This window comes from Eretmochelys imbricata, chromosome 4 (genome assembly GCF_965152235.1).
Source record: "Eretmochelys imbricata isolate rEreImb1 chromosome 4, rEreImb1.hap1, whole genome shotgun sequence".
Taxonomy (NCBI): domain Eukaryota; kingdom Metazoa; phylum Chordata; order Testudines; family Cheloniidae; genus Eretmochelys; species Eretmochelys imbricata.
The window spans coordinates 77,472,362-77,611,881 of NC_135575.1; the positions used below are offsets into that span (position 1 = coordinate 77,472,362).

The window sequence follows — 139,520 nt, forward strand, 5'->3', positions numbered from 1 at the left end:
TTTCCACACTGATTTAAGGTGTGGGTCTATGTAGAGTGCAGTGCAGCAATCTAATCTCAGATTGAGAACGGCATAGTTGATGGTATTAAAGTGTCCAAACAAAAGAAATGGTTGCAACTTCCAGGCTAGATGTATATTGGAGAAGTTGTCCTCTCCACTGTTTCTATATAATTATGTAATAAATAAATTCAACAGTGAAATTCAGATTGTGTGAACTTTACTAACAAATGATGGGCATATATTTTAATTCTAAACAGCAGATATAATTCTTACCATGGTTTCCAATTGCTTTCCCCAGTCTACCAACTTCACCTCAGTTTTATTTTGAGTTTCAATCTACTCTCTCTTATTCATGCACTAGTCATTCTCAGACTTGGGGGCCAGGTACTCAACTGCTCCATCTGGGTCAGAGAAGCGTGAGAGATAGGCACAGACCCTACCTTGGGTTCGGGTTGACTGAGAATTGGTGTACCTTTCCCACTTTCAGGCATTATAGGGATCAAATTATTATAGATTTAATGGCTCCAGTGGTTCCACAATAATAGCTGTGAGGCAAGCTTGGTCAGACTTGGCTGGAAAGTTCTGCTTTCGTCCATTCTTTCATGTAGAGGAGTTCCTATGGAGGAATCCTAGCTTTAAAATTGGTGGCAGACGTTGATGTGTAGGGATTTGATGGAGAGAGGAATTAACTGTGTTGCTACTGATTGAGAATGATAAATTTAAACCATTTGTAGATCTTCCTCAACAATTTGACTTGCCCTTCTTTGGAGCAGGGAAATATCTCCAATTAAACATTTACTTACAAATGCATTTGGACCTCCAGAACTTCCAGGACTTTTATTATGGAAGTAACTTTCTGGATTTACGTGGCCAGCCATATCCTTTGACAATTTCTGATCCAAAAAACACTACCAAAGATTGAAAATTTGAGTGTTGCTAGGAATAGAGATTTGGATAGACCACTATCTCCAACCCAGTGGAATACAATTGTGTCTAATATTACAAAAGCAACTGTAGACCCGAGACTACAGCTTATTCACCAAATGACGTTTTTTCAAATATACTTGTCCCCATATAAGTTAATGGTAATGGGCCTCCTAAATGCTGACCTCTGTTGAAATGTAACTCCCTTGATGCTACACTACCTCATATGTTTTGGGAGTGCCCCTGTATCAAGAATTTCTTGTATGAGATGGGTCAAATGACCAGGGCCATCCCTAGCGGGATGCAGTGCCCTGGGCAGAAGTGACTGATTTGTCTCTTCCGGGACTGACTGTGCTGGTCAATCGCACCAGCCCGTAGGGCCCGGGGGGCCTGGGGCGGAAGTGACGGATTTGTCTCTTCCTGGGACCAACCACGCCGGCCAATTGCACTGGCCCACAAAGCGTGGGGCCTAGAGAGGTCACCCCGATTCGCCGTACCCAAGGGATGGCTCTGCAAATGACCAGTTTGATATTGGACACAAAATTGGAGCTCTCCCTCCTTACTTTCATTCTTGGACATATTCCTGATATCTGGAGGTTCCCTAGTAACAAGGTGATGTGGTTCTAACCTGTAACTTGGTTTGCTAAAAAATTAATTCCATAAAAATGCAAAAGTCATTCCCCATCAAATATTGATACTTGATTCAGTGATACCTGGTATCCCTGAACCCCATCAAACATTGATACCTGGCTGAACTTGCAGCTAAATAGAATGAGTGACATTCTGCAGAAGGAATGCCCAAAAAATTCAAAGCAATTTGGGCTGACTTGTTAGAGGTCTGTGATTAATGCAGTCCCTGAAGATAGATATGTCACTTCCCCTCTCTTCTCTTTATCCTAACCCTCTTTACTTAATTTGTATATTATGATGAATTTTCTGTTTTGATATATTTGTTAAAGTTGAAAAAATTAATAAAACAATTATATATAAAAAGGGACATAATCAAATTATTATTAAATTTGTAAAATGAAATTCACCTTGATCCAATCAATAACACCACATCTAGGTTCTTTAAAAATCTAGGATTGAACTAAGTATAGGGCTCATTATGACACAGTGTCATCCTCTGTTTCACTAACTATGGGTGTGATCCCACAAATTGACATAAAATGGGACTACTCACTGTATTAGCACAACTTTGTACAAGCACTGTGCCCCTAACAGATGTTTGTGTGATTGGGCCTGTAGACAGAACCACATTCCCCTAGAATCCAATGGAGGTGGATCTCTGGATGTGGGAAGGACAGTGCTGTGAAGGTGATGCTCCCCTTCAGTGTCAGTGTCCTCCTCGAGACTTCAAGCCATAAGAGTCCCATCTCTTGTGAACACAGAGTGGTTATTCAGGGCCTATGTTAATGCAAAGTTTACAGCTGTACAAAAGACAAGAAAATCAAACTTATTTTTCCAAACCAGCCATAATTCAACACCCTTCCATATGTGTGGTAATTTGTATTCCTGAATAAGGTGGCAACTTTGCTTTAAATGATATCTGATATGCTAGGCACAAATGCTCTGTGACGTAATTGTGGTGGTTGTGGAGCTATAACTTTGGATTTCTTAAACTTTGTACATATAAATCCCCACCAAAATGATGGGTTTAACCATAGTTCTTTGCATTTTATTTCTTCTGTCCACAAATAATACTTTGAATTTACATAGCTCTTTCATCAAAAATGGAAAAAAAAAACCAAAAACAATGAACATTTGTATAAATACACTACTAGGTTAGTATGTAATTTGTATACAGTAATTTGTTCACATTGCATTGTTCCAAATGTTTTGTATAGGATACCCATCCACTCAGCTTACCTCAAGAAGTCTCCAAGATGAGAGAGTTTATTTCTTGAATGACATAGAGCCTAAACCTAATCCCACTGAAGACAATGGAGTTTTGAAATTGATTTCAGTGAAGCAAGTTCAAAGCTAGATCATCCCTTTATATATACTTTAATTGAGTTATTTTACATAGCTCAGTCACGTAAAAAGGGAAAAGTCAAAGTAGCTGGCCCATAAGTAAGCATAGAATATGCCCCTGAGTTTAACTTTCTAAAATGGTCTTTAAAATGTCTTTTTTTCCTATGTTACACAGGCAGTTTTATAAACTCATATTGCAGTGTCTGTGACCTCAGAGTAATAATTCTCCATTCCTGACATGTGGTTTTGAGGATTAATAATAAACATACCCTTTCTAATTGATTGAAAAGAGGCAATCAGAATATCAGTAATGTAAGGTATATACTATATAAATAGGTTTCAGAGTAACAGCCGTGTTAGTCTGTATTCGCAAAAAGAAAAGGAGTACTTGTGGCACCTTAGAGACTAACCAATTTATTTGAGCATGAGCTTTCGTGAGCTATAGCTCACTTCATCGGATGCATACCGTGGAAACTGCAGCAGACTCTATATATACACAGAGTCTCTGTGTATATATAAAGTCTGCTGCAGTTTCCACGGTATGCATCCGATGAAGTGAGCTATAGCTCACGAAAGCTCATGCTCAAATAAATTGGTTAGTCTCTAAGGTGCCACAAGTACTCCTTTTCTTTTTACTATATAAATAGTAAGAGTAATGTGAAGTGTTTGTTTAGCTTCTAAACTGTAATTGGTTCATCAGAATTGTTTCCTGTATGAATTAAGGTCACGATCCTGTAAGGTGCAGTGTGTCTTACCCCACTGATTTCAAAGAGAATTTAGGGTGCTTAGAATCTAATAGGATCTGAGACATAAACATAGGCATGTGGAATGTCTGTTTGATCACAGGGTTTATCACTATGGTGACACTAATTCCAGAATTAAGCAATTACTTCAGTATTTAAGTGAACATGATTTGTATGTTTTGTATTCCTTTTAGAATGTCAGGAGTACATTCAAAAGATTGTGTATTTTAAGACTGAATATGAGTTTTTAATTTGCTCAGAGGTGTGTATAATGATAGTTTATTAACATTATGTTAACCAACTAAAATGGAAATGAATTAAGTTTTTCCAGTTTGGTATATTACAAGAACTATTATACCAACAGTTCTAAAGCCTGTTCTTAGAGAGAGGGGGAAAAATGATGATTAAAAGAAATGTAAGAATAGTATCAAATTCTTTTTTGAATTAAGTATATTATAAACTATGTATCTAAAATACTAAAACAAGTTAACCTTCTTTAGGCTAATTTAAAGAGTTTTTTGTTTTGTTTTTGGACTTACATTAACCCATCTTCATATTTTTATTTATTAACTAGGTTATATTCACCTTAAATGAGAACATTGCATGCCATTTGATTACAAAAAGTTTTTGTAAAAATTAGTTTTGACAGCAGGTCAATGAGTGAATGAATATGTTTATCAGTATTTCTAATATACCCTTGATGTATTGTCTGAGAAGGGGAGCAGTTCAGGCTATTTTTCCCTTTATTATTTTTTATATTTATTTAATTTAGTCTGAAGCCTTCTACTGTATTTAGCTGCATATGGGTACAAGAAGTCATCAGCAGTTAGAACTTCCACACAATATCCTGCCCCCTATTTTAACTTGAGCTGAAGATATCACCACTAGTTGTGTTGAAATGATAATTCAATTTCTGTGTTCATTCAGTCCTTGTCTCCCTGCTGAGACTCTAATGAAAAGTGGGCTTTTGTAATGGTGCCTTTTGTGAGGAGATGCATTTGCCAAACAAGGACTGGATTGAGATCAGAAAACTCATTTTGCATAGGTCACCAGGGCATTGTGTAGTAACAGGCATAAGTGGTAACAACTTGTGGTCACTACTGAACTAATTCAGAACTGAACCAATGATTTACATGAGACAGGTTCTGGTTCCAGCTTAAAAACCCCAGAATCATCGGGAACCCAAAATCCATTTGAAAGGGCAAAGCTGACAGTCTGCAAAAACAATCTTTTCTAAACATACCAGTATTACTTCAAAGTATGAATAACTAGAAGAGGAGGGGAGTAGCAAGCATTAGCAATATGTAAATATGGATATGTTGTGTTTCGTTCACATTCTAAATCTTTGTTCTAAGGAATATATTACAGCTCTCATTTAAAAGACCTAATGCTCATTTCCATGTTAGGAACTGTGGTTTGCTCTACACCTAAAACTAGTTTGACCTAGCTACATTGCTCAGGGCTGTGAAAAATGTCATGCCCTGTATGACGTAGTAAGGTTGACTTAGTCCCCTGTTGCTTATTTGAATTTAAGAATGATTCAAGATTGTCAGTAACAAGCTCAGATGGAATTACTTACTAAAAGATTATTATTATTAATCCTAAAGAGCTGGTCTCTGTCTCTCTCTCCTCTGTAACTGGTGGGATGTTGGCAGTCTGCACTCTCCAAACTAACTTCCAAACCTGTGTCCTTTTATAGGGCGAGACAATGAAATTTATTTTTGGAGGAAAATATACTTTTCCACAATTAATTTTACCCTGTGTTCTGTTTTCCTAATTACTAATGACATTTCTTTGATGCACCTCAGTTTACCTGGTTGATAAGCAAAAAGGAATCTCTAATCTGGTCATTATTACAAGCATCTGTGAGAGCCAATGTGCTTAATGAATTAAAAACATCTTTCAGTGAGTCATTATTTCATCCATCTGCATTATTTCATCCATCTGAAATAACAACTATTCCTTATCAGTCACCCAGTTTTGTATATAATGTACTTGTGTAGACACTTTTCATTAGTTTGAGGGTTCTCTTCCTTGGACACCTGGACTATATTAGTGAAGTTAACATAAAAAGTAGGGTTAAAAGTTTATACACAGTCCATTATTAAGTTCATTTTCCTTCCATCCATTAGGTTCAATTGAAGGACAAAGAACTTTTTAGTTTCAATATATATAGGTAGGGGCCTACCAAATTCACGGTCCATTATGGTCAATTTCACGGCCATAGGATTTGAAAATTGATAAAGTTCACATTTTCAGATGTTTAAATCTGAAATTTCAGTGTTGTAACCTTGGGGCTCGCGACCCAAAAGGGGATTGGGGGAGCGGGGGTGTCACAAACCTGTTGTAGGGAGGTCATGTGATTGCCACCCTCATATCTGTGCTGCCTTCAGAGCTGGACAGAGTGGGGAGGAAGGCGTGCAGAGCTGTCTGCAGCCAGGAAGATACCCAAGAGCAGCCCTGCAGGAAAAGAGCAAGTCCTGCCCTGCCCCAGCCCTGCCTGGACTAGCAGCTAGGAGCCCCCTTTGCTGGGGTGCTCCCAGCAGCAGAGGGAAGATCAGATTCAACTCCATGAGCCTCCTCCAGCTTCAGGAACCTCTGGGTCTGCTGCACAGTCCCAGAGCGTTCTGCAGCAGGGGGAGGCACCTTGAGTTGGGTCTGGTCTCGTCCATCCCCCCTCCCCACCTGCAGTAGCTGTGCAGGGAATGGACAAGTCCTGTCCCTCCCCAACCTAACCAGAGCTAGGAGCCCCTTTTGCTAGGGTGCTTCTAGGAACAAGGGGACATCAGATTTCACTCATGGTCCGTGTTGCGTTTTTCATGGCTGTGAAATTGGTAGGGCCCTATATATAGGGTACTAAATATATCAATAAACAACATAAAAGGATTTTGGTTGGCACATAAAAGAATTATGAGAATTTAACTTAAAAATAGTAAAGTTAATATTTACTAACACCACTGTAGACGCAGCTAGATTGAAGGAAGAATTGTAGGTTGATGTTAATTCTGTGGCTTCTTGAGGGGGTAGATTTACTAGAGCAATGGAAAAACCTTGACTGTCACTGTCGTAAGTGTGTATGCTACAGCTGCAGTGCTTGTAGCATAGATATACCCTGTTTCTAGATACCTACCTCTCCCTCAGTCCAAGATGTTTGGGTTGTGCTGCTTTTCCAGCATATTCTTTTCCAGACATATCCATAAAGGCTCCAGTGAACCCCTCTCAAGATTTCATCCCTCCCGGCTGAATAGAATGGAGGTATAGCTCTGCTTCCTTTTTCTCTTCTTAGCTCAGGATGACGGCGGTAGGGAATAGCTCCCCCACTGTCTTTAGAAATAAATCTGAAAAGGTTGCATTCCTGCTGTGAGAGAGCTCTTGCCTTGTTGCTAACAAAGTTCACACATTGTGACTATGCCTCAAATTTTCTCACTTTCTTGGAAGCACCTTTATACCTCAAGAGTACCTGGAGTGACTTAAATAAAATACATAAATCTTAGATTAATCTTTCTGCTGAGCTGGTTCTAAGGTTTTTCCCCCAATGTAGGACCTGTCTGCCCCCTCCCAGTTCTTTCTGCCTCAAGAAGACACAGAACTTGTTTATGCTACAGGTTTGAATCTAAGGGTATGTCTACACTGCAGTTAAAACCCCACAGCTGGCCTGTGTCAGCCCAAGCCCTGAAAGACTAAGGGCTTGGCTACACTTGCGAGTGAGAGTGCATTAAAGGAGCCCCAGGCGCCCTAGCTCACTACCCGTCCACACTGGCAAGGCACGTAGAGCACTCTGACTCGGCGCTACAGCGCTCCTAGTACTCCACCTCGGCGAGTGGAATAACGTTTGGTGCGCCCACGCTGGAGTGCCGTGGCGCCAGTGTGGACGCCCTGTCTGTTATTGCTCTGTGATCAGCTTCCAGAAGTATCCCACAATGCCTGTTCTGGCCACTCTGGTCATCACTTTGAAGTCTAATGTCCTGTCCTCAGGTGACCAACTGTCAGACCCGCCCTTTAAATTCTCTGGGAGTTTTGAAAATCCCCTTCCTGTTTGCTCAGCCAGGTGTGGAGTGCTCTCAGCAAATCTTTCCAGGTGACCATGCCTCCATGCGCCAGGCGAGCCCTAGTATGGAGCAATGGCGAGGTGCTGGACCTCATCAGTGTTCGGGGGGAGGAAGCTGTCCAGTCGCAGCTGCGCTCCAGCCGTAGGAATTAAGATACCTTCGGGCAGATATCAAGGGACATGATGGAAAGGGGCCATGACCAGGATGCACTGCAGTGCAGGATTAAAGTGAAGGAGCTGCAGAATGCTTACTGCAAAGCCCACAAGGCAAACAGCTACTCTGGTGCTGTCCCTGCGACCTGCCATTTCTACAAAGAGCTGGACACGATACTTGGGGGTGACCCCACCTCCATTCCGAGGACCACCATGGACACTTCAGAGCCGAGTGCAACAAGGTAGGAGGAGGAGGAGCAAAGTGGGAGCAAGGGTGCTGAGGCAGAGGAAGACACCCTGGAATTCCTAGATGCATGTAGCGAGGAGCTGTTCTCAAGCCAGGAGGAAGGTAGCCAGTCACGGCAGCTGGTGCTTGGGGAAGGACAAACACCAGAGGAGGTTTCCGGTAAGCCGCTTTTATTTTGGGAAGGAAGTTATTCAGTGCGGGCTCTTGTGGGCAAGGAGGGTTAGGGCTGCATGCATGCCTAGATGCGGAATAGGGCGTTAATGTGCTCTCTCAGATCGCGGTAATCGGCCTCAGTGATCTCTTCAAAGGTCTCATCCAGAACTTGGGCAATGCGCTTGCGCAGGTTTCTCGGGAGAGCCACTGTGGTCCTTGTCCCAGTAAGGCTAACTTGTTGGCGCCACTGTGCCATGGGGGCGGGGACTATTGCTGCACACAGGCAAGCTGCATATGGGCCAGGGCGGAAGCCGCATTGTAGTAGAAGACCCTCCCTTGCTTCCCAGGTCACCCTCAGCAGCGAGATATCTTCCAGGACCAACTCCTGTGGAAAATGTGGGGACAGTGTTCAGTATAGGGGCCCCCTGCCACTGTTGGCTCTCCCCAAGGCACAGAAACCCAGAAGACAGTACAGCCATGAAACAATCAGTCACGCTTGACCCTGTGCTTATTCACCATTTTGGGGCTCCAGTGGGTTATGTGCACTCGCTTTTGGATGGGCAAATTATGCTATTGTTTAGACTGTGCTTGCCCTTAAGTACTGGGGAATCATTGCTCTGCCTGGTGTGAACAATGCTGCCTCTGTTAAGTATTGGTTGCATTTTGCCTTTATAGATGCAACCTTGAGATCTCAGCTGTCTGTATTATCACCAGCCGAAAGACTCCAAAGAATCAGAAAGAGGCCACGCAGGAGCAAGGAAGACATGTTGCATGAAGTAATGCAGCATTCAAGTACCGAAAATCAAAAAGTGCAGGAGTGGCGGGACAGTGAAAGGAGGATCTGCCTGCAGAATGAGGAGCGCTGGCACAAAAGTGCGACGCTCCAGCAGCAAAGCACGGATCGGCTGATAAGCATAATGGAGAGCCAAGCAGACTCTATCCAGGCGCTCGTAGCCATGCAGGTGGAGCACTACCGTGCCCCCCGACCCCGGCAGCCCTTGTCCCAAAACTCTTTCCCTTGTGCCCCCATGTTATGCTATACAAAGCACTCAGGATCTTTTATAAGAGAGAAGGCAAATACGCCATATTTCTTGAAAGTACAACAGCATATGCTTTTCAGTCACACACGCATATACACATCATGCACACAGTCCTGCCAGCTGATGTTTTTATAGTTACCAGTCTGGAGTGTGGCCAGCCAGATTGGGCGCAGAGGGGAGCCGGGCTTTGTTGAGCGCGATCCGATGCTTTTGGAGTAGTGGCAAGACGAACCCAAAATCCCATGGCAAAGCACCCTGTTCTTATAGTTCTTTTTCTGTGCTGAAGTCTATGGATTTTGCTGTGTCAGTTTGTGACAGGTTACTCCTTAATTAGTGTATTTTTTGATGTAAACATTCCAAAACACCTCCGAGAGGGTTATCCTGTCCTGGTTCCGATTTAATCAATTGTCCTGTCTTTAGGGGTGCCAGCCTTCACTTCAGGGTCGTCAGTTTGCCTTTCCTTCATTATGGATGCGCGTTGATGATTTTCTGGTGTCATTAGGTCTCTTTACTCCTTTTTCCTTGACCATCTGGTTATAACAATTGCTTTCACACCTTATCTTTTCCTGATGCATGCATTCCTCATTCACACAATCTTTTTATAGAGACCTTTGAGAATACAAACAGTGTCCGTTTATTTTGAATCTCCTTAACATAGACACAATACAAGATCCTATCTTTTACTTACTAAACCTTAAAACAAAGTAATGTATATTTAACTAGAGTGCCTAATTTGTAATACATATAGGAAACCATAGTAGACATAGCTTATCCTAAAACAAAAGGGTGACCATAATCAGTCATAAGGACTGTTCTGGTCTGTCCCTGCCTTAACATCAGTAAAGACACTAGCAGTCCGTCAGATGCATTCCTACCAATGTCCCAGAGGGTCATTCCTTTCTGCTATTCAAAAAGGGTGGCTGATAAAATGAAATCAAGACATACATTAGTACCTCTATTCTTATAATACAATTATAAAATCCTCCTCCTACACCCATGTCACCTCCAACCCACTTTCCCCAACATCCGGGTTCTTATCGCCACCAGCTGCCTCCAACACCTGTAGCTTCGCTACCCAGCCCTGAAAACTATGACCCTTACCCACTGCACTCAACCCCCATCACCAAGCAGTATAGCCACCCTGAAGTGCAGCACTCATTACACAGCACTCCAGACAGGAAGGCTGAGTATGATAACAGGACATACGCAAATCTGTGATTTTACCGTTCCCCACCCCATCTCCTTGCCCTTTCTGTTTCCCAAGCAGTTGTGTTTCTTTTCAATAAATGAATTTTCTTTTCAATAAATGGATTTTTTGGCTTTGAAAACATTATTTATTATTGCATAAAGTAAAAGATACCTTAGCCCAAGAAAGAAACAGGTACTGCCAGTCAGCATAGCAAACACAGATTCCTACTAACATTGGAACCACTGCACTTCACTCCCTTTCAGGGCACCAGACGTTACTGGTGGCTTTCAGCCTCAAATTGCTCCCTCAAGGCATCCCTAATCCTTGCAGCCCCACACTGGGCCCCTCTAATAGTCCTGCTCTCTGGATGTTCAGATTCAGCCTCCAGGTGTTGAACCTCCAAGTTCCATGCCTGAGTGAATTGTTCACCCTTCCCTTCACAAATGTTATGGAGCGTACAGCATGCAGATATAACTGGGGGGATGCTGTCATCGGCCAGGTCCAGCTTCCCATACAGAGAGCGCCTGCGGCCCTTCAAATGGCCAGAAGCACACTCCACAGTCATCCTGCACCGGCTCAGCCTGTTGTTCATAGAATCGTAGAATATCATGATTGGAAGGGAGGTCATCTAGTCCAACCCCCTGCTCAAAGCAGGACCCATCCCCAACTAAATCATCCCAGCCAGGGCTTTGTCAAGCCTGACCTTGAAAACCTCTAAGGAAGGAGATTCTACCACCTCCCTAAGTAAAAGGACTGCTCCTTGCTGCTGTCAAGGCCCCCTGTATAGGATTTCATGAGCCATGGCATTAAAGGGTAAGCTTGGTCTCCAAGGATCACAATGGGCATTTTGACTTCCCCTACGGTGATCTTCTGGTCTGGGAAAAAAGTCCCAGCTTGCAGCTTCCTGAACAGCCCCGTGTTCCAAAAGATGCCTGCGTCATGCACCTTTCCGGGCCAGCCTGCGTTAATGTCAGTGAAACGACCATGGTGATCCACAAGCACCTGGAGAACTATAGAGAAATGCCCCTTCTGACTAACGTACTCGGAGGCTAGGTGGGCTGGTGCCAGAATTGGAATATGCGTGCCATCTGTCGCCCCTCTGCAGTTAGGGAAACCCATTTGTGCAAAGCCATCCACAATATCATGCACGTTACCCAGAGTCATGGTTCTTGTGAGCAGGATGCAATTAATGGCCCTGCAAACTTGCATCAACATGATTCCAATGGTCGACTTTCCCACTCCAAACTGGTTAGTGACCGATCGGTAGCTATCTGGAGTTTCCAGATTGCAATAGCCACCTGCTTCTCCGCCATCTCTGCTCTCAATCTTGTGTCCTTGCACCGCAGGGTGGGGGCGAGCTCATCACGCAGTCCCATGAAAGTGGCTTTTCTCACCCGAAAGTTCTGCAGCCACTGCTCATTATCCCAGACTTGCATGATGATGTGATCCCACCACTCAGTGCTTGTTTCCCTAGCCTGAAAGCGGCGTTCTGTGGTGGAGAGCATGTCTGTGAATGCCACAAGCAAACTCATGTCATATGCGTTACTCGAGTCGATATCATCGTCGGAGCCTGCACTGTCACTTTGGATCATAAGGAATAACTGGACTGCCACATGTGACATGCTGGCGAGACTCATCAGCATACTCCTCAGCTGTTCGGGCTCTATTCCCGCAGACCGAAAGGGAAGATAGAGCACGCAGTACAAAAAACGTTGAAAGACGGCACCAAATGTGGACGGAAACACAGGGATTGCTGGGATGTGAACCGATGCATCACAGGGTGTTGGGACAGGACCCAGAATGCCCGGCACCCCCTACCCTCTTCCCACAAGCCACAGCACCAGAATGGGAAGAGGTGCTCTGTGGGATAGCTGCCCATAATGCACCGCTCCCAATGCCGCTGCAAGTGCCGTAAATGTGGCCACGCCAGTGCGCTTGCAGCTGTCAGTGTGGACAGACTGCAGCGCTTTTCCTACTGCGCTCTCCCAATGCAGGTTTAACTCAAAGCGCTCTACATCTGCAAGTGTAGCCATGCCCTAAGTCAGATAAGGGCCTGTTTAATTGGAGTGTAGATGTTCAGGCTCAGGCTGGAGCCTAAGCTCAGGAACCCTCCCCACTTCTGGGGTCCCAGAGCCTGGGCTCCAGCCCAAACCTGAATGTCTGCACAGCAATTAAACTGTGCCTTAGCCCGAGCCCCTTGAGCCCAAGTCAGCTGGTATGGGCCAGCCCTGGGTGTTTAATTGTAGTGTAGACATATCCAAAAAGAACCAGCCTGCTCTGTGTGACTAAATGAGTCTAGGAAATAGTTACGTAGCATCCTGGAATCTGATATTAGTTACATACCCCCTCAAGAATTTTTGGAATCAGTACAAATATGTCTTAATCACATCTGGCTCCAAGTAGATTTGTATTCAACCCAATTGGTTTTGGTTTGCAAAAGTTAGTGTGAATGAGCATCTTTGCGTTCATACATCTAGAGTTTTGTTTGGAGTGTCTGGTTTGTATTGCTCCTAAAACATGAAGCAGAATTCACTCCTGATTATTGAGTTTTGTCTTGGTTCACATAGAAACCAAATTAATCTAGGAGTTTCAACAGATTTTGGTTTCTGTGTTTCTTAGTAAGGGAACTTTTTGTGCAATCTGCATTGTTTCAAGCTTGTGACTAACCTGGAAACCAGTTCTGTTTTGGGGAAAGGGGGTGAGGGGTTGTCAGGTTTTGTTTTCAAATATTTTTTTGAGACCAGAGAGGAGATCCAGTATTATTTTTCAACTAGAAGTCAGTCCTTACTCCTCTATCTAACAGATAAAAGGAAAGAAAATGATAAAAAGGTAACAGAATGATATAATAATCAGTTGTGGACTCCACACTTAGTGGTTGACTTATGAATCTTGTATATTCTTAGAAGCTAAAAAAGGGAATCTAAAAACTGTCTCTCATTTATGAGAGGAAAATGGCAGCTCTCCTTGTCAAATAAATGTTGCTAAACTTAAATGGTTGAAAAACTTTAATACAACTACATCAGATACATCTCTAGAACTGTCACTTCAGAACAGTCTCCAACTTTGCAGTCCCTTCAGCACACACGTCCACTAGATAGTCTAAATTGATCATCTTGAAAAATATACGGCATAGTTCAAATTGCATATAGAAAGGCTATATTAAAAGAATGTTAAGGTTGCAAAATCCAGCATTCAAAAGTTAAGAAATTGTAGAATTAAGGTTGCCCATACAATTCTAATTCAGCCCTCATGTGTGCATTCAATATGACAGGCATTGTTCAATAATAAGGATCATGAAAGGCACAAAATTATTAACATCAGTTGGTATAAGACATGACACTTGGATTAATTCTGATTTGCAGCTCAGTGCACCTTTCTCCTAAACCATAAGGTGTTTTAAATAGTAGTAAAAGGATGGGGATTCATTATCTCTGCGTCCTGTCCAAAGGTTCAGTTCTGGACCCAGGATCCCGAAATGGCATGTTGGGAAGCATGCTCAGTGACAATAGAACATTCAGGGATGTTAGAGGCAACCCTTCAGCAGGGTTAACTGAGCAAAAACAAACTGAAATGTTTAACAATTATAATTTAGCCAAATCTGAGTGGATTTCTATGGGAACAAGAAAAGGCATCTCCCTGATGATCCCCTGACAAATGTATCTGTTAATTACCCATCTAATGGCTTTATACTGTTGCCCATCACTGTAGTATATGAGTGCCTTCCACATAAAATCAATAGCAGTAGTGAAGTGGACTTCCTGGAGTCTTTCTCACTTCTACCTTTTTGGGTAATAATCTGCTTGGGGTAGGGTTTTTGTTTTGTTTTTGTTTTACATTGCAAGAGGATTATTGAATAAGATGGGTCTCACTGTTGTGACCTTGGCACTTTATTTATGTGGCTTGTTCTTCTGGAGTGAGTTCAAAACCTAGAGGATTCAGGAATCTTTGGGAGTGGACTAGCATTGGTTATTCGCTACCCTGCTGGGAAAGAGGGAGGACTCTGATCTTCATCTGCACAAGGGAGTGGTCAGACCAAGAGAGTGATGTATTGGTGACATCTCTAGTATCCACTCCTAAGCTGAAGATAGGGTCCAACGCATATCCAACTGCATATGTACGTGCACAGATGGCCAGAGAATCCCATGGTTTCTGTGTAGGCCATGAGATCAAGTACCATTGCCTCATTTACATGATGAATGTGGAGGCTGAAGCCACCCACGACAAGGAATCTGGTCAAATCCAGTACTACGCTGGGCAGTAGCTCTGTCAATTCCTTCCAACAACTTGACAGGGTTTCGACTTGGAGGTCTGTACACCACTAGAAGGCCTATGTTTTTCTTGTCCTTTTCATCATGTATCTTATGGATACTGTGACTCAGGGACCTCCTCTTGCCAACTAGCAGAGGGCACAGAGGGTGCACAGGGTTTTACAGGGATCCCATGGGTCAGATATATGCATAATAATTCACTAAAATATGGTATGTGAAGCCTCTACCGAGAGCCAGTAACCCACTGGTCATCATAATCATTGTGAAATATGTACAGATAATATTTAAGGAGCTGTGTCTATACTAAAAATTATGCTCTTAAGGCAGGTAACCAGGAGATGACATGTCTTGGACAGGTTCCTTTCAGGTAGGGGCTAGCAGACACTTATCTCCATGTATGGTCATTGTGTAGTGTGTGCCTCACAATCTATGCCTGTTCACATACTGAGCCAGCTGCCAATTGCAAAATCTATAAGAAAGGAGTATACAGAAAAAAACAACCAGTATGTGGGGGAGTGCCCTGGTTATGAATGAGCACAATGGAGATGCAAACAGACAACCTGGATCTTTCATCAAGGAGGCAAGCTGAGAGTGTCTCATGAAAAGAAGATCACAGCCAAGTCTGGCTGAAAATGCTGAAAGGACTTTGGGTGAGCATTGCTTTTTAAGATGTGCAAGTGTCTAGTTAAATAAGTCTAGGTTCTAGAATGCATCTTATGGTTTCATTTTATGTGTAACCATTTGTTTCCAATACTTTTACTTCCTGTCACTTGAATCTCTGTACTTTAAGAAACTTTTACTTGTTTGTACTGTAAACATAACTAAATCAAGTGTGTCATGGGGAATTGTGAACTGAGGTGAAACTGGTAAGCCAGGGTGTGTGACTTCTTTAAAAGTTCCCCAGGTACGTTCTCGGGTCTGTCTTGGCTTGATATATATATAGAGAGAGTATCCTGTGGGGACCGTCTGTACTAGGGTAAGGTTGGAGATTGGCATTAAACTATGTACCAGTGATGCAAGCAAGCGCTGGTGTTTCATCCAAGAGATTATGAATGAAGCTGGTTTTGTTGATGGCCAACTGTGCATTCAGCAGCAGGATTTTCAGATTGTTGTTTTTGTTTTCCTCCTCTCTTTAATGATTTTACTGATTGAACAGTTGGCTTCAGGTGTCCAGCTTTTGGATTTATCCCAATGTGGTGGTTTGGAGGAAAGTTTCCTTAACCCAGTGTTATTTGGGAGTGTGCAGGATAATTGGGTCCCACATCTTTGAAGATGCCGATATTCCAGATTTTTAGGGTCTGACAGTATTGTTCTGTGCTTTGCTGTAGTCCCTAGAAAAATTTTCATGATAGTCCCTAAATAAGTGCAGCTGACAGAGGGTGGTGTTGTTGTGTAGATGGAAGGGGGCATTTCTTCCTTCCTCCTTCTCCCTCTTTGTTAACAGCACTTCATACTCCTGTGACGTGCTGGGGAGAATATGGAACTGAGTGTTGCACCTCATGGCCCAGTAGATAAATCAAAGGAGTGGGTAGCACATAGGTAGAACTATCTCTTTAAATCTGCTTGATACCAAGGGGGAGGAGAGCGAGAGGGAGAAAACAAACACTGCACTTACATGTAAAGTTATGGTGATGACTGTACTTTGAGCTCCTCATCAGCACGGATGGCTGTGGCAGAGCCCTAGAGATCTCTGTGGCAAACAATGGATATTTTAGAGCTCTTCAAAAACAGATTTCTTTTTCTGCTAGAAGTTGCTAGGCAACCTATATGTCGGAGTTGCGACCATTTCTATGTAGTATTATTTGTACCACTGTAAACCACTCTCAACACAACCAAAGCACAGATATTGAAATTGATATTGCCTAATTTATCTAGCCCCATAAAGCTAAAGTTACTTCACATTTTAACACTTCGGTTTTGTGTTCTGGAAACTACCTCTTACAGACCAATTTTATAGTCTAAAACTGAAAACAGAAAATATGTTTTGGAAAATAAATAAGAACCACTTAACAGTCTAGCTCGGTTGTTTTTCACAGCTCAGCAGTGTTTTATAACCCAGCTTGAAACATTAATCAGCTTTTATCTTAAAATACTGAAATATATGATATAGTAATGATTTTGTTTATTTGTTGTTTTCAGTTTTCACATTTAGAATTTCTTAAATGGATCGTATTTGTATTCTCATTAAAAGTCTTTCACATGTTCATGAATTTACAGCTTATTATTGTAAGGGAATCATTTCACTAAGCTCAGAACTGATCTCTGTGTAGCTTGGTTTAGTTTCGGTAAATTTTAGCACAGAACCCACGTTGTCCTTACATGTGTTCAGACGCTGAGATATAGTCTTATGATTGTTTTAAATTTCAAACATATTTTGTATCATGGCTTGGATGACGTATATTTCTCACTGGTTTGATGAAGATGATTGGTATGAAGGACACCAAAGAGTAAGGATTCTTCGTTAAAATTACCATTTTCTATTTTACTGTCTTACATTTTTCTTCATTGCACTGCTGTTTCTCTGTGTTACATATACCATTAGCATTATTTGTACTGCAGTACTGAGAATGGATCATTAATATTTATTTATATGGTCTTAACCCTGGCATAAGTATATAATGTCATATTTTGAAGATTTCAGTATAATGTAATATGAATAAAATTTTTCAGTCTTGGAACTTTAGTTGGCAGATAGCTGCATTTTTATTTTTTGGTTGCATACTTTAATATGCAGTAACTGTTGAAAGATTAAATTAAATGTTCCATTTTAGTCTATTAGAAGGAATGAATGTAATACTTAGGGTTCTAATTAACTAACTACAGCAGAGAACAGAAGAGTGAGGGAAAATCTGAATAAGACAATATTTAAGAAATAGAGCATAGAACTTTACCTAGGGTCATCTCCATGTTGTACTCTGGACATTTGTGTAGGATTTTATGGAGCGAGTGACATTATTTCAAAATAAGAAGAGTGGTTGCTATGGCAACCTTTGCAAGATGTCCTGGAAAAAATGTTTAAATGTGTTTTGATAACCATATGCTTCGGGCAAGCTTGGTCTATTTCTGTTTTTCATAGGTTTAAGATAGGAAAATAATGAAAGGCACATACCTTTCTGTATGTTATGGCCTCTTTTAATGTAATTGCTTGGTGTCTTTTTCATATTCTTCTTTTAATGGTATATTTCTCAGTCATTACATCATGTTGCAGCAGGAGTTGCTGGCTTCTCTGTTTTTCAGTAGATCCTTATTAGTCAACTATATGTGTGATTTGTTAAGTGCGAATTATGTGCTCGCTGCTGCAATATAGAGCTAGAAGATTTTAATGTTTTCTCATTCTGATCTATTGTATCGTTTTCGTCACATAGTTGCTTTTGATACAGCCTCATTCTCAAGCAGCCACTCATGAGGTAAGCAGTTGTGAGATTAGTGGTAGCCATATCTCAGACCAGTAATGCTCTAACGGCAAGCAGACAGCAGGAAGGAGGCTATGCTACGGTGTGGCTGGTAACCGTCTCCTGGGAGACTAAAACAGATTCCCTACATCAGGGTTCTCAAATATTTTCATAGTATGGGACACATCTTGATAATCTTGTGGACTACCTACCTCTCTTTTTTATCATCTACTGTGACTGTACTGGCCATAGCAATTGTTAGCATGGGAATAGAAAGTATTTAATATATTTAGCTATCTCTTTAATTGCATTTAACATCTGAAAACTATTAATCCTAGTATCATGTGACCAGCCAGCTCTAAAAAGGTGTTAGTTTGAAACCTGTGCTATGTGTTGACTCAAGTTGACATAACTACTTGTATGATTCAACACGTCTGGCTGTGTGCTGTTAGGAATATTAGCGTATATAATGACTGCTCAGAAGCACTGGTATTAACATTTGGCTTTTCATTTTATTGTAGTTCTAGAAGAAAGAATTTGAAGAAAGAAAAGAATAAAATTTTGTGCTCTAGGGCTGAGAAGATATAATAATTATAGATAGCACTGTTAGAGTTGCCTACAGGGCCGGCCCACAACATTTTGGCACCTGAGGCGGGGAGCTCAAATGACGCTCCTATGCCCCCTCGCTTGGGCCAAAACTTTGAAAGGTCTCAATTCTGCCTTCTTCCTGTTCTACTCCTCTCATGGTACTGCTCTGCTACCTACCCCAATAAAGGAGAACTAACAACTTAAAATGCCTTGTTCAACATTTTTAAGTAACACTTACATTTGCTGTTCAGGCGTTTGAAAGTTAACTTTCCTTGTCTGCATAGTAAACACTGGCATTTTTATCTGTTTGAATAATCAAAGTGGTTCTTTCCGTGCCTTGTTGATTGCAAAGATTTGAACTGCTTCCTGAAGGTCCACAGTCTGGGCCAGCTCATGCTCTATTGAGATGGTTGCAAGGTCGACCGGCCTTTCCTGTGTCATTGTGGAGCACAGATTTATTAACTTCAGCTTGGAGAAGCTGCATTCTCCACTGGCAACTGTTACAGGAAGTGTTGGAAGTATGCGCAAAGCAACAAAAGCATTTGGAATGAGGGTGGTCATCTTATTTATGCACATATATTCCAGAACAGTCTTTGGAGTTGATCCTGTGGAAATGTATCTTGAAAGGGCTTTCAGTTCATCGCCTAAATCACTCGCGTCAATATCGCGCATCTCATCATGTGTCAACACTGTCTCTAGTGCCCTGCGTTGCTGGTGTAGGTCTTCTTCAGGTATGGTGAGGAGTTTTGGAATATCATACAACATCCCAAATATACTGCTGTGTTCCCTGAGCTGCATGAAACTTTCTTCAAGTGACTGCATTGCACAATCTAGCACCTGATTAAAGAATTCAACTTTGAATTGTTGTTTGTGGTCTCTTATGGGATTATCCCATGCCTCATGATCAAAATGTCTTCTTTGGTGACTCTTGTATTCTTGAATGGGTGGGAAAATAGCTTCAGTGTAAGGTTCCTCTGCAAACTTCTGTGCACTCTTCAGAACATTTTGAACTCCCTCATCTGATCAGTAAGACTGTAGGTATGACTTTGCTTTGTCCAGTTGTTCCATTGCTCCAGATATATCAAGGTCAACACCTTGGAGTCTCTTCTTTACAACATTTATTTCAAACAGTATGTCATGCCACAACACTAAGCCACACAGAAATTTAAAGTTATGTATGTTTCTGGTAATTCCATTTCCCTCTGCCACTGTTCTCTCATGAACAATTCCTGTCATAGCATTATCCTCCATAATGGCAACTATGGCATCATCTATCTTCCCAATTTGGTGTTTGATAGGCTTTATCGCCTCCACTCAACTTTCCCATCGTGTGGCAGTCAGTGGTTTCAGTGTCAGAGAGAATGTTCTCAGATGTTGCTTCAAAATTTGCAATCGGAGAGTTGATGCAGAGAAAAATACATAGATGCTTTGAATTACGTTTTAAAAATACAGCAGCCTCACTAGAAGCTGATGCTGCATCACTGACTACCAAGTTCAATGAATGAGAAGTGCATGGGACAAAAAAAGCTTGAGGATTTAACTCTCTGATCTGGTCTGCACTCCTCTGTTCTTTCCTCTCATGTTGGCACCATTATCGTAGCCCTGACCTCTCATGTCAGCTATCGCAATTCCTGTATCTTCCAGCATTTTAAGAAGCACATTTGTCATACCAGCTCCTGTAGTATCATCAATGTCAATAAATTCTAGAAAGTGCTCTCTAACAGTCACCATTGCAGGGACATTTTCACTAGGTTCTGTTGTTGTTTCAAAACACGCCATTAAAGTCATTTGTTCCATATGGCTGATGTCAGGTGTGCAGTCCAGAATACCAGAGTAATATCTTGCTGACTTCAGATCTGCCACAATCTTGTGTTTGACTTTTGTTGCCAGTAACTGTATGATCTCATTTTCAGTTGTTTTTCCAAGGTAGTGGTGTTTGTACATTTCTTGGGTGGTGACTCTTCTGAGATGCTCCTGGAGTACATCATCAAACTCAGCCATCAGCTCCACAGTTTCAAGGAGGTTTCCATTGTTTGGCACATACAGCTGATCTGAAGTGCCACACAGTGCTAGGTTTTGGGTAGCAAGCATTCTCACAATGGCAATGAGCCTTTTCTGAACATTTTGCCAGTAAAGAGACTCTGATGCAATCTTCTCTTGCTGATCATCTGTGGTGGCCTTTAACCTTAGTCTCATCTCAAGCTCTTTCCACCTATGGAATGCTCTCTAGTGATTTGCTGCCTTCTCACGGCATGCCAGATTTCTAGCCAGATTTTTCCAGTCCTTTGTTCCTGTAGAACCCAATGTGGCTGGAATATTAGACTGGAAGAATTTGCAACAAAAACAGTATGCAGCATTCTGGGTTTTTGAGTACATAAGTCATGGCCTCTCCACTTTGTCACCATTGGGGATTTCATGCCAGTAATGTATTGGATGGAAACTTCTATTTGCATTGTCTTTGGGGAACATGAAGTTTTTCACTTGATGTGGCCCATGCAGTACAAGGAAGTCCCTCAGGCTACTGCTCAAGTGGGTCCACAGTCCTGGATCATCTAGACTTAAGGAAGTAAACTCAGCAGCAGCTGTTTCTTGCACCTCCACCACACTCTTCTCTGATCTACACTTTTCTTCAGGAATGTGCATGGTTACATCCATTTGAGATGGAGATATGGATGCTGCAGTAGCTGCCAGGTCACCTGCACTCTGACTAACTGGAAGATCAGGCATCTCCTCACCACTCAGATCTTCACTGGGGCCGGAAGGCTCACCGTGAACATTTGTGTCTATGTATCTCAGGAGAGCTCCTTCCTGCTTAGATAGAAAAGCTTCCTTTGCATTTTCTTCTTTCACTCATGACTGCTGTTCTGTGCCAGCTATAGTGGCTCTCAACACTCAGTTGAAGGGGACAAATAAGCAGGCTGGTAGCAGGGCCTGAGTGAGGGAAGATATCAGCATCTTAAGGGCCTAAGTGGCTCCTACTACTTCAGTTGACTGCCTGTTCTCCTCAACTGGGTTCAGGGAAGCAGCAGGAAACAAGAAGCTCCCTGAGAAGCTGGTGTTAATCAATCCAGGCTCCTGGGGGTGCTAGAGAGGCACCTAAGAGGCTCCTCCTCCTCTCTCTCCCTGCAGCTCCTGCTGCTTTCTGTTATTCTCTCTCACTTTTTCTCCTGCCTGCCTATTATGTCTCTTGTGCCCTCCTTCCTCCAGCACAGCACTTCACCATCTCTGTGCATCTAGAGCAGAGAGAATATATATGCACCAGCAGCAGACACAATTTTCTACACTCTGGGTGCTAGTGGCGTGTCCCCCCACCCCCAGTCTGGCACCTGAGGCGACTGCCTCAGTTCACCTCATGGTAAGGCCAGCCCTGTTTGCCTATAGTTAAGGTCATTCAGTACTTTTGCTGTAAGTCCCTTTCTTCAGTAGCTCATAACTTTGCCAAACTTTAACTGTTTGGGCTGAAATTTTCCATGCAGGTATCTTTTTTTAATGTTTCAGACATTTCTGAGGAGGAGGATAGGAAAAAAATACATGGTCTGTCCATGTTATAAAGTTCTTATAACCATTTCATTGAGACGCTCTAACTCTTCTCTGCTTCGCAGCGGGGACTCAAAATTTTGGCAGGTAAGTCTGGTGGAAAAAAATAGTAAGTGATCATCTACTCAAAGACCATACTGTAAACATATGTGCTAAGATGCCAAATTAAAGTTGCATGGGCAACCGTCTGGCATTCCTGTCTCTTGAGGAGGTAATTTTGACTAACATTAAAAATATCTAAGTGATTTTGTAAAAGAGTTCATGTTAGGGACAGGGGAGTGGAAGAAGTTCGAAGCTGGAGTGTCTGATTTATAAGGTGGCCTAGTGTTCTTGTGGTTTATTTTTACCTCTCTCTTTCATTTGTCCTGTGTTGATGATTCCCAGGAAGTCACAAGGGGCTTTGCACTTTTTTCCAAAGTGGAACTTCTCAGCTACGTGGCTCTCCCTCTGAAATCGATAGTACCACAGAAGCCAGTGTTATTGGACAATCAGGCTCTCATCCCCATTGGTGAAGGACTGCCAAATCAAGTGTAGCCAGGGGTGCACAACCTTTCTAGTAATGCAGTGTCAGCTTGCCAGGAGCTTGAGGATCAGACATAGGTTTTCATATTTTAATCTGTTGTAAATGCACACAATTTCATATTTATGTCTAGCACACTATAATTGTATGCAGCAGTTGACAAATATATGTAGAAGTCTGCAAAATATCAGTGGGAAAATGATACTGGCACACCTATCTCTTCAAGTCTGTTTTTATCTTTGAGGCAGTCACATGCATTCTGAAAGGCAAGTCTTATTCTGCAGGGTAAATGTGATACTTTTTATTGTTCAGTTTCATAAGAAAAATGCTTTCAACAAAGATTATACAAATATTATCCATCCCTTTTACTTAGATGGTTACTTATCATCCAATAGACATTTATAGAAATTTAGTAAATTCCCATTATTAAAGTTGCATTGAAACACCGTAACTCAATCAATTCTAGCTGAATTTAGCCTCTGTGTGTGTGTGTGTGTGTGTATTATTTTATTATTTGGTTGTGCTTAAAATGGGTCTGTAAACATATTTGAACACCTTTTGTTCCTTTGAAAAAGCTTTGAATTTTGAAGCTTCTTGCTCCAATTGGCGTAGGGATGGCAAACACTCACACTTTGATTTTTGAGCTTTTGTTGGCAAGTTGGAAATTAGGAAATGTCATTCCACTGAAGCTGTCTTGTAAAAGCTTGTAGGTGCAAGCAAAGGCTTCTGATCCTTCAGAAGACTGTTGATTAGCAGAATTAGGCTGAAATTCCTATCTAACACAAACAAGAACTCTCTACTCTTTCCTTTTCTCATTCTCAATGGTTCCCTGCTTCTTCAAGGTATGAGAAAGTTATGGGCAGTTTGGGGACCATGGATTGTACACAGTAGACCTAAGAAGTTTTTCCTGTCTGTGTTCAGTGATACTGATCCACACTGGATAAGTACATTAGCTGGCTAGTTCTACTAAAATGGTCAGCAATAAAGTAGTTTAACTATATTTAACATTTTAACTGTCATCATTAGGTTACAGAACTGAAATCCTATTGAGAACTATGGGTCATTTAACACTTATTTTAGAGCAGCACAAGTACCAAATGTATGTAATTACCCTTTATTGTGACTGTCATAATAAATGAAAAGCATATTAGTGGTCCAGAAAAGCTTTGCAAGGCTTTGAGCTGTTGTTCAAGGCAGTGGGTTTTCAGTTTCAGTCAGACTGCATTGGATCAATTCATATTCAGAAGGCCATTTTCACTACCACAAGGGCTAGAAATTTGATGGTCCATATCCAGAACTGGAAATTCATGAGATTTGTTTTCCGCCATATGCAAAGCAGAACTTTTGCCCCTTTTGATTGGTGTGTGCCTAATGAGATAGTTATCATTAATGTCTACTTTAAAGGGGGAGCCTACCACCTACTCGGAAACACAAAATAATCTTAAGAAGCCATCATTTGCTATAGCTGATTTTTGCCATCTATTGCTATGTTTCTAACCTTCCCTTCTGAGCTGAGGTTACCAAGGAGTTGTTAACTAATAAGCATCATATAACTGTTCTCTGCTAATATTCTGACCTTTCATGGTTGGCTTCCACAATAATTTATGATATAGAGAGTATTAAAGTAAGGTAGAGCAGCTGGGGAGCATAGCTCGTTCTACTTTGCTAAAAACACCACCCTTCTCTTCTGTCTGATTTTTTTAAGTAGGCTTCCCCACAACTCCCCATTCTCCTTGGTTGGTTAAGTGAGAACACCTCCTCTTTCCAGCTCCTTTAACAGCTGGCAGAGATGGTGGTGGCCAAAGGACATTAATTCATATTAATGTTAGATCTATGAGCAGTCTCAGAACCCCATCTAATATAGGTTCTGTCAATTTGCGTACAGGATTTGGTGGGAATGCTGGTGAAGTCACATTAAGTTGCCTTCCTTTGATCCTATTGGCCAGATCCCAGAGGGATCAGCTAGAGAATACATCCAGAGGCATGCATGCTGGAGCAACATCTCTTTCACCCTGTGATAATGTTCATTGTGTACTCCCTCTCTCATCAGTTCATTTCAGTTTGTGGTGTGCTGTACCCAGTACTGTGGGGTTGGCAAGTGTGGAGTGGTACTTATACACAGAGCACAAGGACTGCATATGTACTTAACCCCTGCATGTGTGAACAAGAGGAAAGTGTGTGTGTGTGTGTGTGAGAGAGAGAGAGAGATTGAGAGAGCTCCTTGTGCTGTCTTCCTCCTTCTCAGTAGAGCCAGGCATAATCACTTGAAAGTGAGTGCTATGGAAGTTTTGTGTTTTATTTTCTGTGAGGTTTACATTATGAAGCAACTGTTTTATTTTCTGTTGAACACACTAGATAGGTCCTCTTTACCCTACTTTAAAAAATGGTTCCTTAATGCTTTGCCTCTATTTCAAACTGAATGTTATGGAAATTTTTGAAACACCATAGCTTCAAAACTCTCTTTTCAGGGAAGTTTGGGGTCAAAAATTAAAACAAACTCTAATATTCTATGAAATGTGCCATGTTGAATGTCAGGAGGAAGTATTTACAATCAGTCTGATAACTAAAAGCTCGACTCAACTGCATCTCTGTAAGTATTTTAAATAATCTCCATGCTTTGCAATTACATTTAGAATCTCACAAGTTCCCTTTAGTATTCAGAAACCCACAGCAAATTAATGAATTTTGTGACTGTAGTGAGTGAACAAGTACAGTTGGTGGGGGATGAAGGCAAGGGTGACATAATAAAGTGTACATTGTTCATTTTTTTGACAAATGTATTTTAGTTTTAATTTATAATACTTCATAGTATACATTATTTTACAAAATGTACTACTGTAAATGTGAAGACTTAATGAGATCTCACTACAGCACTTTACTCTTAAGCTCTGTGCTGAGAATTTAGTAGACTGGATATATTTTAATATGAAAAAAAAAAAAAACGAGGAGTCCTTGTGGCACCTTAGAGACTAACAAATTAATTTGGGCATAAGCTTTCGTGGGCTAGAACCCATTTCATCAGATGTATGAAATAAAAGATACAGGAGCAGGTATAAATACATGAAAGGATGTGGGTTGCTTTACCAAGTGTCAGGTCAGTCTAATGAGATAAATCAATTAACAGCAGGATACCAAGGGAGGAGAAATAACTTTTGAAGTGGTACAAGAGTGGCCCATTATAGACAGTTGACAAGAAGGTGTGAGTAACAGTGGGGAGAAATTAGTACTGGGGAAATTAAGTTTAGGTTTTGTAATGACCCAACCACTCCCAGTCTTTATTCAGGCCTAATCTGATGGTATCTAGTTTGCAAATTAATTCCAGTTCTGCAGCTTCACGTTGGAGTCTGGTTTTGAATTTTGTTGTTGAGGAATTGCCACTTTGAGGTCTGTTATTGAGTGACCAGAGAAATTGAAGTGTTCTCCTACTGGTTTTTGAATGTTATGATTCCTGATGTCAGATTTGTGTCCATTTATTCTTTTGCGTAGAGACTGTCTGGTTTGGCCAATGTATATGGCAGGGAGGCATTGCTGGCGTATGATGGCATATATCACATTGGTAGATGTGCAGGTGAATGAGCCCTGAATGGTGTGATTGATGTGGTTAGGTCCTGTGATGATGTCCCTTGAATAGACGTGTCGACAGTGTTGGCACCAGGGTTTGTAGCAGGGTTTGGTCTCTGGGTTGGTGTTTTTGTTGTGTGGTATGTAGTTGCTGGTGAGTATTTGCTTCAAGTTGGGGGGCTGTCTGTAAGCGAGGACTGGCCTGTCTCCCAAGGTCTGTGAGAATTATGAAGTATATGGAATAGTGAAATGCAGCTCACAAAGATTCTGCTATATCAGTCAATATTTTACGTGTGCAGTTTTTAGTTTGCTAATGCAAACTTTAGTATAGAATTTAGAAAAGTATGCAAACTTCAACCTAAATGGACCATCCCTTTAGAATTAAAAATATTGACTTCCTTAGACAATTAATTGTTCTGTTCAACTCTAGAAGAAATTCAGAATGATCTGGACAAATAGGAGAAATGGTCTGAAGTAAATAGGATGAAATTCAATAAGGACAAATGCAAAGTACTCCACTTAGGAAGGAACAATCAGTTGCACACATACAAAATGGGAAATGACTGCTTAGGAAGGAGTACTGCGGAAAGAGATCTGGGGGTCATAGTGGATCACAAGCTAAATATGAGTGAACAGTGTAACACTGGTGCAAAAAAAGTAAACATCATTCTGGGATGTATTAGAAGGAGTGTTGTAAGGAAGACACGAGAAGTAATTCTTCCGCTCTGCTCCGTGCTGATTAGTCCTCAACTGGTGTATTGTGTCCAGTTCTGGGCACCACATTTCAGGAAGAATGTGGACAAATTGGAGCAAGCCCAGAGAAGAGCAACAAAAATGATTAAAGGTCTAGAAAACAGGACCCAAGAGGGAAGATTGAAAAGATTGGGTTTGTTTAGTCTGGAGAAGAGAAAACTGAGGGGTGACATAACAGTTGTCAAGTACATACAAGGTTGTTACAAGGAGGAGGGAGATATGTTGTTCTCCTTAACCTGTGAGGACAAGAAGCAATGAGCTTAAATTGCAGCAAGGCCGGTTTAGGTTGGACATTAGGAAAAATGTTCTAGCTGTCAGGGTGATTAAACACTGGAATAAATTGTGTAAGAAGGTTATGGAATCTCCATCACTGGAGGTTTTTAACCGCAGTTTAGACAAACACCTGTCAGGAATGGTCTAGGTAATACTTAGTCCTGCCTTGAGTGCAGGGGTCTAGACTAGATGACGCCTTGAGGTCACTTCCAGTCCTATGATGCTATGATTTAAGACAGTGTTTCCCAAACTTGGCATGCTGCTTGTTCAGGGAAAGCCCCTGGCGGGTCAGGCCAATTTGTTTACCTGCCACGTCTGCAGTATGTCCCTCAGCCCGCACCGCTTCCCGCAGCCCCCATTGGCCGGGCACAGCAAACCGCAGCCACTGGGAGCCACGATTGGCCAAACCTGCTGACGTGGCAGGTAAACAAACCTTTCCCTCAACAAGTGGCATCCCAAGTTTGGGAAAGACTGATTTAAGAGATTAAATTAATTTATTGGCTTTCAGATTATACCTGTCCTGAATATTTCAGTGTTGAGCCCCTGGTACCCTGCATTATCCCTTCTAGAACCGGTACATTTAACATCTGAAAATCAGTTGGGTCTTAATTTTTCTTTGCATCCTCCAGTTCCTTTGGAAGAGGGGTAGTGTACCAACTGCACCGTTATTCCTATGTGAGGCTTACTCCCACTGAGGATGGGGGAGAGTGGAAGTGTGTGGAAAGGCTGACTGGACGGTTACCCAGACACCAGGATGGATAAAACCTTTTGTTTGGTGTTTGTACAGATGTACTAGCACAGTGGGGCTCCTAGGCACTGTGCTAATACAAATAATAATAAAATGATTTTTAAAAATCACTTATTAAATTTAGATTCATTTTAATAATAAACCTATCTTAAAATTTAATTTGAAATTATGACAACTTACGTTAAGGCTTAAACTAGCTATAATCTATTAAAATAATTTAAATTAGATAAAAATAATATTAAGCAATACATGTTTGCTGCCAAGTTTCATTGTAAGTCAAACACTGAAGTGGTGGAGGTCACAAGCTAAGCATCTGCAACTGGAGTTGGAGTGCTCAACCAGCTTTTGATGTCAGGAGTCCCTTCTGCAGGTGAAGAAAGAATATTTTCTTCATTTCAGTTTATTCAGCTAGTTCAGTGACTAGTTCATTCAAAGTTAAGAAACTGATTAGGAATTGAAAATTCAGGAAACATTGTTTTCCTCTCCCAATCTGTGAGTAAAAACTAGGTGTGTGAGGATGACATCTACTAGTTTTAAAATCCTGAAGGATAGTGTGACCTTAGAATATCAGGGTTGGAAGGGAGCTCAGGAGGTCATCTAGTCCAACCCCCTGCTCAAAGCAGGGCCAATCCCCAATTTTTGCCCCAGATCCCTAAATGGCCCCCTCAAGGATTGAACTCACAACCCTGGGTTTAGCAGGCCAATGCTCAAACCACTGAGCTATCCCTCCCCCGTAAACAGTCAGTTCAATTTTCTAACAACAGACAATACTTCCTCCGTAGAGATGGGTGAATTTTTTTAGCAAATAGTAAATTTGCTAGAAAATGCATTTTTCAGGGCACCAAATTTCACAAATTTTGGTCAAATTCCACTCATAGTTTCAGCTGAGGGGGTAAAATGTCTTTTTTTTCGGGGGTGGGGGGAGGTCAGAACAGTTACTCTCAGCCATTTTGAAACAAATTATTTTGACTTTTTTGTTTTGAATGTTTTGATTCAGCCCATTAACCCAAAAGTCACTTATTGACTTAGCTCTATTTCTTTGTTTAATAAATCATATAGGTTTAAATGCAAATCATGTTTTGATAAACTTTCTGATAATCATTTTTCCTACGTATCCAGCATGTTTAATGTAGTTTTATTTAACTAATAAAAAAAAACTTTAAATTGTTTTTGAGCATTTTTAACTGAACACAAACTTCCATCAGAAAAGAGACTGACAGAATCAAAAATAACAAATTATCATCTGGTAAATAAGAAATGCATGAGTCATCATTTTCTAACATAAGAAAAGTGTAAAATTTCAGAATCTGAATAAATGTAAGTTAATCTCTAGCGTTGCTTAAATAAACTTGTATAGTTATAATGTATCCCCCTGATTAGACAGAAAGAAAAAGAAAGGCATAAAATTTAATGTAAAGTTTATATGGTAGTTACAAATCAACATGTTTTAATGGTTACCAACCAATGAGAATCAACCTTTCTTTAAGAAAATAACTGAAAAAATGCAAAACAAGATTAAAATCGATTATTTTAATTAACATTTCCTGCTTGTTGATTTTAATTATGATTTAAATCAGTCATCCTGTCGGAGACCCCTGGATTTCCCAGTAATTTTAGGACATCCATGTTGCTAAAGAGGCAGACCCCTGTACCTCTTCTGTGTGTCAACAGACTCCTCCCTTGCAAGAGATGATGCACCTGAAACTGTGTGGTTCACAATGCATGTTTTACTCTCCCATTACTTTGTTCACAGAGGTGGGTATCAAGGCCCTCTGTCTTTAAGCAGATATCATCCTATATCTCTATCAGAAGTATGAACTAGATCTTTTAACTGTTATGTTGTCATTGACATGCTGCCAAAAATTAATATTTGTAGCACCAAGAGCCAACTGTTTGGATTCAGAAGTTTATTTTTGAGTATCTATATGTATGCCAAATGTAAATTATTAAAAGCAAACATTTCCTATATGGTCAACACAATAATTCTCGTTTAGTATTTTTAAGTTTCCCAACAGCTGGGAATAATTTGTTTGTGTAATTGGGAGTCAGTGACAAGGGAGTCAATAGAAGGGGAGATGCATTCTACATGGAGATTCAGAAAATGGGGCTTTGGATAATCGGTATCCCTTTGTATAAGTGTATCATAAAGATATAGTATATTCACATTCATGCACTCACACAATAATGTATATATCAGTATGAACAAGATATAGATTCCTCATGGGTCAAAATCACCGGTAGACTGAGGAAGTGCAACTGTATTAATTGTGCACTCTCTTGCTCTCTCTCTCGTGATATCTATCTATCTTTGCAAAAAAGTAGCCTTTTCAAGTCCAGTAAAGAGGCATGACTGGCACAGTACAGCATGCTTTATGTATTTGTGCGTGTGTGTGTGTGTGTGTCTGTCTCTCTCTCTAGATAGACACATACACACACATATACACCCTGATAAATAAAGGATGTTGTACTGTGCCATTCATGCCTCTTCACTGGACTTAAAAGGCTACTGTTTTGCAAATAACGGTGTAGTACAATCTTGAAAAACAGCAAATAAATGAAATACACAGAGTACATGAAATAGAGGAAAAAGAGTTAGATTAAAATTAAAATGGTACCTCTTAAAGAGCTTCAGTTGCCAGGCTACTGACACTGCCGTTTTGTGTGTGTGGTGCGACACAATGCTCAGGCTTTTCTTCTGCATCCTTTAGTAAGTCTGCATTATTCTTTGAACATCAGGGTTTAGTTCCTTTATCTGTTGAGTAAAGTGATTTCTTTCTACATCCATATCAAGATATGGTGTATTTCGAGAGCCACAAGGTTTTGGAATGGACATGGAAATTCTTAAGTGGTTCACAAAAAATTATACCTATTCTAAGCTACAGATAACATAGGCATGTATCTATAAATAACTGTATAGCTGTAGCCATTCATCCAATCCATTTTGTCATATGGGTTTATGTTATTTAATAATAGTATCTCTAAGTAAACAGACTTTCAGTTTAATGCTAGTTTCTATATTTAGTAACTAGGAAGGACTTATTATGTTTCCGCTCATGTCAATTAAAAAGAGAAAAGGCTTCGGCTTTTCTCTATCTCCTAGGAAACTGTAGACATTCTTTAATAATAGCTTCCTTAGTACTGTGTACATTTTACAGAATTTTTGAGAAAGCAAATTTTTTCTGCATAATTTACATGCTATATATAAATATAAAATAATCCATTTATATTTTGAATAGAAATGATGAGTTTAACAGAGGATGACTGAAAAATCAACATTGCTAAAGATGTAACATAACAGTTTGGATATATATTTATATTTTTCTAATTTGCTGCCATTTTGTTCACACTGATGTTCTGATGAATGCTGCTTTCTGTCTCATTCTATGAGCATGTTTGACTGAAACCTGCAATATCTGAGGAAATCTGCAGGATACTGGCTTGATGTGTGGTGTTGATAAGAGACATAATAATCCTTGTAAAATATGATTTAATTTCTTATTAGCTGTAATGGATTTCAGACCAAATACTTCCTTTATAATGAAATAAAACTGAAATATTTTGCAAACAGACAGTGTCATCGAAACTCTTTATAAATAACAAAAAACAACCAAAAAAAAAAAAGTCAGCAAGTTTACAAGAGATCCTAGAGAGTAAAGTTTTGAAGTTCTTTATACATTATAGCTCAGAGTAAATACTAAAATATTCTGAAAACATAGATTTCAATGTAAATGCAAAACAAAAATAGTAAAAACAACTGTGTAATGATTTAATACAGGAATGATGCTGTTTAAGCGTGTGCGATTGTCTTAACAAAATTGTAATAAATCTTAAAATCAAATGTTTTCCTTTTAAATATGCTGTTAAGAGCATAATTTCATTTTGAGAACATATTTTAAGAAAATCACTGACTTAGCAAAGTCAAAAAATATAATATTTTCAGATGACCTGGCTCATCTTGTTGCTGAGTCACCTGTTGCTAAGTCTCTCTAAAATGTATATTTCTATCTTTTCGTAAAGTTACTGTTTGCCTTTTTATAAACATATTCAGAAAGAAGGAGAAAGTACAGCCAGATTCATGTTGCAAATAGAAGCACAGTAGTTAATGTGATATATATTTTGTGATATGGACACACATAAATTGTGAACTAGACTGAAAATACAAACTCATTTCACAGCCATCAGATGGCAATGACTCTTGGTCACCATTAATCTGGCCTTCATGCACGCCAGCAACCTAAAGGCTTTGCATCTGTTAATGATACATTCAGCTACCCAGACTTCTTCTTTGTATCATTTAAAAATACAAAGTACTATGTACAATACACCATGCAAGCACACTGAAGGAAAGAGTGGGGCTGTCTCTAATGCATAATTGCTATTTTCTTGTGGTTGATGAGGTTAATCTTCAGCCCAGTGTGAGAACCCCTTCCTTTCCCTGCATGAGCTCTGGAATGGAGCTTTAAGCCTTGGAAGTCTCCCTGTCTTTAGGCCTTTAAATTTATATTTTCCTGCTGACTGAATTTCAGTGAGCCAGGGTATAATCCAGCTAAAGGGAAAGGGAACAAGAAATGTTGTTAAAATGAAACCTTTACTTAATACTTTACATTTCAAATGCTTTAACTGTTTTTCCATCTTTTCTGGATCTTAAATAAAAGGTTACAAGGATTTTTAATGGTGTGTTTGCCATAGTACTAAGCAGGCTGAGATATCTTTATATCAAACCCTGGACCTTGTTTAACACTGTTTAATGTTCGACAGTGACTAGGTTATTTAACTCCTTTGGCTCATTTATTCCATTTAACTTTATCTAACAGGCTGCTAGCCCAAAGGGTTGCACCACCCCAGAGCACTCTACTCCTAGCAGCGGCAGCCAGTCCTCTTTGCTCCCAACCCCATGCAGCTGTAGCTACCAGGCCTCCCCTTTCCGTAATAATGATGTTGGCTCTGCAGACTTAAGCAGTTGACCTTGCATCAGCTGACGCTTAGTTTGTATTTGAGAGGTTATCTTTGTGTAAGAGCTAGAGACTTTAACTTGTTTTTTTTAATGAAAGCTTAGGTACTGCAGAAGCTGATGGCCCACACTTCAGGAAAGAGTCCTCCTTGCCCTACGTGAGTGGATTTTGCAAGCCACAGGGTGAACCACTTCTTTAGGAATCTTTTCTCCGAGCTCTCCAGTCTGATTTCACACTTTTCCTATTGTACTTGGTTGCATGTTAAAGTAATATTAGGACAGTCTTAATGTGGAAAATAATAAACTCACTGTAATGTGTTACACCCTTATTTTGTATCAGTGCTATTTATTTCCTTTGCTTTGACTTTACCCTGTCAATGCTTAACTAATAGTAATTAGTACTCAATCTCCCCTTAAATACCTGAAGTCCCCACTACTGTAATCTCTCTAAAGGCTTGTCTACACTTGCAAGTTTTGTTGCCAAAAACTGGATTTTGGTGACAAAACAGCAATAGCGTACAATACTGCAAGGTCACTTTTTTAAAAAAAAAAAAAAAACCCTAGTTTTGGCGACAAAAAACTTCCACCCCTGCGAGATACTTTTGTCTTTTCCCCTCCCTTTATTGTCGACAAACAGCCAGTATAGACACCGCAGGGTTTTTTTTCAATTTTATTGGCCTCCAGAAAGTATCCCCTAATTCCCATGCTGTCACTCTGGTCAGTGGTTTGAACTCCACTGCCCTGCAGCCAACCCACCCCTCCCCCTTGCAAGCCCGGGACTTTTAAATCTCATTTCCTGTTTGCTGGCTTCCCAGAGGAGCTTCCCAGGTGTCTTCCCAGGTCAGCATGGCTGACTATCGCACCAAACGCATTCCTGCTTGGACCACCGCTGAGTTGGATCTGATCAGTGTATGGGGAGAGGAGTCTGTTCAGTCGCAGCTGCGAGTGACCCATACGAATCAGGACACATATGGGCAAATTTCTCAAGGCTTGTGCTAAAAGGGCTATGATCGGGACACGCAGCAGTGCAGAGCGAAGATAAAGGAACTGAGGCAGGCATAAGGCACGGGAGGCGAACCATCGCTCCAGTGGTGCATCTAAGACCTGCCGCTTCTATAAGGAGCTGAATGCTATCTTCAATGGTGACCCCACTGCTGATTGCCGTGTGGATACTTCGCATGCAGCTGAAAGAGGGGGTAACCTGGAGGCTGAAATCGTGGATGAAGAAGTCAAGCTAGAAGAGGATGCGGTGCTCCCAGTGGGGTCGCCCAGTGGGGCAGGCAGTTAGGAACTTTTCTCCACTCCGGAAGAGCTCAGCGGGGAACAGGAAGCAGATGAGTCTCCGGGTAAGTTGCTGTGGCTTGTGTTGGGAATCGAAAAGTGTGAGGCAGGTAGTGTTTTCTGTGAGCTGGACATTGCCTTGTGTAGCTAATCTGCATGGCCAACCAGGGTGTCAATGGACATCGAGACCTGCAGGGAATCCTCCAGAGAGAAGCTCTGGAAAGTTTCCAAGAGGTACTTGTTAATCCTCTGCCACAGATTCCAATGGATTGCAGCCTTGTTAGCTCCCCCATTGTAGGAAACTACTATGCCATTTAGCAATCACTGGAGCTGACTCACCATGATTGGAGTGCTCGCAGAGCTGTGTGTTTGCCTAGAGTCTCAGAGAGAAAGAAAGTGATTTCTACTAGCAAAATGCCCTTTTTACTAAAAACAAAAGGAGTACTTGTGGCACCTTAGAGACTAACAAATTTATATGCTCAAACACGGCTGCTACTCTGAAACCTGTCACTTTTTACTAAAACGTTTCATTCGTTTGCTGGAATGTAACAATCCCTCTTCTGTTCAGCACAGACCTTGAAGAACACATCACGCACCCCTGCGGACTGGCTGCGGCAGATAAGAAAAAAACCTAGGCACAGCAAAGAAGACGTGTTCTGCGAGGTTCTACAGCGTGATGAGAGTCAGACATGGGAACAGAGAGAGTGCTTGGAAACCGAAAGGCAGGACAGAAAAGAGAGTGCTGCTTTTGCTAGGCAAGAGACAGCGCGGACGATAAAAGTTATGGAGGATCGGACAGAGATGCTCAAGTCATTGATACAGCTGCAGACTGAGCAGATCCGAGTTAGAGCGCCACTGCAGGAGATTCACAATTCTTTGCCAACCCTACCCTCCTCTATGCCCACACATTCCTTTTCACTTCACAACACTCCTGAGTTTCCCCATCACTCCACCCCCTCTCACAGCTTGCACAACGATCGCTGGAGCAACACACAGTTGTGAGGTTTTACCCTTTTTAACAATAAATAAAGGCTAAGGTATTTAATGGTACAGAATTTTTATTCTGTGTGCAGCATGCGGCTATGACCATGGGAATATTATCCTCAGTAAGGTCTAGTCTGCCATTTAAACACCTCCAGCGAGCTTTCAAACGGCCAAAGGCACATTTGACTACCATGTGGCACCTGCTCAGCCTGTTGTTAAAACGCTCCTTGCTGCTCTCCAGATGCCCTGTGTAAGGTTTCATGAGCCAGAGCTGTAAGGTGATCCACAAGCACCTGCAACACCATGGAGAAGTATCCCTTCCTATTGATGTATTCAGAGACAAGGTGGTCTGGTGCTAAACTTGGAATGTGTGTGCCATCTATCGCCCTGCCAGTTAGGGAAACCCATCTCTGCAAAGCCATCCACTATTTCATGCACGTTTCCCAGAGTCACGGTCGTTTGCAGCAGGATGCGATTTGTTGCCCTGCACACTTGGAGTAATATAGCCCCAAAAGTGGACTTTCCTACTCAAATTGATTTGCAACTGAGTGGTAGCAGTCTGGATTCGCCAGCTTCTACACACCGATTGCAACACGCTTCTCTACCGGAAGGGCAGATATCAATCTGGTGTCCTTGCACCGCAGGTCGGGGGACAGCTCAGCACATAGCTCCATGAAGGTTGCTTTATGCATCCTAAAGTTCTGTACCCACTGGTCGTCATCCCACACCTGCGTGACAATGCGATCCCACCAAACCAGTATTTCCCTATCCCAAAAGTGACAGTCTACTGTATACAGCTGCTCTGTGAATACACAAAGCACTGATAAGTTGCTGCCATCCATATCACGCTCGGGTGCCTGTGATTCATCCTTTGCTAACTTTGTAACTCTGCTGCCATGTGCAATGTCCTCACGACAGCTAACAGTGCATAGGAGAGAAGTGCAGGATCCATCCTCTCTCACTGCAGATTTTGGCGTGCACTACAAAAGAATGACCGTTGGAAAAATGGTGCGAAAGGAAGACAGAGACCTTTGGAGGGATGGAACACAAAGCGGTGCAGGACGGTACATTTTGCACATCCCAGGATGCACCGCGCTCCGTTTCCGCATTCCCAGATGGTGACGGATGGTGTCGCCAGGCACTGTGGGATACATATCTACAGTCCATTCCTCTTGCTGTCGACAAAGGTGCCCAAAATGTGGACATGATCTGTTGACAGAGGGAGCAAATGAAGACACACTTTGGCAACTTCGCTTTTGTCGATTTTTCCTTGGTGACATTAGTTTCATTGAAAAAACTTGCAAGTGTAGATAAGCCCTAAGTCACTTTGGAGTTTGGATCTGTCATCATGTGTGTTTACTATCCCTCCAGTTTTGGTATCCTCTGCAAATTTAATCCTGGTTGAAATTATGCCAGAGAAACACACAAAAAGAAAGGCATGAAGCAATGAAGTTGTGTGTTTTGGAATCCCTAAAGTGTCCTAGTCTGGATTAGTCCTACACTAGTAGGAATTTTCACTGCTTGGAAACTAGAGAGACAAGATGGGTGAAGTACTATCTTTTATTGGACCAACTTCTGATGGTGAAAGAGACAAGTTTTTGAGCTACAAAGAGCTCTTCTTCAGGCAAGCTTGGAAAATGACAGATGCTTCATACTAAGATCGAAATGGAAGCACTTGGAAGTGCTCTGTGGACTAATGGTGGCTGTGAACGCCACTGATCTAGAGTGCAAAGGATTTCTCTCTCTGTCTCGCCTCCCTCCCCTCCCCCATCACTTGGACCATTGATTAATTCATATTTTTACAAAACCTACTATTTCTCATTTAAAAAATTAAATGGGGGCACATGGTCAACTCATGAAAAGTGCCTGTGGATGGGAATTGCACAGCTAATGCACCATGTGTTGAGTTGAGAATATACTTCACTGTTCTTAAAGAACTGTCAAAATATTTTAATCTTCATATTAAATATAAGTTCTATGTATTAATAGAAATGAAAATTGTTTGGGAATTTTTAAGGCACCACTACACTTCATTAGTAAACTGTATCTTCCAATGAGAGTGTGATTGAGATATCATACCCTCGTTTGTTTTATGCTGCAGTAATTAATTTGTGCGGAGGAATAGAGGTTAAGTGGTTTGTTTTTTGCAATTGCTCTCAGTATAGCAAAGCTGATTTATGTGCAGATGTGTGCTGTCTTGGTCCTGGGGCACTATATGAAGGGTATGAATGGGCTGAGTCACTATCTCATCCCTGACAAAACTAGTAACTCAGACACAATAACAAAGCATAAATCTCATCTCAAACTTCTTTCCTGAACTTGGTTTTCCCTGTGCGACCTATTCTCTCCACAGAGCCATTCCCATAATGGTTCAGCAGTACTTCTGCAGCTTTATTCATGTGTCTAATACCTACTAACAAGGTGGGTCAACAGGAGAGTCTTGTTACAAAACGTAAGACTGTGTCCACAAAGATGTTTAATGATACGTTAACATATGTCAGTTGTCTTCCTATTTATTTTTCCTGATGCATTTTAAAATCTTTTATTGTAGATGTAGAATACTGAGAAGATATGAAAAATTACCTTTTCATGGCTCCAGAGGGAAAGAGTAGGAATTAAATAATTAGCCCGTAGTGGTTTAAAAATTCAAGAAGAAATATATGTTGCTTAATTTATTTTACATTGAGATGTTTGGCACACGATGTATTTTACCTGCACATTTTTGTGGGGAATTAGATTTAAGAATAGAAAATGTTGAATTTTACTACAGAAGATAAAAAGAAATACTGGGACAGATCCTCAGCTGTTCTAAATCAGCATAGCTCTATTGTCTTCAGTTGTCTCTTCCTGCATGTATGTTTGCCAATGACCTTAAACCCTTTTCCTTGCATAGTATGACTATCTGTGTGGTTTTATTCCTGGTATATTCATTGTATCTTAGAAAACATATGACCTTGATTTATAAAATTAAAGGATATATTTTTAAACATACTGTTGAACGAAAGTGCATTGTTAGCTCATTAAAAAAGTGTCCTGTCTCTATTTCTCAGTTCCATAAATTTATTTTTTATAGGCAAAGATGTCACAGGTTAAGCAAGTGGGCCTTTTAGCTGCTGGATGTCAGCCTTGGAATAAAGATGTATGTGCTGCTAGTGGGGACAGATTTGCTTATTGTGCCACACTTGCTATTTATATTTACCAGGTAAGATTACTTTTTTCTCAAAAGACTACTTACTTTAGAACATTGTTCTTTGCTTTCTACTTCACGTTCATCCCTTTCAAAAAATGTTCTTGTAGTAGTTTTGAAGTGTGATTATAGTCAGAAAAGTGACTGTGTAGAACTGGCATCTTTTTACTCAACAGATCTACTTCAAAACACTTAAAAACAATATTGTTACAATTTGTTACTCAGGTCAGCATTGCAGAGCCAGTGTAGGTATGAGAGACGGAGCAAGATTCCATGCTGGCTTGTGCATCACCATCAGAATTGTGTAGCACTGATAATAGGGTGACCAGACATCCCAGTATTATCAGGACAGTCCCGATTTTAACCCATTTGTCCCACTTCCTGACTGCACATCAGTCAGAACACCCTTTGTCCCGCTATCAGGGAGGACCGCTCACCATCACCGCCAAAGTCCCAGGGCTGGCATGGCGGCGCTTCCTGGGGAAGCTCCCGGCGACTCGCACGCCCTCCTGCCCACCAACAGGAGTCTGCAGAGCGGGCGGCTCCTGGGCACAGAGGCGGAGGGGGTCTCCGTGTGCTGCACCAGCTCCCTCCTGCCCAATCAGAGCTGCGGGGGCTGGGCTTGCAGGCGCAGGTGTAGTGTAGTAAAGTGCTCTCTGTAGTAATGTGCTACTTACGGTGTACTGAGCATGCTCAGTTCATCTGAGCATGTTCAGTACATCTGAGCATGTTCAGTACATCTGCTGAAGCCACTGCCCTTCACCGTGCCCTTATTAGCCGTAGGATTCTGCGGACTGCTTTTGACAGGGGTTAAAAAGTGGCAAAGAGGGCGAATCGGAGCAGGGGGGTGGCCAGGGTCTGAGCGGGGGGTGGAAATTTACTGGTCGGGGGGTCAAGCAGCTGGAGGCAGCATTAGGAGAGGGGCTAAAGGGCAAAATCAGGAATGAGGGGGGAGGAGGAAGAGTTAAGCCCAGGAGTGAGGCTCTGGCAGAGGGTGTCAGAGGGCAAAACCCAGCACAGGCAGGGGCACAGGGGGTAGCAGTTACCCCAGTGGGACTGAGACACCAGTGCTTTGCAAAATAGTTTGTTCGGGGATGGGGGGCGAGAGGCTTTTTTATTTGAGCAAAGTGACTTTTTTGTATGGTAACATGAACTGAACATGCTCAGTAACATCTGCTGAAGCCACTGCCCTTCGCCCTGCCCTTATTAGCCGTAAAATTCTGCTGATTGCTATTTACAGGGGTTATAAAGGGGCAAAGGGGGAGAATCGGAGCAGGGGGATGGCCAGGGTCTGAGCAAGGGGAGGAAATTGACTGGTCAGAGGGGTTAAGCAGCTGGAGGCAGGATTAGGAGAGGGACTAAAGGGCAAAATCAGGGCTGGGGATGGAGGAGCAGGAGATAAGCTCGGAGTGAGGTGCTGACAGAGGGCAAAACCTGGCACAGGCAGGGGCACAGTAGGTAGCAGTTACCCCAGTGGGACTGAGACACCAGTGCTTTGCAAAAATGATGGGGGGCAAAGGGGCTTTTTTTATTTCCCCTCTCAACATTGGCTTCCCAGGGCTGGGTTCTTAAAGGCACAGACATCCCAATGCCTAGTCAATGCAACTCCTCTTTGTCTTATCTAACCTACTGAGGCTATGTCTACACAACAAAGTTCAAAGCGTTGCCGCGGGTGCCAGTGCTCCTGGTAATCCACCTCAATGAGGGGATTAGCTCTGAGCACTGGGAGCTGAGCCTATCCACACTAGCGCTTTAAAGCGCTCAAACTTGCTGGGCTTGGGGGGGGTGATTTTTCACACCCCTGAGGCAGCAAATTAGAGTGCTTTACCTTGCCAGTGTAGCTAATCCCTGAGATTTAATTCAGTGAAACATTTTACATATATCCCCTCAGAAACAAAGAATCCCTTATCACTGTATGATTGCAGAGTCTCCTAGCAGTTTCCCAAGTTTTTATCTGCTGCTGGGATTTCCTGAATTCCCTGAATTTTTAAATTTAATTTTTTCTTCTCATTTTAGAGCTGACTGAATTTCTGGCCTAGTGTCAAAACTTTGTTCTAAGTCAATCCACCAATGGGGATTGCAGTTTTGCAACTGTTATTTTGCCTCTCAGTTTAGCCCTTAGTGTTTTTCCGCATGCCATTGTGTACAACTTGATTCTCAAATATTCAATAAAGGCAGTATACTATCTCCTATAATGTCTTTCTTCCTGGAAAAAAAAACTATTTTTGTAATTTTTGCAGAAAATTAGAACTGCCATCGTGGGTCAGACCAATAGTCCGCCTAATCTAGTATCCTGTCTTGTGACTGTGGCCAATGCCAGGTGCTTCTAAGGGAATGATCGGACCAGGCAACGACTCACTGAACCATCCAATTGTCCAATCCCAGCATCTGGCAGTCAAAGGATGGTTTAGGGACATGTAGAGCTTGGGCCTGCATCCCTGATTATCTTGGCTAATAGCCAATGTACTTATCCCGAGGGACTGATCTAATTCTTTGTTCAACCCATTCATAGTTTTGCCTTTCAGAATATAATGAACACACATCTACAACCCTAAGATGCCTTTACAACAACAAGAATTCTAAAATCATGAGTTATACACCCTCGAGTCAAGAAATTTTAATAAATACATGATATCTTTTTTTTTTATGTGCCTCTTTGTTCCTGAGCCTGTAGGGTGCAGTAAGGCCAGTCCCAATGCCTTGAGCCTAAACACCTGTATGAATCTTAGTCTACCCTCATACTGTTCCTGTTACCTCTCCCAAACATTTAATATACCTAAGGCCATACCTACACTTTAAGTGTGTGTTAACTCAAGTTATGTCAGCATAGAGTCACTACGGTTACTATGTCTACCCCCAACCCTCTAAACCCACCTTGCCTCAGTGGCTACTGCCAATCATCATCTAGCCCCTGCTCACTGGGGCAGACTGCAGTCTGTAACGGCCACTCGTCATTAGCAAGGGGTTAGGACCTGCTGCCTTTGCCTATCCCCAGGCTGCCCCTCTGCAGCCGCAGTACTTTTTCATAGGCCTTCATCAAGACCTGCAGCCTGGGGGTTTACCAGGCTGGAGCTCCCCTTGCCCTTCCCCAGCACTGCTCCACTTCAGGTACCTTCCTCCCCTTCCCACTCCAGGGCTAGAGTGAGACTTCTCCAGCTTCTGGCCCACAGCCCTCTTATCAGGGCCAGCTGCGCCCTAATTGAGCTGGCCACAGCTGTGGCTGCTTCCCCCAATCAGCCTAGCTTGGCTGCTTTTAACCCGTGCTTATTGGAGTGGGGAAGCCACCCCACTACAGGCACAGACACAACTTATAGTGATGTGCCCCGTGAGGGTTAATGTGTATAAATTAGGTATGTTAGCAACAAGGAGAAAGCCAAGGAAAGTGTGGGCCCCTTACTGAACGAGGGAGGCAACTTAGTGATAGAGGATGTGGAAAAAGCTAATGTACTCAATGCTTTTTTTGCCTCTGTCTTCACGAACAAGGTCAGCTCCCAGACTACTGCACTGGGCAGCACAGCATGGGGAGGAGGTGACGAGCCCTCTGTGGAGAAAGAAGTGGTTCAGGACTATTTAGAAAAGCTGGACGAGCACAAGTCCACCGGGCCGGATGCGTTGCTTCCGAGGGCGCTAAAGGAGTTGGCGGATGTGATTGCAGAGCCATTGGCCATTATCTTTGAAAACTCATGGTGACTGGGGGAGGTCCTGGATGACTAGAAAAAGGCTAATGTAGTGCCAACCTTTAAAAAAGGGAAGGAGGAGGATCCGGGGAACTACTGGTCAGTCAGCCTCACCTCAATCCCTAGAAAAATCATGGAGCAGGTCCTCAAGGAATCAATTCTGAAGCACTTAGAGGAGAGGAAAGTGATCAGGAACAGTCAGCATGGATTTACCAAGGGAAAGTCATGCCTGACTAACCTAATTGCCTTCTATGACGAGATCACTGGCTCTGTGGATGAGGGGAAAGAAGTGCACGTGTTATTCCTTGACTTTAGCAAAGCTTTTGACACGGTCTACCACAGTATTCTTGCCAGCAAGTTACAGAAGTATGGGCTGGATGAATGGACTATAAGGTAGATAGAAAGCTGGCTAGATCGTCGGGCTCAATGGATAGTGATCAATGGCTCCATGTCTATTTGGCAGCTGGTATCAAGCGGAGTGCCCCAAGGGTCGGTCCTGGGGCTGGTTTTGTTCAATATCTTCATTAATGATCTGGAGGATGGTGTGGACTGCACCCTCAGCAAGTTTGCAGATGACACTAAACTGGAAGGAGTGGTAGATACGCTGGAGAGTAGGGATGGGATATAGAGGCCCTAGACAAATTAGAGGATTGGGCCAAAAGAAATCTGATGAGGTTCAACAAGGACAAGTGCAGAGTCCTGCACTTAGGATGGAAGAATCCCTTGCACTGCTACAGACTAGGGACCGAATGGCTCAGCAGCAGTTCTGCAGAAAAGGACCTAGGGGTTACAGTGAACGAGAAGCTGGATATGAGTCAACAGTGTGCCCTTGTTGCCAAGAAGGCTAACAGCATTTTGGGCTGTATAAGTAGGGGCATTGCCAGCAGACCAAGGGACGTGATCATTCCCCTCTATTCAACATTGGTGAGACTTCATCTGGAGTACTGTGTCCAGTTTTGGGCCCCACACTACAAGAAGGATGTGGAAAAATTGGAAAGCGTCCAGCGGAGGGCAACAAAAATGATTAGGGAACTGGAACACATGACTTATGAGGAGAGGCTGAGGGAAGTGGGATTGTTTAGTCTGCAGTAGAGAAGAATGAGGGGGGATTTGATAGCTGCTTTCAACTACCTGAAAGGGGATTCCAAAGAGGATGGCTCTAGACTGTTCTCAGTGGTAGCAGATGACAGAACAAGGACTAATGGTCTCAAGTTGCAGTGGGGGAGGTTTAGGTTGGATATTAGGAAAAACTTTTTCACTAGGAGGGTGGTGAAGCACTGGAATGGGTTACCTAGGGAGGTGGTGGAACCTCCTTCCTTAGAGGTTTTTAAGGTCAGGCTTGAGAGAGCCCTGGCTGGGATGATTTAGTTGGGGATTGGTCCTGCTTTGAGCAGGGGGTTGGACTAGATGACCTCCTGAGGTCCCTTCCAACCTTGATATTTTATGATTCTACAATTAGATTCCAGGGCCTTGTACCATCCAGAAACATATGCAACAGCGACAGGTCCTACTTTGCTAAAAAAGGGACATCTGATGTAGCTAATTGCTACAGATAGCAGCCTCAGGTACGTGTGGTGTGAGAAACTGCTATCTGTAGGAATTAGCTTTGTCGGATTGCAGTGTTACAGGTAGCACATCCCTGCAGATGGCAGTTTCTTATGAGTGTGTGTGTCTGTAAATGCTATCTGTAGGACCAGGCTACCTGCAGCAGTGTTAGGTACTACTTTGCTAAAAAAGGACATCTGCTGTAGCTAATTCAAGCAGTCTCACATGTAAAACCAAACTGATAGCTTTCTTCAACAGTGTAACAAGCCTTGTGGATGGGGGGGGAAGTGGTTGACATGGTCTATCTTGCCTTTAGTAAGGCTTTTCATACGGTCTCCCATGACCTTCTCATAAACAAACTATGGAAATGCAACCTAGATGGAGCTAAAATAAGATGGGTGCAAAACTAGTCGGAAAACAGTTCCAATAGTAGTTATCAGTGATTCACAGGCGGAAAGGGCGTAACGAGTGGTGTTCTCCAGGGATCAGTTCTGGATAAGTTTCTATTCAAAATCTTAATCAATGATTGAGATAATGGCATAGAGAGTACAATTATAAAATTTGTGAATGATAACAAGCTGGATGCATACAAAATGGAAAATGACTTCCTAGGAAGGAGTACTATGGAAAGGGATCTGGGGGTCATAGTGGATCACAAGCTGAATACGAGTACTGTGGAAAGGGATCTAGGGGTCCTAGTGGACCACAAGCGGAATATGAGTGAACAGTGTAAAGCTGCTGCAAAAAAACAGATCACTCTGGGATGTCCGCTCTACTCTGCGCTGATTAGGCCTCAGCTGGTGTATTGTGTCCAGTTCTGGGCACCACATTTCAGGAAAGATGTGGACAAATTGGAGAGAGTCCAGAGAAGAGAGAGAGGAAAAAAGTAAGGTCTAGAAAACATGACCTATGAGGGAAGTAGCATCTTTTTACAAAAGCTGTTTCTTACAATCTGTACGTATAAATAACTACTACAGATAGCAGCACATTTCTACACACACCAATTTCACATACACTATAGTGCAAGAAACTACTACTGTAGGCATTTGCCACATCAGGTAGCCGTTTACTACAATAGCAGTTTCTTACAATCTATAACATATCAGTAACTGTAGGAGATTACTACATGGAGCAGTTTAATACACTACACCGGCAGTGGGCAGAGAGCCCTCCCCCACACCCAACCCGACCCAATCCTAGGAGCCAGAGGGACCTGCTGGGTGCTTCCTGGAAGCTGCCCCAGGTAAGCACTGCTGGGACTCCCCACCTCGCCCCCGGGCAGGTCCCTCTGGCTCTTAGAGTCGGGGCGAGGGGGCAGGGGGTCTCTGCGCGCTGCTGGCGCCTTCAAGCCCCACTCTACAGCTCCGTCAGCTCCCATTGGTATTTTTCCTGGCCAGTGGGAGCCACAGAGCTCGCACTTGTGGTGGGTGCAGCACGTGGAGAGTCTGGAGACCCCCCATGCCACTCTGACCCTAGGAGTCAGAGACCTCCCAGCAGGGCTGGTGACTGCAGGCAGGGAAGGGGGCAGGATGTGATAGAGTGAGTGTCTGGGAGATGTGTGTGGGGTGCTGGGCTTTGAGGGTGTGGAGGGCGCTGGGCAGTGGGGGAGGTTTGTGTGTTTTGGGGTACTAGGCAGTGGGGGCCTGTTGGGGGGTGCTGGGCAGTGGGGGAGATCTTTGTGTGTTAGGGCACTGGGCAGTGGGGGTCTGTGTGGGGCATTGTTTAGTTGTGGTGGTGGGGCTGTGGGGAAGGGCACTGGGAGGGAGGGAGGAAACCTGTGCCCTTGGCCCCGTGGCTTCTGCTGGGGGCTGGAGCTGGGGCCTTGAGTCCTTGCCCCGTGACTTGTGGTGCGGGCTGCAGCAGGGGCCATACACCCCTCTTGCAGCTTCCTAGGGCTGTGCGCCCCCTCTCATGGCTCCAGTTGGGGCTGTGCACCCGTGGCTCTCTTCCCCCCCCCCCACAGACACACCACCCCCTTCGCCCAGTGTGTCCTGATATTTCACTCTTGTGATCTGGTCACCCTAACTGATAAGGAAATGTCAGTATTAGATTTACTTGCATGCTCTCCCTTAAATGAGACATAGTGGGGAAACAGGAAGTGGGCCCCGGAGGGTTCCTGGTGTATTCTGATGAGACTGAGCTGGTGTGGAGTGAGTGCAAGCTGCATTTGTTTGTTTTTTATATTAACTTTAATAAAACCCCAGTTTTAAATCCATCTCTGGCTTGGGAGTGTAACAATTGTTCATAATAGGATAAAACATCTCTGCAGCAAATAGAGTACGTGAGGTGCATATTATGGAGCGCAAGTGAGGGGATAAACTGAAGCTTTGCCCACTGCCTCTGGGCTGTGGAGTACTAACCATTGCTTCTACTGCCAAAAAAATGAGTATTAAAAATGACATACAATATATAGTTAAAATTATAGAATCCATGAATACAATATGTAGTCCAACGAAGCCTTGTATACCAGAGCTTCTCCCTGGGTCATTTCCCCTTCTTTGCTATACTAAACCAAAAAAGCCAGCTAAGGAAACTGAACCACAAAATATACATGAAAGTAATATTAATAGTTTGACTTAAGGTGAAAAAATCAGAGTTAAATCTTTACGAAGTCTTTAATCAATCATGTTCTGTTAATATGAGACAAACATAGGTTGATCTTACACACTATAAATGCTGGAGCTTCTGGATTTGAAGGGTTGGATACACATTAGTGGCACTAGATAAAGGTTCCTGGAGATTATGTTGATTGCTCAATATTGCAAACACCCACTGAGTTCATTCAAAGCAAGATCAGACCCACTGTATTTTATAAATCACTATATCATGAGTAAATGTTTTAGATTGCTTCAATAGCTTTCCATTAATTCCAGTGTCAAATTGTTATTTGTCTATGATTAGAGAAAGGTTCCAGGCATCATAAATTCTGTTCCAGCTCTGCCACTGATTGGCCGTGTTACATAGGGCAAATATCTTTGCGCTCCAGTTTAGCCATCTGTAAAACAGGTATAATACCTGTAAAGTACTTTAAAATTCTGATATGAACAGTGCTATAGAAATGAAATAAAAGAAGTTACTATATGAAACACATTGAAATATTTTAGGGGGGAGGGGAGGGGCTTAACTGAATATTGACATCTTTTCCCTGCAATTAAAATTTATATGGATCTAGCTTATTAAAGTTGCAAATACTCAGACTTGTTAAATGCAGTGGAAATCAAGTTGTAGTCTTTTAAGTATGGTAAGCTTCATATTCTTGTCCATTAGTGACTTGAGCTGCTATACTATCCAACTTAGCAATATATGCCATAGATATTAAGTGAGTTTACTGAAATTTGAGTATCTAAAATAAATTTGTGTATTTTTTTTCAGTTGGATCACCGATACAATGAATTCAAACTCCGGGCAATTATGTCTGAGCATAAGAAGACAATCACAGCAATATCTTGGTGTCCCCACAACCCTGACATGTTTGCAAGTGCCAGTGCAGATAACTTAGTGATCATTTGGAATGTGGCTGAACAAAAAGCTGTTGCAAAACTGGACAGTACAAAAGGTATCTGAGACTCAGAGGTTTATTTCTTGTACCTCTTCATCTTTGAAATAGCAGAAATACTCGCAGTGTACTAAATGTTGAATGGTTGGTAGAGAAGGTTTTAGAAGTTGAACAGTTATACATGGAGCACAAAATTCTTTAGCCTCCCTTCTACTGTAGTTCATTGTAGAATATGATAAAACACAGTGTTTTTGTACATTGTTCTGAACTATATAGTAATTGCTGAAAAACTGAACTTTTCCACTCTTCTTACAGCAAAAGCAGCCTTTCAAAATGCCTTATACTCAGGGCACATTTACTTGTTTGTTTTTTATTGGCAAGTAAAATAGTATCAATTATCACCAGTCATCATAGTGAAATGTAGGCAGTTACGATTTATGACTTGGATGTGAATTTTCATGGCAGTTTTGCAAGGCTGAACACAAGTAAAATCTGGTCTACAACAAAGGCTGCTGTTCAGATGAGGCCATTTACTAATAATGATCACACTTCAATTCTAAATGGTAGGTTTTGGTTCAGTTTAGATAAACATCCTAACGTGCAGCTAGCTCTTCTCAAAAGTATGAAACTGTTCATCCTATTCTCTTCCAAATGTGTTTTCCAACAGGCTGAGTGTAATAACTTCCCCTGCAACAAACCTGAGTTCCTTTCCTGCAACCAGCTAGTGCACCCCAGGTGCTTTTCTGCAAGCAGTTTCTCCAACATGTACTTTCTACGACCCTATACCTTTTCAAGTTCTGTTAGGTCCAGAAGGTCTGGCAGCCTCTCTTGGGTTTCTCAAACTTTCTGGTGCTCTGAGGCTTCCCATTTTGTTATTTTCTAGAATATATGGCATGCCTTTGAAAACCTTACTCACTGTGAGATCTAAAGGTCACATGAAAGCACAAGTAGCGGGCAGGGAAATCTGAATTGATTCAACCCTGATAAAAATTTTACTTTTGCTCAGGATATGGGTTAAAATCACTACTGGTACTTATTTTTTAAGGACCAGTTTATCAATCCTAAATAATTACTGGATTCCATGACTGACTTTGAAAGAGATGGTTTTCATATCCCATTTATGTACCTCCTGTGTTGCTCAACACTTCTATTTTCAGACGTAAAGGGTTTTAACACAAACAGTTTATTAACTTTACACTCATATCAGATATCTCTGATGCTACTGTTACTAAAATGTACCTAAATAAAATGTGCATGAGAGGCTTGGGGAAATGTAGATTATCGAGGTTGTTCTTTGATCACACCTTTCAATCTAATTTTTATGATTATGTGGAGTATTGCAGTGTGTGAAATGCTGAGGTCAAACCTACAACTTGGGATACTTGAAGTTAGGTGCCTATGTCCATATTTAAGCATCTAAATAAAAGTAATCTGATTTTCAGAAGTGCTGACCACCTACAGCTCCCACTGATTACAAAACTTTAAAGTTTAGGTGCAATTATCTGCTCCTGTAGTCTTAGACCAGGTGTACACTACAACTTGTTTCGGTGTGAATAAGCCACTCCCTGAGCGACATAAGTTACTCTGACCTAAGTGCTGATGTGAACAGCGCTATGTCATCAGGAGAGCTTCTCCTGCTGACATAGCTACTGCTTTTTGCGGAGGTAGGTTTATTATGCCAACGGGAGAGCTCTCCTCCCGTAAGCATAGAGTGTCTTCACCAGATTCGCTACAGGGGTGCAGCTGCATCGGTGTAGCTGTGCCGATATATTGCTTCTAGTGTAGACTAGCCCACTGTGATTAGAATTCCTGGGTTTTTTTCAAAACGTAAATACATTTTGTAAAAGTTTGCATGTAGTTTTGTTTTTTAACTGATTAATAACAGTTCATTACTCTTACTGTAAGGTAAGTAATTATGTAAGGATGAACATATAGCATATAGGAGCAGGCTAATCTTCAGTCATATACATAATGCCCTTTGGCACTAGTGGAAGATAAGCATGTTTATCACACTATAGTCTGCTGCCATGTAGTATATAAAATTTTCACTCTTTGAAAATGCGTAAGTAGAGTTTACTTTTATGCCATACCAAGTACACACAATTGCCTATGCTTAGACTGAAGTCTGTTAAATATTTTTAACATATTACTTTACTAGTAATTCAAGATCTGTAGCTTTTCAAGACCAGTGTCAGTAATGGGCTAAGACTATTTGATAGATAGCATTCTAAATTTCAAATGCTAGTTCTTACACTTTTTCTTTAAATGTTTCAGGGGTTCCTGCCTCACTTAGTTGGTGCTGGAATGCAGGTGATGCAGTTGCATTTGTTTCCCATAGAGGCCCATTGTATATTTGGACTATCTCAGGACCAGACAGTGGGGTAGCTGTACATAAAGAAGCACATAGTTTCTTGTCAGACATTTGTCTATTTAGATGGCATCCAAAGAAGAAAGGAAAAATAGTATTTGGACACACTGATGGAAGTCTTTCTATTTTTCAACCAGGTAAAAATGTACTTGATAAAATAATTATTGACCACTGAACGATTTTTGTTGCTATATTCTCTAGTTTAGATTTTATAAAAACTTTTATATAAAATTTGTTTAGAGTATAGTAGTGTTCCTGCTCACTGCATATGACGGAAATACATCTGATTAGCTCAAGAAAATTGAGAATCTTTTGTCTTTATATTTAATCCTATTTGGTTATCAAATCAAAACTGCATCTTTGAAATGTGTATAATAAGCTGATTCTGAGGGTATGATAACAACCCTCTACTCTAAACTTTTGATCTGCCACTATACTGATGTTCGCCAGGAAGTTCTGATCTCCTAATTTTATTTATTTGGATTGTTATTTGTTGAATGTTCTAACTGTTTGAATGTTCAATGCTCTTACCTTTTTTTTGCTAAACAAATCAGCAATTGTGAACCCAGATCTAAGATTCTGTATCCCATTAGAGCATAGTAGGGCAAAGAACTGTCCTTTTAATTTATCTGTAATGCACCTAGCACATTTTTGGATGCTTTATAAATAGCACAGTGTTGTATTAAATGCACATTCCTTGAAGGAATATGTGGAGATATTCTTGGGAGTTAAGTAGTTAATTCTCTTTTTCATATGTGCCTCACTGCTTGGTGAGGAAAAATGACCCTCTGTGATGACCAGTTTTGTGTCCCAGGGTATGTATTTTTCTCTTGCTCTGACAACTGACTTTGAATATTAGGGGAGGAAGAATCTCCTCTAAACCAGATGTTAGTTTTTGGACAATGCTAAGAACCATGCTAGAATTCTTGTATTTCTCCTGCTGCTGCTCTTTGTACCAAATTAGCACTTCCAAAGGCTATACTTTCTCTGATACTATGTGTTACTTCCAGGAGTGCTGTCTCAGCCTAATGGAAAGCATCAATAAAATGAAAATATATGATTTACTGTTGGGCCATGTACACACATGTGGGTTTGGCCAAAATGATTTGAAGGTGAAAATAGGAGTAATAGATTTGGGAATTAGATATTTCAAGAATGTAAGAAACTTGCAAAGGTAAGTAGAACTCTGGCTAACATGGCAAACAATAATGTGAGTTTTTACCACTTGATGTTGTCAAAGTCAGATTCAAGACTCACTGAATTTGTCAGACCACTCTGTTTATTAGCAAAGCGCTTTGCCAATGCACCCAGATATATGTGAGCATCTCTCTTAGGCTCAAGCTAACTTATTTATACAAATAAGCCAAAGCCAATTTAACATAAGAGACAAAAGGAAGCAGAAACTGACAAATATATGTACATATCTTATATGCATACTAACGTTTACCAATCTCCTAGCTCAGTAGGAGCTCTAAGTTAATTAGTTTGAGGACCCATTGTCTCACACTCCTTAATGTTTCTCTTCCTGACAACTATATTTCAACAAACCCTTCAAGTAGCATTTCTTTAATGAATTATAATTCATTCTACTTTTACAATGTCAGCATTATTCATTACTCTTAGGGAAATCTCAGTTCCCAGCAGCATAGAATTGACTTCAGATTAAACCAAGGGGAACAGTGGGGGGCAAAAATCCTAACTTGTTTCAAGACTGATCTTGATAAGTATTTGGAGGGAATAGTATCAGGAGATTGCCTACAATGACAAGTGACCCATCTGTGACTGCTAGTAGCAAAAATCCCCAAAGACTGGAAATTGGGCACTAGATGGAGAGGGCTCTGAGTTACTACAGATAATTCTTTCCCAGGCATCTGGCTGGAGGGTCTTACCGGGATGCTCAGGGTTCAACAGGTTGCCATATCTGAGGGTAGGAAGGAATTTTCAGCCAGGTCAGATTGGCAGAGACCCTGGGGGTTTTTCGCCTTCCTTTGCAGCATGGGTCATTTACTGATTTAAACTAGAGTAAATGATGGATTCTCTCTAACCTGATGTCTTTAAATCATTATTTGAGGACTACAGTATCTCAGCCACAGGTGATGGGGCTATTACAGGAGGGGATAGCTGAAGTTCTGTGTCCTGCAATGTGCAGGTCAGACTAGATGATCATGATGGTCCCTTCTGGCCTTAAAGTTTGTGAGTGTAAACACAGAGGTACAGCCTACAGTTTTCTGATTAGGATTGTTTTGGTTTGAGTGAGATCATTATTACAACTTGGACTCATTCACTGGAACCTTTTTCTATAGAGTAAAATCTAGCAATTGTACATCACTCTGCTATATCTAAAATATAAATTCCACACTTTTGCATTCAAGCAGAGAATATAATTAGTTAAGTCTCGGACCCTGCAAACAGTTTAGCATGTGAGTAACTTTACTTACCGGAATAGTCCCATTATAACAAATAGGACTACTCACAAGAGGAAAGTTAGGCTGTGCATAAGTGGATCAAACCCTAAATAAGAAGGTAAATACCAAATAGTTGCTAGGAAACCCTAATTAAGACAGTCTGAGCCAGAAGATAGTTTAGCTCTCACTGAGGATTGCTCTGATTTGAAAAATTTGCTTACAATAATAAATCTGAATATTTGAATTCACAGGATTTCTTGGATTTGCAACTGTGATGGCTACCATTGTATTACTATTATGACTTTGAAAAGAGAGAAATGGATTGGTTTGTTTTGTTGTCTAAAAATGTAGCATAGAGCCAATAGCTGATTTTTACCCTTCTATTGATGCCACAAACACAGCCTCCCCAGGTCAACACCACACTGACCTACAGATCCAGGCTTTTCCTGTACATGGTGGAATAGCTATAAATAGTTTCCAAAATGGACAAATTTTATGATCCATCCATCTCATAAAGAAATAGGCTTGACCAAGCTCACCATCTACTGCAGAAGATAATACAAAACATAATAAGGTTATATACAAGAATGATTCATTGATACCCTGAGATCTTGGAACTCTGAAACCAGTGCAACTGAAATTAATTTTCCTAAAATAAATATTGGAGGTGTGCTGAGTTGTTTTAATGAAAAGTGGTGCATAACCCGGCCATGATTGCAGAGGCAATACATAACTGTTGATAATGGGGGGAGGCATAATTTATAGGTTCTGTGGGGTATGTGACCACCCCACAGAGGTTTTCAAACTGTGAGGTGTGTCCCCTCGGGGGGGGGGGGGAGCAGAGGAACATTTGGGGAAGGGGGCAAGTGGTGACGCTAGGTGTCTCAGGCCCCAAGCCCTATGCAGTGGGCTTGGGGAGGGAGCTCCACCTTCACCCCCTGACTCATCACAGTGAGCCACCCAGTCTGGGTTTGGGGGCAAAACCAAAAAATCAGGGAGGGGGCATGTTCCCCACCGTGCTTCCCCCACACGTCACCTCTGCATGGTTGGACTATTCTGTTAAAACTGATAAGTCCATTTTATTTTCCTTGGTGGGTGTATGCACACCCTGGCAATGCTGGTGGAATGGGAACTGATATGGTTTTTATCAAATCTGGATTCTGCAATTAGAAAAATACACTCTATCAAGGCAAAGGTTTAATCAAACATGAAAAATGCTTAGTCCACTTGAATACAATGGCAGATTGGACTGCAACAAGGAAAAGAGAAGCTACAGGTAATTTTTTGCTATTTTTACATTTCACATTTATATTTTCATGTCCTTTTGCTGAGATTCACCTTCTAGTGTCAAATCAGGGGTCTAGACCCGAGTCCTGCACAAAATCATGTGTATAACTCCAAATCCTTAACCTATCTTAAAGCCTTCTGTTTAGCACCTATAAACTTTAAATCCCTTATCTTGAGGAAAACTCCAAAACTTGATGTGGTAGATCCAGCATACAATTTTTTTTACTGTTTTTATGATTTCAGTTTATTAATTTGCTCAATATCATTAATGAATTATGAATTTGATTATATTTATTTCATCATAACTTCCTTTTTCAGATGCCACAATTGCTGCTTTGGTGTCATCCTCACAAATCAAAAGAAAAATATACTAATGAAAACCTTCAAAAAAATGAATCAGTTTGCTGTGATAAATGAGTTGCTTCTGAGAGGAGATCAAGATATAATAAACTTCAAGGACGTAGATCTTACTCTGAACAACTCATTAGGAATTTTCATCAACCTACTTAAGTTTACTGTAGGACAAGATCCAAAATTCAAGGATGCTCTGAAAACCATTCAGAAAACTGTGAAGTACACTTCTGCTGAAATTCAGCATGAAATAACTGATATAATGAAGAAGGTTTTGAAAGATATTGTTGAAGCTATTCAGAAAAAATAGCGATGTTAAGTTCTTCTGCCTGAAATGTGACACTACAAAGGCTGCTGTTAATATAGAAAATGTGTCCACTGTTTTACACTACTCTGTTGAGTTCAAAGCCAAAAAGAGATTTATTGGAGTGGCCCGATAACATGGCCTCACTGCTGAAGATATTACACAATACATTTTGAAAGACCTTCATGAACTGTCTTGACCCTCAAAATACTTTGTTCTTGCTTTGATGATGTCAAAGTTATATCGGTGTGCAAAGGAGGTGTTACAAATCCTTTTACAAGAAAGATTAAACAAGCAAATACACGCACTGGTTGAATCACCAGCTACATCTGGTGGTCTCTCATGTGTCTGACAGGAACTCAGCAGTGGCTGGCTTGTTCTCAAACTGTAATTTTCTATATAGTTTATTTTTCACAGGCATGAAATGAGTATTCTGTATAAAGGCTAGCACCTGCAAAGACTCATAGAAGCAAGATGGACTGGTCATCTGAAAACCATAGAAATAATTCACAATAATTTGGAAGAGATTCAGAGTATTCGTCGGACTTTGTGAATGAATGTGGTGCAAGAGGGATGTTGGAAGTTACACAATCACTCAAATTCTTGTTCTTAGCTGAGGTTATGAGAATGATTTTGAAGGTTTTTGCTCATGTGAACAATTAGTTTCAGAAGGAAGTAATGCACCCTGCTAAAGGAGTTTAATTGATTACTATTGCCCTTGAAGAACTTCTTCAAACGTCTCTGTCTTGTTGACTTTTTCCCAGACATTTGATCAAAGTACCATGTTGTGAAAGATGTGTGTGATGAAGCATCAACATTAAGATGTGCCCCAGAAGAGCCATGGTATTGCCCACAAAATTTCAAGAGTCCATGGTCACGGAGCACTTACCAGAATTCCAAAGTGTAAATGAGCATCAGAGGTCCCAAATTTGACAAAAATTGATTGATGAAACCAGTGAATTGCAAAGGAGATTTTCTGAGAAGAATTCTAAGTTATACAAAAGGTTGCCAGCAGTCTATTTCACCAGGTCTCCAGACATCTTGAAATTGGAATCACCGTGTGCTTTGATTTACTTGCTTGGATTAGATACTGAGAAGGTGACAGTTGAAATGGCTGTATTTAAAGCACTGGTAGAAGACAGAAATTGCAAGGGATTTTAAAAAAGAAAAGGAGTACTTGTGGCACCTTCGAGACTAACAAATTTATTTGAGCATAAGCTTTCGTGAGACTCACACAGCTGCTACTCTGAAACAAGGGATGTTAAGTTTCAGAGTAGCAGCCGTGTTAATCTGTATTCGCAAAAAGAAAAGGAGTACAAGTGGCAGCTTAGAGACTAAACAATTTATTTGAGCATAAGCTTTCGTGAGCTACAGCTCACTTCATCGGATGCATTCAGTGGAAAATAGAGTGAGGAGATTAATATACACCCAGAACATGAAAAAATGGGTGTTATCATGCACACTGTAAGGAGAGTGATCACTTAAGATGAGCTATTACCAGCAGGAGAGCTGGGGGGGAGGAGATAGTGATAATCAAGGTGGGCTATTTCCAGCAGTTAACAGGAATGTCCGAGGAGCAGTGGGGGGTGGCGGGGGGGAATGCTCAAATGAATTGGTTAGTCTCTAATGTGCCACTAGTACTCCTTTTCTTTTTGCGAATACAGACTAACACGGCTGCTACTCTGAAACCTGTCATTATGCAAGGCACTGCATTTAGCCGTATGGAGTGGAAATCTATCAACTTCATGAAAAAACTTGTACAGATACAGACAGACATCATCTTCCTTTCCAAATGCAAACAGATGGACATCATACCAAAAGGACTGAAGGTAAAAAATCCATTACAATCTACATACCACACAGACTGTGCTGACAGCTTGTGCCACACGCTCTCAAAGAAACTGCGGAACCACCTGATCAGCATCCTCTACAGCAAACAGGGAAAGATTAAGAAGGAGCTCTCAAAACTGGATACTCTCATAAAAAAACAACCTTCCACACAAACTTCCTCGTAGCTGGACTTACTAAAGCTAGATGAGCCATTTACAACACATACTTTGCTTCTCTACAAAAGAAAAAGGACACTAAACTATCTAAACTACTACATGCCACAAGAGGCCACTTGTGAGCAATGGTTCCCTTAACCCACCCAGCAATATTGTCAATCTATCCAACTATATTCTTAGCCCAGCAGAAGAATCTGTCCTATCTCGGGGCCTCTCCTTCTGCCCCTCCACCCCCACGAACATGATACAGTTCTGTGGTGACCTAGAATCCTATTTTCGACGTCTCCGACTCAAGGAATATTTCCAACACGCCTCTTAACAACATACTAATGCACAGAGATCTTCCTACCACCACTACAAAAAGAAGGATTCTAGGTGGACTCCTCCTGAAGGTCGAGACAGCAGACTGGACTTCTACATAGAGTGCTTCCGCTGACGTGCACGGGCTGAAATTGTGGAAAAGCAGCATCACTTGTCCCATAACCTCAGCCGTGCAGAACACAATGCCATCCACAGCCTCAGAAACAACTCTGACGTCATAATCAAAAAGGTTGAAAAAGCAGGTATTGTCATCATCATGAATAGGTCGGAATATGAACAAGAGGCTGCTCGGCAGCTCTCCAACACCACTTTCTACAAGCCATTACCCTCTGATCCCTCTGAGGGTTACCAAAAGAAACTACAGCATTTGCACAAGAAGCTCCCTGAAAAAGCACAAGAACAAATCCGCACAGACACACCCCTGGAAGCCCGATCTGGGGCATTCTATCTGCTACCCAAGATCCATAAGCCTGGAAATCCTGGGCGCCCCATCATCTCAGGCATTGGCACCCTGACAGCAGGATTGTCTGGCTATGTAGACTCCCTCTTCAGGCCCTATGCTACCAGCACTCCAAGCTATCTTCGAGACACCACTGACTTCCTGAGGAAACTACAATCTATCGGTGATCTTCCTGAAAACACCATCCTGGCCATTATGGATATAGAAGCCCTCTACACCAACATTCCACACAAAGATGGACTACAAGCCATCAGGAACAGTATCCCCGATAATATCACGGCAAACCTGGTGGCTGAACTTTGTGACTTTGTCCTCACCCATAACTATTTCACATTTGGGGACAAAGTCAAATTAGTGGCACTGCTATGGGTACCCGCATGGCCCCACAGTATGCCAACATTTTTATGGCTGACTTAGAACAACGCTTCCTCAGCTCTCGTCCCCTAACGCCCCTACTCGCGCTACATTGATGACATCTTCATCATCTGAACCGATGGAAAAGAAGCCCTTGAGGAATTCCACCATGATTTCAACAATTTCCATCCCACCATCAACCTCAGCCTGGACCAGTCCACACAAGAGATCCACTTCCTGGACACTATGGTGCTAATAAGCGATGGTCACATAAACACCACCCTATACCGGAAACCTACCGACCGCTATTCCTACCTACATGCCTCCAGCTTTCACCCAGACCACAGCACACGATCCATCGTCTACAGCCAAGCTCTACGATACAACCACATTTGCTCCAACCCCTCAGACAGAGACAAACACCTACAAGATCTCTATCAAACATTCTTACAACTACAATACCTTCCTGCGGAAGTGAAGAAACAAATTGACAGAGCCAGAAGAGTACCCAGAAGTCACCTACTACAGGACAGGCCCAACAAAGATAATAACAGAACGCCACTAGACATCACCTTCAGCCCCCAACTAAAATCTCTCCAACACATCATCAAGGATCTACAACCTATCCTGAAGGATGACCCATCACTCTCACAAATCTTGGGAGACAGGCCAGTCCTTGCCTACAGACAGCCCCCCAACCTGAAGCAAATACTCACCAGCAACCACACACCACACAACAGAACAACTAACCCAGGAACCTATCTTTGCAACAAAGCCCGTTGCCAACTGTGTCCGCATATCTATTCAGGGGATGCCATCATAGGGCCTAATCACGTCAGCCACACTATCAGAGGCTCGTTCACCTGCACATCTACCAATGTGATATATGCCATCATGTGCCAGCAATGCCCCTCTGCCATCTACATTGGTCAAACTGGACAGTCTCTACGTAAAAGAATAAATGGACACAAATCAGATGTCAAGAATTATAACATTCATAAACCAGTCGGAGAACACTTCAATCTCTCTGGTCACGCGATTACAGACATGAAAGTTGTGATATTACAACAAAAAAACTTCAAATCCAGACTCCAGCGAGAGACTGCTGAATTGGAATTCATTTGCAAATTGGATACAATTATCTTAGGCTTGAATAGAGACTGGGAGTGGATGTGTCATTACACAAAGTAAAACTATTTCCCCATGTTTATTTCACCACCACCCCGCCCCCCCACTGCTCCTCGGACGTTCCTGTTAACTGCTGGAAATGGCCCACCTTGATTATCACTACAAAAGGTTTTCTTCCCCCCGCTCTCCTGCTGGTAATAGCTCATCTTAAGTGATCACTCTCCTTACAGTATGTATGATAACACCCATTTTTTCATGTTCTGTGTGTATATAAATCTCCTTACTGTATTTTCCACTGAATGCATCCGATGAAGTGAGCTGTAGCTCACGAAAGCTTATGCTCAAACAAATTGGTTAGTCTCTAAGGTGCCACTAGTACTCCTTTTCTTTTTAAGGGATTTTAAGAAGTTCTTGGTGCTGCCAAGAGATTAAAGGAGGCTTTCCTGTCTATTTTTGAAATGTCTATAGTGGTGTTGTTAGGAGCATCAGCTGCAGTTTGTGAGAATTCCTTTTCTTGTTTGAAAAGAATTTTATCACACCAAAGGATGAGCATCACCCATGACAGAAAGAGAAACCTAATTCTCCTGTCATAGGAAAGTGATTTGAGTTAAGAACTGAATCTGAATGCCTTTGTGGAAGAATTTAGATGCCATTATCCAAGGAGATTTCAACTTTAGTTTCATGAACAGTCTTTTAGGTACACCTCACTTTCATGTTAAGATCTATATTTTTATATTTCTGAATCTTTGAATGTTGGAATATTTGTTATACTGAACAATCACATAAATATGTATCTTATTTTTCCTTATTTCATAAAAAGAAAATAAAAAAAAAATAATCCTCTGACTGAGACTATGGTTTTCACTAAGTACATGAACTTTTGAAGGCAAGCACAACAGCACCTCTTGTCACATAGTCCTCTACCCCATGTCAACGTGCTAGCTATGGGCCTGAGATGAACTAACAGAAATGTATATCAATTTATGCACCTATTCACTGTTATCCAGTCTGACGTGTATTATTTGCCCCGGCAGCAGCAGCAACAGGTGGTGTTTAATTCTACCACATAAGTACCATACACTTCTAAGTTATAGTGTGAATTATTTTAATACTCAGAGAAAAATGTTCCCCAGTGAACAGACGTTTTGATTCAGTTTTTTAATGCTAATTGAAGTAGTTTTTGTTCTACATCAGTCATTAAATGAAATCCATCAGAGGTATAACAGATAGCTTTTAGTGTTTGTCAAAATGTGACAAATTAATGGCATTCTTAGTTGTCAAAATTCAAAGGTAGATAAAAGCTGAATAACTTTAGAGATAATTAATTAATTCATTGTTTCTAGGGAAGTAGCACAGCATGTTTGTTTGCTTGTTTGTTTGTTTGTTTATTTTGACTAGGATACCATCACGTTGAAAAAAAAAGATTTGTATTATCTGTGAGTGGGATTGTTTTTTGTAATATCAAAAATCAGCTCCAGCTTTCCATAATATTGGATAATGACTATCATAACACAAGTTACTGGGCTCACTGCTGGGGTAGATGAGTGATATTTGATGAACTGATATATACTGGATGTCAGTCTAGATGATGTAAGGGTCCCTTCTGGTATCATACTCAGACTTTATTTGTTATTTATCCACTCTTGAATTTGAACAAATGATGTAACAAATATAATTGACCATTTACATTTGAAAAAAAAATTATTACTCTGATTCATTATCACTGTCTTTCTCTGGGTTTATATCACTCTTCTTTTCTTCGCTCATATTTTATTTTGTTTATGCAGATGTATTTACCTAAAACTAGCTTGCATCTGGGGCCTGATACTGCAAACCCATGAATGAGGGTTTGCAGGATCTAAACCTGTAAACACGAACAGCCATTTCACTCTGTTTTTTTCCATTATTAAGATAAAAAGGAAGCAGTGGAAATGTCTGCTGGAGTCAGAACGATATTTGTTAGTAAGTGCAGCAGAGGATGTACTACTAGCTTCCGTAGTACAGCCTGTGGAAGAACCTACAGAGTGTGTTGGGGAAAAATATGGATGGTTTGCCAGCCTAAGCAGACATAACAAAACTATGCATAAATCACTGTGATTGATAAACATTATATCTAATTTAAGGTGGTCTGTTGCCTTTTGCTTTTAAAGGTTCTAAGAGTCAGAAACATGTCCTAAGACCAGAGTCTCTTGAAGGGACAGACGAGGAAGATCCAGTGACAGCTCTGGAATGGGACCCTCTGTCGACTGACTATCTTCTTGTTGCTAATTTACATAATGGCATTCGACTAGTTGATTCTGAGTCTCTCTGCTGTATCACAGCATTTAATTTTCCTAGTGCAGCAGCATCAGTTCAGTGCTTAGCTTGGGTTCCTAGTGCTCCTGGAATGTTTATTACTGGAGGTAATCTTTTCTTATTGTTGATAGTTTATTGAATGGTTACAAATATAGCATTGAATCTCCAAAATAAGTACTCATGTTTAATCTTTTTTATACCTCTGACTTTAATGTCAATAGAAACAGAAATATTTTAACATATTCTAGAAAAAATGAATGCATAAAAACGAAGCAAAGAAAATGACTCCAAACAGTTTTCCATATTTTGTATCTCTTTTTTCCATGAGAACAAATGACAGAGGGTTTATGGCCAGAAACTTTCCTGTTTTTTATTTTAATCCCTATAATGTTTTCTTGATGCAAGCAGCTTTGCCATGAGTTTATCAGCATGGATTACAATTGGCTGGGGGATGGGCCTTCCCCACTCCCCCGCTTCCATTTCTGTTGTTTTTGGAGCTCACTTGTTCCAATCCTTTCTCCTTTCTGAACCTCAGAGCAAAGGGGAAAATGTGGCTGAATTGTGGGAGAATTGTTGTAGTAGTAGAGAGGGAGGAAGAGTGAATGAGAGAATATTTTATGCTGTTTTGATAGGTTTACCCACTGTACTCTAAGAATGAACATCTCTAATTTCAAGTAATATTATTGTGAAGATGAGAGAGCCTGCTTGTAACATTGAATTAAATGTATAATCTTAAAATAATGTTTCACTTTTTGATTAATTGGGTGCTTAAATTATGTACATTGTTTATGCAGAAAAAACGTTAATAAATGGAGCTTTTTTTTTTAAATCTCAGATTCTCAGGTTGGAGTGTTACGTATTTGGAATGTTTCACGCACAACACCTATAGATAATTTTAAATTGAAGAAAACGGGGTTCCATGGTTTACATGTGCTCAATTCTCCTCCAAAGAAAAAGTGTAAGTATACATTTTATTATTGTAATTCATTGCAATGGGTGCAAGTTAAAATAATATCATCCTTTCTCTTTGTGTCTGATCCTGTACACCCTAAGCAAAACTCCCTGCCTTTGGATCTACTTCTGCAGTCCTTAATCAAAACAGCCATTTACACCAATGCATTTTTGGGCAGACTAAGTGCTATCAAATCAAACCTTTTGTTAAATTCTTTCTTATTAGGCACAGGCAGTCCCTCATGTAGGAATACTACAGTCTTGCTCCCAACCCTGGTGAAGTACGATATACGTTCTCTGTTTATAACAGATACCTCATAACAATATGCAAAGTTTGTAGCCCCTTAGAATAGCTTTATAGAGAAGGAACACAGTAAACAAGGTGAGGCAAGGTTGGTGAGATAATATCTTTTATTGGACCAACTTCTGTTGGTGAGAGAGACAAGCTTTTGAGCTTATACAGAGATCTTTGTCTGGTTACACTTGACGCTGTCTGGAAGCTTCAAATCTTGTCACTCACACCAACAGAAGTTGGTCTAATAAAAGATATTACCTCACCCACCTTGTCTGTCTAATATCCTGGGACCAACATGGGTACAACAACATTGCATACATGTAAAGATGTGTAATGCAAGTTGTGTATTGATTCCAGTTCTCTAGCCTTAATAGATTAATAAAAATCAGAAAAGACATTTTGTTGAACACATAATCTCTTACCATGAAAGAGAGAGACTGAAAGGGAAGGTTACCTATTAGCATGTCATCCACTTTCTCCCTTTTATTCTATGGATTCTTCAAACGTCCTAGAACATGTTTTTGCACTCTTTCATCAGCCTAGAGACAGTATTTTGAGAATGTAACTAGATTGCTGTTGCATCAAATTTAAGTTTCTTACCTCCACCTTCAAAGCTCCATATACTTATCCTCCCTTGTTCAGCACACATTGTTCCTGTCCTCTCCACACTGTTGACTTTCCCACTCTCATCTGCCTGTTTATCAATTTGTCCCATACTCATCTCCCTGTCTTCTTCTATGCAACCTCTATGCTTTGTACAGCTTCCAAGTTACCAAGGCATAGACCCATATTTAAGTTCCTTTTAGAGACCCACCTCTGCCGTACTACAGAGAATGAGTCTAATTATCTTGTTGTTCCTGGTTCCTCTAACCTCTTCCTAGCTGTTTGTTTTTCCTTAGACTATGAAATTCATTGGGGAAGGGACCATCCCTTCTTGAATGTCTGTACAGCACCTAGCACATCTTGGGCATTTCCAAAAGCAAATAATAAAGATGATAATATTAGCCTTATTTAACTCCTGTTCTTCTGTTTTATGTCAGCCACCATTTTTCTACCACCTGTACCAATTCCTGTCACTTTTGTTACTGTTACCTTGATATTTTGAGGGACGCTATCAACTTAAATTTTTTGAAGAAGACTAATTTTCAAAAATTGTGGATTCTGACACAGCACCCTTGAAATGGTATAACCTGTTATTTTTTAAAAGTTTCTTGAATATTTTTCTAAGGGATTTCTCTTCTCCCCTGTTGATGTTTAGAAGGGTTTATTGGGAGACGCACAATATCAGATATACTCAGGCCCACCCTCTCACCATGGAAACCTTCCTACTTGTCAACGTTAAATAGGCAAATGAATTTTACAAGCCCTGATGTGAAGTGATGTAATTGCTACTTGTTTTTAAATATGAAAAAAAACAAAATATGTTAATATGTTTATATCTTTGTATTAAGCACTTTCATCACATTCTCCTACTAAAAATCATCATACATCATCTACCAGTGAGGCCGTTCCACCCCCAACTCTAACCCAAAACCAAGCATTCTCTCTTCCTCCTGGCCATGCTGTCTGCTGTTTTATGGATGGTGGAGTGGGACTTTATGACATGGGAGCCAAGAAATGGGATTTCCTTAGAGATTTGGTATGTCTCCTTTGCCTGTCCAATGTTTTGAATGAAATAATAATTATTAATATACATACAGCATTTTTATGCACAATAATCAAGGACTGAGCATAGAGCCTATAGTGTAGTGTGCAGGCAAATCAGCTTCCATAAATAAAAAGGAGCTGAAGATTTAGAAACCTTATAATAACAGCTCTAGAATGTTGAACTTAATTCTTCACTACAAAGGAAGACTGCCAAATAATGTAGGGCCCAACTTTGAACTACCTTAAAACTAATATTATTTAGTGAGGGAAATACTTCATATTTTAAGTATCAGTTTAACTCTTCCCATCTCCCCTCCTCCCTCACCTCACAAAAAAAAAAAGAAGTATTACTCCTTCAATAATGGATGAAGAAAAGGAGTATAATAGTTATGTGACCCTTTTTTTATGCTGCATGTCAATTATCCAGCTAGCACATGCTGAAAATAGTGCTGATGAGTTCACTGATGATGCTCTTAATAAACAAGGAGATAAAAAATGCAGTGTCATGTTGGATTTAAGTAAAATACTAAAAAGGGGTATTGAGGAAAAAACAGTCTACTCAAATGAAAAACCCTTAGCAAAGCAGGCAAATAAATATTGTTTTCAAATATCTCATAGTGTGATCCTGCAGTCCATATGCAAGCAAAGCATCTAGTGAAACCAGTGAGTTATGTCTGAGTAAGCACTGTGAGAGAACCTATGAAAATGTCATAGAGAAATAGAAAGTAACACAAAAATGTAAAACTACTAACATTACTTCATAATGTCTTTTTTCAATGATCAGGTAAGAATTAGAATTAGCAAAGCAGTTTCATGCAGCAAAATGTTGGGTCACACTGAGGGTGTGTTTGCAATGGGAAAATTCAGAAATGTGATTCTCTACTGCAGAATTACAGCTCCTTTGGTAACAACCTTGGAAGCTGTAGGATAGATAAGGCACAGGCATTTTTACTACCAGGTCATCTAATCCTGTAGAGTATGGTACGCCACTGGTGGAGAATTACAGGTCTGGGATATTAGAAGTGTAAACAGACATTAACTGTGTATACCTTAGCTCATCCACCACTGGAGATATTTCAGGAGTTTGGTGGAACTTCACCACTTAGTGTTAGTGATTTTGTTAAAAATGGTTTTAATATTTTTAAATTAAGAAAATGAAATATAGTTTATTAAACAAAAGCTTGTTTAAATATACAGACGATTACTGTATGATTCCAGCATCCATCCATGTCCATGAAAATGGAAGCAGAAATGGGAAACCAGGAAAGAAACTGTTAGAATTCTTGCTGATTTCATCTGCAAGCAGCCAGTTTGTTTATTTCCATTTTTATGGAAACAGACATTATGTCTGAAAACAAAATAAGGGTTTGAAAAGAATGCTTTAGAACTTACTTTACAACTTATTTTTTCATAAGTCCATTTTCGCAAGAGCAAAAGGTGTCCAGCTACTGAGAATAGTACCTTAGAACTTTCATGTCAGTTTCACATACTTGTTTTCCAAAAAGGTCATAAAACAAACACATTTGGAAGAGAAAGGACTCACAGGAAAAATATAAGAAAATTGAATTTTGAAATAGAAATGACTTTGCATTTAGGTACAGCCCAATTAATAACACTTCAGTCATAATGACTGATGCACAAAGCCAAATTCTGCTCATTTACACCTGTGCAATTCTACAGGGGGTTGACAGTGTTAATTTCCCCAGTGTGCACAGGTGCTGCTTGGAGCAGAATTTGACCTGTGGCATATTCTATTTTGCTGGGTTTTTTTTAATCCTTTGGAATGAGAGAGAGGAGAGATCCAGATGCTTATTATACCTTTTACTATTAACTGATTAGCTGAAAAGTATGGCTCTGTTGGAGCCTGTAGTTGGTTTGGTAGGTTTTATTTTAGTGTCTTGCATTCAAGTGAAGGATCATTAGCTTTTTCTGTTATATTTTTCACTCACATAGTTTTCAGTTACTTAAAACTCAGCAATTCATTTGCTTTGTAGTAAGACTTCTAAAGAAAATATAATGGTGAAAATAGGTTAAACATTTTTTTAAAATCTAGAAATAAAAAAAGTGTTTTTGGCAATTTAAGGAATTAGCTCTCAACCTTTCAAGACCAGGATTCTGGTTTGTCTTGTGTACCCGAAATTTCACCTCACTTAAAAACTGCTTGCTTACAAAATCAGATGTAAAAATACAAAAGTGTCACAGAACACTGTTACTGAGAAATTGCTTACTTTCTCATTTTTACCATAGAATTATAAAATAAATCAATTGGAATATAAATATTGTACGTACCTTCTAGTGTGTAGTATATAGAACAGTATGAACAAGTCATTGTCTCTATGAAATTTTAGTTTGTACTGGCTTCACTATTGCTTTTTATGTAACTTGTTGTAAAACCAGGCAAAATATCTAGATGAGCTGGTGTATCCTCTGGAAGACCGCTGCGTACTCTATGGGGTATATGTACCTCACGTTGAGAACGACTGGTTTAATGGACTATGTAAATCTCTAAATTGCATGCTAAAATATTAATATAAAATATTAATATAGACGTAAAGATGTTAGAGAACTACAGTAAAGAGGAGTTAAAACTACAGAAAATAGGGTTAGTTTATCAATTAAATCAACTGTGTTCATGTAAGAAATAAATCTTTAATGTACTAGTACTCATTGTTTTTATTCTCTCATTTTAGGGACATGTTGAAACCATCTTTGACTGTAAATTCAAACCCAATAACCCTGATCTTCTAGCTACAGCATCATTTGATGGGACAATAAAAGTTTGGGATATAAACACTTTAACAGCAGTCTACACCTCACCTGGGAATGAGGGGGTCATTTATTCTCTTTCTTGGGCTCCAGGTAAGAGTATTTGATTTTAGGCATAAATATTGTTATATGATGATTGAAATTTCCTGCACAAAATGCAGTTGATCTGATGAATTCAAGTAAATGCTCATGTAATTCTCAAGTTGGCAAGCTGGAATGTACGTGCTATTCTGTGGAGCTGTCCATCTGTAAGGAAGAATCCTTCCCTCTCCTCAGCATCTATTTGTAAAATGCCCTGACTGCACCACAACCAGGGCATTTTTGCTTCACTGGAGTGGAGGCAGGATTTGAGAAACCTGTGCAAGGGCTTTCTTCATGTGTTCATTATGGATCTGAAGGGGAGAGGCTACCTACCAACAACAGTTGATCTTAGTGATGCTCTGGGAGATGTGTCCCCAAGCCCATCTAAGGGTGCTGTTCAGTGCTTTTAACTTAGGCAAAACTCCCATTGACTACAGTGTCAGTTTTGCCAAAGTGCTGAAAAGGGCCCTTTGGGGGAATCTTCCTCAAAATATCATGTCCACATAGCTATGCTTGCTGCTAGAGAGTCTTCCGGGTACAGGAGGATGAATCTTTCCCTATCCAACAGAGCAACAGCAGAGCTCTTCTGTAATTACGACAACAGCCTCAAATCTGCAGCAGTTACTGCTTAGGTCCTGCCAACCAGGACCTAAGCAGTAGGTCCTTCACCCTTACACAGGGTGACTGGAATCCCCCATTCTTTTCTTTATGCCCTGCATTAGTAGTACTAGGAGATAGGTCATTATCAAAAACAAATAACATACAATAGAAACGTATTTGTAATTTGATTTGTGGGAAAGAAATAACTTTATCTGAAAGAGAAAATGTTGATCCCTTTCCACTTTTTGGCTTGCATCATCCCCCAAATTCATTAGCTCCCACATGTACAATATTTGCCAACATTTGGATTTGATCTGGAGAAAGAACTTTGAACATACTGATTTCTCTTTCGCCTCCTCCATAACTCCACCTACTTGAATATCTTTTCTGCTCCCCGGGGTCCCTCTCCAGATTTTCTCCTCTTAGCCCCTTAAGCATAATCCAAAATTTATTGTTTCTACATCGTATGGGTGTTTTCTATATGAGACATGCATGGTTAACAGCAGCAGTTTCTGTTCTGGGATTGAGTCACAATGGTGAGGAAGTGGAGTCTTGTGGTTCTGTGCCTTAATTCCCCATTGTAGAATATGTACAGTAATGATTCCCTACATCGTAGGAGTACTGTGAAGATGAATTCACAAATATGTTTGAAGTACTCAGGTATTACAGTGATGGGGGCCTATAAGGAGAGATAGTAGTGGAATCTGATGGTCCAAGACTGGAAGTAATTTAAAAAGAAAAGTGATTGCTCAAGTGTCCTCACATCTGTCCTATGTGTGCCCAACTATGAGAGAGAGAGAGCACTTTTTCTGCTGTGTTCTGCTGTTCAGACAGGTTTAAAATGAAACTACATAATTTTATGCAGATGCTTTAAGCACTAGACATTGTGGGGCATTTACAGTTTCAAAGAAAGCCTGTGGACAACTAACTGCTGTCAGGTGCTACATCTTGTCCTCTCTCTGCATTCAGTGCAGGGGGTTGGGATGGGACTTGAGCTCGTGTTTGCAACCAGTCAGCGTCTACCTTGCACAGCGGTGCTTACAGTAGGAGGGTAGAACACACAAGGCTTTTGTTGGAACTGCTGCTTCTGAACTAGTGTCAAATCCCCTGCAAATGCTGGGCTCAAATTGTGAGGATACGTTGCTAATCTGCTGTTGCTATCATATGGTTATGTATTTCTTTAATTAAAATGGAAAATTATATATGTAAAAATAACACTGACCCTGTACTCATTATAATGTGTCTCTCATGTCTGTTCCTCAAAGGGGATTTGAACTGCATAGCTGGTGCAACCTCCAGGAATGGTGGTTTTATCTGGGATGTCCCTAGAGGCAAAATGGTAACCCGGTTCAGTGAGGTGAGAGGCGTTTATTTTGCTTGGTTTCTTAAATGTAAGCTAGTGGCTCCATCTAGTGCTCATGTAGATAAAGCTGGATCAGTGTTTGTATGTTTTAAAGAGGTATTTAACTTAACTTAAAAATATAGCCAAGTTTATTACACCCAGTCTGAGCTCTGGAACAGGTACAACTCACTTCCTTAAATTGGTTTTGTGACATGCTAGGATCCATCACTTCAATATCATTGCTTTACTAGTTGACTTACAGAGGATCCAAAAGCAAAGAGGAATATTTCCTCTCAAAAGCGCACACATTCTATTTTATTCTAGTCTCTTTTATTAATCTTTGGACTCAAAAATATATCAAAATATAATGTGGTAGTGATGATTGCTAATAGATATAAAACTGAGGTTTAATTTTTAGTCCTAAGGCCTCACTCCAGAATGACAATGCTGCATTAGCAGTGCACTGTGAATTAATTATTGATTTAGACCAATGTTTCCCAAACTGGGGACGCCTGGCAGGCTTTACCTGAACAAGCGGCGTCCCCAGTTTGGGAAACACTGAGTTAGACTTATAAAAAGCTGTATTAAGTGCTCCTCTTATGGGCTTGCATTACTTGGAATCTTAGTGGTGGTCAGTACAGGTCCTGCAGCACTGATGTAATTTGCTCCTGGGATAAAGCTCTGTTTAATAAACTGGTTGCATCATTTTGCATTAACTTCAGTTTCCAAGTGGTCTCAATGTGTAGCCCCATGTAGACCGCCTTACAGCAATCTAATCTGGAGGTGACAAAGACATGGATAACTGTGGTAAGCTCAGCATCAGAAAAAGAAAAAAGTTGTCTTCTTCTCAGCAGACACAGATGGAAAAATAAAGTTCTTGACCACAGATGCCACTTAGGCATCCAGAAGTAGCCCAAGATCTAAAAACACGCCTAATGTGCACACCTGTGTTACAAGTTACCTTTCCTCAGTGAGTGGTGTTGATATATATTCCACCAACTTTTCTAGCTGCTTCACACAGACCACTAACTTTCTCAATCTTGTCCAAGTTAAGTACCCAGCAGCCAGCTAACCCCCAGCCAAGTTCATATGGACACAAAGTGCTCACTCTGCAGTTGTGACTCTCTGATCCTGTAGAAGGTTCTGGAGCAGGCCTACCCACAGCATAGTTTAGAGTATCTGGGGATCACTAGAGCACAATGGCACTCCAGCCGCACTCCCTTTTTCCTGGTCACATAGCCTTCATGGCCCAACAAGGCTAGGGCCTCATTACTGTGTAAAAGTGCAGTGTATATACTGTACTTAGGGAAATGGAGCTGAATCCTACTTGCAAAACCACAGAGAAGTCAGTAACTAAGAGAAAAGGGGGTGAATTATTTCTTATTGATAGGTATTTTGCATTTTTTGAAGCATGGAAAGAATGGAATCTTCTGCATTGCCTGGAGTCATAAAGATTCCAAAAGAATAGCGACCTGCAGTGGCGACGGATTCTGGTGAGTGTCATGTTGAAAAGCAATCCGGTATTTGGGCAGGTGAACTTTGATAGCACCGTATATTTAATGTTTAAGATCTTGGCATAAATAACTATTGGATGTGTTCTGCTTTATATATATTAATATAAAGTTACATAGCACTACATCAACAGCAGACAACACAGTAGCAACATATGCATATATCATGCCACTTGCTAACAAAAATGCAGTATTGTTTCATGTTAATGGTATGTGCACTACAGCTTGCATTATGATCAAGCAGGCGTAGGTATGAAACTCTAGTTCCCCCTAGCTGTGGAGAGACAAAAGGAGGTGTGGCCAAGGAGAACATGAGAATGTTCAGGCACAGTGGAACCATTTCCTTGATGTTTGTGGCACAGTTGGTTGGTGTCACACTTGCCTAGGGAAGTTATGGAAGCTCCTTCACTGGAGGTTTCCAAAAGAGGCTGGATAGTCATCTGTCTTGGATGGTTTGGACACAACAAATCCTGCATGTTGGCAGGGTGTTAGATTAGATGACCCTTGTGCAGGGGTGAAAGTAAGGCGGTACGGGTTGGTACTGGTAAAAAGTGGTCGCTGGTACCAGCCCGTACCATTAACTTTAAAGCACTGCCAGCTGCTGCAGCACTTGAACATCATTGCCCCTTTTGCCACCCCCCGGGCTGCTGACAGGAGGGGGCCAAAAGGAGCAGCTGCCTCGGGGCCGGCGATTTAAAAGGGCCCGGGGCTCCAGCCACAGCTGCCGCTACTGCCCAGCTGCGCCCTGCCTGATGCCCCACCCCTTCTGGGAGGGCTGGAGCTGGCCCCCGTACTGGTAAGAGTTCAATTTTACTTTCACCCCTGCCCTTGTGGTTCCTTCTAATCCTACGGTTCTATGATCCTATGTCTCTAAGGAAAGGTATACTACCTCTAACCAGCCTTGTATTTGGGGAAGCACAAGGACTATAACTGTGGCCTTTGTGGGGGCTGCAAAGATGGGAAGCCTTCTTCTGTTCTTCCTTCACTTGTGCACTTCTGCAATCTGACTCCTTATGTTGATTATAGATGCACATAAAATCAATTTTGACCTGGGTTGTCCTACTGAGTATGTTGGGTTTTTTTTCTTATTACCATATTGTAATTGATTTCAGTATTATTCGAACCATTGATGGCAAAGTTCTTCACAAGTACAAACATCCAGCTGCAGTTTTTGGTTGTGATTGGAGCCAAAACAACAAGTGAGTAATAGTTAATTGAATTAATTAACTAACAACATTTACAGCTTACATGAATGACCATCAAGATAATGCAAAGGTATTTAAAATGTGATATCAGTGTATTGACCTAGTTTTGTAAAGGCAAAGAATCCTGGGACCATACTGTAAAAGGCCAATTTACTCTTTCTTATTTATAGACATTATTATTTAACATGAGCTACACTGCCATCCTTGATGTGCAGTTCTGTCCTAATAATAGGACTGTAAAAATATCATTAAATGTCAATCTGGGTGCTGAGGATCACTTCAAATTCCTTTCCTTATGCAGCATCACCAGTAATATAAAATCTGCAGGCCAAATATTCTGCCCTCATTGAAGGCAGTGGGGATGATACAGGTGTAAAAGACATGTTTGGCCTTTAGATCTTGTGTTACTGGTGATGATGTATGAGAAGAAAAGAACTCCACTTCGCTCTGAGTGAATCTGCAGGGCTAGGAGCATGGAAGTCAGTGAGAGACCCAATGCCATGCTTATGAGCCATTTTTCAGAGTAGAACTGCACTGCAAGTCTACTTTGGGGTGCAACGGGAGGCAGAGTGGGACAGGAACCAGTGGCTTGGCTTCCAGAAGAGGAGAGTCTTCAAGACTGTGAGTTTTTTGAAAAAGCTCACATTAACCATTTGGTCATGTGCTTCATAGGAAAAACTGTATGCTGACGTATGGAATCATGTGCCACTGAAGCTTAGCAGACTTGGCTTCTTCTCATGGCTGAAAAAAAAGCATTATTTAAAATTTACATCATGTATTTTCATATGCTTCATTTTAAAATAAAACCTTGATTGATGTCCCACTTGTGAACAAATAATTTAGAAATGGGTCATGTTAGTATTTAACATCCATAAATCAGAACACACAATTGTACCTCTAAACAGGAGAGTTCCAGTTCTTCAAACTAATAAAGATTCAACAGGTTTCCCATTTGAGATCATCAGAAAGAAGGTGAGGAATAAATGGGAAACCTTGATTGTATATCCACACAGCAGCTTGGGGGGATGCTTCCCAGCACAGGAGGGTAGACACACGCTAGCTCTGCTTGAGCTAGTGCAAGTCTGTCTACCCACAATGGGAAGCACCCTCCCAGTTTCTGCATAGACATACCCTCAGTATAGCTAAACTTAAAAAAAAGATGCATTGTGTCAGTGATGCAACTGACTTGGAGAAACATAAATGATTATGTTTAATTTAGCAACACTGATAGGGGCAGGGGTAGCTCAGTGGTTTGAGCATTGGCCTGCTAAACCCAGGGTTTTGAGTTCAATCCTTGAGGGAGCCATTTAGGGATCTGGGCCAAAAATTGGGGATTGGTCCTGCTTTGAGCAGGGGGTTGGACTAGATGACCTCCTGAGGTTCCTTCCAACAGATATTCTATGATTCTATAAAAATATATATAATAAAATATATTCCATTGGAATAATTACAAAAAGTTAGAGCATTTGTAGTGCGTAAATCCAAGAACGGTGTAAATTGGTTACAAAAGGAACAAAAAACACAAAATCTGCATAATCTTTCCTGAGTGCATACAACTAAAAAAAAATCTATTTGGAAAACCAAGTTTGTATATTTTCTATACAAATATAGACTATGAGCAAGTGTTCCCATAAATATTGGTCAAAATTTTAATATTTGGCTTTGGGGGAATAATTTTTCAGATATTTGTGAGAAGCTGCAAATAGATAGGAAGCAGAGGGGCCCCTTCCCCATAGAAACTTCAGTGTGGCTAATTTGGCTGTGGCTTCTCCCCAGTTTCCTATAGCTTGTTCTGATGGTGGTCCAGCTTGTCTTAGCGGGGAAACAGAAGTGTCTGCTTCTTTCTAGCCCCTTCATGTGGCAATAGCAAGCCACTTTGTTTCCTTTCCTCCTTATGGTCCATTCACGTCAAACTCCCCTGTCAAACTATGGGACAGACCTCATCTTACACAAAGAGGTGATTTTAAGAACCCTGGAAGACTTCAGTTTTAAAAGGTGTCTACAGTCTGTGGTGTATAATTTTCTCCCTCCTAGTCTTTGCTAGTATTTTAATATGATCAAAAATATTTGCTTAGAAAAGGCAAACATGAATATCATCATGTAGGCTAACTTATTTTAACTGATAATATAAGAAAAAGATAATTTAGAGTGTGATCTTTAAACTTTCCAGAAAGCACTTCATTTTTTCAAAATAAGAATACTAAACAGCTTTTTTAAAAGTAATCATTTGCAGAACACAGTTAATTGCCAGAATATCTGTAGGAAACGGAGATAACAGTTGAACTGCTTTTTTGAAAAGGAGTGGACTGAAATTTCTATACATCTGCTGAATCAAACGTTTATGTTCTCTCTGCAGTGCTTGCTCATACTATGCTGATGATAGCACCTTATTAACAATATATAAAAGCAAAAATAATATCTGATCTGTTGTGTTTGTGAGGTTATGAGGTTGACTTAAATTGTAATGTTGAATTTTTAATACTAATCTTGCAGCAATCTGAGTGCATGCTGGGGGAGAGAAAACTGCAGGGGAGTTTGTCATAGCTGCTGGATGTGGGTGGAAAGGGAAGGTTCAGCAACTAGGAGGTCAGATTGGGTGCAGTGAAATAATGGGAGAACTGGACACAGCTGGATGACTTTTCCATAAGGAAATGGTTAAAAATAAAATACATAGTGATGGATATGTGACTTTATCACTTATTTTTCTGTCACTATTTGACCTTCATTTCAAATACCATTTCCATTTATTCTGTTTTTTCAAGTACCGTTTCAATTTATTCCTTTTTTTTAAAATTCTGTAATTATATACATAGCCTAATCCTGAGCACAACACATACAGACAGTATTATTATTTAAAACCTTGTTTTGTAAATATGGCAACCAGGCTTTAAGGAATAGCAGAGAAAAGAACAACAGGAAACAGATCAGTTCATTTATTTTGTAAATTTTTCCTTTAGGCAGAGTTAATGATAGGTGCAAAAAATTATTCTGTTGTTACTGTGTACTCAGTAGATTTATTGACAAATAATGGGCTAGATTCTGGTGTAAATTTTATAGCTCCATTGAAATTCATGGAACTTTGCCTATTTACACTAGCTGAGGGTCTATCCCACTGTTTGTAGTTGTATATCATATACTAAAGCATAATTTTAACTGTTAGAGATTAAATGAAAAAAAGCAAATACAAGTCAATTTTTCTGAGATATACATTAAAAGGCGTGCTACATTTGTATTTTTTCGAATTAAAAACAATATATTTCTACTGACTCCAATAGCTGATGATTGTACTGTTGTCATTTTGCAGAGATATGATAGCCACTGGATGTGAAGATAAAAATGTTCGTGTTTATTACCTAGCAACTAGCTCTGATCAGCCACTGAAGGTTTTTACGGGGCATACCGCAAAGGTGTTTCATGTAAGGTGGTCTCCTCTGAGAGAAGGAATCCTCTGCAGTGGTTCTGATGATGGGTGTGTATTCTTAGATTCTGAGAGAGACTTAAGGTCTCAAGTTGCACTGGTGCTGACACTATTAAAAAAAACCCCAACATTACTATCATTGTGTCTGTGAATAACATGTCAGGTCCAAACTGTAGCCCTGCCTCCTCCACATTACAGATCCTGGCTTGGCTCCATGCCTGAGGAGCAGTGCTAGTGCCTGAGGAAGCCATGTGACAGATACATGACTACAACGCTCTATACTCTACCCAGATAATGGAGTCAGTGACTGCCACCTACCACTTAAAAATTATATTGGGATGATACTAAATACTCACATTGCATCCAAGACCCTGTGAGTGGAGGGAATAAGATTCCCTTGTGTGACTATCTAGAGTATGATAGACTGAATAGCATCTGTGGATGGCCATTGTAGGTGGGTGGTAAAAAGGGCAGTATGTAGAAGAGGACACTTCAAAGTTATGTGGCAAGACCTTTCCCTTTGAATTTCTGCTTGGAAGTCATTCTGAATATTGTTATGCTCCTGTAAGGCTAACTCAGAACAATTTGAGTTTATTAGTGAGAAGCATACCATAGAAATTATACATAAACACACAGTAGGATCTTTCATTTTACAAAGGCAAATAAATATGGTAATAAGCATAAGGCTATAAAATACAAGTACCTGTCATGACGTATATTTTAAACAAAGGTATTGTCTGCCCAAATACTTATACTGACAGAATTTGGCAGCATTTTTTGAGCATATTAAACCTGTACTCCACAATTTGTGCTCTGAGCATGTTCTTTTCCATATTAATTTTAAGATGTTGATTTTGACCTATAAAACTCTAAATGGCCTGGGACCTTTTTTATCGAGGAGTATGCCTCTCTTTTGTGGCAAACTGCCATAGTTGTTGTCAGCAGAGGCATTTGAGATGAAACCCATTCAATATAAGAGAGAAGGGGCAACTGGCAGGATATTCCCCATTAGGGGCTTGGGACTTCGGAACTGACTTCCTCCCTCAGTCCATAACAGCCTGAGTTTGGTAGCCTTCAAGGTGCACTGCAAGACCCTCTTTCTTTCCGTAGTTTGTAAGGAGTGTAGAGCAGGCCTAGGTGTAGGCCTGGGATTGTGCAGGGCAGGAAAGGAGGGCTGATTTGATTTAATTTAATACATTATTTATAGTGATAGACTCAAGAGCTCAATCTGTTTAGTTTAACAAGTTTAGTTAAAGGGTGACTTGATTGACAGTCTGTAAGTACGTACATGGGGAACATATATTTAATAATGGGCTCTGCAATCTAGCACAGGGATTCTCAACCTCTTTCTTTCTGAGCCCCCCTCCCCCCCCCAATATGCTATAAAAATTCCACGGCCCACCTGTGTCTCAACTGGATTTTCTGCATATCCAGTAGGTTAAAAGCCAGGGCCAGTGTTAAGGGGTAGCAAGCAGGGCGATTGCCCAGGGCCCCACGCCACAGGGGACCCTGCAAAGCTAAGTTACTTGGGCTTTAGCTTTCAGCCCCATGGAGCAGGGCTCAGGCTTTGGCTTTCTGCCCTGGAACTCAGCAAGTCTAGCGCCGGTCCTGCTCTCTGATTTATTTTGGTGGACCCCCTGAAACCTGCCTGCGGCCCCCCAGAGGGCCGCGGACCACTCATTGAGAACTGCTGATTAGCAGAGAAAGGTGTAATATGACCCAATGGCTAGAAGTTGAAGCTAGACAAATTCAGACTGTTAATCAGGTGTAGTTTTTTTTAACAGTGAGAGTAATTAACCATTGGAACAACTAACCAAGGGTTGTGGCGGATTCTCGATCACTGATAATTTTAAAATCAAGACTGGATGTTTTTCTTAAAGATATGCTCGAGAACAGTGGTCCCCAAACTTTTCAGTGTTGCGCCCCTCCTCTTACTCCTGTCTGCAACCCCCCCCCCCCCCCGCCCAAACTGGGGCTGGGAGTGGGGCCGTGGCTCCGGAGGATCAGGGGGTGGCAGATGGGGTAAGAGGGCCAAGGCTGGGGCCACAGCTGGGGGCGGGTCTGGGACCAGGGCGGGAACAGAGCCCAGCTAGTGGCTGAGGCTAGGGGTGGTGGTGGGGATGGGGCTGGGACTGGGACCTGTGGCTGGGAGGGGAGCCGTGGCCAGGCTGTGGCAGGGGCTAGCTGCTGCATCCAGGTGTGGAGCTGGGGCTGGGCGTGGGGCCAGGAGCGGGGCTGGAAGCCAGGGCCACGGGTGGGGCCAGGGCCAGGAATGGATCTGGGGGTGGAGTGGGGCTGGATGATGCTCCCTCCACACTCCCCAGGAGGGCTGGCCCAAGCCCCGCCACCCACCCTCCCCAGAATGTTCCTCTGTGCCCCCCCTAGAGGGGTGCACCCCACAGTTTGGGGATGTCAAGCAATTATTTTGGGGAAGTTCTATACCTGTGTTACACAGGAGCCCAGACTAGATTATCACAATGATCCCTTCTGGCTTTGGAATCTTTTAATCTATGAATTTCAGTTATATTTTTCCTGTCACGGTATATTTGAATTGAACTGATGGGTCTCTTTATTTTAGTGTTCTTTTAACAAAGTGTATAGGGTGCCCAAAGCATTGGATAAAAGCTCTTGTATTTCAGTGTGTGTAAATCTAGGTAAGTAAATACTCCATGTGAAATATGAACTTCAGAATTTTGCTGAATGTACAGGTGTGTTCATGTTTTGGTATATTGATGGATATATGCTTTTTGTGTCTTGTTTTCAGCACTGTTCGAATATGGGATTATACACAAGATGCTTGTATAAATGTTCTTAGTGGACATACAGCACCAGTACGGGGACTAATGTGGAATACTGAAATCCCTTACCTATTAATATCAGGCAGCTGGGACTATACAATTCGGGTGTGGGACACAAGAAATGGAACCTGTCTAGACACAGTTTATGATCATGGTGCAGATGTATATGGTAATATAGTTTTAAATGTTAATGTTTCCATTCTTATTTTGCTAAAATGTATTTGTGATACCTTAAAAGTCCATAATATATTTTCCTTAAACTAATTAGCAGATAAATTTAATTGTCTGAATAATGTTTAAAATGGTCTCTCTATTAGGATTAACATGTCATCCTAGTCGTCCATTCACTATGGCCTCTTGTTCTCGTGACTCCACTGTGAGACTTTGGTCTTTAACACCTCTGATAAACCCTCTCCAAATAAATATCCTGGCAGACAGATCTTGGGATGAGATCATTGGCAATACTGGTAGGTAAATTATAAATTCTGTTACTTTCATTTGATTTGTGTTAGACTACCTTTAATAAAATGTTTGTGTGCAAAAACATTTGTGTTGATTAGATCGTGCTGTGGAACCAGGTGCTCCTCCCTTGCTATGTGGTAAAGTATCCAGGGATGTTAAACAGGAGGTGGACAAGCTGATTGGTAATCCTCGAGGGAAAAAACTAAGGTGGTTTTCAGAATGTTTGTCAGTAAGTATTCCACATCAACATGTTGCGCGTGAATGTAGTCCTTAAATTAAACTGCAAAAGAAAAGTTTCTTCTTTCTTCTCCCCTCCCCATGTACTATTTCCCTCAATATAGGTTCAGAATATGCAAGGAGGACTTCTGCTTTGTGATAGTTTGTAGATGGAAAAATGTCCCTCCTAGAGCTGGTTTAAAAATTTCAAATGATATATTTCCTCATCAGAAAATATTGTGTAATCAAAATCCTAATTTTCCACTGCAGTAGATAAATTTCAGTAGAATTTTCCATTGAGAAAATCAATAAAATTGCTTTAATTTGTCCACCCAAAATTAAACATATTGTTTGTTTGTCAAAGTGAAGTGTTTCAGGTTGGGTTGAGTCTGCATTAAGCTCTACGGTTGTCTGAGCTGCTTCAGGTCAGTTGTAATTCCGGGTTACCCAACCCCCCCTTCTCACCTACTGGCCCCATTTGCTTCAGTCAAAAACATAGAAACAAAAAATTCTGAATCAGAATGTTATGGAAATTTGTTCTGCAAAAAATATCAATATTTTGGTGTTTCCTTTTGATTTGGGATGAAAGCAAATGTAAATATATCATAATTTCTCATGCATCAGAAAGTCTCTGGAATTTTTTTCATAAGCTCTCGTCACTACTAGTAAAGTCTGTCCAACTTGAAGTCCTATTCCTAAACTCTTAGGACTAGAATTGGGACCCAGTGCTTGCTCCCAGTTCAGGCATTAAACTTATGATACTTTTATCTCTAAAAAGGCTTTTCAGATTACTTTAATGGTGTTTTAATATTTTTTTAGTTTTAATTTAATCTATCTCTGAGCCCTAGACTCATGGTAACCTAGGTACCTGGCTTTACAGGCAGAGGGATACAAGAATTAGACCCATTAAAACTTTTAAAACTTCACTAAAACATTCCCAAAATAGCCTTTCTGTAATACATATGGCATATAGTAAATGAATGATGGTATAGTGATGAACAAAGGTTTTATCAGCGTTCTTTTAGGATGATGCATATCATTTGTTAGTTTGCCATATATGAGTAATGCAACCACTTCTAACTCATGGCAGTAAAACCTCCATATGACACCATCATGTGTTCTTTATTTATGACACTTCTGCAATTTTTCATATGCTTCTTCAGTTTTCTACAGATATCCTCTCCACACATGTGGTATGTGTGTGCTCTGTATGTGTATAAGTATGTTGTGCTTTGTGGATATATAACTGATACAGGTCTCATCTTGATACACTTAACTGCACTAATAGTTCTTATTCGAAAGACTGTAGTGTGTGTCTAACCTGATAGATTCTGAAAATGTTTACCTTTGAACTGACTAATAAATTCATACCATATCCTTTGCAGGTTTCATTTTAATATCTCTAGCACATTATTGTAATCTGTTTCTTTTTTTAAATTATTTCAGCCTCCAGGAGGCAGTAAAAATTTATGGGACCTCGTTGCTGTAATAAAAGGACAGGACGATAGCTTGCTTCCACAGAACTACTGCAAAGGAATTATGCATATGAAACATCTGGTTAGATTTAGAATGGTAAGTGAAGTATGCAGACTATGTGAAACTTGTACATCAGTAGTTTTATTTTTTAGTTATAAAAATATGAAAATCCACTGCTTTACAAAGCTGAACACTTACAATGAAAAGCAGTCACATTTTAGAAAAAAGGTAGACATTTCTTCTTTTTGCAAAAAATCAGATGTGAGGATAAAGCTCATGGACACAAGTGAAACATGGATTATTGACAGAGGCATTGGATCACATCTCCAGTACGGCTCTTCTTTCCTTGTGGACTCTCATGGGGCACTGCCCTCCAGCACACCCCTTCATGGCCCTGCAGATGCTTTGCATGCAGCACCCCCTTGGGTTCTTTCAATCAGTTACCCAGACTAGATTAATTCAAAACATGTACCCCCTTCATGGGGTCTGATTTACTAAATCTTTCTAGAAAGTGTAACTCACTTTTGATAGTCATCTCACTTCACCCCACACTCAGTCTGTATAAGAGTCCTGGTCAGCTCCCTGCCCCTGTTCAAGAGATCTCTTAGGCCCCCTTCCTGGAGTTGGGGTAGCACTTTACATCATCGCTTTCTCAAAATAGGAGTCCCCAGCTTTCCTTCTGGGACAGGTCCATGAAACAGTCACCCTCTTTCTCTTTAAGCCAGGAGCCACACCCCTCCTCCTGGACCTGGGTAATTCAGATAATTATTACTTCTCTCCTTAAGATAGGAGTTTCCAGTTCTCCTCTCTGGAGCTGGGTTGTAATTTAGCCAACCAGAGGCATTAGCCTCCTTCTCCTTTAGCTGGCCTCTTTTCCTCAGTTAACTCTCAGGCTCAGAGGGTTCAGCATCCAGACTTCTTCTGCTAGTGTCTGCTCTGCAATGACAGAGGAGGCAGTATTTAAGCTGGTCCATTTCCCTCACCTCATCCCCAGTTGGTTGGGTGAGAGGGGAGCCTTGTCCTGCCCTGTCTGCAAGGCTCCTGGCCAGTGCCCATAAAGACACAGTGTTTGGATTGCCCCAAAAACCCCAATTATTTCCAGGACCGTTTCCTTTCTTTCTATATCTCTTAGGTCCTTTTATATACATCTGACCTTTCAAAATCTTGAAGGGCCATGTTACATGATGGGGATGGACTGACCCCTAGGTACCTTATTCTTTAGGGGCAGACTACCCTGTCACAAGGATGTATTGCACTGCCTTTGGTCCTTATCTTTAAGACCTTTCAACAGCTTAGCCCCTGTTAGGTTCTTGTATTTTATGACATTATCTCCCACTCTTGGCTCTACCAATGATGCATAGCCCATTTGTCCACTTCTCCCACAACTAACCACACACTTCCTTTCATGCTATTCTTACTCATGGAACAACCTTCTCATTCCTCACCCACCCCAAAGGCAGTCTGTAAATTTGATACTTTGATTTCCTTCAAATCCCTCTTAGGATCCAGTCTACAATGATGCCTAAGGGAAACTGCCAGTACGGGTGTCCAATTGTTTGTTAAATCCACTTACTGTGTCTGGATTATAGGGCAGGAACCATCTTTTACTTTGTTTGTGCAGCACCCAGCACAATGGGATCCTCGCCATGACTGAGACATCTAGTTGCTACTGCTACGGTAATACAAATAATACAAATTTCTCCCATCTCCCATTTTTTCCTTTTTTCTTTTGTAAAAAGCTGTTATTTCTGCCTTGTCCTGGACTCCGCCTGTCTCTCTTCTCACACATTAATAGGAACAACAGGAGTAAATGAAAGCAAAGGTTTGAACACACAGCTACTCTGTTGATTTAGTTGCTATGCAAAGGAGAACTCATGATAAACATCTTACTTGCAGTTCTCTGTACTGTTCTGCCCTGTATTAGAAGCACCTGTGATTACCCCTTATGTTGAGTGGTAAAATGCTAGATTATGGTCTGTTAAAAACAGAGAGAGCGTTTCAAAACAATGGAAAAATGAAAACATTCTAGCAGCCTGCGCTGTGGAGTCAGACTACTAACTCTTGTTATTATGCACTTTGATGTTCAATGTGTCAGATAACTTGATTTATGTAACCATGATGTTTATAATTCAGCACACATCTTACTCTGATAATATGTTACTGAAAAAGCAAAAGCAAACAGAAAATCTCTTTGTCTTCATAATATCCCTCAGGATCAAACTTCCATAATTACATTTGAATTAGGCACATTCAAATCACAGCTTTAGAAAAAAAGACAAAAAATTGAGAGTAGGGCTTGAAACCTCCACTAACATGGCATGTAGGGTTTTTTCTGTGCAAATGCCATCAAATTCTGCAAAACTCTAAACTTTCCCCTAAAAACTTTAAAAAATCCAGCCCTTATGGTTGTGTAGATACACTCAGTTCACATTTTCAGGATTAACTCATCCTCAGTATTGGTCTCCTAAGTCTGCAGACAATGCGCTCTAACACCTATGCTGTTTGCTCTTAGGTTTCCTTAAACTACTGCAAAGTAAAAACTGTCTAGAGTGTTGTTGCTTTTTTCACTGCTGCTATTTCAGAATATTGTAGAGAACAATGAAACTGGCAAGAGTTAGGTCAGTTTTATTCTGTTGCTTCTTGAGAAACGTGTAAACACCTGTAGATGCAGGCAATGGAACTGTTCTCTGAAAGGGTCTCTTTCAGGTCATTAATCAGTGTTAAATAACGTATGGCCAAGAACTGATCCCTGCATTACCCACTTCTGTAAAGGTCTGATTCAATCTCCATCTTCAGTAGGTGGTGCTGTGAAGTCACGAATGCAAAAATTGTAACAAGTGCAGCTATGACTGGGAGATAGTTGAGATAAAATTAGAGCCCTTTACATGGGAGGAGGGTTAGAAAAATTCACTTTTGCCTTATTTCTCTTACTTAGTTAAGACAATGTGATTTTTGTATTTTACCTCTATATAAATAATTTCTCTTGTATACAGTTAGCACATGGGAAAATTCCTCTTCTCCTTTTATTAGTCATAACTGAAATCTTTACCTCCATTATGGTTAAAAATATAAATAGTCATGGAGGGAATGGGACATGGCAGGTTATGAGGATTCAAGGGCAGAAACAAAACCCACCTACCCTAATCCTACCCTCACTTAGATTCAGCTCCATATTCCCATCAGAACTAAGGGCCTTAGTTACCATCACCACTCCCCCTCCCCCCATTTGTGTGTTTACACAAAATGTGTGTTTAATGAGTTTTCAAAAAAATACAAGGTAATGATTTTTATGGGGTGGCATATGGGTATGTATAAGATATCAACAAGTTCTAAGAATGGAATTAAATGAAAATATATATAATCCAAACAAATATGAATCAGGATAATGGAATGAAAGAAATATATGAATACAACTAATTAGCCATAATGCAATGGGTATAGCAATGTAATAGTTCAACGTAATCTCTTCAATGTTTAAGGTCTTTAGTGAAAAAACTGTTGTTTAGCTTCTCAAATGGCACTTTTAATATTGCCTTTAAAATGTTTGATTTTAATACTTACTTGTCTTAGCAATAATTGTATTAATCAGAAAGAAAATAAGCATAGTGCTTTCTTTCTTTACTAGTCCAAAGCCCAAGAACTAACAACAGTAAAAATGTCCAAATTTGGAGGAGGTATTGGTGCACCTAGCAAGGAGGAAAGGCTAAAGGAAGCCGCGGAAATACACTTAAGATTAGGACAAATTCAGAGATACTGTGAACTTATGGTGGAGCTTGGAGAGGTAAAGTACTAAACCAACTAATGAAGAACTAAATACAGTATAAAAGTCTAGTAAATACTACCTCTGCATGAGAGAAAACAAAAGAGTTATAAATCCAGCAAAGACTGATCTTCCTGCAATTTTGATGGTTTTAACATATACCGTGAAACTTGGCTAAAGTAAACACACAAGGGGTTAACAAAATTGGTTGCTCAGAACAGATGACTTTTAACTGAAGTACAAACTAAAATGGTATATTTTCGGGTTTTTGTGTCATAGCATCAGTGAAGACTAAACCATGGTTATTTGTTCTCTGTTAAAATGCTGTTGCTATATCTAAGGTTGGCACTTTGTGATAGCATTTCAGGTATTCCTTATCTATTGTGTCATTTTTGCATTTAATGAAACAGTCACTTAGTTTCAGTAACTAGTAAGAAATACATCTGCTTAAAACAAAGCTAATTGTGCATGTGTGTGTGTGTGTGTATTCCAATGCTGATCTTGCAGAGAAAACTTTGCAAACAATAAAGAGAAAATTGGATAAATAAATAAACTAACAGAAATAAATAAATTATAAAAACAGTTTGTTTGCATTTCAACATTATGATGATGGGTGCAATAATAGATTTGCTTAAAATAACTCCTAAAACAATCTTATTGAGGAATAATGTACACAACACCCCGTGAATTGTGATGCTCTTTATGGTCCATAAGACTGACACAGAATTTAAAGCGTTTTTATGTTCTGAAAAAATAACTCTGTAAATCTGGCCCCAAAAGATGGCAAACATGGAACCGAACATGACATTTTAAACGGGTATTTATGCTCTAACAAAGCACATGGGTACCTAACTAGATTTACAAAAGCCCTAACTCACTTAAGTGGGATCTGCAGAAGTGCCCATCTGTATATTTAGGAACGTACCTCAATACCTTTTTAAATCTGGGCATTAGTTACATTCATTCTGGAGTACCAATTTACAAGTAAAAAGTAGCACAGAATTTTTTGTTCTTTTTTTACCTCATGACAATTTTATTTTTAATGGAAAAGACATGTAATTGATTGAAACTATTTCTAAACGTAAAATTTTCATGTATAACATGTATTTCAGTGGGACAAAGCACTCTCAGTTGCACCAGGTGTATCTATGAAATACTGGAAGAAGCTAATGCAAAGGTAAGGCTAAAACACATTATTTTATGCATATTATAAGTTACAATTGAGCAAAGAACCAAGACAAATATAAATAATCAATACTAGTAAAGTAAACTGTATCTGGCATCTTTTTCAACATTCCAGTGATGTTGCTTTTATTGTTCGTTAAAATTTGTGATGGAATGAGCGAGGATTTCAATAGGGATTCCAGAGAGAGAGAGCTTGGAACATTTTAAAACAATATTATTCAGTAAGTTTAAGGGTTGGGTGTAGAATCGGTGATGAGGCTTGAAATCTTTTCATGTGGTGTCTTCATGGGAGAATCTTGTATAGCTTGTAAAGATATGTCTACACAGCCTGGGACAGCAAGCTTCCGAGCCTGTGTTGACAGACTTGGCTTTGTGCTACCATGCTAAAAATAGCTGTGTAGATACAGCAGTTTGGGTTGGAGCTCAGGTTCTGAAGCCTAGAGCATGGGAGGGGAGGTGCTTCACAGTCTGAGCTCCAGCCATAGCCACAACTTCAAAGTGCTGTTTACACAGCAGTTTTTAGCAATGATCCCAAAGCTGTTGACCAGGCTGGGAGGCTCGCTGCTATGAGCTATGTAGACATACCCACCGTGTCTTGGAGTCTGGAAAGGCAGATGGGTACATCTACTGCTAAATATACCACTGGTGTGCTATAAATATATTTAACACCAAATAAAACTAAACAGCCAGGTCATCCTTAATTTCATTTAGGAGAGCTGACCAGTTAATTCAGGAGGAAAATGATGATGTCATCCCATACTGCATAGCTACTGGTGATGTGGAGAAACTAGTCACTTTTTTTACTTCAAGAGGCCAACTTAAAGAGGCTCTGCTTGTCGCACAGGTATTATTGCTGACACGGCTCTTGGTCCATATTTATCATGGGCTAATGCGTCATTGCTCAAACTGGGGGTTCCAATCCAAAAAGGGGTCACAAGCTATTGTAAGGGGGTCACGAGATAAAAAAATGTTTTCGGGAGGAGAGCAAGCTGGGGGAGGAGAGGGGTACAGCAGTCGCTACTCTCTGACCACCCAGCTCTGAAGATAGCGCCACCAGCAGCAGCAGCACAGAAGTAAAGCTGGCAGTATCACGAGTATGCTCCTAGTGGTATGTACAGTAATTTACGATCACTTCTGGGGCGGGGCCGGAGGTCATCCCAGCCTGAAGTATTTTCAGAGGCGGGTCCAGCAAAAAAAGTTTGAGAACCCCTGAGCTAGTGAGTAAATACTTTTGGAGAGGGGGTTAATTTAGTGATTCGTTGCTGACCTTTCCGCATTAAATCTGAGATGAAGAGTATATTTAATAGGTCAGACACATGCACTTCTGTTAAATGGCCAAAAATCCCAACCCCACATGTCACTCATGTATTCAGCTGGCCAACTCTGACTTGGAAACCATGAAAGGAGTCTCCTACTTGGAGATTTTATACCTCATTCTGTTACATGGAAGTAATTGACAAAATTGCCATTGATTTTAACGGGTACAGGATTGGGCCACTGTTAGGATGATTCTGCACTGTTCTAAATGCTATCCTATCTTTCAGAGGATCTTCACAACAAATAGTTTGATTAATGTAAATACAAAAAAAAAAAAAAAAGCAGGATAGTGAATGTATTCAATGAAACTATGCAGCCAAGTGCTAAAAATGTGCTCCTAAAATTCAGAATATTACAGAAAATGTACAGTTTTAAATACCTGACTTTGTTAATGTGTTCAGTGTGACTATTAAGCCAGCTCTGAAAATATTTGTTACCCATTTTTGCCTTCTTTGTGCCACCCCAAATTCGTATTTGAGCTCATGGTGCAGAAAGGATGTAGGATCATGTCTGTAAGATGATGTTTAGAAGACAGAATAGTTTACCTATTTTTTCCACTGAATGTCAACTCTCTCTTGCTTTATTCATTGCAAGTGGTTTCCATTGATTTTAAAGAGCTTACATGCATAAATAAGTAAGTAAGATGGCCCTAAGGCTTTATCTTGGGCCTGACTACCGTAGAATGCTTTTGTGGTCTTAGCTTAAATCATTGTGAACTATTGATGCATGTTTTGTTTTGGTTTTTAAATCCCATGTGTTCACATTGCTTTTGTTCAATAGTTGTTATACTCTGAGGAAAAAGCTTAGATGTATACTTATACACAGCCTAATTATTTTCCTTGAACCTTAAAGCAATACAGCTAGGATTGATCTTTTTAGTTGTTTGGCACTGGGAAACATCACCATGATGCTTTTGCTGTAGTTCATAGCATTGTTGGCCTTTTTTGTTTCGAAGACTTAATCAAATAACAGTTTTAAGCAATAAAATCACTAAAGGCTATATTGAGCATTTTGATTCAGCCGTGACTGTTTAGTGGCATATAGCTGCATTGCCCCAGGTGGAGTCCAGGAGGAATTGTCACAGAGTCCTGGGCTGCTCCTGTCTTACTCCAGGTGGGAAGTAATTTTCTGCAGCCCTGAATTTTCACAGGCATCTATTTCTGCTGGCAGGCATATTGAGGAGCAGAGCCACGACTCTGCTTATTCTTCATTCTTTCCATTTGCTTCTAGAAAAGGGAGTATCTGTCATGTAACCCCTGCTCTCCACCATTTCCTTGGCCCTGAAATCTGGGAAGACCTACTTCAGCTGCATTAGGGATGTGGGGGTGTCTTGCTTCCTCTTATGCCCCTGCATGGCTGAGAAGGTCCTGGGAACAGAGTTGTTCTAAACTAGTTTATTAGTTAGAATATTTCCTTTACAGTCTCAGGTTTCAAAAGGGATTCTTTGTCAAATTATCTGGTTGAAAAAGTATTTTATGATTGATGGATTAATTTGTTGGTTTCTAGGCAGCTTGTGAGGGAAATATGCAAATCTTACAGCTTTCAGCATCAAATGGATCTTCAAATCCTGAAGGAAATTTGGAAGATTACAATGAGTGAGTCTATAGAGAAGTCACTTCTTTTTAAGTTTTTCAGTAAATTTTTTAGTGCAGAGTATAAAGCACAATTACTACACTGGAAGTCTTGGTACTTGGATTTGACACCAGTAGTGTGGAGTCTAGGAAACAGACATTTATATGCTCCCATACTTAGTTAATGCAGAGTCTGCTAATAATGAACTGCTACTGCATTAACAGATCCCATCAGTGAATGTTAGCTCCTGGCTCCAAATAGATTTTTCCAGATAAATTAGGCTTGAAATGCTTCTTATGACTACTTTTTAGACTTATTTAATACCAACAGAACTGTCTTAATTTTCATGACACTTAAAACTTTACTAAAATATGTTTTAGTAAGTATCGTCAGGTTAATGGCACATAACCCCTCCCCTGCTCCAGAAGGCAACACTGCATTTCACCAAAGAGGAATATGCCACATAGTGAACACTATTGGCCAAATTTTCAAATAGTGAAGGCTGACAAGCTGTCACAGGGCCCACTCACTGCTGGTGGTGCCTGTTCCTAGCCATTCTGGAGAATCAGCTCTTTCCAGGTTTAAGGCTCCCTTCTGCCTGCTCGCTGCATGCCCCGCCGCTACTCTTTCTCATGTGTGGGTGTGCTAGACCAAAATCCCTCCTCCCAAGGAGTGAACTGTGCACTACCCTCAATAGCCCCAGATAACCTCCATTCACTGGAAAGTGACTACAGACTACTTCCCTGCACTCCTCTCTGCTATCAGCCCCCTGGCTTTATAGAAGCCCTACCTGTTCCTGCACAGGTGAGCTTCCCCTAATTAGGGCTGTCCTTTCAGCCTTAATTCTCCCAGACGGCCACCTAATAGATGAATTGACCTATCTGGCCTCCATTAACCCCTACAGGGAGAGTGTCGGGTGGACTCCCCATCAAACGTGCCCACAATAAAACCCGTGAACATACCCGTGTTTGCACCTACACTGAAAAACATAAATCATGTAATATTTGCACAGCTGGGCGTGTGCAAGTGCAAGCACGAGTATCTGCTTGTGCAGTTATCTGATTTTCATAGTCAGGCTTTTGAGCAAGGAGGTGGATGCTGAGGTAAATTTGAATGTACACAGTGAGTGACCTTCTGAAAATGTAGTGCTGTTGCTCCAGTTCTGAGGACAAATGGACAGACATGGATTGATGCGCACGTAGTAAAATCAGCATCCTGTAAATGCACAGGTGCTTATTCGTAGTAGCGCTTAGTATTTGTTAGAGCTCTCAAGCGATTGAAAAAATGAATTGTGATTAATCATATCATTCAAAATATTTATCACGATTAATCACGCTGTTAAACAATAATAGAATACCATTTGTTTAAATGTTTTTGGGTGTTTTCTACATTTTCAAGTGTATTGATTTCAGTTACAACACAGAATACAAAGTGCACAGTGCTCACTTTATGTTTATTTTTGGTTACAAGTATTTGCACTGTAAAAATGATAAAGAAATAGTATTTTTCAATTCACTTAATACAAGTACAGTAGTGCCATCTCTTTTTCGTAAAAGTTGAACTTACAAATGTGAAATTAGTACAAAAAAAGAACTGCATTCAAAAATAAAACAATGTAAAACAGGAGACATACAGGTCTCCCCCAAGGAGTTCAGTCAAAAATTTAATTCACACATTATTTTTTTAACAAGCGTCATCAGCATGGAAGCATGTCCTCTGGAATGGTGGCCAAATCGTGAAGGGACATATGATTGTTTAGCATATTTGGCACATAAATACTTTGCAATGCTGGCTACAAAAGTGCCATGCGAATGCCTGTTCTCACTTTCAGGTGACATTGTAAATGAGAAGCGGGCAGCATGATTTCCTGCAAATGTAAACAACCTTGTTTGTCTGGGCGGTTGGCTGAACAAGAAGTAGGACTGAGGTGGACTCACAGGCTCTAAAGTTTTACATTGTTTTGGTTTTGAGTACAATTATGTAACAAAAAAATCTACATTTGTAAGTTGCACTTTCACCATTAAGAGATTGCACTACAGTACTTGTATGAGGTGAATTGAAAAATACTATTTCTTTTGTTTCTCATTTTTACAGTGCAAATATTTGTAATAAAAATAATATAAAGTGAGCACTGGACACTTTGTATTCTGTGTTGTAGTAGAGATCGATATATTTGAAAATGTAGAAAAACATCCAAAAATATTTAATACATTTCAATTGGTATTCTATTGTTTAATGATATATTGTGATTAACCGCAATTCATTTTTTGAGTTAATTGCGTGAGTTAACTGTGATTAATTGATAGCCCTAGGATCTGTATAACTTTAGGAGCCCTAATCATGGACCAGGACCATGCTAGGTTCTGTACAAGCACAATACAAAAAGACGGTCTCAGCCCCAAGGAGCTTACAATATAATGGGACTAGACATTTGTGTTTCTAGTCCTCCACTTCGATGCAGTCAAAATTCAGGACCCAAAAAATAGCTTGGTCTGATTATGTTGCTGAAGTCTAGTGCTGTTGATACAATGAATAATCAGAATAGAGTGGGTCAGTAACTCCTCTGGTTTAGTTGTTAGTGTGCTCAACTGTATTCGGTTCCCTTACTTATAAAGATTGCAGGTGTTTTCGTTATTACCTTTAGAAGTGTTCTTGCAGAATTCCTGTTTTGTTGTTACAGACTTCTTCACAGGGTCAGTAAAGAATTGGCAGAGTGGTATTTCCAGGATGGCCGTGCGGTGCTTGCAGCGTGTTGCCATCTAGCTGTTGAGAATATTGAGGTAATATTTTTTCTTTATTCTGTACAAAGGAAAAGACCAATAATAGGTTATTTTTTATATTGCCAGCTGTAGCATATTTTCAAAAACACACTACATTTATGTAATTTTTAAAATACATTATTTTCATTTAGTATGACTTTTTATTCATTCACATTGATAGATTGAAATCCTGGTTCCATGAAAGTCAATGACAAAACTCCCATTGACTTCAGTGGGGCCAGGATATCACTTTTAGGCAAAGAGAGAAATTATTTTATGTAATATTATATGAATAAATATAAGTTCTAAATATAGGGAAATAGAAATATTAGTGTTTACTGTTTGTGTTGAATAGGGATCTTATTGTGCTACATGAAAACACACAGGAAAATACAAGACTTGCACTCTAAAATAGGCAAGACAGGCAAACAGTAATGTTAAAAATACATTTCTTGTTGGTTAATTTATTTTTTAATTCACCTTACTTCGAACCATCACTATCATCTCTCTCTCACTCGGTCCCAGTGCTCCACCATTACTGTCCCATTGTGTCCTTTTTCCACTCTGGCCTCCCCACAGAGATATATTGCAAAATAGTGGGTGATGAGGAGAGAAAGCAGACAATCAGTTGGTGGCTATGTTACAGCATAACTAGAAGTGTTTAAAAGTCTTGTGGCCTCTCCTATCCTCTGCAGTCCTTGCTGGCACCTCAGTTGCTCTTTACCCCAAGGAGAGGGTGGGATGAGGATGGGGAAGCTCCTACCTCCACTCTGAAGTCTCCTGGACTCAGGAGCAGGGAGGCAGCCTGGTTTCTCTCACCCCTGCAGTCTATGCTGGGAACTGAGAATCATAGATTCCATTGAAACAATATTCATTTATATTTGTTTTCTAGACTGTTTGACAGGACAAAGGATGATGTTAGAGTTTGGGCTAAAGGAAAGCAGTTCTGTTCATAAAAAGATCACAGATATGTGGTAGACAATTATTGAGTCTTCTCAGAAGCAGAACTTTTAAGTTTTAGTTTATGTAATTAATGCATGTTTTGTCACTCTGTAGAAAGCACAATCTCACAAATGAATGTAACATGCTAGTCACAGTGAATCCTAAAAAGTGCTTGTGTCACTTACTGATATGATTTTCTTATTGAGCAAGCTTGCCATGGCAAACCTGATTCGTGGAAATGAACTGGAGTTGGCAGTCAGTGTGGGTACTGTCTTAGGAGAAAGTGCAGCGCAAGCAACACATTATGCTCTAGAGTTACTAGCAAGAAAATGTATGACAGTAACAACATGGTAAGAATTTCTTACTCCAAAGAAGATTTTTTTTTCTAACAAAACACAAAGTTGTTATAACTGACAGAAGTCCATAGGATGATATGAATAAAGCTATCATTTGGAATCCTCTGTAGTTCTATAAGACAGACGCAGACAGAAATGAGATACAAATTGAGATATCATTTAATATATACCAGGTCGAGATGGTGAAATCTGGAATATATAATGCAGAGAAATAGTATGCCAAATGAGATATAGGCCCTTATACTGAAGTCTTTATTCAGGCAAACTATTAAAGGCAGTTAGTGTTTTGCTTAAGCAAGAATAGCAGTATCAGACCTGTAATGCATAAAGAACCCAAATGTTCCTCAATTCCTCATTAATCTCAGAAAACAGACGCATGCGTACATATTGTAAATAAGTAAGCAGGTGCAGTGTTTCCTCAATGATTACCAAACTCTTAACTTGTATTTGAACAGGTAAAGCTCCTTCACTTGCCCCAAATCAAGTTATTAAAACTAATTTAATAAAAGTGAATAAAAATAGTCACTTGGAGAAAGAAACTTAACAAAAGTCACTTGGAAGAAGTAAGGCCAAAAGTGATCCATAGGTGAAGAGTGAACAGCAGCTTAGATAAAAATTTGTGATGTGGTATTTAAAAGGATTGCAAGGCATAAACACCCAGGAGGGAGAGGGGTAATTTAATATGGCACTGCAAATATAGCTGGGAGAGTTGAGAAGTTATTAAGATCCCACAGAATTGCTGTTTGACTTTCTCCGGGAGAAGGAGGCCATGCCTTTGTGTCATCCAAGGAAATTTCACAAGGTCCTGTATTACAATGTCCTCCATGCACTGGTTTTACTGTGGCAGGGTACAGTTTTGCCTTATCATTCTGTGATAGACAGCACAACATATAATGGGAGAAAAAGATGATGCCGTGTGCAGGATCAGCTTTAGGCATGGTTTTAGGACTTGTATTTTGTTTAGAGAAATAGGAATTAATGTGGGACAGCCAGTCTGTTTTTAAAAGGATCTAACAACTACGTTTTCGTTTTGTTGTCAAAGTTGGTATTTGATCACGCAGTTAGAGATACACCAAGAGTAGCCTAGTTGACCTCCTTTCCACAGGAGAATAGGTCTAGTTTAATCAAAGAAACCATTGCAGGAACATTGATTGCATAAAATGATTGGTTTATGGTTCTTGTCTTTACAATGGTTTGGCATGTCAGCACAGCAAAAATTTTGACAAAACTGTTCTGGCATGTCCACATACAACACACCTTACAATAGTAGTTGAATCCCTGCATTCTAAGGGCATGTCTACACTTACTCCGGAGCAATCGATCCAGCAGGGGTCGATTTATCGCATCTAGTGAAGATGCGATAAATTGACCGCTGAGCGCTCTCCTGTCGACTCTGGTGCTCCACCGGAGCCAGAGGCGCAGGCAGAGTCGACGGGGGAGTGTAAGCAGTTGACTTACCGCAGTGAAGACACCGCGGTAAGTAGATCTAAGTACATCGACTTCAGCTATGTTATTCATGTAGCTGAAGTTGTGTAACTTTGATCGATCTTCCCCCCACCCTTAGAGTAGACCAGGCCTGAGATTCCTGATTATTCTTATTCTGTAGGACACACCATCATTTTGGGCACAGTTACTTTTGTGTAACTTCTGAACAGGAAACACTGCAGATAGAATTAGGAAGATAGATGAAATGGTACAATTGTAACACTTTGTAACTTTCCCATGCACACTTAGGGGTTGTCTACACAAACAATTAGACTACTAAAAGCTGAGTCTCTGAATCTATTCTGCACTCGCCTGCTGAGGTCTAACTGTATGTACCCTGTTTCAGAGTAACAGCCGTGTTAGTCTGTATTCACAAAAAGAAAAGGAGTACTTGTGGCACTTTAGAGACTAAGATTCACATTAGCAGTTCATTAGAGCACTTTGATCTAGTCTGCTTTGAAATGGGACTAGCTGAAAGCACTCTAACAAACTCTTAATGCATGTCAGCAGGGTTCACAGGAGCAGTTAGACCACAGAAGGGTAGCAGGGTAGATTCACACCCCATGTTGCCACATCTAATTGTTCATATAGACAGGCCCTTAGAAGAAACCATTGCATTGAGCTAAAGACCTCATCCCAGTTAATACAACCAACGCTTGTCAATATTACCGGGACAACAGTTGTGTATACATTATACAGTCTTTGTAAACTCAGTGTTCAGAATTACAGTTGTTGCACAAATTTTTAGACAGAGATTGCTGCAACACAGTTCACCACCCCTTTCAGATACTACAAAATAGCAATAGTAAATACCTATGCTATACCTATATCTCATTATAGTGAGAAGCAGAAATCCTGGCTGCTCTAACATATATGGAACTCCCTTTACCATTAGAAATCTTTACTTTTCCATAACTCAGTCTAAATTTAGAAATACCCACTGTTCTTCTGAAGCACTCTTCTTTTGCTATAGTGCATTTCTCAGAATACTGGAAGATCCCTGATTAACTTATAATTCATAGATTCATAGATATTTAGGTCAGAAGGGACCATTATGATCATCTAGTCTGACCTCCTGCACAACGCAGGCCACAGAATAGGTTATTGATGGAACATTTTACTATACATTCGTCCAGTGGTAGTCTCTCAAAAACAAACACAAAATATATTGCGAAAATTATTTTGAATGTTTGATAATGTCAGCTTAGTTTTGGTTTGTGCCCATCACCTCCTACCACTCCTAAAATGGCACTTCTTTCCCGTAGATGAATCCTAATAATATTTATTTATTGAAAGCTTAACTCCTACTTCACTGGCCTCAGTTGCACTATTTTTGCTAGATCCTGAATTTCTTTTCAAGATTGGTTCTTGAAAAACATTTCAGGTAACACAGTTTTTGGATGACAGAGACCTTTGCATTAAACAGTTGTTTTCAATGTATGGTCTCAACTGACTTCTACCAACTTTTTTAAAAACAGTTTTTCCCTGCTTAGGCCAGCACATGCCAGCAAAACTATGTTATGGAAATAGTTTTTAGGAACTGATCTTGAAAGCCATTTCAGGATTCCACAAAGATTGCATTCTGGGTATGGCTTCTGTATATCTTGGAAAATTAGCTGTTATATGTTGAATGACACAAGCTGATATTCCAAATAGCTTGTTGATTCAATTTTGCAGCGGGGGTTAGAATCAAGCCATTGGTGTAATTTGATGCTGCTGTTTCACAAAGCCAAATTTATCTGGTTGTTGGAATGGTTGTGCTGTTTGTTCAGTAATTTGTCCCCTATTTAGTAAACAAAAACTTTTTTTTTTTTTTGCTCATTACTGTTTCAATATCTTCCTTTTAGCTTTCCATCTCTTGGATACAGGTACTTTGTTGTTTCTAAAGAGAGAGATTCTAAAAAATCCATTGAAGCGCTATGATTTTGGCATAGGCTAAAAATAACCTTAAAGTATAAGTTTCTTTGTTTTTTTCTAGTGTTGATAAAATATGTATATAAATGTTTTGTAAAATGGTAGATGGGTAGAAGTTGTTTGCAAAGCAACAATTCACTAACATTTTCAAGTGACCACATAACTCTGCAAGTGAAGAGTAAACACATTAGAAGAATAAAAATATAGGGATTTGTATCACTCTGTCTCTCTGTTTTTAACTGAATGTACATTTAGGGTCATATCTTAAAGGTATTAGAACTATTCTAAATCAGGTAGAGCTGGAAAATGAAAACGCACTCCTCAATGGAAGGGAGTGATAAGAAAATGGCAGAATAATGACTAGGACATGCCAGCTTCCCTGGCCCCATCAAAGTATATAGTGCGAAAATTCAACAAGAAGACATTGCACCCTATTTGAGGAGCATTTGAACCTAAATGGTCCTTTTCTCCAATATGAGTTAGAGTGCAGGGAATGAATGGCACCCTTGCTTCACCTCCAGGTGCATTATGCTCTTTGGCAGATGGTAACTGTCCTTATACAGACATATACTTGATACTCTGTGGAAATGTGTATGTGTGGAGAACGGCCTCAATCTGCATTTGCTTGAGGCTAAATTGTGCATTTCCCCATATTTCCCAAAGGTGTCACTCCTGTTTCAGTTCCTGTGTATTCGATTCTGGCCTAATTAATGAATATCTACAATTACTGGCAAAACAAATGTGGGGATCATAGACTCAGGAACATCAGTCAGAGATAGCTCTGCTGATGAAGAGAGCTAAATTTTATGGCTAACAGCTCCATTCCCTGGGTAACAAGTGAAGTGTTGTTCAGACCTGGAGGAGTGCCTATTTGGTGCTTGTATTGGTGCAAGGAACAGGCACAGAAAACTGGGGAAAGAGCAGGAGCCAGGATAAGGAAGTATTGGGCACATAAAATAACTATTTAAAAATTTTGCTGTGTTAATTATTTTATAAATAAATATTCCCTATGAGCTATTTTATGTAAGATGAAGTAAAAATAATAGAGGGTGTATTTTCAGCAGTGAGATTCTTGTAAACGGCAAATCCATGTGCACTGGGCTGAAAATGTGTCCCTGTTTCCTGTTTTAAAATCCCATCTTGTAATTACAAGACACTTTTCAGTTAGCTTTAGTGCTGACTAATGTTGATTTCATGAAGTTCTGGGAGCTTTGCACCTTACCAACTTCCTGGAGTTAAACTAGGGCAAAAAGAGGCAGTACTCTCTTTATAAGCCTCATGTATCACACTAATAATGTAGGCTTACTGGACTGATCACCCTTTTCCATTTCCCTAGCAACAACACATATTTCTTCAGTGTAAGAGGAAAGGCGAGTATAAAGAAAACAGTCTTACCTCTGACACTGCATCTCCACCATTACATGTCATTGAGAGTAACTGCCACATTTTCTGTTTGCACAGGGACTTGGCAGCAGATCTTCTCATGATGATTCCCAATAATGAACTGCAGTTAGTAAAGCTATGTGCCTTCTATCCTGGATCCACAGCAGAGATAAATGACCTACATGAAAAGGTACATTTAAGGGGCTTTTATTAATAAAAAAAACCCCTCATTTTACTATTCAAGTAAATGTTTGTATTGATTTGTTTCTTAATATGTAGATAAATTCATAACACTTAAGGACAAATTCATTCCTAGCATGAATTTGGCCCCAATAATATGTTGTATTATCGTCCCTCATATCCATTTTTGTTCTGTTTAATCTGCATAATACTTTTACCATCAGTTTATGCACAATAAGAAATGTGTATTTGGTTTCTGGTATGCTATAAAGGCAGTTTGATGTAGTGACCATCAGACTGGACTGGGACTCAGGAGACGTAGGTTCTATTCCCAGCTTTGCTGCTGGCCTGCTGGGTGACTGTGGGTAATTCACGTTCACTTCTCCGTGTCTCAGTTTCCACATTTATAAAATGAGAATAATGGGATTTTCCTTCTCTATTAAGCATTTGGAAATCTGCTGATGATTAGAGCTTGGTGGTGGCTGTTCTTATTATGTGTGCAGTAGCAGACTAAGGCCAACTCTATAAGAATCTGGATTCCCCCCAGTGCAGAATGTTTCCAATTGCTCATGGTCATAAGAGTCATCTGTAAATAGGGCTTATAGTCTCCTTGTCTCTGAAGTCATATTAAAGAATGCCTCCTTCCCCCACTACCCTGATCTCTGTGGTACTGCGTCTGGTGCCCACTGGCTCCTTTGCCTGGCAGACTTCCTCTGCAGCCTGGAAGAGTCTGCTTCCTCTGACTACTTTACTTTTGACTCAAACTGCTCATCTAGTCACTTCTTAGACAACAGGTTTGTCACAGAAAGACCTCACAAAGTTCTGAGACACTGAGGCTGACATTCACCAGGCATTTGGCATACTGACTCTACCAGTATGCATCCCTGTACAGGGGATCAAAGTGTACTCTCCTAGTGGTGAGTTACATGTCCGTGAAAACAATCTTTATTACATTTAAATAAAGAGAATGATCTTTTCTTCATATCAGAGAAAATCTGTTTTTGTTATGCTTTATGGGAACTTCCATAGTTTCTTGAACCTTACCATGTTCAAACAAAACTATTTATTTCTTGTGTAAAACCTTTGTTTTCTAGTGTAATCTACCAGGTATAGAAGAATGTATGCAGCTAGCAGAGACTGCTCAGGCAAATGGAGACATATTTGAAACCATAAAATACTATTTGTTAAGTACAGAACCAGAAGAAGCCCTTCCTGTTGGCATTCAGTATATTAAAGGTAGGCTTATGAATGGAAGAACCTGATCTCAATGTAGTCATTTGTTTGGCTTCTTTCTGCTTGGTATTTACCATTTTCATTTTTTGTTTGTATTTTTCAACAGAACAAATTAGTAGCTCAGATTGGACTTTGGATTCAGTGTGTCCCTTTCTTGATCTTCTAAGCTGTATACGCACTGAAAGATTAGTGCTGCATAAATGTAGTGAGTGAGTATGTTTCCCATGATTATAAAACTGAAGCTTCCCTCTTTTTTAAAGATTACTCTTTCTCCTTGTTTACAGTCATGTGTTCTGCTTCTTTCCTACAGCTAGCAATCACTTGGATATCTTTACAACATAGCTCTCAGCTTAGCCACCTGAATAAAAATAACAAATACAACCATATGATCTAATCCATCAGCCTTAACATGGGCAAACTTCCTTTGAGCCAATGGGTGTTTTGCAAATGTTGGGACTGAAGGTTAGGTCCTAAATTCAGATTCAGGCCAACCTATCTGCATCTGTAGTAGCAGAGCAGGATCTTGAAGGGACAAATGCAAGATCTTCTCTGGTTGAGTTTCACTGAATTGACAAAGGTGTTGGGAGAACTTCAGGCCACAACCTGTGCATTCCCTATTTTGGGTAGTTATCGAGAAGGTTGTGGTGAGACCACTATCACAATATCTAGCTTCCTCAGAACTCATTGACACTCTAGTCAAAATGGGTATAAACCTAGGTTTAGTACACAGGCTGCACTTCTTGCATTTAATTTTCCCTTTGTGGTAACAATGATCAGGTATTCTTCCTAACTTCTAGATCTGTCAGCTGCCTTTAAAACTGCTGATCATGAAGTGTTGCTGACCCATCTTTGGTCTGAGGCAGGAATTGCTGGGGTGGAGATTGCTTTTTCTTGGCTGAGAAGACCCAAAGAGTTGTAATAGGCAATTATTTGTCAACTGTAAGGGCACTCTCTTGTTGGGTCCTGCAGGATTCCATCTTATTGCCCCTCTTGTATCTATGTGTATATTTGGTCTATTGAAGGAGTTAGTGAAGAGAAGCAGATGGTATTATTTTCAGGCTAATGACCTTAAAGTTTGTCTCCAACTCAAATGATCAAGCTGGAGCTGTTGAGACTAATGCAGGGTTCAGGTGAAATTGGGGAATGGATGAGAGCAAGCTGGCTGAGGCTCAATCCAGACAAGACAGTTGATGCTGGTAGGTTGAGAGAAACAACCCAAAGAGTTAGTGGAGATTTGATTTGCACCAAAGAGGAGGGTGTTCAGCTGCCATTGTTAAATAACTAGAGTCTGGCTAGACCAAAGATTGCATTTAGAAGTGACTGTCATGATCAAAAAGGTGTTTTACTATCTACGTCTGGCCAGATGAGTACGACATACTCTTTCAAATTCAGATATAGCTACTATCATTCATGCCTGTGTCACTGCAAGGTTAGACTATCCCAGTGCAGTCTGTGGGGGATACATCTTAAATTTAATAGGCAGCTGGAACTGGTGCAGAAGGTAGCTGTCTGGTTGATAACTAGACCATTCTGTAGAGAGCACGTGGCTCTGCAGATAGATTTTAAGGTGTTGGCTTGAACTTATAAAGCCTTAAATGGTCAGAGTGTAGCTGAGCACCTCTGTTTCCAGGATACACTGGCTTTGTCTGCACTACACAGCTTTTAGCGACACAGCTGTGCTGTTAGAAGCTGAGCTGTTAAAAGGCGCGCACGCAGTGTAGCTGTTTTTTGTCAGCAAGAGAGAGCTTTCCTGCCAACACAAATCTTCCACCCCCAACGAGCGGCAGTAGCTTTGTTAGCAGGAGAGCGCTCTTGCCAACAAAGCGCTCTTCACGTTGGCGCTTTTCCTTGACAAAACTTTTGTCTTTTGGAGGGGAGGTGGGGGAGGGAGGGGTGTTTTCTTAACACGTCTGAACGACAAAAGTTTTGTCATTCACTTGCCAGTGTAGACAAAGCCACTGTTGCAAGCAGGATCACCAGAGACACTGATGGTAAATCTGCGTAACAGAGAAAGCATTTTCCATAAGAGCCCCAGGGATCTGGTATGCCCTCCTGCTGCTGGTCTGAACTGCCTGGATTTAAGAACTTAAGGAGTACCCTGCAGTGCCTAACGCTCTGTCTACACTGCCAATTGAATGACAAAACTTTTGCCGTTCACAGGTGCTTAAAAAAGCCCCCATGAAAGACAAAAGTTGCAGCGGCAAGTGGCAGTGCAAACAGCTCGTTGTCGGCAGAAGCGCTCTCCTGTCAACACCGTGAACTCCGCTCCTAGGGGGTGGAAGTATTTTGTCAGCAAAGTGCCGACAAACAGTGTTTACACTGCCCAACTTTTAATGACATGGCCGTGTAGCTGTGTTGTGCAGACAAAGCCTAAATGTTTTGCCTGGTTTAGAGAATAAGGGAGTTTTATTATTGGTTATAAATATGATATAATGCATTCAGTTTGCCTAATTGACGTTATCCTGCCTGACTGCATAAAATCAGAGGAGGCTTTTGTGGGGGGAAGCAAATAGGAAACAAAACAATGATAGAGAAAAGGCTCCTTAAGGGAATAACGGGGGAAGCTATTAATTGGGGAATGCCCCTGCATGCCTCCATCCAGGCTAACCAGGATTACATTTCCCAGACCTAACCCTACAATCAAAGGGAATACTAAACCTTTAAGAGTTTGTCTATGCTGCAGTCAGACACCCACAGCTGGCCTGTGGCAGCTAACTTGGGCTTGCAGGGCTCAGGCTGCAGGGCTATAAAATTGCAGCTTGTTGCAGGGCTATAAAATTGCAGCAAATTGTAGATGTTCAGGCTCAGACTGGACCGTGGGGTCTGGGACCCTGCAACGGGGGAGGGACCCACTGTGACAGATTTTTGTTACCAATCTGCCTGAGGCATCAGGTGATTAGGCTGAGGCGACAGGATTGTTGGGGGCGGGGGGGAAGATGACCGAGCACATTAAGCAACTGAGTTTTAAAGTTTTATTGATAAAATAATAAAATAACTGCGGAGAGTGATGGGTGCTCTCCACGTCACTTAGAGGAAGGAAGAAAGCGTTAGTGCCCCTAGCCCTAACCCACTTTCATACTCACACATGCACTACCCGAGGCTGGCCAGGCCTGGATGTAACGTTAGAAGAAGATGGGGAAGGATGGACAGGAGTTCTGGCCTGTGCGCACAGGTTGTTTAGGGTTCGCTGCCAATCTTCAACTTGCTTCAGCTCTTGGGAGGGTTTTAAACCTTAGGATTTTTTGGGGGCATTTTGGTTCAGGACTTTTGCTCCCCCGAGCTTTTCGTACCAGTCCGAGACAGCCTTTGGTGGCTTTTTTGGTTTTTTAAAAACATCCTGGCTTTAGGGACACTACATTAGTTTTATTTTTTGTTGGCCTTCACTGTTTTGCTTGGTTTTGCAGCCACTGCAGGTTTATGCAGTTGAATTTTTCTTTTTTTGTGGCTGGTTGGAGTTGGAATTTAGGCTCCCTCCCCGTCTTTCTTGCCAGGCCGCCGAGCGTTGGTTGTGTGCTGTGGCCTTGAGCTGGAGCCAGCGTTTTATTTTTGGACTGAGCTAGCCGAAGTGTTGAGTTAACTTGTTCTCTGCTCTCTTTCTCCTTCCCCCTTTGGCCTCTCGCAGCCTGCAAAAGAATCTTTCACTCCCCACTCACACCTTTGACCCTTCCCAAATTGCCCTACGATGCTTGCAACAGTGTTAGCAATATACAATGCTGATCTGCCTCCCCCAGGGGACCCCCTGGGGGGGTGGGGGCCCTTGGGGTGTGACACCACAGCCTGAACTGCAGCCTGAGCCTGAACATCTACACTGCAATTTTATAGCCCTGCAGCCTGAGCCCTGTGAGCCCAAGTGAGCTGACCCAGGCGAGCCATTGGTGTTTTACTGTAGTGTAGACATACTCTAAAACAGTGTTTCTCAACCTTTTTGATACCAGGGACCATCTTGCTGCCTTTCTAAACTGTGTCAGGGAGATTTCAGGGACTGGCGCCACTCCACAGACTGACTGGTCATTGAGCAACGCTGGTCTAAAAGACCCTGGTGGAACAAAGAAGGGGAGGTGTGAGATATCAAAGGCTGCCTGGTGGAGAGTCTCTGATAGAGAGAGACTCTGCAGCAAGCAGGCTGTTTCTCCTAACCCCAAGATTAATGAATTTATCAAAGCTTGTAAGGAAATGTTAAGAGTTAGGTAAGGGGAAATATACATATAGACCTTCATTTTTACCCTTTGCTCTGCATAATCTGTACCTTTTGAGTGAATGAATATGTTATGATTTCTTTCGAAGAAGCTGTTTTTGTCACTTTTAGTGACTGCTGTTGCAGGCTCCTGGAGGTAAAGAGTTTACAGGTGCCAAACCCAGTTGACCCTGTCATATTAACACTCTTGAGAAAGAGATGTTGCAACCTAGAGATCCAGTTCCAAAGTGACTGGAACACTGGATTCCACCCTGGAGACGGGTGCAGGGGAGTCAGGCCTGTCAGGAAGGGATGCACCAAGAGGAACTAAAAGGGATCTAAAGTGCAACTTGCCCGGTAACCATGGCCCCTGCTTTTGAGGAGAGGACTGAAGTACTAACTAATATGTGAGGATGATACTGTTTGTATGTGGAGCTGCAGCCTACTGAAAGGAGTGAGCTGTCTGAAATTTTTACTTGAGTTTGTTATTTTAAACAACTGAAAATGCTCAGAGTCCATGTGTGGCGCCTTTTATTCTGAAGTATGAGAAAAAAATAAAAATCAATAAATGGAATCGGTGTTTAGCACATGAAATGTAGTTTACAGTTATCTGGTTTAGAACTTAAATGTAATCAACCAGGCAGCACACACATTCCCTACAGAAATACACAGATCAAGCAATATTTTAAATTATTTAGTAGAGTAATAGTCTGTTTAAAGTTTCTACAGATGATTGAAAAACTCTGATTACTTTTGATCCTTTTCTGTTTTTAGAGTTCGGAATGAGCTGCTGATATTGTCTGGTTACATTGGTGCTTTACTTGCTATTAGAAGACAGTATGCTAGCATTGTACCTGCACTTTATGAATACACAAGGTAATATTAATTATTTACCTACTTGCACTGCAGTAGCACCCAGAAACCTTGGTCAGGATTATGGTACATAGTAAGAGAGCCCCTATCCCCAGAAGCTTATCAATCTAAAGTCCCATTCTTGCAATGAGCTCATGTGGATTTACTCCTGTGCTCACCCAGAGCTCTATTGGCTTCTTGCATCGCACAGGCACAAGGGTCAGCCTGAAAGCAGAATTTGGGCCTCAGTCAAACTGTGTGAAAGAAAAGATTGTCCTGAAAGAAAAGATTGTTTTTATAAGTAGATAGGTATTCTAGATCTTGTCCTTGCTTTATCATAAGTTATCAATTGTACTTTGTAATTTTATTTGACTGAAATTGATTTGAGAAATAATACCAGGATGAGATATTCTCTTTTATAATAGAAACAAGAAGCTAAGGAAAAATAGGTAGGTAATAACCTATTTGTGGCAGTTCAGACATCAAGCTTTGAGGCGTCCTGGGACTCACAGAATCCATATAGGTTTCAGGAGAACAAGGACCCTCTAAAGCTGTATTTCTTTAGCCTGACCCTGCAAGACCTATAAAATCCACCATAATCTGACCTCATAGCTTTTTATGCTCCAATCCAACAAAGCACATAAGCACGAGATGTCCCAGTAAAGTCAAATGGCCCTGGATATATGCTTAAACATAAGTACATGCATGCTTGTAGAATCAGGGACTGAGTAAATTGAAAAGCTGTCCCTCTTTTCTTGCTCTAGTATATGTAAAATTAGGTCCAGTGTTAATTTTCTGAAAATTCCTATGTCCACATGTACTCAGTCAAGACAAGGTTGTTTCAGATATTGTGCTAAATCACTTTACTGTGACCCACTTAGCCGTCCAACATCCTCAGATATTGTATTTATCATTTCAGCATACATCAGTCAGTACCAAGACACACAATTCCTATAAGATTCAGTAAATGTCATTTTAAAAAAAGCATATACAGCCTTAAAATATAGGCCTCAAAGGAAAACTCTGCCATTAAATCAAGATAATTATATGTGAAAATATAAAAACTAATCATTCATAAATTTAACTCTAGTGGTATAGCAAAAATATCCAATTTTATGGTCAATTCAACATTTACTCAGACAGATTGATACTGCTAATTTCTAGTTTATTTTCCCTTCAATTCTAACAATGTATATTTTCTTGATTTAAATTTTTTCTGTAGGAAGATATCTTAATTCATTTTTATTTCTTTTTTTAGTCAGCTTTTAAAACGAAGGGAGGTATCTGTACCCCTGAAAATTGAACAGCTTTCTGAGGAACTAGATGCTTGGAGAGCTTGTACTCAGTTAGTCAACAAGTATGTGTGAAATGTAAAGTTATCATAATAGAAATTACTATGATTTAAATATGCTCATTGTAAATAAAATGTTTTATCCCATTTTTTCTTTGTAGAATATGAATATGTCAATTTATGTAAAAATTAAGATACTTCATTTTGAAATAATATTGTTTTTGTTCATCTTGAGGTATACTGCAAATGAAATGCATAGCTTAAAATGAAATATATTTTACTCACAGATCTACTGATGAATTGTCATATACCCTTCCATCCGAATCACAGAGAATGGTTTATTCAACATTGGTATCACGAATAAAAGAAGAACCTCTTAAAGGAATTATTGGACTGGATTACGTCACTGGGTCTAATCTTCCTAGTCACTCAGATGTTCACATCTCTTGTCTGACAGGGTTAAGGATACAGGTACCATTTTATGGAGCCTGAGTGCTTTTTTTGGAATACTTAATAAAATAACAATTACTTTAAAGAGTCAAACCAATTGTTTTCAAGTGAAGAGGTGGAATAAAAATTGAAAATTGTTGAGGCTTGCAGCATTCTCAAAAGAAAACCTCTGAGGAAGGGGAATATTGTTGGAATATTGCTTGAGTACCCTGCACTGGCAAAAGCTGCCATTTTGTCTTGAAGGACACTGTCTTAACTACAGTAGGCTATACAGAGAGAAAAGAAAAAATTCCGGAGGAAAAAATGTTTGAAATCCCCAATTGGAGCAGTCAAAAGTTTTTAGTCTGTATAAGGAATAGAAATTTCTCTTAGCACGTGCTCTCTCATTTTTAATGTATGTGATCTATTGCCAACCTTACCGTGGTTTGACTTGAAAACAATTAAAGTTTTATTTTAGACTTCACACTGTCCTTAATGTGTTGTGTTATAATGTGCATTTCTAGAATGCCAACCACTATAGTACCCAGGAGCCATTACATGAATTAAAAACATACATCAGTGATCCTTCAGAGGACAGTTCTCGTCGTCTCCCCATAATTTAATAATATAACGGATACACTTTCAAACATGACAATCAGCTTTCAATTACATTTATCACATATACAGTGCTTTGTGATCAAAGTAGTTAACGTATTTTAATCCTCACTACATCCCTGTGAGGTACGTATCATTATTATTGCCATTTTTACAGATAGGGAAACAGAGACTCTCAATTCTGCCAGGCATGTTTCTCCAGACCATGCTGCAATTTGAAGACACTCTGGGCTTGTACACTCCAGCGTTTACTTCGGTATAACATAAGTCACTCAGGGGTGTGAAAAAGCTACCCCCCCCCCCCCGAGTGACAAGCTCTCCCACTGACATAGCTGCTCAGAGAGGTGAAGTAATTATGACAACAGGAGAGTTTACATACTCAATAGCCACACAGGAAGAATTCATTAATGATAAGATAGTTTGTAAATATGACAATTATTATTTTAAAATGTATCTAACTCAGGAATTTAGGAAATATGAAATTTGGGCTTGCAGATTTTTAGGACACATCTGTTTACCTGATAAGTATAGCATTATAAATTGAGTATGACAGTTTTAATCAGACTTGATTATAACAGGTATAACTTTTTAATGTGGCTGTAGCTATCACATAAATTAGCATTGTATTCTCGATTCATTTTCATATCAGATGAAGTAAAAATGTGCATTTGCTAGACTGCATCTCTTCTGGAAGTATGGGGACATGATGTGTATCTTTTTCCTCCCCTCGAACATTCACAGGGTCCAGTGTTTTTCCTTGAAGATGGAAAATCAGCTATTTCACTGAATGATGCTTTGATGTGGGCCAAAGTGAATCCCTTCTCACCATTAGGAACAGGAATACGACTCAACCCATTCTGATAAGACTTTTTCCTCTGTAGTGCTTAAAACAAGTAACATCCAGCAGGTTAACATTAATTTAACCTTGATTGTTGAAGGACAGAAAGATGGCAGTTGATTCTTCCTGAAGGACAGTTATTTGAATTTTGCAAAATGTAAGTGAGAAAATGAAAAATGGATTTTTATAAAGTTATATAATAATCCAAAGAAAAAATGTCCTTACATAATTGACAGCCATGGTTGTTTTTTTTTTTTTTAAGACAATAATACTGATGTCACACAACATAAAAATATTTCAGTAAATTTTGGTGAACAAATAGTAAAGCAAGTAAAGAAATATCTGAACATTACCAAAATACTAGGGTAGCTGAAACTGAAATTCATAAGACATTTTTAATACATCAGTACGCATTTATTTATGCTTTTATGAATTGCCACTGAGATACAGCTGAGTTTCATACATTCTGTATTCCCTTTTATTTGTATCTAATACTTAGTAAAATGTGATTCTAAAGAGTGATAGTGTAAATTAAATGACAACATAGTCAAAATACTTCAATTTTTAATTAAAAAAATCTTTCCATACAACAAATATTTAAGCTTTAACAGGAAAAGAGAAGTCATTTTGATGAATATCTAGATTAGGATAAATTATTATATTTTCTAAGTCCATCTTTAACATTCCCCCATTATATTTTAAATGAGCACTAAAATGTGTTTTATGAACCTTATTTTTTTAATAAATAGCTTGTAAGTAATAAACAGCTTATTTAATGAAAATTATTGAAATACATTATGTAAATTAAAATTCTTGTTTTTTAATTTTGTATAGATTGTAAAAAATTGTATGGTATTGAGGAACTGATACATAAGTATGTGGGCATTGCTTTATTTAGTTAGATGGTTAATTCATGTCTAGTATTATGTACACAAATGTCCATGAATGAATTGGAATCTGAAGGATTGACTCAACTGCCACTCTATTCTTTAAATCTTTGGTAATATACTGAAGGTTTATACTGCTGTACTTAAATCTTTTAAATAATTATAAATATGTAGTAAAACTGCATCAATTTGTGGAAGTTGTGCCTTAATGTGGAACCTCAGACAAATCTATTCCCTTTTTAGACACTGAGGAAGATAAATTATTTTTTCATTGTTAGGTTTAGAGTATAAAAATTGAGTCAAAGGGCACTTTTTACATTAGAAATATGTCTGCTAATAGTCTTTGTGAACAAAAATTATGTTGCATTTGCTTTAACGTAGTCCTTACCCTATGTGGGGGAAAAAACATAAGACAAAATATTGTAAAGTGTGCATTTACTGTTACAATATGTAGTCGCAACTGTCAAAACATAGCTGCATCAATGTTTCCCAAAATAATTTCAGGTTGTTTGCTAAAATGTGATTTCATTGTCAAGCAGAACTGCTCAACTATAGTTATTTCCCCTTTAAATTAAAAAAAACATTTCTGATGTCTTCACCTTCAAATAATTGTGTTTTGTTCTGTACCGTGTCTGAATTTCTCTATAGCTTTCCAGGCAAAAATATTTCAAGCCATACAACTTTTATACTCTGTAACAGGTGCTCTGAAAAAATCTCTTGTAATCTTAATGTTCTTGTAATAAGTGTTAAACTAATAAAATGTCTCTACCAAAGTCACATGTTTGTCAAAATGACGAAAAACATGTCAACTATTTGATATGTTACTAAAAATTAATCTTATATCAAAGATTGTAAAAATCAATGTACAATAGTTCAAGATACAAAAGGACACCAAGTATAACTGTCTAATTTATTCAACTCATCACATCACAATGTGCAAAAAGTTTGACCACATCGTCATTACCCATCTTGCACCAATGCAATCTGTAAATTGGAAAATTTCACTGACAAAGAACTTGAAATATTAAAAACAATTCAATCTAGTACGTAATCAAGTCTAGGAGGAGGCTGACCTGTAAAAACAACTATGGTAGCAAGTCACTGAAGGAAGCTGTCTAACAATGGGGAAACTACAGAGATGTATATTTTAGATACTGTTTTGTTTAGTGATGATTTCGCTTGTCACACTTCCACAAACATCAGATTTCCAATATGTACTTTGTTTTGGCATTTACTAGAAGAAAATAATGCTCTAATTTAACAGACACTGAAACCAATCAGGCAATTCGCTCCCAATGGATATGGTCAAAGAATTATAGAGATAAAGTTGATCTTGTACGTTTTCAAAGTTGAGGTCTCTCCAACACTTTTTTTCAGTGTTCAGTTAGAATCCTTTTGGCTAGGTGCCTGGAGCTGCCGCATTTATACATCCGCAGTAAAAGAGCATCTGTCAGCTTGTTTCACCTGGATTTCTTTGAAATGAACGCCACTTTTGCCTCTGATTTCTGGACGTCCTCGGTCTAAGAAAAGAACCAATTGAATAATGCACCCATGTACTTTTGCTGCTGATTTATTATCATACAATTTAACTATAAAAACATGTCCTCTGGAATACAATGAAATTTATCTCAAACTGCCAACCACAAGTCTTGTTTACACATAGGGAGTGTACCCATTTAGCTATACTGGTATATAGTTAAACCGGTTGGTTGTACAATCCCCTTAGTATGGATGCAGTTAAATTGGTATAAAGTTGCTTATACCAATATAGCTTATTTCCATTGATATAAGCACCTTTAGACTGACAGAACTGCAGCCATCCTAGGAGTTGGACAAATTTAGCTATCCTGATAGAAAAAAAAAATCACACCTCTAACCAAAACAGTTAAATCTCAACAAAAACTGCAGACCAGACCACAGTATACCTCAAACTATCATAGGAGATTTGTTACTGGACTCTTCTATAATACCATGATCAGGATTCCACATGAAATCACTCACTAGGAGACTCTGCTAATCCACTTCCCATTTCTATTGGAGATTGCAAAGAACAGCTGAACTGTGATACAAAAGTCATTTAGACTATTTAATACCATTATCATAGTATCTGAGGGCATCACTCCAATATATTTATCCTCACGACATCCCTGTGAGGCAGAAAGTACTAGGTGACAGAAGTGAGGGTGAGCTGTAATAATTTATCAATTATACTTTACATGTGTGTCTGATAGAGGTTTACTAGATGAATTCAAAGGGTCAATTCAAGAATAAGCTACCACCACTTAAGGGGCCTGTTAGGGTAAGCACGGTTGATCCAGGGTACTGGAGTCCAGGATCTGATCTGGCAGTGGGAGAACTGCACAGTTTCATCCCACAAGACACTGCACCTGAAGGGGTGCATTCAGACAATGGAGGGGAAGAAAGTGGTGCTAGTCCTGTAACCATAACATTACTACCCCCGTTTTTTTCCCCTCACAAACAGGGACCACAGACATAGAGACCTGCCAAAAGTCACACACGAAGTTTGTTGGAACTGAACCATTGGGGAATTGAACTGTTGTCTCCTAAGTACTAGAATAGAGTTCTAACTGCTGGACCTCCTTCCAACTCGTATCCACCCTTGCACAGCTCTGACCAGTTTAAACACTGGTCCACTGTGGCCTTCGAACATACAAACTGTCTTGGAACCTTTTCCATTTAACTAGTTACAATTTCTTAGGGGTTTTACATATCCACTACTTTTTTCTTGGTGAGGAAAAGCTTCAACTAATATTCTCAAAGGTTCACTGTCTGCCTTCAAGATATAAATACAAAGGCTATCTATGCAATCAGGGGCACGGCCTACTGTTCTTACTCAGGCAAAATACCCATTGACTTCGTTGGGAGTTCTGTTTGAGTAAGGACTGCAGGATTTGTCCATTGGGGAGCAAATAAAGAACATCTGTTACCATTACACTGGAGAAGGAACTGCCTTCAGACTGTGCTACTAAGTATGGTGGAAGTTCTGAATCGTAAGCCAAAACACTATGGTGTGGAAGAAAAGCAATTTCGACTCCTGAAATATAAGCAGCATCTGTAGATGCTGCCACTGAGGCTCAGAAGAACTTTGTGGAAGCAATGTAGTTATTTTCTAATAAGGTCCAACAGTTTTAGTAAAAAGACCACTTATCCATGTAATAAATGTAAAATAAAATTTTTAAAAAAAACACACTCCAGTGGAAGAGACTGAAATGAAAGCTTACTTGATATAAAAGAAAGTTTCTCTCTCTTGATGTTAACCACACTCCCAGAGGGGTCTACAGCAGCTTGATGACGAACTGCACGCTCTGCCAAGCTTGGTTTAATGTTAAACCGCTCTTCAAAACACAATTACAATTCATTCATTCATTACAGTCCACATAGTCATAGCCTTCATACAATTCTTCAGTGATTTTTTTTTATTTAAAAGACACTCCCACCTATAAAATCTAAATAAAGAAACCAAGATCATCACAAACTCTAGCAAAAGAAAAAAGTGCTCTGGCAAAAAATACCGTAATTTTATTCAGCAAAAGCTATACACAAGGGGACACACAAAATAAGTTTATGTGGTGGTGGGTTGTTTGTTTGTTTGTTTGTTTAAGAGTTTATGATATGTTTTAGTAATCACATTGTGGGAAGAGTAAGGATATGTCTACACTTAAACTGCTACAGCAGCAAAACTGCATCTGCTCCACTGTAGACATTACACTGATGGGAATGGTTCTCCCATTGACAAGGGTAATTTGTCTTCCCAAGAGGCAGCTTCTAGGTAAATGGAAGAATTCTTCCTTTGATCCAGTGCTGTGTACACCCAGATTTTGGTTGGCATAGCTATGTCTCTCAGGGGTGTACATTTTTCACACCCCTGACCAACGTAGCTATGCTGATGTAAATTCCCAGTGTAGACCAGCCCTTAATCCGAGATAGGTCTTATCCTTAAATAAGCATGAGAAGCTGTTTTGCAACAGATTACAATGTGCTTCTCTGAATAGCCAGGTGTATTAGTGCTGAGTTTGGCCAACTAAATAAAGCACTTTGAAGAACAAAAGCAGTATTATTTTTTTGTTCTCATTTATTACTTGACACAGAATATCCGCTGTCATTATAGAAATCCAAACTTTTTGACCCACAAGTTTAAATTTAGACAGATTTTGACCATGTGTCTTTTCTACTGACAATCCGGACTGATGTTCCCATTTGTGCCATATCAATCTGAGTCCTGTAATATTTTCAAACTTTAGCCGTATACTCCTAGAAAATGTTGCTTAGAGCAGCTAACTTAGAGCTTAAGGCACTGAACATGTAATCACTTACTTGTGACCGGGGGAGGGGGGAAGAGGGCTTAGGCTACCCCCACATGGTGCCATGGTCACCGTGCTCCAGTGGGATGCTGTGGGAGTAACTGTGTTCCTCAGATGTATAAAGTGGGGAGTAGGAATAAGGAGGTGATGTTACCTCTGTATATGGCTTTAGTTAGACTGATTCTGGCATACTGTAACCAGTTCTGTTGTCCACATTTTAAAAAAGATGTTGAAAAACTGAAAAGGGTGCAGAAAAAAGGCACAAAAATCACTTGAGGGATGGAAAAAATGCCTTACAGTGTGATATAAAGAGCTCAAGCAGTTTAGCTTATCAAAAAGAAGATTTGAGAGGTGACTTGTTACAGTGTATAAGCACCTTTAGGAGATGAAACTACCAGGTACTAAAAGGGATATTAATGTAGTGGAAAATGGCATAAGAACCAGGAAGCTGAAACCAACCAAGTTCAAATTAAAAAATATTTGTGCCATATTTAGAACAGTAAGGATGGTTAACCATTAGAACAAACTACGAACGGAAGTGGTACATTCTCCATCCCTTGATGTCTTCAAATCACGACTGGATACCTTTCTGGAAGATATCCTTTAGTCAAAGAAGTTATGGCACTTCATACACAGGTAACTGGGAGAAATTTAACAGCCCTTGACACACGGGGGTCAGACTTGATGTCTTATGGTTTCTTTTGGTCTTAAACTCTATGGATCTATGGTAGTAAAGTTAAACACGTGTCAGTGTTTGCAGGATCAAAGAGTAAAGATCAGCTGCTTTTTAGCAAATTCACCTAAGATCATAAAAAGTGAAAAAGAATTAAACAGAATAGTTAAGCAAGCTCAAAGTATGTATTTCACCTTCCACTCTTGAAGGCTTACTGAGAACATTTGAAATATGGGCCAACTCACCGCATTCCCCAGGCCCACTGTCCAATTAAGTTAAATTAACCTGATAAGTGAAAAACTTAGGTTCAATAGTTCCCTGTTCGTATGTTTTTACTAGCAGGAAATCAGTAGAGTACCAAGGAAAATCTCTCTGCTCCAGAAACACTTAAACTATTTAGAGTTAAGCCAGCTAAAGAAGTGATCATGGCAGCAGCAGCTTTTAATGCAAAGGAATGGCAAAAAGTGAATGAATCACTTGTAAGTAATATGGCAATGGTGGAAACTTTATCTGTTATTTCAGCTATATTCCATCATTATATCACTAATATCATCTAAGTATCACTGTTCACTTTGAATGCAACTGGCTGAAAATGTTTCCTCAAATGATGTAATCAGAAAGTGGTATGATGTTTTCTTTATAATTTCCTAAGCAGTTGCTAATCCTCTTCATGTTACTCACACCAATAGTTCCACTACCTTCAGTGGGGTGACAAGTTGTAGTTAAAGCAAGCATGACTTGGCCCAAAGATCATTCAAATATTTGCCTGTTTTCCATTTTCAATCATCAGACTAACAAAGTAGGACAGTGAACATGGGAAACAATCAGTTGCACTATGTACATCAGTTTTTTATACTTGCTTTGAAAAACCACTCACTTGGGTTCTCTTCCCTCTCTACCAGTCTCTGTTGCATATGCATATTGATGATAGCATTAACCTTTTGTCTATTTTTGTTAATGTTGGGCTCTATCATTATTTCTGTTAGCTTAATGTTGTTCTTGATAGCCTTTGAAGCTGTTGACCTGGCAACCATCGGTAACTGCTCCTGATAATAGTGGTCTGTAAAGTCAACCTCATCCTGAATATTTTTAATTCTGGGGGGGAGAAAAAAAAAGCAAAATGTTAATGAGTCAGTTACGTTACTACTAATAAATACTGAACACATTATTATACTCAACACTTTTCAAGATACTGGTTACATATTACTAAAGAATTCTTACAATTCCATTGTGTGGAATTTATAAATGGGGAAACCTTGACACAGAGATAAGCGATTTGCCCAAACCCACAGAGACAAGTCAGTGTCCCGGCCAGGAAAAGAATACAGGAACTCCTAGTACTCAGTCCACTAAACCAAAACTCTCAAACGTTTTTCCAAAGTATGGACCATTCTTAAGAGAAAGCCTTCTGTGAGCCATCTCCACTCACATTCCGATTCATGATAAAACACATATAAGTCACAGCTGAAGCCAGAGAGCACCAAGAGCTTTCTACAGCTGTCTAACCTGGAAGCCGAACATGCAGACACTTGCTGATGCAAGTTACTTCACTCAAGTAATCATGTGACTAAAGCTGTTCACATGCATAGGACTCTCCACATCTGCCTAAAGATTGCACAGCAATCGGCACTTCAGGCTAACCCCCTATGGTGTGGACTACAAGGGAGGCTAATGTAAGGCTACTTATGTCAGCCCTATGCCACTCCCGTGCTGGGGAAATTCTCTTGCAGCTCACTTATGCCTTCTATATGCCACCAGAGTGAGTCATGGGGCCAAAGTGGAGAGCAGAATTTGGCCATATGAACTTATAAAGCTTGATTATTAGAAACTCATTGTGTTGTCTTGTAATTCTCTTGGTGGACGGTAACACTTAACTCACAAATCTCTGAAATCCACTGAAGGGATCAGGGGCATCCATACAAATGTCCCTTAACACCATTTTGCTGCCTGGCCCCAGAAACCACACTGACAGTGGCTTCCCTAATTATGGCTGCTGCTGTAACCCTCATCAGCGGAGCTCTAAACTGCAGAGCAGTAAGTAGGTGCTACACACTTTGTCTACAGTAACATACACAAGGTTCCACGGTATGCTGAGGGGTTAAGAATCTAGCAGAACTAGATCATCGTCAACTCCATCCACAGAATTGGGGTTCTGCTGGGTTGGGGAAAATTAAGCATGTTCTGAAGAAGCAGCACTCCCTCTTGCACATCCCCCCGTTTAGCTCAGTGGGCATAAGCTCCTTTACGCTCACAGAATTGGAGGAGAGCATATGGATCTATGGTTTTATACTTATAAACACCATCTGTTTTATTAATGGGTTTGCTCTTTATACCATTTTTATTTAGTGAATTTCAGGGCTGCTAAGAAATATGCTGATAACCACTTTAAAGAGATCCTAGGTAATACTATGTGCTCTGTAAGCTTTCACACACAACACTAATTACCTCACTGTCAATTAAACAACTTTGCTTTTTCAATGAATGAACCAGAGCAGGACTGTGGTGATTTTTGTGATGTGGGCAAAGGTTCACTAGGAATTTAAAAGTTATTTCTCTCGTGAAGCAGGCATCAGATCCTGGCCCTACTGAAGTCAATGGCAAAACTCCAGTAGACTTCACGCCAAGGCTTCAGAAATCTGAAGGTTTTGAGTAATATTTAGATACTACTCATTAATATGCTACTAAAATGAGTCCTTTACAGAAAACCTGATACATAATACGCTTCTGTAAACAATAGCACCCACCGTCCGTTTGTCAGCATTGAGTAGATGTCTTGTACCAAAATTTCTGCTGCTCCCGGTTTACAGTGAATTGTCCCATCTATTAGTTCTTGGACAGGCTTCAATTTTCTTCTGGAAAAAAACTATAGCAAAAAATAAAAACAGAGAGCATTTCAGTTCCTATTAGTTGAGAGGCACAGGTCTATCCTTCCATGCTATTTACTTGACCTGTGATCACTCACTTTGTTTTCTCTCAGCCCCCTTCCAATCCAATCCCACTCAAACCCTCACCCCTTAACCAAAAAGGAACAGCAATTAAAGAAAATATGCAATATTATGGGTGAGAACTGGAATATAAACTGAGCAAAAATTCAACCTTTTTCTTCCCAAAAACAACTGGAACCCCCTTAACTGCCCAACCTAAGAGAGTTGGAATGGTTAGCAATACAAAAACCGCAAGGCCAAGATTTAACCTTGGGTGCCTCACCATTCGCACGGCCCGGCGCCGGGAACAAGTCACCAGGGCTGGCCAGGTGAGTGACGTTTCGTCCGTTCCTCCAGCGCCATCCCCGCGGAGCTCGGCAGCGGCCCCCGGGACTGTCCGCAGGGACCCGCGGAGCGTGCAGGGCTCAGCCGGGCACCTCCCGCGGCCAATCAATACCTGGGGGAGGGGGGCGGAGCGCCAAGGGGCCGCCATCGCTGCACCAACTTTCCGAGCCCGACGCGCCCGGGGCCATGGCAAGGCAGGGCTCACACGGAAGGAAACCTCGAGCGCTGGGTGCTCGTTACCAGGCGCACCGTCCCCGCTCCGAGCCGCTGCCCGGGTTCGTGCCCCACGGCGGGGCGGCCCCCTCACCTGGCCGAGCTGGGACCAGTTGCTGAGCTTGGTGGCCAGCGAGGCGCCGTTCTCGTAGCTGTGGCTGTGGATGTCCTCGGGGTAATACCAGGAGAAGATCTCGGCGATGAGGTAGCCGTTAGAGAAGTCCCTAGAGAATAACGACAATAACGGTAAGGCGGAGGGCGGGTGGCGCGCGCAGCGGCGCGCCCGGCTCGGAGCCGCCCCGCCCCGCCCCGCCCCCTCTCACCGTCGGAAGTTCCTGGGGAAGAAGCTCAGGTCCAGGCTCTGCAGCCACCTCAGCACGGCGCGGGGCAGCCCCGTGCGCTTGGGGGCGTGCGAGTACGACATAGGGGCGCGAGAGGCTGGGACTGCCCGCGAGCCGCAATAGGGCCCCCTTTCCCAGTGTCCTCTAGCTGCTGACCAGTTACCAAGCAACCGCCACAAACTATGGAAGTAGGCGGGGACTCATTCGACTCCGCCCACTGCCCACAGATTCTCCCAGGATGACTAGGGCGCGCACGTGCGCCAGGCAACCCGTGAGCAGTATTGCCTGAGTGCGCACGCGCCGTGGTCGTAGCTGGAAGCCAATGGACGGCCGGCAATAGCGGCTGCACGAAACTCTGAGCTACCAGCACGTTATTCGGAGTCTGCGGCTAGCGCTCTACTGGCCGAGCTGGGCAGCGACTGCCGTGCCAGGGGGCGCCATCGTACCACACAGGTCCCCAGGTAGGCGCCTGCGGACCGTCATGTGCCCGTGCCCCAGGTGTTAGCTGTGAGCTCCCCGTACACACCAACAGCATCCCCCTGTACAGACCAGCGTCATGCACATCAGTTACCAGCTCCTCTGGGTGTTTTAGTCTTGATCAGTTGCTACTGTGTTTACGCGTCTAGAAATAGCAGAATTAATTCATCTGAGATGTGGTACAAAAGCACATGCCGGCTGTCTAGAGATCTGATTCTATCTATTTAGTCTCTTTGCAGTGTTCTCCCTTATTTTGCTAGATATCCAAAAACATTAAAAAGTTGATTTTTTTAATACTATCTAGGTTAAGAGCTAATGATTTTACAGCCATTAGTGAAATTATATCTGTGCATCCACCTCTTCTCTCTAACCCACTCAGTTTATCTGAGTATTAGCCTTTTGGCTCGTCTCAAGACATGCATCGTGTTGACTGCCAACAATCATGACTTTGAAAAGGACACTTAGTCACTTTTAAGGATCCATTCACCATGTGTTTGTCCACCTTAGTCACGTACATTCTGCCGTCTTACTGCACTATCTCCTTTCTTATTTCTTAGATCTTGCAATCTTATTCCAAGATTTTTTTGTAATTAGGCCATATCCTGAATTGTTTTACAAGCAAAAAACCCACTAAAGCCAATGGGCTTGAAAGTGTATTGATTGTACAACTGTGGTGTTATGTTCTGTCCAAAATGTCTTGTATGGTTCAGACACAACAAATCCTGCATTTTGGCATGGGGTTAGACTAGATTACCCTTGCGGTTCCTCCTAACCTGATTCTACTATTACGTTTATTTTCCCCCCTCACACTTGACCACTGTCTGATTTTTACTTCTAGATATTTAACTGGCTATAAAAGCAGTATTGATCAGTCATTCCATTATCAGGCTTAATGTTTGCAGATTGCACAGAACTTCGAAAATGGGAAATTCTGCATAAGGGTAGGTGACCGGGTATCTGGTTTTCGACCGGAACATCTGATTGAAAAGGGACCCTGGCAGCTCTGGTCAGCATCGCCAACCGAGCCATTAAAAGTCTGGTCAACGGTGCTGCCTGGCTAAGGCAGTCTAATCCCTATCTGTCCTGGGGCACGATGCTACACCCTGGAAGCGGCCAGCAGGTCCAGGAAGCTCCGCACGCTGCCCCCACCCTGAGCACCAGCTCCACACTTCCATTGGCTGGTTCCGGTCAATGGGTGTTTGGGGGGCGGGAGGGGGGCGGTGCCTGTGGGCGAGAACAGTGCACGGAGCTTGCTGGGCCTCCCCACCGCCTAGGACCTGGACCTGGACCTGGACCTGCTGGCCACTTCCAGGGCACAGTGCAGTGTCCCAGGACAGGCAGGAAGCTTGCCTTAGCCCCACCGCTGCACTGCTGACCAGGAGCTGCCCAAGGTAAGCCCGCACCCCACCCTGAGCCCTAAACCCCCAGCCCTGACCCCCCAAACCCAGAGCCCCTTCATGAACCCCAAAACCCTCATCCCTGGCCCCAGCCCTGAGCCTGCACCCCCAGCCTAGAGCCCTCAGCGCCCCTACCCCCCAACCCTAGTGCCGCAGGCCAGAGGCCCCTCCCACACCCTGAAACCCTCATCCCTGGCCCCACCCCAGAGTCCTCACCCTCACCCCAACCCCCTGCCTCAACCTGCAGCCCTCTCTCACATTCCGAATCCCTCATCCCCACCCCCTGAGCCCCCTCCTACACCCCAAACCCCTCATCCCTGGCCCCACCCCAGAGCCCATACCCCCACCTCAGAGCCATACCGCCTCCCACACTCCACCCCACTGCCTCAACCCACAGCCCCCTCCCACATTCTGAATCCCTCAGCCCCACCCTCCCAGCCTGGAGCCCTCTCCTGCATCCCAAACTCCTCATCCCCAGTCCCACCCCAGAGCCTGCACCCCCAGCTGGAGCCCTCACCCCCTCCTGCACCCCAGCTCCCTACCCCAGCCTAGTGCAAGTGAGTGAAGATGGGGAAAAGCGAGCCACCGAGGGAGGGGGAATGTAGTAAGCAGAGGGCAGGGCCTCGGGGAAGGGGTGGGGCTAGGGTGTTTGGTTTTTTGCGGTTAGAAAGTTGGCAACCCTACATAAGGGCCTGCACCCACTGGCAGCCAGCTTCCCTCAAGCCCCACCGACCAACTCCTCCTCCTCCCCCCTCTCAGCACCTCCCACTCGCCATGATCAGCTGTTTCCAGCAAGCAGGAGGTGCTGGCGGGAGGTGGAGGAGTGGGCATGGGGCGGAACTGGGCAGGAAGAGGTAGGGTGGGGGTGGGAAGAGGCGGAGTTGAGGCTTGGGGGTGGAGCCATGGACGGAGCAGGGGGTTGAGCACCCCTGGGGCCTGCCAGGGCCTGATTCTGAGAGATCTTGAGCACCTCCTCTGCTGCCATTGAAGTCAGTGGCACTGACACAGGGAGCAGTTTCTGCGTGATAATTATAGTCATCCTAAATATGTCTTTACTAATGTCATATTACAATAAATTCTGCTCAGTTGAAAGGTGTAAATTTTGAGAAGCTATGATTAGCCTGGGTCACCCAATCTTTGCTTAAATGGAAGGGCTGTGCCTACTTTGCAGAAAATGGAGCAGATTGCAGTTGCTCCTGTCTCAGCTACGCAAATGTAGCCGATGGAAGTAAAATGTAGTCATGCTGGTTGGATCCAGAGGAAGCATTGCATATCCTGAAATCCATGGCCTGTGACTGCCAGGGCAGCTGCAATCTGCTCCATTAAATGCAAAATAAGTGAAGTCCTCATATAAAGATAAAGGAAGCAACACTGAACTGTTTAGAATTGGTCAATAAGCTGACTGTCCTTGCTGCTGGCACAATTAAATTTTCTTAATCCCAAACATACGCTTGTACTTGCTTGTATGCTTGTATCAGTCATTTTATCTTCCTGCAGTTACTTCTCTCTCATCATGAAATCATGGAACAATCTGAATTCTTCAAAGCAAGATGTGTATGTAGAGGAGGGTTTGGGTTTTTTTTAAAAATCATAGTTACATCCTGTTGGCGTGGATATGCATTGCTCATCTGCATATTTACTTGCTTTTTGGAAGTTATTCTTATTTTCCTTTCGGGAGACTGAGTTATTTTCAGTATTCTGTTTTTAAGGTCTCTTGGAAAGACTTTTCCTGGTACACGTAGCAGACATTGGTCCCTATTGCAGTTCGTGCTTGTTTGGTGGAATATATGTTCTGTCTGATTTCCTGTAATTTGTGTATCCTATCAAGGCTGTCATTTGCAGGGGAAAATTACTCCACATAGATTTGGATTGATGCTTTCTCATTCTTGAATTTATTCTTCCATGCAAGTGTTAAAGTAGCAAAAGAAAATCTCTTTTACATATTGTTTAGCAGTACTGCATTGAACTATTGAACCCATTGAGTTTTCTATTTACTGTCTTCTCACTTGAAGAAGGACTAATGTATCTCAGCAGGTTTTTATTTTTTGTCAGTGAGAGAAGCATCCAAAAAGTCAGCTGGTGGATCAGGACAGTTGCAGACATGCAAGAAAAATAAGCAGTGTCAGGATCTCTAGGAATCCAAGTAGGATTTAGTCCCAGATCCTCAAAGGTTTTTAGGCACCTATCTGTCTCTTAGGCACTTAAGTTCACGATTTAGACTCCACTAACATTTTCAAAACTGCTGCTCAACTGCCATTTACCACATAGGATCCTAATTCCCCTTCATGCCTAAAATCCTGCCAGTTGGCATTCACAAAGACTCCTAATCCCTGATGCCTCCCCACAGCTAACGAGCAACTCAGAGCTCTAGCTTAAGCTGAAGCATAGGAGACCCTGAAGTAGGATTCTCAGTCTAGGCAGGGGAACTCCTATATCATCAGCAGGGCCCAATCCTGTATTGTTGCTGTGAGCCCGCCTAAAACTTGATACCTGTCAGACCCCAACCACCAGTAGCGGGTCACAGCACCCACACAGACGACAGTCAGGGACACAGGGAAAGAAGTATCGAGAGTGATCAGGAGAGAGAAAGAGCGGATTTTGGCTGCTAGGGCATGGACTTCATGAGCAGGTGACCTGGCTTTGTTACCCAACTCCAGGGGAGGGTTCCTTGCTGAGGATTCCTAGTGGAAGAAAGTGCCTATCTGTTGCTTGACAGTGAGGCACACCAGGTCAACCACTTAGGCAACTAAGCCGCTCTCCATTCCCTGCCCCTCCTCTCCATATTTTACTCCTGGTTAATATAGGCAGCTCCCCATGCAGCTTGCTGGCTTCTGAGGCTCCCTTTCGTAGGTGCCTAATTCTCCCCATGCACTCTATGGAGTACCTGAGTACCTAGCTTGGGGCTGACTATTCTACCAGGTGGCAAGGCGCCTAAGGGGTTAGGTGTTGCAACACTTAGCACAGCGATTCTTAAGTACCTTTGAGCATCTGGGCCTTAGCCTGATCCAAAGCTTATTGAAGTCAATGGGTGTCTTTCTAGGAACTTCAGTGGGTTTTGGATCAGACCTTTGGAAAACTGGGTGGCAGCTTATTTGAATGGAAGAGAAGGGCTCATTATACAAGTGGAAAGGGTAGTTAGTAGCTGTGATGGGATCTCTGGGGTGCAACCTGAAACTCGGGTACCGCTGTGCCCTCTTAAATCTCCAGCCTGAGCTGTCTCTCACAATGCTTTGCTAGTGCCAAGCAGCAAGTCCCTCCAAGCACTGTTATCACTCATGTTATCACACAACAGCATGTGGAGCCCCACACCCAGCTAAATTGCATGAATGCTTCCAGAGCCACTCACGAATCACACAGAGAAAGGTGTCAGCCAGTCCCCCCGCAGCTCTTCAGCCTTGCACCTCAGAGTGTACCATCTTGCCCTGATCAGAAGCCTGACCAGTGTAAGTTTATTGCCCAGCCCACCCCTCCCTCAATGTGGAGAGGACCTACACTAGCCCTTGTAACCTGAGCTGAGATTTCCCAAGCACTTCCAGCAAAATACACTGTTTTAGGTAAAATATAAAACAGGTTTATTAACTACAGAAAGATAGATTTTAAGTGATTGTAAGTGGTAGGCATAAAAGGTCAGAGATAGTTACCAAAGAAAATAAAAGGTAAGCGCACAGTCTAAATTTTAAACCTTATTAGACTAGGCAATATTTAGATCAAGCAATTTTCTCACCCCACTGGATGTTACAGTTCATAATACACAGGCCTCTCTCTCCAGCCTGAGACCAGTCTCCTCAGTTGAAGTCTTCCATCTTTCCATCATTTTTGTTGCTTCCAGCGTAGGTGACAGAGGAGAAAGGCCAATGTTATACCAATAAAATAAAAACTAGCAGGATCTTATTAAAGAGAAAAAGGCAAAATACCACATTTATTGTGAATACAGAAAGAATCATAGTAAGCAGTTAGTTATAGCTATAACATTCCATTCAGTCTCCTATTTATTCACACATTCATTCATACAAACGCACGCACACAGGTTCTGCAAGGTTGTTATCATAATTACCAGGCTTTGAGTTGCTCATACCAAGCCACTGGCCAGGTGGCCTGGACATGAGGAGGGAGCAGGGCCTTGTCAGATGCTCATCTGATACTCCTGGAAGTTGGTTTGCAGAATGAGACCCCCAAAGTTCTCACTTTCTAGAGTCCATTTTTATAGGAATTTCTTCCTATGCCAGTCTATGGGAAATGCTTCATCATGCTGTTGCTGAATCAATCAGCAGATGGCACATTCCTGACGGCTCCGTGCTGCTAGATGTTATCTTGTTCTTTGGTTCTCCCATTCTTGAGGCTGTTGGGTGGATTGCAGTCTGCCCTCCGGGGGTCCTCTGGTTATTTCCACTTGACGCCTTCTTCAGCCGATGGACACTGGATTCTTAGGCTGGCACCTCCCTGATCATTCAGTTATTATCCACACCAAGCATCCATCCACATACATCCTCTATCTCTATTTTAATCACAATTGTTAATACAACAAAAGGGCGGGGAGTCTCGGGGTGCTGTTTCTGTTGTTACAGAGTATTGCTTTGAGTCTCTCTCTGTGTGAATTGCTTTGAGAACAGACTCCATCTTAGAATGTACTAACACAATTAGCAGCTTGCAAGTTTCACACATAGAGGGAGAGAAACAGTACCAAAAACCAAGAGACCTCTTAATTAGTAATATTCTGTAATTTAAACTATGGGGAATCAAACTCATTTGTGATTTTAATACAGAACTTCTTTAATATGATCCAACACCAAGGCCTGATGCCACTGTCCCTTTTTTTATAACCCCAGTCCTTGTGCCTGGGAAATACTAGCCCAGACATGTCCTGCTGCTGACTCACAAGGTTGAGCAATCGCTCTGGTGTGGTCTTGTGAAACTGTCACTGAATTGTAAATCCCTTGTTTACTATTCCGCTGCTGGTGATGGTCATTCAGCGCCCACCTGGGTGTTGGTCACTTCCTTTGTTGTCAATGGAAAACTCATAAACTTACAACATATTTCAGTAACAATCATACAGCAAAATCTCATAAGTTCATACACACTATCAAATATACATATTTTGACAAAACAGTGGGCTTCAGCAGATCATGACCTTTCATATGATAACTTATATGGCATGTATTGTATGAAATATATCATGATTATGTGATGGATGATTATGGGGGTTCCAGGGTGCTGCTTTGAGTGCCACAGTAGCATTTAGAGATAAATTATTTCAGGCACCGGCTCACTCTCAAGCACTTATTACAGCTCAGTGATTTTTTCTGTTTGAGTAATTAAATAAAAAAATAGAGAGTCTAAGAAGAGTCTTTCTTTGCTCATTTTGATACACATTTTATTGACAGTCCTCCTAAGGCATTAACCACTTAAAATTACTGAAGAGTGAAGATGCTGAAGCTGTTGCAGCATGTGCAGAGGTTACAGGTCAATACCACAGGACTGCTACCGTCCAGTTGTCTAGTGGAAATAACAATAGCTATGAAGGAAGTACTCTGCATTTTAGTAAATAAAAATCACAGGAAACTGAAAAGAGAACTTTTTTCAGTCAGACTTCATAGCTGGAATTTGCTAAAATATGTTACATTCATTTCAGCTCAGTTTTCTCTGGAAAATAAATCATATATTCCCTGAACTTCATTCTGAAACACATTATCATTGTTTTATAGAGTTTAAGGCCAGAATGGACCATTAGATCATCTAGTCTCACCGCCTGTATATCACAGTCCATTCATTTTCATCTAGGTACATGGGCAACGCATGAACCACTGGCTGGGGAAGGCTATCCCCCAGCTCTGCCCCTTCCACCTGTGGACCCGCCCCTTCCACGCACCCCAGAAGTTAACTCCCACCCACGGTCGCTGGCCCCTGCCCCAGGCTGGCTAGTGTCAGCAGCCCGCAAGCCCTGGAAGCAAGAGCGTGCACTGTCATTGCTGCAGCCTCCCCAGAGCTCCGGAAGAGAGAGCGTGCCATAGCACCTCTGCAGTCTCCCCCTCCCAGAAAAGGAGAGCCCATGGCGCCACAGCAGCCCCCGCAGCCCCAGGAAGGCGGGCAGCATGGCCCCAGCCCCTGGAGCTCAGCAGCACTGGTGAAGTGTGGGTGGGGACACACCTGGCTGTTTGGGGAGGCACAGCCTCCCCCAGCCTCCCCTGACCGCTGCCCATATCTAGGTACTTCTACATAAAGCCCAAAGACTTTTGTTAAACTAAAGCATTTCAGTCCTCAGGAGTGTGTGTCACAGGCAGAGAGCAGGAGAGACCAAGTTGCCACCAATGCCTGAAGCCCCCACCATGGCAGAGAATTGATGAGATGAGATATGCCCATTCCAGCAGCAATCTATGCCCCATGCTGCAAAGGAAGGGAAATCCCACCCAAGGTTGTAGCCAATGTGACCTGGGAGAAAATTTCTTCCTGACCCCTGGCAATCTGTTTGACCCTGAACATGTGAGCAAGACACACCTGACATAGACCAGGCATATAGAAAGAGGATTCTCTAAACACCTCTGACCACTGTTCCACACCGGCTGCTGTCCCATCTCCAGCTGTGACCAATCTTTGATACTTCAGGGGAAGGTGGAAAAAAACCCAGAATACTTAAAAATAAAAAATTGTATGGGGTGGGGGGGACAAATTCCTTCCTGATTCTTGTAGCATGGAATTTGATTACAGTTATAGTCTTAATAAGAATTGCAAGTGTTATAAGCATTTTGAGGGTAATGCAGATAATCTCATTCTCGTGGCCTATGAAAGAATAGGATGAACAGTGGAACTCAGACTCTCAGATTCCAAGGCCAGAAGGAATTACAACCATCCAGCCTGACCCTCTCTCCCCTCCACACAGGCCATAGAATTTCTCCCCAAAATGGATTAAAGCATGTCTTTTTAAAAATATCTAATATCATTATAAAGATTTAAAATGATGACAAATTCACTCCCTCCACTTGTAAGTTGTTTCAATGTTTAATTACCTTCACAGCTAGGAAATTACATCTTATTTCAAGGTTGAATTGATCTAACTTCAAGTTCCAGCATTGGATCTTGTTATGCCTTTGTCAGCAAGATTGAAAAGCCCCTCCCTATCAGATTTCTTTTCCATGAAGTACCTATGACAATGCTTAAATAATTTGTTGCCTTCTCATCAATAAACTGAATTCCATAAGCCAGCGTTTCTCAAACTGGGGTCCACGGACCTCTGGGGGTCCCCGAGGGTACTTCAGGGGGTCCACGGGCCCCGCTGAGAAACTTCTCCCCCTCTCTTCCTCCCTCCCTCAACTCCTTCCAATCCCTCCCAGCATGCCAGGGAACAGGCTACCTACCTGCCCTGGCCCTATGCCTCTCCCAGAAGTGGCTAGCACATCTCTGCAACCCCTTGAGGTGTGGAGGGGCAGGGGGGCTCTGCGTGCTGCCTCTGCCCCAAGTGTCGATTCCACAGCTCCCATTGGCCAGGAACTGCAATCAATGCGAGTTGCAGGGGTGGTGACTGTGCGCAGCGGCATCCTGCAGAGATCCCCCTGGCCCTCCCACTTATGAGCCGCTGCCAGAGGATTTTCCAGTTGCTTTCAGGAGCCGCCTGAGGTAAGCATTGCACAGCCAGAGCCCTCACCCCCTCCCACACCCAAACTCCCTCCCAGAGCCTGCACCCCCTCCTCCACCCCACACTCCCTCCCAGAGCCCGCACCCCACACTCCTTCCCACACCCCAATCCGTTGCCCCAGCCTGGTGAAAGTGAGTGAGAGTGGGGGAGAGTGATTGACGGAGGGAAGGGGGGTGGAGTGAGCAGAGGTGGGGCAGGGGTGTGGCCTTGGAAGGGGTGGAGCAGGGGGCAGGGCAACGGTGAGCAAGGGGATTGGGGGTCCCCAAATAATTTTAAATGAAAAGTGGGGTCCTCGGATTGCTAAAGTTTGAGAACCGCTGCCTAAAGCAATCTGACGTTGTAATGCTTGTTTTCCAGCCCCTTGATTACTGTTGTGGCCCTCTTTTGAACACTCTCCAGTATTTCCCCATTTTCATGAAGTTCAGACACCACAACTGACCATAGTATTTTAGTAACTTTCTTACCAATGCTGTGTATGGGGGCAAGATCACTTCCCTACTTCTACTTGATAGTTCTTTTTTATACATCCAATCATTGCATTAGCCCTTTTTGCCACAGCATTACATTGAGAGCTCATGTTATCTATATTGACCCCAACATCTTTTTTGAGTTACTGCTTTCCAAGATGGTCTCCCATCCTGTAGGTATAACCTGTGTTCTTAGTTCCCTGATATATAACTTGTCCTTTGGCTGTATTAAAACACTTGTTGACTTGTGACCATTTAACCAAGTGATTCAGATCACTCTGTAACAGTAACCTGTCCTCCTTATTATTTACATCTCATTATTATTAATTATTTTTAATTAAATTACTTTAGCTCAGGCAAAATTAGCTTCTGTGTCCATAATTAATTCAAGTATTGGGGCAAAATTGCTTTTTGATAGTTTGAAATGTGATACTTTCAAACCTATATATATATTACCTGTTTATGCTTGTAATTTGAATATGTTAGGGGAGTGTGTATGTTGGACGGATATTACATCAAAATGATCTTATCTGTTTGTGTAGAGTATCAATTTGAGACATGTAAAGGAGTCATATGAGATGACTTACGGATTTGATGCCCTAATACAATGCTTGAGAAAGGTACTGTACTGTACAGCCCCAGAAACTGAAATCTTCTCCTTATCCACTTGACAGGTACAGCATGGGCAGCAAACAGTTACCTCAGCCCATTAACTCATTGGCCTATCCATTGAGATTGCCAACAAGAGTACTAATGGAACGTGGTATATTTTGTCATGTGAATACCCAGTAGAAACATTACTGAGACAACCATGCTCAGGTCACGAAGATAATTGGATACATATCCAGTAATAAGAAAATGTTTGCTTCTTTTGTGACCTAGGCGGAATTTAAACTGATTATCCACAGGTCAAAGGCTCTCCATCATATTAGCCATCTGGTCTCCCAAAGCCATGATTATTGAAAATATCTGTTTCAGAATCTGAGGTGAGAGGAAGAAATGAAGTCCTAGTAAAGGGAGAAGAATTTCCAAGGCATACAGGTGGTAAACTTAACAGAAGTGATTCTTTATTATCTAATATTTTAATATTAAAATATTAAATATGTAATAGTTTGGATAATACAAATTTATTTCAACTAAGTTTATTAGCTTGCCACCTGTGTGCCTTTGGAATTTTTCTCCACTTATTAGATTTTCTTGTATTCCTCAAACCACAGACTCTGAAAAAGAGATATTTTCATTAACAGTGCATTTCAGAAAGAAGTGCAGTTGTTAACTGTACGTGAATTCTGCGAAGCAAATGGAAGAGTTGGTGGAATTTATATGAGCACCTCTTATCTTATTTCAGAAAGGTAACTGCCATTTTTAACACAGTAGTGCAATTGGCAGGGTACTCTGAGACTCAAGACTACTCCTGGATGCACAGGTAGCATCTGTGGCCAACAGAATTTTGTCCAGTTGTGCTTGTTGAGAGAAGTGCCCTAACTCTTGTGGACCTTGCCATAATTATCTCTGCTTTGGTCACCTCAACACTGTTGTAATGCACTCTACATGGAACTCCGCATTGAGATCACTCAGAAACTGAAGTTAGTGAAGATTTAAGAACACTGCAGTTTGTCTCTTAAGTAGAATGGGAGCATGTTAGCAACAGAGGCAGAGAAAAGCCAAGGAATGATATACAATTCTTTAAAGATTTCCCTTCTACAAAGGTTGCTCTTTCAGTCAGACATTTTGTGAAATATTTGCACCATGTGTGTCCTTATTCTCCACCCCAGAAAAGGAAGTGATATTTTCAAATCAAAGACAAGTTAAAAGAAATGATCGATAATCTTTACAACAAGAAATGTGTCTTTATCCAGGGGACAAATCCTAAAGTCCTTCCTTCTTTTCTGATTGTTCCTTTCTCAGGAAAACCAATCAATGGGAGTTTTACCTGAGTAAAGGCTAGTGCAAAACTGAGGGATGATTTCTCCCTGTTCCAGAGACCTGGTGGCTCAGTGGAGAGGGACAGCTGGTAAGGCACTTGTTGGAGCTCTCTGATCTACGTCATCTGGCCCCAGTATAAGTTTAGAACAGTTTCTTCTCCTATGCTAGTGACACTTCTGCCAGTTTTAAGCCAGCTAAGAGTTTCCCTTCACTGGGGGAATTCTTGTCTGTCTGACTCTGCCCAGAATGCAGCCACTTAGGCAGCACAGTGAACAGAGAAAACAGGCCTGACTAAGGATGTCAGAATTTCATCATAAAGTATATTTGTACCCATGTAAGATTATAGTGCAATATAAATAGGCTTGGAAAGATTAGCTTTTTATCAGTAAATGTCAATTTCACCATACACACAGAGAACCCCTCAAAATATTTTGATTCATAATAATCAAAATTTACAAATAGAAGAGTAAGAAAGATGCTCTTTGACAACTTATTAGAGTTTGATTTATGGATATTTACTTTGTATATTTTGACATGTGATGTTGACTTTGTTTTTTAACAGCTATAAAGCTTTAACTTTCTGAATCTTAAGTCTACTGTCATTAAATAATTAATGTCTGACCCTCCCCACAATTTCCCATAACAGTGAAAATTTAAATTGATAAAAATAAACATCACTATTATCAGTCAAAATAAAAAAAATCTAATTCTGCCAAGCCTAAATATAAAGGTTTTGAAAGAATAATAAGGGCAGAGCAGTCCAGCTGACACCTGCTATAAATAACTGTGGAACAATGGTTCTAACTGACATTTAGGATAGATTCCATAGTTTACTGTGGCTTCCTTCCACAACCATTGCTATGTAAAGAGAATCTATTTTGCAAGTTCTGAATTTTTTTACTGCGGTGTTTGGATTGTTTCCGAATTATCTCACTAGATTCATGTTGTTAGTTCTGTTGAAGACACAATTCTGCTGGAGATGAAATTAACATAATAAATGATTTTGTAGACTGCCTAAAACAATGGGAACCCAATCCTTTTCCCCTGTGCAATACTGAAATATAAACAATAATTAATGAGAATAATCTGTGCATTCTTAAACTCCAAGGTAGTTCCCACAATAATCTGTACTTCTACTGTTTAAATCCTAGGTACGGTACCCCACTCAAAAAGGGAGAAAATAGTTTGCTGTAATTTCATGTGCTACATTTAATGGGGGACAAGAGGTATCTCTGCTCACTCATCACAATCCTTCATGTTTCTTGTGATGACTATATTCTACGAACAAGAGAATCAGCATATGAAGTTACTGGATCAAATTCTGATCTCATTTATACCAGTGTAAATCTTGAATAACTCTACCAAGTCAGTGATGTTACTCTGGATTTACACCGATGTAAATGAGATCAGAATCCAGACCACCTTTTTGTCATATATCCAAATCCTTCAGATTTAAATCTTTCTTGCCCTTACAGCCAGGCTGTTAAAAAAGAAAAACAAGCAAGAAAGCTAAATAGAAAACTGTAAAAAATACAAGGTGCAGTTTACTTTTGATGTCTGATCCTGAGTCCCTGGAAAATGTCTAGACTTCTTTTCCTTCCTTTGTGAGACTTTAATTTTACTATTGGTTAGTTAGGTAAATGTTAATTCTAACCCTGGATCATTGTTCTCTTTTCATTTTAGAGCTTGTCTTTTTTTATCTATATACTAAATTAAGCTTAAGTGTTCAGTTGTTTCACCTGAGCTACACCTATGTAATCATTCTTTATATTACAAAAAGAACAGGAGTACTTGTGGCACCGTAGAGACTAACAAATTTATTAGAGCATAAGCTTTCGTGGGTTATGGCCCACTTCATCGGATGCATAGAATGGACCATATAGTAAGAAAAATATATATATATATATATACTGTGACAGGGTCAGGCCAGATGGCTACAGGAGAGTAATAGGACGCAGATATATTAGCCCCAGGTTAAGTAGGTCCCTTTTCCCTGGGTAAGGTAACAGGGAAGGTTCCAGAACAATCAGGAACCTTCTGGAGACAATTACGACAGGCTGATTAGAACACCTGCAGCCAATCGAGAAGCTGCTAGAATCAATTAAGGCAGGCTAATCAGGGCACCTGGGTTTAAAAAGGAGCTCACTTCAGTTTGTGGTGCGCACGTAAGGAGCTGGGAGCAAGAGGCGCTAGGAGCTGAGAGTGAGAATGCATACTGTTGGAGGACTGAGGAGTACGAGCATTATCAGACACCAGGAGGAAGGTCCTATGGTGAGGATAAAGAAGGTGTTGGGAGGAGGCCATGGGGAAGTAGCCCAGGGAGTTGTAGCTGTCGCACAGCTGTTCCAGGAGGCACTCTAGACAGCTGCATTCCAAAGGGCCCTGGGCTGGAACCCGGAGTAGAGGGTGGGCCCGAGTTCCCCCCAAACCTCCCAACTCCTGGTCAGACACAGGAGGAGTTGACCTGGACTGTGGGTTCACGAAAACGGCCAAACTGAGGGCTACCGTGAAGCTCCAAGGTGAGCAAATCCGTCAAAAAGTGCAAGACCCACCAAGGTAGAGGAGGAACTTTGTCACAATACATACAGAGAGGGTGAAAGTTGCCATACAAACTGTAAGAGACTAATTAATTAAGATGAGCTATTATCAGCAGGAGAAAAAACTTTTTGTAGTGATAATCAAGATGGCCCATTTAGACAGTTGACAAGAAGGTGTGAGAATACTTAGGGAAATAGATTCAATATGTGTAATGACCCAGCCACTCCCAGTCTCTATTCAAACCCAAGTTAATGGTATCTAGTTTGCATATTAATTCAAGCTCAGCAGTTTCTCATTGGAGTCTGTTTTTGAAGCTTTTCTGTTGCAAAGTTGCCACCCTTAAATCTTTTACTGAGTGGCCAGAGAGATTGAAGTGTTCTCCACTCAGATTAAACCAAGGGGAACAGTGGGGGGCAAAAAGAACAGGAGTATTTGTGGCACCTTGTAGACTAACAAATTTATTTGAGCATAAGCTTTCGTGAGCTACAGCTCATTTCATCAGATGCATGCAGTGGAAAATACAGTGGGGAGATTTTATATACACAGAGAACATGAAACAATGGGTGTTACCATACACACTGTAACAAGAGTAATCAGGTAAGGTGAGCTATTACCAGCAGGAGAGAAAAAAAACCTTTTGTAGTGAAGTGAGCTGTAGCTCACGAAAGCTCATGCTCAAATAAATTTGTTAGTCTCTAAGGTGCCACAAGTACTCCTTTTCTTTTTGTGAATACAGACTAACACGGCTGCTACTCTGAAACCTGATAATCAAGATGGGCCATTTCCAGCAGTTGACAAGAATGTGTGAGGAACCGTGGGTGGGGGCGGGGAATAAACGTGGGGAAATAGTTTTACTTTGTGTAATGACACATCCACTCCCAGTCTTTATTCAAGCCTAATTTAATGGTGTCCAGTTTGCAAATTAATTCCAATTCAGCAGTCTCTCTCATTGGAGTCTGTTTTTGAAGTTTTTTTGTTGTAATGTTGAGACTTTTAGGTCTGTAATCGAGTAACCAGAGAGATTGAAGTGTTCTCCGACTGGTTTTTGAATGTTGTAATTCTTGATGTCTGCTTTGTGTCCGTTTATTCTTTTGCATAGAGACTGTCCGGTTTGGCCAATGTACATGGCAGAGGGGCATTGCTGGCACATGATGGCATATATCACATTGGTAGATGTGCAGGTGAACGAGCCCCTGATGGAGAGACTGGGAGTGGCTGGGTCATTACACAAATTGAATCTATTTCCCTGTGTTAAGTATCCTCACACCTTCTTGTCAACTCTCTAAATGGGCCATCTTGATTATCACTACAAAAGGGTTTTTTCTCTTGCTGATAATAGCTCATCTTAATTAATTAACCTCTTACAGTTTGTATGGCAACTTCCACCTTCTCTATATGTGTGTGTGTGTGTGTGTATATATATAATCTTCTTACTATATGTTCCATTCTATACATCCGATGAAGTGAGCTGTAGCCCACGAAAGCTTATGCTCAAATAAATTGATTAGTCTCTAAGGTGCCACAAGTCCTCCTGTTCTTTTTGCGGATACAGACTAACACGGCTGCTACTCTGAAACCTTTATATTACAGTTTCTAGAGTGTAGTAGTTCCAGTATCACCGATCATTCATTTACCTTGTTTGCTGATAGTACTTAATAGGGGTCTGATCCTGCAAATAATTATGCACACTTATAATCACATTCAGTTCAACAGAGCTGCTCACAAGCATTAAATCATTCACCTGAATAAATGTTTGGTGGATCTGGATGGTGTGTTCCTCCACAAACTGAAGATGGGCCTTTTGAAGTAGTTTTGAACAATGGGGCAGGTAATGAGGGGCTAATAGGGCTAAGCCTTATCAATTAATAAATCCCCTCTTTGTCTTTAAACAAATGAAAGCTGTGTTTCCCTCTTCTTTTTCTTTTCCCAGTGTCTCCAGCAAAACAATGGAGGGCAGGGTGCAAAGGAGGGCAGGAGACTGGCTGGATGGAAGGAGAGGCTGGCAGCTTCCAACACCTTCCATTCAGCAGCACCACAGAGTGCAATCAACAGAGGGAGAGTTGGTGAGCCTACTGGCTTTTAGATCCTAATAGAGTTCATCTTTCTATTAAACATATAGAGCAGTACAGAGATCAAATCATGCTCACAGGCTGTCTTTCTAGTCGTATTTGGGACAAATTCAGAGAAGCCCCAGAGTTCATAGAATGATTCATCAGGCACAGCCCTAGTGCATAGCTCCACTCCCAACTCAGGAAACTTGAGTGGGTCCTAGTGGGAGGAAATTGAAGCAGAATGAATTGCTGGCCAACTTGTTATTTCAAGGAGGTAGCAGGTAGGAGCCTTTGACCTGGAAACGGTGGATGCAAGGGGAAAAAGGCAGGCTTTTGACTCAGCTACTGGGAGATGGAAGTATGGGCAGCTGGCTGTTTTTCAAACAGGAATGGAGGCAAGGAGCTGAGCAGAAAGTGGCTGCTAGATCATCTTCAAGAGGAATAGAGGAACTGTAGTGGGATTTACTGCAGAGGAGCTGTTAGGGAGCAGGGAAGAACACGCCTCCACATTTATTATTTGGTTTTATTTGGGATAACTGATTTGTGCAGAAGGTATGGAGGTTCAGAAATGTCCCACCCTACAATATATTTTGGGCACTATTTGTCATTGGCTATGAATGTATAGTAGCATTTTGTTTATGCTGAGACCTTTATATAATCTTCAATCTGTTTGGTTTGTGTTATTGCAACTTTTGCTTTAAATGCTGTAATTCACTCTAGACAGTGCCATATGGCATGTACACTTGAATGTAACAATGCCTACATTATTAAATCATTTTAAAACAAAAATAGAAAAATCATGGAATTTTGTACAGGCATTATAATATCTCAAAACCTCAAGTCAACCAGGCCCTGATTAAATACATCATAAAATACTCAAGGAGCTGACTGAGGAGCTATCAGAGCCATTCGTGATTATCTTCGAAAAGTCATGGAAGATGGGAGATTCCAGAGGACTGGAAAAGGGAAAATATAGTGCCAATTTATAAAAAGGGGAGTAAGAACAACAGGGGAATTACAGACCAGTCAGCTTAACTTCAGTTCTAGGAAAGACAATGGAGCAAATAATTAAGCAACCAATTTGCAAACACCTAGACGATAATAAGGTGATAAGTAACAGCATGGATTTGTCAAGAACAAATCATGTCAAACCAACCTAATAGCTTTCTTTAACAGGGTATGGGGGGAAGCAGTAAATGTGGTATACCTTGACTTGGCTTTTGATACTGTCTCACATGACCTTCTCATAAAAAGACTATGGAAATACAACCTAGATGGAGCTGCTATAAGGTGGATGCATAACTGGTTGGAAAACTGTTCCCAGGGAGCAGTTATCAGTAGTTCACAGTCAAGTTGGAAGGGCATATCAAGTGGGGTCCCATGGGGATCGGTTCTGGTTCTGTTCAATATCTTCATCAGTGATTTAGATAATGGTATAGAGAGTACACGCATAATTTTACAGACAATACCAAGCTGAGAGGGGTTGCAAGTGCTTTGGAGGATAGGATTAAAATTCAAAATGATCTGGACAAACTGGAGAAATGGTGTGAAGTAAAAAGGATGAAATTCAATAAGGACAAATGCATAGTACTCCACTTAGGAAGGAACAATCAATTGCATACATACAAAATGGGAAATGACTGCCTAGAAAAGAGTACTGGGGAAAGGGATCGGGGAGGGGGGCGGGTCATAGTGGATCACAAGCTCAATACGAGTCAACAGTGTAATGCTGTTGCAAAAAAAGCAAACATCATTCTGGGATGTATTAGCAGGAGTGTTGTAAGAAAGACACAAGAAGTAATTCTTCTGCTCTACTCCGCACTGATTAGACCTTAACTGGAGTATTGTGTCCAGTTCTGGGCACCACATTTCAGGAAGGATGTGGATGAATTGGATAGAGTCCAGAGAAGAGCAACAAAAATGATTAAAGATCTAGAAAACATGACCTTTGAGGGAAGACTGAAAAAATTGGGTTTGTTTAGTCTGGAGAAGAGAAGACTGAAAGGGGACATGATAACAGTTTTCAAGTACATAAAAGGTTGTTACAAGGAGGAGGGAGAAACGTTGTTCTCTTTAACTTTTGAGGATATGAAAAGAAGCAATGAGCTTAAATTGCAGCAAGAGCAGTTTAGGTTGGACATTAAATTCCTAATTGTCAAGGTAGTTAAGCACTGGAATAAATTTCCTAGGGATGTTGTGGAATCTCTGTCATTGAAGGTTTTCAAGAGCAGGTTAGAGAAACACCTATCAGGGATGGTCTAGATAATACTTAATCCTGCCTTGAGTGCAGGGGACTGGACTAAAAATCCTCTTGAGGTCCCTTCCAGTCCTCCAATTCTATTAATACTGAAAATGCACAATCAAATCTTCTCACATATATTTCAGTGAATGGAAATGAGAGATTAGATCTTGCTTTATTTGGGTCCCTAAATGTCTTTTTGAAGCATTCAAAAAGCCAGGGAATAATAAATCCAAATGCTTCTTCATTCAGGATCTATCTTCCTGCAGAATCCAAGTGCACAGCTCTAATCCAGAACCCAAAAGTGGTTATTTAAACACCAGGAGTGAAATCCTGGCCCAACTAAAGTCAATAGTAATTGTCATTGACTTCAGTGGGACCAGGATTTCACCCACATTTTCTTTCAGGATAATAAACACTATGAGTTCCATACATGCCCACATGCTACAAGGATAAGCACCATATAAAGTTCTACAATAGGTATACAGCTACATTGCTTTTTAAATATCTATTGATATGTATAATTGCTGTTTCTCCCCTACTTAAATTAATTTCATGCTTGTAAAAGGTGTCAGATTGACAGACCTGCAGATTACTGTGTATCCATAAAACAGGTTCAGCATGGGCAACAGAACTGCAAGCATCCTCACGCTGCTCCAACATGCGTCTTGCTTCTAGCTTTATTTCCAGACCTACTCAGTCTCTGGTCTTATTCGGGGGGGCTACAAACAGTTGCCAACAGAGGTAACAGTTCCAAACATGGTGGTGATTGTGAGTTTGTGATGTAGACATGTTTTCTAGAAACTGGGCTATGACAACCAATTCATTTCCCTGTTCTTTGTTCCCTGCTGCTTTTCATGCAATGCACTGTCAACTCTGGAACCCCTTGCCAGAGGGTGTTGTGAAGGCCAATACTATAACGGTGTTCAAAAGGGAGCTAGATAGATTCACGGAAGATAGGTCCATTAATGGCTATTAGCCAGGATGGGCAGGAATGGTGTCCCTAGCCTCTGTTTGCCAGAAGCTGGGACTGGGTGACAGGGCATGGATCACTTGATAATAACCTGTCTGTTCATTCCCTTTTGGGGCACCTGCCATTCGCCACTGTCAGAGGACAGGATACTGGGCTTCATGGACCTTTGGTCTGACCCAGTATGGCCGTTCTTATGTTCCTATAAGATAAAACCTTTTGGTTATTACTGATCTAGACTGGATTCAAACAAACAGCATAGAAGACTCCATATCCCATTTCCCTAAGCCATGTACACTCTTTTTTTTATGACTTTCTATGTTGAGTTTTACAGAGCTTTAGTGGAAAAGAGCTCAGCTCTGTTTGTGTTGGGCTCCCACAGATGAATCCCCTAATACTTTTTACATATATTTTGTTCTACAAATGTAGTCCTATCTCCAGGTATCCCTTCCTTTGCAATTGCTAATACCTACGGAGTCTCCCTTGTGGAGAGTTGCCCTTGTACAAGAACTTTATCCCAGCATTCCCGGTGTGGGGTGGGGATAGGTATCCCTTTAAATTTGGCAAAGTCCAGCAGCTGTAGCCCTAAAGTGGCTATTCTGTAACTGGCTGTTATTGCATCTTCCACTTTTCAGTGGGTAAGTATTCAAAATTCCTGTTGTGTTTTTTTTCCTTCTCTTCTACTGAGAAAATGATATATTTGCACATGTCTAAATGTTTCCATTATTGTTTCTGGGGAAAAAAAATTAAAAAATTGATTTGTTTGAAATGTTCCATGAAACTTTTTGCTTTTTCACCAACAAAGCCATTTACTTTTAGAGGGGGGGAGAGGGGAAGAAGAACCTCTCACTCACTCTTACATTTTTTACTTACCCACCCTTTTTCCAAAAGAAAAGAGTAAAAAAGCGAATTTTTTTCTCACTAAAATAGAATTAAACTTTTTGAAAACTTTTAAAGATGTTGTGAAGTGAGTTTTTTGACAAATTTCAGCCAAATGATAATATTTTTTGGAGGGGGCGGGTAAAAATGTTCATTGCGATTGAAGAGGCATTTTCCATTGAAAAAGATCTTGCTGGGAAGTTTTTGACCAGCTCTCGTTAATTTTTTTGTTAGAAATGTAAATGTTATATTTAACTATCAAAATGTATTGAATATGAGTTGCTGTGGTTGTAATCAGGTAATGAATTGTATACAATATATGATCATGATTATTATTATTATTTATTTGTATTTTATAGTGCCTCTGAGCCCTAGCTATTGACTAGGACTCCACTGGGCTAGAGGCTGTACAAACACAAAACAAAAATGACAATCTCTGCCCCAAGGATTACAATCTAAATTTAAGACAAGAGACAACAGATGGCTACAGACCACAAGTGCTGGAGAACAAGGAAACAATGAGGCAATAGTGCTCAGCATGATAAGCTATGTTTTGAATTGTTTGCTTGCTTTTTTTCTGAGAAAATAGGACACCTCTGGCATTGTGTAAACCAAGGGAGAAAAATCTTGTAAATCCAGAGCTACTGACATGTACAACATGCTTATTTAACTGTTTTCACTTCTTTTCAAGGATGGGATGGTTCTTTGTCTAAATGTAACCTGACATGAGTTGCACATAGCAATCTGCACAGAACAATGCATGTTTACTGTCACTTTTTTAAATTACATAAAAATCTGAATTATATTCCATGTAATCCATGGCAGATTTGAAGCCTAAGAGGCTAGTTTATCTAGTTTTGAAGAGAAAAGCAGTGCCGATATAGGGGATGGATTCCAGAAGCCCATAGCAAAGAATTTCCCTATAAAGGAATACAGATTAAAAATAACACTATGATTGGGAACAACTTCAGAACTGAATGGGCAGAAGCTTTTGAAAAGAAGAAAGCAACATTCCTCTTGCCTATTTAATCCAAACAGAAACTTCAAAAAGACAATAGGAAGAGGTTACGCACTCATCATGTTTTTCTTTTTTGGGATCCAGACTATGGTGTTCCTTTGAGGAACAGCTGTATTTTCATTCCAAAAGAGATGATGTGATAAGAGAGCATAAATGGCAATTCAAAAAATATAAATTCAGAACAGATGTTGGGGATGGTGGGTTTTTTTTCCCTTTCATACCATATGTATCAAATATGCTATCATGTCAGGTTACAGGGACAAGGCACAGATAATCAGACAGCTTCATGGGTGAGAAGGAAAAGCCTGAGTGGAGATGAACCCTATGTGGAATGGCTTTCGAATTTTTACCAAAACATAGTTTATTCTTGTGGCTAGCCTGCCTTTGAATCTTCCTCAGAATTGGAATTTTGTATTAATTGGATGAGGTTAAGTGCTTTGGTTTAGGTTAGTAGAAACAATGAAATTAAAACATTTTAAAGTGTCCTAGGATAAAACTTTCACATACAGCAAGGAGCCTATTTCTCTTGGCTGCTTTCAAAAATTTTACCCCTCTCACTGATTAATTTTAATATAATACATAAAACAAAAATGTTTTACCATCTTATAAATTAATGTGTTATGATGTTTTTCTGTGATTCATTCCGTGTACTGTAGACACAGTCTGAATGTCGAAGAGCAAAGACAACAAGGAGTCCGGTGGCACCTTAAAGGTGTTACACCTTAAGGTTAACACCTTAAAGGTGTTAAAGGTGGCACCTTGTTGTTTTTGTGGATACAGACTAACACAGCTACCCCCTGATACTTGACACCATGAAGAGCAAAGAGATATTCAAACAAACAGGCATCCAAATTGAAAAATGACTTTTTGTAGAAGGAATCATTTTGTTTCTCCTTTACAAATGGGGCCCATCTCTGTATAATTTATTAAATTTAAAATACTAAAGTAGGATTAATCCAAGAGATTTAGAGAAAACTTTGTGTGGTGCTTTTGTTTCATTATTACAATGTAATATCAATATTTTGCATTAAGATTAGGTGTTTTCACTTTCTATAAAGATTTATGCCAAAATTTTCAATAGGTTGCATAGGACAAGTGACTGTTGCCTAGTCAGGACTTGGATTTTCAGAACAGCTTTCTAGTCAGGCCCAAATGCCCTGATTAATACAAGAGGATAGTATCAGGACACAGTTAAGGAGCCAGCTGCTCAGTCAAGATTTTCAAAAGCCACAGGTATGACTAAGTTAGCAGGTGCAGTTTTTACCATTCAGTAGTCTAGCCATTCCTTTGTTCTGCAAACCTGGGATCATCAGTCCATTCTGATTAAAAAACCAAACACGCAGGAGAGTATGAGTGAGAGTGATTCTATTGGTTTCTATTGGCAGCCGTATTAGTCTGTATTCACAAAAAGAAAAGAAGTATTTGTGGCACCTTAGAGACTAACAAATTTATTTGAGCATAAGCTTTCGTGAGCTACAGCTCACTTCATCGGATGCACTATTAGAGAGCAAGCCCGCAAGATAGCGACTAAGCAACAGTTGTTATAAGGGCATTGGGGAGAAGGGTTGGGACAGAGGAAATAGGAGACTAGCAGGGAGAGTGGGGAGATAAGGGAGATGGTATATCTTGAGACAAATGAGGGAACACAACACCTGACCATGCTAGGATGGTATATCTTGAGGAGGAGGAGAGCCAAGCTTGCCCCAAAGTTTCCAATACCATCCATGTTCCCTCTGAACCCAGGAAAACTTACAAATACCTGACTGAAATGCAGGCTCAACCCCAAACCATTATACACTTTTGTGATTAGTGAAGATGACATACAGAAGTTTTATTATCAAGGTCACCACAACCTTGGGCATACTAGCCACTGGGTCCTCACAGAGGACCATTGGCATCAAACCAGCTTCTTAGAAGTTCAATGCCATGATGAAGCCAGTGACTGAAATATTGACTGAAACAAGTAATTATGAAGGAGATGAGTTTGCCCGCTGTCCAGAATAGATGGCTCTTATGACATACTGGAAATGGTACATGCAGAAAAGTCAGATTGCTCACCATCTCCTGCAAGAGGCAGGGCACACTGCTGGTTTAGGGTGCCCTTTATACGAGTAAGGGTTCAAGGTATTAGCAGGGGAGCCAATGGTAGGATCAAGGTCAGGCAACAGTAGTGTTGATGTGAAGACATTTTATGTTTCTTTTTCAGGGATATGCCAAAAAATATGGCTTCTGAGTCTCCAATTAACTGTGGAAGTGGTGTTGGAGAGGAAGGGGGAAACTACCTCACCTGTCCATATTTTTGAATATTGTGTAAGCCAACTCTAGAACTGTGTGCGGGGGAAAGGGAAGGAGGGGTTGAAATGAGTTCTCATCAGTTGTCATTTATGAATTGCCTATATAGGAAAAGCAAGAAAGAAAAATTGAGATACCTATTTATTTTTCCAACTTATAGAGTGCACCTATTGCCATGTATTTCTAGGCACAAATAACAGACATTTACAAATATACAATAATAAATCCAAACTGACAAACTCAACAATACTTGTAAAGGAACTCTGTGGGGTTTCAGATGTATCAAACAGATTATAACGTACAAATACAATTAATTAACTTTATCAGCAAAATAGCTAATTAGTAAGTGTTAAGCTAAAGCTAGCTATAC

At 40.9% G+C, this 139,520-nt stretch overlaps 2 protein-coding genes across 3 annotated transcripts; one reads left to right on the forward strand and one right to left on the reverse strand.

Annotated features, from left to right (window-relative positions):
- Nucleotides 1-17,120: 17,120 nt before the first annotated feature.
- Nucleotides 17,121-105,765, forward strand: WDR17 (WD repeat domain 17). Of its 2 annotated transcripts, none has more exons than XM_077815490.1 (30): nucleotides 17,121-17,186; nucleotides 38,401-38,529; nucleotides 47,109-47,292; nucleotides 49,507-49,737; nucleotides 60,367-60,618; nucleotides 61,347-61,469; nucleotides 63,209-63,396; nucleotides 66,095-66,263; nucleotides 68,117-68,208; nucleotides 69,604-69,686; nucleotides 70,817-70,903; nucleotides 74,214-74,378; nucleotides 77,092-77,294; nucleotides 77,443-77,592; nucleotides 77,686-77,816; nucleotides 79,250-79,375; nucleotides 82,905-83,060; nucleotides 84,152-84,216; nucleotides 84,936-85,068; nucleotides 87,048-87,136; nucleotides 89,794-89,893; nucleotides 91,025-91,164; nucleotides 94,503-94,523; nucleotides 96,004-96,142; nucleotides 97,227-97,368; nucleotides 97,472-97,574; nucleotides 102,314-102,415; nucleotides 103,650-103,748; nucleotides 103,970-104,153; nucleotides 105,468-105,765. In XM_077815490.1, the coding sequence occupies exons 1-30, from the start codon at nucleotides 17,121-17,123 to the stop codon at nucleotides 105,585-105,587; spliced, it is 3,972 nt and encodes a 1,323-aa protein (XP_077671616.1). In that variant the 3' UTR covers nucleotides 105,588-105,765. The 2 variants fall into 2 exon arrangements, with proteins under 2 accessions (XP_077671616.1, XP_077671617.1); XM_077815491.1 differs by having other exon boundaries at nucleotides 96,031-96,142.
- An 829-nt stretch (nucleotides 105,766-106,594) lies between these two features.
- Nucleotides 106,595-115,367, reverse strand: SPATA4 (spermatogenesis associated 4). The gene is made up of 6 exons (XM_077815492.1): nucleotides 115,252-115,367; nucleotides 114,654-115,152; nucleotides 114,191-114,309; nucleotides 112,324-112,541; nucleotides 109,694-109,807; nucleotides 106,595-107,971 (listed from the first exon to the last, which is right to left on the reverse strand). Exons 1-6 carry the CDS (start codon nucleotides 115,350-115,352, stop codon nucleotides 107,874-107,876), a joined length of 1,149 nt encoding a protein of 382 aa, XP_077671618.1. The 5' UTR covers nucleotides 115,353-115,367; the 3' UTR covers nucleotides 106,595-107,873.
- Between the last annotated feature and the right edge of the window lie 24,153 nt (nucleotides 115,368-139,520).

Excerpts from the sequence above, each read along its gene's own strand:
- WDR17 (XM_077815490.1), top strand. The coding sequence starts at position 17,121 with ATGGCTTGGATGACGTATATTTCTCACTGGTTTGATGAAGATGATTGG. Across the intron at positions 61,470-63,208 it reads TTCTCCTCCAAAGAAAAAGT|CACTTTCATCACATTCTCCT; the intron begins GTAAGTATACAT and ends CTTTGTATTAAG. Across the intron at positions 85,069-87,047 it reads AGGCTCTGCTTGTCGCACAG|GCAGCTTGTGAGGGAAATAT; the intron begins GTATTATTGCTG and ends GTTGGTTTCTAG.
- SPATA4 (XM_077815492.1), bottom strand. The coding sequence starts at position 115,352 with ATGTCGTACTCGCACGCCCCCAAGCGCACGGGGCTGCCCCGCGCCGTG. Across the intron at positions 115,153-115,251 it reads TTCCCCAGGAACTTCCGACG|GGACTTCTCTAACGGCTACC; the intron begins GTGAGAGGGGGC and ends GTTATTCTCTAG. Across the intron at positions 112,542-114,190 it reads TCAATGCTGACAAACGGACG|AATTAAAAATATTCAGGATG; the intron begins GTGGGTGCTATT and ends TCTCCCCCCCAG.